Source organism: Myiozetetes cayanensis, unplaced genomic scaffold, assembly GCF_022539395.1.
Source record: "Myiozetetes cayanensis isolate MyiCay16 unplaced genomic scaffold, myiCay2020 scf5-8, whole genome shotgun sequence".
Taxonomy (NCBI): Eukaryota; Metazoa; Chordata; class Aves; order Passeriformes; family Tyrannidae; genus Myiozetetes; species Myiozetetes cayanensis.
Genome location: NW_026087742.1, coordinates 25,540,899 through 25,677,114, shown reverse-complemented (window position 1 = coordinate 25,677,114; position 136,216 = coordinate 25,540,899). Strand labels below are relative to the sequence as shown.

General features: G+C 43.8%; 5 protein-coding genes across 17 annotated transcripts; 3 read left to right on the top strand and 2 right to left on the bottom strand.

Moving 5' to 3' along the window:
- Positions 1-28,292: 28,292 nt before the first annotated feature.
- Positions 28,293-32,368, bottom strand: TENT5C (terminal nucleotidyltransferase 5C). Of its 2 annotated transcripts, none has more exons than XM_050333899.1 (2): positions 32,347-32,368; positions 28,293-29,782 (listed from the first exon to the last, which is right to left on the bottom strand). In XM_050333899.1, exon 2 carries the CDS (start codon positions 29,754-29,756, stop codon positions 28,581-28,583), a length of 1,176 nt encoding a protein of 391 aa, XP_050189856.1. In that variant the 5' UTR covers positions 29,757-29,782; positions 32,347-32,368; the 3' UTR covers positions 28,293-28,580. The 2 variants fall into 2 exon arrangements, with proteins under 2 accessions (XP_050189856.1, XP_050189855.1); XM_050333898.1 differs by lacking the exon at positions 32,347-32,368 and adding an exon at positions 32,007-32,067.
- An 8,295-nt stretch (positions 32,369-40,663) lies between these two features.
- Positions 40,664-44,504, top strand: DUSP12 (dual specificity phosphatase 12). Its single transcript, XM_050333901.1, has 6 exons — positions 40,664-40,941; positions 41,020-41,133; positions 41,219-41,337; positions 42,261-42,357; positions 43,096-43,282; positions 43,794-44,504. The coding sequence occupies exons 1-6, from the start codon at positions 40,664-40,666 to the stop codon at positions 43,953-43,955; spliced, it is 957 nt and encodes a 318-aa protein (XP_050189858.1). The 3' UTR covers positions 43,956-44,504.
- Positions 44,505-45,471: 967 nt separating this feature from the next.
- ATP6V1A (ATPase H+ transporting V1 subunit A) lies at positions 45,472-74,154 on the bottom strand. Of its 2 annotated transcripts, none has more exons than XM_050333896.1 (15): positions 74,058-74,154; positions 61,907-62,001; positions 60,116-60,244; positions 58,854-59,068; positions 58,006-58,143; positions 57,358-57,509; positions 56,364-56,526; positions 55,769-55,877; positions 54,829-54,951; positions 54,625-54,739; positions 53,483-53,546; positions 52,520-52,723; positions 51,066-51,160; positions 49,698-49,869; positions 45,472-47,777 (listed from the first exon to the last, which is right to left on the bottom strand). In XM_050333896.1, exons 2-15 carry the CDS (start codon positions 61,986-61,988, stop codon positions 47,685-47,687), a joined length of 1,854 nt encoding a protein of 617 aa, XP_050189853.1. In that variant the 5' UTR covers positions 61,989-62,001; positions 74,058-74,154; the 3' UTR covers positions 45,472-47,684. The 2 variants fall into 2 exon arrangements, with proteins under 2 accessions (XP_050189853.1, XP_050189852.1); XM_050333895.1 differs by lacking the exon at positions 74,058-74,154 and adding an exon at positions 65,438-65,614.
- Positions 74,155-74,498: 344 nt separating this feature from the next.
- Positions 74,499-97,129, top strand: NAA50 (N-alpha-acetyltransferase 50, NatE catalytic subunit). Of its 2 annotated transcripts, none has more exons than XM_050333902.1 (5): positions 74,499-74,659; positions 88,991-89,127; positions 89,603-89,722; positions 90,652-90,718; positions 93,155-97,129. In XM_050333902.1, the coding sequence occupies exons 1-5, from the start codon at positions 74,652-74,654 to the stop codon at positions 93,333-93,335; spliced, it is 513 nt and encodes a 170-aa protein (XP_050189859.1). In that variant the 5' UTR covers positions 74,499-74,651; the 3' UTR covers positions 93,336-97,129. The 2 variants fall into 2 exon arrangements, with proteins under 2 accessions (XP_050189859.1, XP_050189860.1); XM_050333903.1 differs by having other exon boundaries at positions 74,500-74,659; positions 88,994-89,127.
- Positions 97,130-101,610: 4,481 nt separating this feature from the next.
- USF3 (upstream transcription factor family member 3) lies at positions 101,611-134,764 on the top strand. 10 transcript variants are annotated; one of them, XM_050333956.1, is made up of 7 exons: positions 101,611-101,726; positions 113,086-113,158; positions 115,131-115,195; positions 117,099-117,127; positions 119,361-119,443; positions 120,789-120,885; positions 122,001-134,764. In XM_050333956.1, the coding sequence occupies exons 2-7, from the start codon at positions 113,144-113,146 to the stop codon at positions 128,468-128,470; spliced, it is 6,759 nt and encodes a 2,252-aa protein (XP_050189913.1). In that variant the 5' UTR covers positions 101,611-101,726; positions 113,086-113,143; the 3' UTR covers positions 128,471-134,764. The 10 variants fall into 10 exon arrangements, with proteins under 10 accessions (XP_050189913.1, XP_050189911.1, XP_050189907.1 ...); XM_050333953.1 differs by having other exon boundaries at positions 101,661-101,726; positions 119,300-119,443; XM_050333954.1 differs by lacking the exon at positions 113,086-113,158 and having other exon boundaries at positions 101,612-101,726; positions 119,300-119,443.
- The last annotated feature ends 1,452 nt before the right edge of the window (positions 134,765-136,216 follow it).

Below are 136,216 nucleotides of genomic sequence, written 5' to 3'. Positions count from 1 at the left end.
AAGCAAGTGGGTTTGCTTTTTAAGTCTCCCTCAGGGTCTTTACATGATCTCTTTGTCAGATCCAAGGTGCTGCTTAAAGCTGGAACCTCCAGCACAATGGAAAACCACCTTTAGTGTTAATACTTGAGAGTGTTGCACCTTATGGTCAGTTCACATGTGATTGATTCAGCACTTTTCTGATGGCTTCTGAGAAAGAAATAGCAGCAGTTTATACAGAGCAGCTACCACACGTCCCTCCCACCTCTTTTCACCTAGCTGTTTACAGCTGCCCTTGTCTAGTGACTTTTGTAGCCAGCACTGAATTTTCCATGCTTCTCTAACGATGTGTATAGCTTTCCACCCCCGTTAACCATCTGCTGTTTTTCACACCCATGGCATTTGCAGTGGGGCTGCTGCAGAATAGCCAGTGTGAGCTTAATAGGCTGACTAAAGGTAATTCAGAGCTTATTGTGGAAACCTAACCCTCAGCTTGACAGTTTTTAGATGGTTTCTGTCCCTTTAGCTCACAGGTGGCTCACAGTCATAAAACCTAAACTGTTCTTGTTAGGACTCAGTCTGCACGTTTTTCAAACCCTCATCCAATCACTTTAAGAAATTACTTGGCTCAGTGAAGTGTGAATGTGCCTCCAGAGCATTTGCAAAGCAAAAAGGAGATCTTGGCACTGTGCATGTTATTGTATATATTTTTCCTGTGAAAAACTTTGCTTTAAATCTCATTTCTTACCCGAGTCTCACAAATCTCAGTGGCAAGACAAACCTGCATTGTGCTGCGAAGATCTTGCATTTCCTAGTGAGTCTGGAGCTGTGGCAATTTACCAATTTCATTTTTTTAGTGAAAACGTTTAAAAATGTAATGTGACAGTGAAAAAAACCAAAATCTTTTAAATGTTCAGAATATTCATTGCTATTAAAATGTTTAGTTGTTTAATTCTAATATGAAAAAAAAAAAAGGCAGCTGAGCTGCGTTTGGTTTAGGCAGAGATAAACACCGGCTTGCCCTAGTTAAGGGTAGACACAATGCTTTCCTCTTGAAGAGGCCAGGGAGGCAGTCTGCATATGTCATAATGCATTTTACCACCTCTACCCAGTGCAGTCACTGCAGGATTAAAAGTTGTGTTGAAGGGTTTATGGCCTTGCTTAAAGCTATTGCACACCATCTGCAGGCTCCAAAGGGGAGTCTCCTCAGATAATTGTATTAGTGTCATTATGAGTGTCGTTATTACCCTCAGCATCACACAGGGCATTACAGTGGTAGAGTGACAGCGTTGTTGTCAGTGAAACCCAGATGTGGTGCTGGGGCACTCGCCAGCCACACCTCTTCTGTCAGATACTGTGTTCTCTTGGTGACACTGCCATTGGATGTGGTAAGAGTCTGACCATGGACAGGTGACTCACAGTATCTGGGCTTACCTGTTGTCATTTGGCTAAGCTGAGTTTATAGCAATTGCCAAGGCAGCGAAAGGTGAAGTATCTGGTGGCCGCTGCTCCTGTGCTGTGTTGTGCTGGTTTCTTAACTGGATGCTGTTGGGAGAAGGAAGTGGCAAAAAGTTGTGGGCAAAGTCGGAATGTCTTAAGGCTGTTGGGCCACTGTGAGTTTTTAGAATCATAGAAGAGTTTGGTTGGAAGGGACCTTGAAGTTCATCTAGTTCCAACACCCCTGCCCTGGGCAGGGACACCTTTCACTAGTCCATGTTGCTCAGTGCCCCATTCAGCCTGTTCTTGAACACTTACAGAGATGGGGCAGCTTCTCTTGGGCAACCTGTTCTGGTGCTTTCTTTGCCATGTGTACACTTGGAGCTGAGCTGTTCTTTTTCTTGTTGACTCCTACTCACAAAATCCTAGGATGAAAACAGAGCTGCTGAGTTTCTCTGGCACCTTCTCTTGCGGAGTGATCACTTAAACCCCTGTTTTTCCTTTCTCATATGCCTGTGTTGCCTCAACATTGCACTGAAGGCCTTCTCCCCAGTCTGTCCCTGAGCACTCCTGTGGCTGCAGTGCTGCAAAGGATTAGCGTCCTGCTGCTGAGACCAGACACTCCATGTGAAATTAATTTAGATGGTTCTGCTATTCAGCAAGCTGATACCAGCCCTTCTCTTTTGTCAAACTGAAAAACAAGAGGAAAAGGAGTTATCCCCTTTCCCTGGCCTCTCTGGGGTGAATGTCCTATTGCACCTCTGACCAAGCAACCAAAAGAATAGTCCCAATCTGAAACTTGTTTGTACCTCTAAGTGTATTACAGGAATTCCTGACTATGTTGATTCTGGCTAAATAGGAACTGATCCCAGTGACTTCTGTTAGCAAGTGCAGTCTTGGGAGAGTAAGTGAATTGTTTCAGCTGTATTTGAGGAAGAGAGTAAGAAGAAAACTACCTGTAACAACTCAATTTGTGATCCTCCAGTGCCAAGGAGGACTAACACCAATACATAGCCTGTACTCCAAAGGCAACTGGCCCACTGGATTATCTTCAGTCTCCCATGGGAAAATAATAATACCTGAATTAGAAGTATGAACAACTGAGCACAGAGACAAGCAACGTGCAGTGTCCAGTCTCTGCATTAGGCTGAGGATGCAGGTGAGCTAAAGCAGCCCTGAGCCCTACTGGAGCAGGTGAAGGCAGGCAAACCTGCCACAAGGCACTGTTTCCTTCTGAAGTGGAATGAGAGAAAGATGTTCTATGCCTCAGTATTGGGATACAGAGCTCTCTTAGTTCGTATGCTTAATACCAAAGTGAAGAGTGTGGGGTGGTGGGGAGGGTGTTCCTCCTCTGGTCCCAGTGTTGATGGAGCTCCCTCCACCAGGAGAAGGTGGGAAAGGGCTGTGTAAAGGTTAAAGACTGCAGGGATTAAAATGCTGCAGCCCCAGGCCCTCTGCAGCATGGCCTCTCCCTCTTTGAATACCAGGTGGATTTCTGGTAAGTCAGAAACTGCTTGACTCTACAATCCCCCTAAAATATTTTAAATGGCAAAACCATTCACATCATGTATAACTGAAAGAAAGCCAAGATTCCTAATGCAATTTAGACATAGCTATGGAGGAGGTGGCTTTGCTTGGAAGGACATTATGTACAAAAACGAGGGGAAGGGGATTGTATCAGATGATCCACAGCAGCCTGTCTGCCAGCACAGCATCTGCTTTTAATCGGCTAATCAAATCCTGTTTGAAGCATTTCTCAGCTGTGCTTCCCTTGAAAACCAGATTCCTCAACCAGATGTGGCAGGACTGCTTGCCATTACAGTGTGGTTAGCACAAGAGCAGCAAAACTCAAAACGTTACTGCGTGCTCAACACCTTCACCAAGATGTTATGAGAAGTCCTTGCTCCAGGGAAGGTGTAGATAACAGAGCCTCTTCTCCATTCTTCCCATCTACTGTAGGAGTTTATCCTCTCCTTTTTGGGGGGTAGCAAGGAAGGTTGTTAAATGCCCACTCCTGTGCTCTGGAAGAAGGCCCACTTGAAGCACCAAGTGTGCTCTAATACTGATGTTCTGGGTGGAACTGCTTTTGGGAATGAGATCTGGCTTTGTATCCAGTAGTCAGTAATGGCATGAGTAGCGTGAGCCATGTCCTGTGGAAATGGTCTGCATAGACTGTTCCTGGTTTAGAGACTCAAGCCAGTGTACACAGCGTTTCTGCACCGTGTCTGTATTAGTCAGTGTGGTCCTGGCACATCTCTGCATGGTACCTGCAGCTCAGCTCTTGTCTGCATATGTGACTTTCAGATCAGCCAGTAAGGAAACTGGGAGAAAATATGATGGGCTTAACCTCAGTCCATTGGGAAGGTCCTGTAACTTGCTGAGAACTGACATGAATGGCAAATGCTCAGAAGAAAGGCTCAGCGTGATCATTTTGCTGTTGCTGCATTGTTGTTAGTTGGGTTTTTTTCAGAAAGCAAAAGCAGGTTTTAAGCAGTTGATGAGGAAAATTATTTAATCATTAACCTTTTAATAAAGCCCTGGAGTAATGTACTGAACGCCTCTGCTGGGACCAACTGTGTGGTCTGTCACAGCAGTAGGTGTCCTGTGTTGTCCATCTTTTCCCAAAAAAAACCCTGTGTGCCTGGTACCTTCAAGAAAGAATCCCAGCTGTGTTTGAGGAATGCTTTAGGTGAGAGGGTCTTCGTGGTTGCCATAAAAATGAGCTGCTACCCAACTTGCAGTTCTTGCCTGGCACACGGATACTGTGAGGTTGGTGCAACTGGGCTGTAATCTGGCCTTCTGATTGAGGAAATGGTTACGTTTCAAAGGTGGCTGTAGTGCTAAGGAGAGCTACTTTATCAATGGGATCGTTTGCAACTGAGTCATGTTTGCAGGATCCCTTTGGTTTCTATCATGACACTGTAGCAAACTCACACCTACCATAAAGCAACACTGCATGAAAGCAGACAGATACATCACTGTGCGGGTGTCCTGCCCCAGGGTTAGATGGGTCGTCCCACTGAACATGGCCAGTGTTGTCTATCTATGTTTATATTCTTGAAAGAGATGGTTGCAAACCCTGTTTCTCATTCTCACCAGAATGTTTTCAGAATAAGGAGCTCATAACTCATGTGGTTTAGAGGTTAATAGCAGCATCTGGCTATTGTAACAACTTGGACACGCTTCAGCTTGCTAATAGTTTGGCTGGAAAAGCCGTTTTTACATCATCTGAACAGGTTTGCTTATTGGCAAGTAAGATGTTACCCTGTCTGCCCAGAAATGACATTTCAAAGGTGGCTTTGCATATTGGAGACTGGTGCTAGTGAACATAAATGAACTGCACACAGGAAAAGGGCAGTGTGGCTGCTTGACTGAATTAATAGTGGTAATAAAGGAAATGCCTGGCTGGCATTTGATTAGCTCTGCTGGTTCTCTGGGTCACTGATCCATTAGCGTCCTCTTCACTGGATCAAAAGTGAGCAGTTTGGGCAGGTGTATCCACAGCACTCGAACCTGCTCTTCTCAGTAGCAACCAGCAGCAATAACAAGCTAAGTGTAACCTCAAAAGCATATACCTCCTATGTGGATTTAGGAGTTTCTAAAAGTTTTTGGGCAGCCTCTTCAGTAAGCTGCAAGGCCCAGAGATGAGCCAGTAACAGAAGATACCAAAAGAGAGTTCCTGAACTAGTCTGGCAAGTGCTCACCCAAGCTCTGAAGAGTGGAGAAAAAGACCTCAGACCTAATCAGTCCAGTCCATCCAAGCCTTTGCCTCTGCAAGGGGGAGAAAACTGACAGAACCTAAACTCTCTCTGACAGTGCTCTGCGTTGCAGACTAGGAGCAATCGCTCTTTTCTGGTCCTAGTAGACTTCAGGGGGTTCTTCCAAAGGTGGCTGGACAGTACAACATTTCAGGAACATGAGCCTCTCTTGGTTTGTTATGAAAATGCATCCAGAAGCTCAGACACACTGTCAGTGTGAAATGTGAACTTGGTGAGAGGCTACTGAGCGGAGACCAACTGATGGTCAGCATCACAGTTTGAACAATAACATTAAACAAGAATTTCTCTAAGGCCAGAGCCATAAGACAGAGAGCACTAAGCCGAAGAGCTGCTCTTTTATGAGACCAGACAAGACCATTTGAAAAATGCAAACATATTTTATGGTAATGGTAGAATAGCTTCTTTTGGCAGATCCCAGTGAAGTAGTTACTTTGAAGGGAAATGCTCCATGTCCTGTTGTGGTAGCTTTGTTTGCTCTTGAGCATCTCTTTGAACTGAACTCTGTTACAGCAGTACACCAAAGCATTTTCAAAGTGCTGATCCAAGAGTTTTTAAAAAATAATAATAAAATGTTAAATCCCAACAACAGATAACCATGAAACAGAATATGCAGAAATGTTCTGCAACCTGACTGGTGCAGTAGCAGCCATCAGTGGGACCTGCTGATGTGGCAGCTTGGGACAGCAGAGCACAGGGGTGTGGGATGGATACTCAGTACAGCACCACATACTGAGACCCAAGGAAGATAGTGGAGTTTGTGCAGGTGAGGTGGTCGTGAATAAGATGCCCTTTTAGACATTTTCAGACCCAAAGATGCAGTTAGGCAAATTCTCCCCTGGTGCATCACATTTAGATGCACTGTGATCATCACTGTTATTGTTAGTTAGCAAAACTAGTTATATAGTCATTACAGAAGAAACAGTGCAAAAACATTTCACAATTAGCAATGAACCTTAAAAGTGAGTTGCTAAAAACAGACTTTGGGGCTATCCCCCTGAAAACCCCATTGCTACCTCCTGCCCCATCCTCCAGTGACCCATTTCCGAGGGGCTCAAAGTGCAACAGCTTTTCAACACCTATTTTGGAAAAACGTGAATGTTTGCTGATGGATAAAAGTTATTTTAGTGATTAGGAGAGGCAGCAATCAGTACAACTAGAAATAGTCCTTATGTCTAGGGAAAAGGCACTGCAGGCAGCAGCAAGGTTTTCTGATAGAGGGCCACTTCATTAGCCTGGTCTTGCAATGCTCTTCATCCAGCCTGAGAAAATACACAGCAACTGTGGAGCCCAGTGAGGACAACATGGGCAGTGAGCAGTTCCAGTGTCACCCCACAGCACAGCCCGCTCCAGTTTTAAACCATCATTGTTAAATTAACAATTTTGAGTGGTTCCAGTCACTTCTAGAGGTTTGGAGGCTTTTGGTTGGGTCTTTTTGGGGGAGGAGGAGCAAAGCTCTTTAGGAGCCCCTTGGACTCTCCAGTCACTCTTTGATGCATCACAGCATCTGTGAATGGAGCGTGTGCCCGTACCTAGGGACTGCTGGGGAGATCAGTGCCGTGCCCATGGCTGCACTGCACAGCTGAGAACTCATGCTGCTCCCAGCCCTCCATCTCTAGATGCCAACAGCCCTTGCAGTCAAAACAGCACAGAGTTTGCTATGTCTGGCAAATCCCAAGAGCGGAGCAGCTGTAGCCACTCCAGGACAGCAGTAAAGGGACGTGCACATGAATCCAGAGAGAATTATTCTATTCTCCTGGCACTATAGCAAGCCCTAATGAGAAGCAGTCCACACGAGCTTTTGAAGAATGAACTCACCAGGAGACTCCTCCGCTCTGATCAGCCTCCAACCCTCTCATCTGCTTAGGAGAAATAACAAACTGGGACATGCGAGTTATTTGCACAGTCGAATAACCTCACATAGGGAGGACTGGCAGGGAGAGTGGGGGCAATGTAGAGCTGCTCCCCCAAGGATCAGGAAATGCAGCAGGGAACCTGCAGAGTCCCAGAAAATCTCTCCATCTCTTTGGGAAGATGCAGGAAGTGGGTCACGGGAGTGAGGTCCTCTGTTCCTCAAGGCCAAAAAGGCTGCTGTTTTTTTTCAACCTGGGCTCAGTTCTGGCTCATACAGACTGATTGTCCCAGGACAGACACCCACCTGCCCCAGGCTGGGCAGGCACAGTGTGGTCAGGCACATCGCTGGCAGTGCAGCTACAGCCCAACCGGACACGTCCTGGGCATCTTTTTGTGACTGCCCAGAAACTGAGCCAGAAAGAATAGGGTCATCTTCAACCAAAGAATAAACTTTGAGGATGTTATTTGATGGCTCCAAATATGTTACTCATGGGATTTCCATTTTTCTTTTTTCATCTTAAATACTTCACTTTTTTAAACCTTATTGGTTTTCCTTTGGCATTTGCTTTCCTTCTGGCAGACAATTTTTTGAGAGGTCACATCTGGTTCACTTCCGGCCATCCTATTCTTACCACTTTCCAAGCCAAGTAAGGCATATTTGACTTCTTATTCTGTAAAAAAAAAAAATTGTCACAGTCCCATCTGTTTAGTTAAGGTCACCACATGCCAGGAGTAGCAGCACAGTGAATGAACTGTGTCTGAATCTACACAGATCCCAAATTATGTCCCTCATCCCCACCCCTGTCACTAAGCTGGCTGGTCACGGAGAACCATGGCACCCACCAGGGATGGGTTTGGTGCAGCTGGGCCTCGGGGTGGAGAGGCTAAGGCACAGAAAAGATGAGCATCTGACTCTGCAGTTCTTCTCTGGGGGGTTAGTGCTGATAGAGGCCACCCTGAGCGTGGTCACACCTAAATGCAATTGCTCATTTTTTCCAAGATCAAGAGCAGCAATGCAAATTTGCTTTCCCCCTTTCCCCCACAAAGTTTTAGCAGCTAAAGCTCCATTCATATTTTGCAAAAGCTCTTCAACTTGGCAAAGCCAGTGGTCAAATAGGTAGAAGGCTTTCCACAGCAAGTTTCAATCTTTCCCAAGTGGCAAGCCATATCAGCTAAGCTGAATCTCAGAATCATAGAGACAACCAGGTGGAAAAAGACCTCCGAGATCATCAAGTCCAACCCTTGATCCAGCACTGCTGTGGTTACTAGACCATGGCACCAAGTGCCTTGTCTGAAGTGTCCTCCCCATGTAGCAAAAGGGCTCTTCCTGTGGAGTGAGTCAACCCTTTGCAAGATTACTCCCCAGAGGCAAAGACAAGGGATGACAGTCTCTTGTGATCTCCTAAAGGTCACAGTAATTTGTGTCTCTGGCGAGTTCTAGTTGTAGGGTTTTTGCCAAGAAGGGTCTTTGGTTTTGGGTTTTTTTGTTTGTTTTCCTTTTTTTTTTTTTAATTTAGATTTGTTTTTTATTCCTGTTTTGTGTTCTCCTTACATAACCTGCTTTCCCTAAGGTCTCTCCTGTCTTACTCGTGTTTTGTGCAGGAAGATGGTCAGATAAACAGAGAAGGAAACCTTCTCCATTGCTATCTGAAGCAGTGACCACTCTGAGCTTTCACATAAAGCACTTCTTGTGACCAATTGCCAGACATCTGGAGACAAACAGCTGCTAAAAGGAACCAACATAAAACATGGATGTTTTGAATTGTTTGTTTGACTAAAATATTTTTGAGCCTCCTGGTTGTTCTTGTTTTTCCCTCTTGCTTGAACTGTGTCAAAAGTCTTCCAGGAAGAAGAGAACAATCAAGACCTAATTTCCTAAATATAATAAAAATTAATTAAAGAAAAAAAAGGTTTTTATCTGCTTCTAAAGAAACAGACAATCAAAACCATCACCCAAACAAAGAAACTTTCCTCCCCCTCTCCCTAGCATGATGGCCTAGAAAATCAGCTCTCCTTTCTGGTTTAATGCTGCTTTTCCAAGAAAAAAGTTTTCAAGTTGGAGACAGAACGAAAAGGGCTGATTTATATGCCAGCAATTTGCACTGAGGCTGTAAAAAAGCTTGCCCACCGTCTTAGAGAACTGCAGAACTACAGGGCTTATACCTACCTGGCAAATCTTCAGATGCAAAAAATAAAGGATAAGCAAAGACACATTTAGAAAATTCATAAACCCACTGACTGCAGTCAAGAGATGCCTGCTGCAGACCGAATGCCATCATCTCACAAACCCAACAGAATGTTCAGCTGAGTCAGACAAAAAGGCACTAAAAGAGGACAAACTGATTTGGACATATGAAGGTTTTTTAATAGGTCATTTGTAAGGTGGTCTGCAGACACAGTGTATGGATACAGGCTTGGGGAGATGTTTTTTCTTTCTAGTCCTTCTGCCTTGTGGTGTTTAACCTAGAGGTTATTAAAATAGATACTAGAACCTTACTTGCTAGTACAAGGCCATGTGGACTTAACCTGTTGGTTTCTGTACCGCATGTTTAAGAAAGAGCAAAGCTTGGTGAGTTCTGCTTCCTGTGGAACAAGGGGAGAAGTTAGCCCATGGCTCAAGGCTGGGAAAAGGGGTAGAAACGTGGACAGGAATATTTGATCAGACTTGCAGTGCAGTGATTAAGGTTAGTGAGCCTAAAGATGAGGCTGATTTGGGCTTAGGCTGGTAATGAGCATGGCTGGGGGACAGGCATCTTTTGTGAAAGCACCACATGCAGTTTCTCTTCAGCACCCCAGCATTTCCCATGCTTTCACAACTGTACTAGCCTCTTCCTGGCTGGGAACAGCAAACAGCAGCTTAATCATTTTATTTCAATTATTTTTTTACCTACTGTAACTGATGGTCCTAAATGTCCAGAACAGCAGCACCTGGTCCAGAGACCTACCCAGCAGGCTTTGCCACAGGAGTGATGCCAGTAGAGCCAAATCCCTGGCCCAAACCCGGGATGCCAGTGCTCAGGAGAGGGATTAGTGCCATTACTGCCTCTTTGGGGATGCAGCTTCTGCAGCATCCTAAACTACACTGTGACTCTTGAGCTACAACACAAGCTCAGTAATTTTTTTTCCTCTTTCTGGGATAAGTGCCCAAGTCACGCAAGCCCAGGGACACATGCCAGGGCAGTGAGCACTGCCAGCAGCTGGATGCACGCACTCCGGGTCTTTCCAGAAGGGCTGTGGCTGGGAAAAGGGTCCCATCCTGGCATGGAGCCTCGCCTTGCTGCCTCCTCAAGGTCTTTTCAGGATCTTTTCCTCCAGGACAAAACGTCAACAACCCGGCACAGAGCTGATGTTTAGTCTGACCCTGCTGCTGCGTCTCCAGTGTGCTGCTGCCTCGCAGGGATCGCTGGCTCTCAGGCATTTTGCACTGCAGAGCTCACAGAGAGCAACTGAGCAGTGGAGTTTCAGTGTCTCCTTAGCACTAGTGCTGGCTCCCCTGCAAAGCTGAGAGGTAGCTCCCAGGGCTTTGTGTGCTGCTCCAGCCAGGAACACCAGAGGACTGGTACCCAGCATAGTAGGGCAGAGCAGTCAAGAGGCTCGGCCAGCACCATGAACTCCATCAAATGTACCACACCTGCCATCCACAGCTGCCAAAGATCGTAAGAAGCCCTGACTTCCTTTCAAAGAGTCCCTTCCTGTTGCAAAATGGAGGCATTGTCCGAGGGAGCAAGTTGCTTACTCCATCCACTGTGCCATATCACTCAGACAAGGGAGCACAAACCCTCCTGCTGTCACAGAGATCTTTGGGTAGGACCACACATTGAGCTGTTCTGCATTCCCAAAGAAACAAGCACATCTGAGGACCACACTTACTGATTTTTCAGATCGGTAATTTGGATGGACTATGAACAGCTCAGAAGCTTCCTAAGCTGGTAACTAGGTTCATCCACACCCTCCAGAGTGGACAGGAACACCCAGCCACCCACCAGCCCCAGGCTCCCCAGGATGGGATGGGGATGAGCACAAGCAGTGCAGGCTGTAGGCAGCACTCAGCACTCAGGGCTGGTAAACAGCACAACCAGACCATCAGAGAGCCATGCACAGAGCAGATGCTGCATGAGCCATGGTCCTTGCAGGACACCTAGATGATGCTAGAATGGTAGCTCGGTCCGTCACTGGGCTGAACTAGGGATGTGGGACATTTGCAGCAATAGGGGATTTTGCTGGGCTGTGGCATTTTGCTCACAAGTCACCCATCAGCTTCCCAGAGAGCTGGGGGGTTTGAAGGCATCATGCAACACCTCTACTGAGAGACCCTCACCCAACTCAGCCCACTACCTGTGTGCAGATCTCCTCCACCTGCCTGTGTCAAACCCCGCAGCTGCAGGTCCCACACACAGCAGTGGAGGGAGATAGCAGAGTCCCACTGCTGTGGGCTCCATATTGGCTGTGGGCCCTATCTACCTGCTGGTGCCCCAGTCAGGGCACAAAAACAGGGGCAGGAGTGGTTTTGTGGGGTGTAGGAGTACAGGAAAGCAGCAGGACAAATTCCTCATCTCAGGTGCAGAGCGGAAGCTTCACTTCCCATGCTGTCTACAGGAATGAGGGGAAAAGAGGAGGAAGATGGGGACCAAAGCACTTTGCAGGGGTGACTACAGGGCCCACTCACTTGCACACCCCAGGAAACACCTTGATTAGGTGTGCATGGACACACTCCTGCATGGGCAGGAGTTTGCAGCTGGTTCCTCTCTCCCTTTTCCCCTGTCCTCTTAAGTACATTATCGGCACCTGGAATGCAATGAAAGCTTTCATGCAGGCTGCACCTGAATCTCTGACTTCATCTTATTTTAGCTGCCATGTCCTCTTGCAGAGATGTTGTTTTGAGTCAGAAAAGGGCAGGGAGAGACCAGCTGTTTCCAGCCACAAGCCCTGCTGTACCACCAGCCAGGGTCCAAAGCAGCCAGCCTGGATGATGAAGCAGATCAGGAGAGGCATGTGCTTCACAGGATGCTGACAGCTCCCAAGTGTCCAGGCTTTGGTGTAACCAGGAGGTTTCCGTTTCTGAATATTTTCCCTGCTGGCTCTGACTCCCCAGGAAACCTGACCGCTCCTCCAGGGCAATGGCATGGCCATGAGGGCCACAGTAGCTGCCCCCCACAGTGCTGTTGTGCCAGTGGGAAAGCCTCAACAGAGACGGCCTTCTGGAACTGCTGATGTTCTGGTGGTCCCTACTTGAGCACAAGCTGGCTTTTGCCAGATTCAGCCCTAGGAGAGTTCTGCATCTGGCCCTAGGTTCAGAGTTCCCCCTTTCCATTTTCTCAGTCCATGTCCAACATACAGGTACCTTATCCCAAGCCATGCCCAAGCCTGCAGAGCTAAACATGGCTCTCCACATGCAGAACAATGGCTGGGACAGGCAGGGTGCACAAGCTCAACTCTTAGAGCAGCTCCGTGCAGGATTAGAGGGGCAGCCATTTGCTGCCATAACCCTCTGTTAGCCCTGTGTTATCTCAGAAAGCCAAACCGTGTCAGGCAGGGGAGACATTTCTGCGCTTCACTTTGCCATAGTGTGGGTGTTCTCCCCAGAGGGAGCTGGAGCAGCACATGTCTCATTGCAGGGCCCAGGAGGAGGGTGCTGGGCACTGCAACCCTCCCTGTAGCATCTTCTAGGGACTGGGAGAGACTGGAGCCACCTTGGCCCACGTCATGCTTCACCATGCTAATCTTTCCACCATGTGAAAGCTGTGGCCAGACCTGCCAGAGAGGCCAAGAAGAGGGCCACAGCACCTTAACTCTTGATTCGTGAGCCAGCTGCAAGGCTGCTCCAAACTGCCAGTTGGGATCAGGCTTGGCTGGTTTTGTAGCAGCAGCAGAGGTAGCAGGGGAGCAGGGGAGGAGATGGGGGCTCCACCAGAGGTGAGGGACTTGCATGGCATTGGACATACCATCATGCAGGGCTTGATGGTATGACTCCCCTTCTGCATAGCAACAAGGCTGCCTGTGATGGGCTGTTTTGCTTTCTGTAGACTAAATTGGGCCCTGTGGCCAGCACCAGCTTCACTGCTGAGAAGCCAAGGTAAGGGGAAGTGAAAGCCACAGGGACTGTGACACCTGCTCTGGCTCTCTGTTTCACTTGTCTCTCTCTCAGGAAACCTTGAGTTTCTATATTTGAACACTGATTACGTCCTGGCTCCGTTCTTATCATTGTTTGTGAAGTTTGACTGACTTCACACACTCATGTACACAATGTGCCACCCTCTGGCTGCCAGGGAGCACTCACAGCTGGCTGGGGTCCCCTCCCTCCACCATAGGGACATGGGCTCCCAGAGAGGGTGGAAATGCTGTCCCCAGGCCTTCTGTACCACCAACATCCCAGTGCACATGTGAAACTGGAGAGGAGCTGCTAAAAGCACAGGCACTCATTTGACCCCTCCAAGCTACATGGCAAGAAGTGCCTGGAGATGGTGGCCCTTGTCCTGCAGAGCACCCCTCTAGAAAAGATAGGACAGATGCCACAGGGGCTCTGCATTTTAAGAGGGAGAGGATGGGGATAAAACCAGTATAACTGCAGAGCAGACCCTGCAAAGGGGTGTGAAGGAGAGGCTATTGGAGTGAATGGGGAGGAAGCAAGCAGAGGCTGTAAGGGCTGGGGTCTATGGGAGAGGAGGGAGAATAAAGGATGGCCACTAAGCCCCAGGCCACCCTGGGTGAGTGGGCTCCTGAATGCTCTGATGTCCCCCATCAGCAGCACCTACCTGTTCCCAAGGGTGATAACAGTGACATTTCCACTCCAGGAGACCTGCCAGCCTGGAGAGTGCTGTTCCATAGCATGATCCTTCTTCCTTTCAATCCAAACCCATGGCAGCTTTTCCTCTCCATCTATTTTTCTACCATTAAAGGGACCTTTAATTCTTCTATGAGTCAAAGATCACTCAAAACAATTGAGGCTTTCAAGCCAACCTCCAAACCCCTCACCCTTTTTCTCCCAAGCCAGAGGGGTCACACTGGAAGGAGGCAACTGAGTCCTCTGGCTAGCAAAGTAGGGCTCATACCAGTCAGGGCTTTTACAGGCAGATCAAGAAAAGTCATCTGTGTATCCAGCTCCTTTCTTCCACTGACCTTTTCCTGGTCAGGCTGATCTAGTCCTAAACTTTCTATCCTTAGTTACACATTCTCCCTTCTGATATTATCTGTCTTTCACACACTGGTGTTGCACTCTCCATACAAACATCTACACAGGAACTCATACGGCATGGCCTACCCATTTTTTTTCTACCACATGCCAAAGAGATTAGAAGTTACATATTGAACTACTGCCCAAACAGTGCTACAAGCTAATAATGTGGTCTCTGGCCCCAGAGAGCAAGCAGACTGAAACAGGGCAGGGAGCTTACACTGTAACACAGAAGAAGAATAAGGAATCTGCTATTCAAACCCAACACCCAGGTAAGCATTGCCTTTTAAGGGTTCTCAGCTGGCTGGAAACAAGTCCCTGATGTGTTTTGATCATCATACACTGAGTGTGAGGTGGGAGCTGAGGTGGGAAAGCTCTTACTCTCATGTTTGTTCTATTATAGTCCTAGACCTGAGTTATCTTTTCTGTGCAGCTGCAAAGAGGATTTGCCTTGAGACTTTGCTTGTCTGTACTTTTTGAGAAAGAAGCAAAAAAATCCTTGCCAGCCCATGCTGCAGGAAACTGCTTCACAGGAAGTGTGGAGGAGAGCCTGAATGGACATAGAATAGTAAGATCCCAAAAAAGTGACTTTGCTATGTGACGATTTCAATTTTATCCTCTTTCCTTCTCTTTTTAGGTCTCTACCAAACAAAAATGGGGTTGCTGTCTTCTCTTGTGTTGAAAGGCAAAGTCCTTATAAGACTCCTGCACTGAAAGGGTTACACAAAATTGTATTAACCATTTGTGGCTGAGGGACTGCTACACATGTGCCATAGCTGTGAGTATCATAGAATATCCTGAGCTGGAAGGAAGCCACAAGGATCACTGACTAGGTAGATGCACAGTATTTGTACAGGTGACAGATACAAGAAAAGCCGTGAGAAGGTTGGAAATGAGGGTTCATCTTCCCTTCATACTTCTAATCACAACACAATGTGAGGATGACCTGCAAAACTCAGAAGAAGTTCTGTTGCAAACAGGCTTTGAAGGGAATTTGTTCAGCTTGTAGGCTCCAATGTGTAGGTGTGGCACTTAGGGACATGGTTTAGTGGTGGATTTGCAATGCTGGGTTAACAGTTGGACTCAATGACCTTAGAGGTCTTTTCCAACCTAAATGATTCTGCAATTCTAACTTCAGTCCTTCCATTAGCTGTAAGCTGGTACTTGCTCAGTTAGCAAGGACTCAGCTTCAGTCACTTGCTGCCTGGTCAGTGCTCTCCCTGAGCTCAAGAAAGAGTCTGTCTTCAGGAAGACTGGGAGGAAGAGCTCCTGGAAAATAAGCTTGCTGTACTCCCTCCCCATCTTCTTGGTCTCTGGCTAACCACGCCCGCAGCATCTCTGCCTCATTTCTTTGAGATTTCCCCACCAAATGAGGAAGCTCTTAAGAGAGTTAATTAACTCTCTTAATTAAAGGATGTACGCAACACCCAAACTTCCTACACACACACACACACACACACACACACACACGTCCCAGACCCGCCCGTGTGACCGCGCCAGGTTCCGCGGGCCCTCTCCTGTCCCCGGCGGGTGCCCCGGGGGTGCCGGGCGGTCCCCGGCGGGTGCCGGGTGTGCGAGAGCCGGGCGGGTCCCGGCGCTGTCCGCGGTCCTGAGCGCCCCGCGCCGCTCCCGGGGGCTTCCCGCGGCCATGGAGGGGCAGCGGGGGCACTCACGGGCAACAGGGACGTGTTTGCTACTCGGGAGAAGCTGAGTGACACGGGAAAAAACCCAACCAACCAGGGGGAAAAAAAAAAAAAGGGAAAAAAATCTAAATTGGAATTTAACATTGAAAACCGAGTTTGCTGTTTGACTTTCTTCACCCCCTACCAGCTCAGGGGTATCAGCGTCTTCCAAACCTAGTACAAACTTGTTACTACCCAGGCCTCTGGTGTGCTTCATGACATACTCAACCCATACTCTGAAGCAAATTCCCTCAGTAGCTGGCAAATTTGCTTCAGAATATGGGCTGAGTATGAAAAAGTTCACTGGGCAGCCTTGCTGAGCTTTGCAGCAGCCTGAAGAGCAAGGATTGGGAAGTGCAGAGGTTAAGAGTTTTGGAAAAAACACTTCTGTGAGAATATGTAATTAACTGCCCTTAGAGCTTTCAACAAGCTGGCCTCCTTACGGATATTTACATTTTGAGTCCCTCCAGGACTCTCTCTGCCCAAAAGTTAAAACAACTTGTAAAATAAGACTCATGGCAGGGGTGACACACTCATCACTGGCCCAAACAGGCACATACAGCTGCTGAATGGGTGCGTGATGGGTATAAAAGGCAGTAATAGAAAATGACTCAGCGATTCCCCCAAAGAACACAGCAGGCATGCACAAGTAGAATGATTCACTGTTCATTCATTGGGACAATTAATCAGAGACAAAAATCAGAGGATGATGACTTAGCTAAGCCTTAAAATGAGCTTTTAAATACCTGCCTCTCTGGTCTCTTAGCTGTAGAGCCCATGTTTCTCTAAAATGAGAAACCGAGAATAGAAGTTTTCCTTAGCAATATTTGTTTAGGGTGAGCTCATTACAGTGGCTTTTAGCTAAAGCTCGTCTCTCTTGCATTTAGAAATATAGTTCTTTGTCTATCTAATATATTCCTTCTAGAGAACTTTTCCCACTTGAAAATGTGGTTTTTCTCCACAAAGGTTTTTTTTTCCTCAGTGTCTTCCTCAGAATTTCCTCCTGTTGGAATATTAGGATTTTAGAGACACACTGTAGTATACCAAACCACTAGCAGGAACACTTTGTTTCATACCCTAAAGACTGTCATTTGCACAGTCCAAAACCAGCTTCCAAACCCCTGAACACCTCTTGGCCGAACCATTCTCGTGTATGGTCACCAGCCCCTTCTTAGCACTGACTGTTTTTCTCCTGGGTGGCTCCTAAATGTTTTGTAGCCATTTTCACTTGTAAGTGAAGGAGTCCTAGAAGTCCATGGGGTTGACAGTGCCTTGATGCAAGTGTGGACTAAAGATATTTGGAGAAAAATGGTTAAGAGCATGGGCTAAACATGCTCAAAAGATGTGTGTTGTTCTCTGATAAAGCTCTGCTCCTGCCATCACAGCAGGGCTTCTTGGCACATGCACAGACATGGGGGGGGGTGGGGAAAGAAAACCCAGGACAAGTGGGTCACTCAGCTTCAGGTGAGAGTGGAAGATAGATGATGCAAAGACTTCTCTTCTCTACAGGGGACATCTCCACCCTGATCTCTGCAGACCTTTGGCTGGAAAAGTTGTTAACACCCATCTGGATACAGAATGGAGGAGGAGACTCAAGCAACCTGTAAGAATGGACCCACGTCATCATGACAGAAAGGAGGAAATGCCTCCCAGTGGGCTTGGAAGAAAATTCCTGGTATTTTTGTCATATTTCTAGCAGTCTGGGATAAGAAGCAATGCTGTAAAAGTTAATCAGAGGCTGAGTTCAGACTCCAGATAACCCAAAGCCAAAGTGTCAACAAGCAGAAAAGCACCAGACAGGTTTTGCAGCCAGGCACTGACACCACGGGTTGGCTCGTCTCACAGTAACCCCCCGGAACAGGACAAAACACTCCCTGAAATGCCATAAGCAGCTTATTTTAGGTGGCTGTATGTCAGGAACCCTCATCCAAAATAAACCCTCAGGCTTACTTCAGTGTATCTTTTTGAAGAAAAGAATTTATATAAATACTCTTTTGTGAAAGGAAAATATTCTTGTGAGCCTGTGCAATATTTCACCGTGATTTTTTAAAGAAAAAATTACCTTCACTCTGAAGCATAAGAAGTAAAATATTAGCCTGAATAACAGTCATACCTACTTTTTGTTGTTCTTGTCACTTGGAACAGGAATCTCCAGGTGATATCTGGGACCCAGGCTACAGCTACGAAGAAAAATTAAAATGGAAGGTATATAATAAAAGCAAGATTTGAGCTCTTTACAAATATTTTCATTAGTAAGGGTCCTCTATACACTAAAACTGGCTCTTTAAATGTTTCTTTACGATCATTAATAGAGCAGTTACACCTTGTTTTCTCAGTGCTTGATTTCTCTGCTCACTCTATACTGTGAGAATGAAGATTTGGTTAAAGTCTAGGTAATCTGCCAGCACTCTGGCATGTCTGGATTCTCAAGAATCCATCGCTACGGAAATAAAAAGGAAATTAAACCACTGGAAGAATTAAAAAAGTATGTTAGGTTGCTATGGAGCCAGATTAAATTGGAGGTAAGGTTTAACTTGCCACTTAATTCACATCACTTGGAGGTAAGATTTAACTTGATGCTTAATTCACATCGTTCTGCAGTGAATATGACAGGAGATTGAAGGGCCCCATGTTGCTTAGTGCTCAGCAGCATCCCAGGTCCTCTCTAAAATGGCAGAAATCCTCTCCTCAAGATGCAGAGTGGGCACTGCCACCTTCCAGAGAGCTCTGGTCACACGAACCTTAAACATCTTTCCACAGTTTCTCAGTCCTGTGATATCATTTTTAAAAGCAGTGTCTCTTCAATGGGTATAAAATTCAGACACTTATGTCAGACTGTTTCAAACAGTTTCATGAGCCAGTGCTATTACACTGCAGCGTGTTTGTGATGTATTACAATGCAATATGTATAGCAATGAACCTCCTCCTCTGAGATGGTCCCTCTTACAAATTAAACATTGTTTGCAATCTATCAAGCATGCCTGAAACAGCCTGAAGAGCAGTTATCATCAAGAAACCAGGTTTAAATTGGTTTTTGTGCAGTTTTTCTCTTATTCAAGTATAGACCAGTATAATGCGTTGTAACAGTACTTTTCCACGAGGTCTGGGATCTGGACATTTTGGCAGAGCAGACATAAAATCTCTGATGATGATCTGGTATTATAATACTGCTAGTGAGTCAAAAGATTCCTGAGATGAAATAGAGACCCTTTTACTACTCATCTATTCCTTATTAGCAGTAAGTAAAATCAGTAATCAGACAGTAAACACCTTCAGAGTAAGAGCTGACATTATGGAATCAAAAGTCGTGACTCCACAAGCAGTTTTACAGTTAAAGGCAAGACACTTCTGTCAAATATCACATTACTAGTTAAAGAACTTCTACTTACGAAAGAAACTAAAGGCATAGTTTTGCCTGGTAGTTCAATGAAAACAAACATTCCAGTTCTGTTCAACTAAACCCCCTAACCATAGCTGCAATTATACCCATACAGCAATCTTTTATTTCTAACCAGGCAACAAGAATCTGGCTGAGAATTCTGAGGGCCACAGTTCACACCGTAACATCTGAGGAGAGCCACGTGTAACATGCAGTAACAGAAGAGCACATTTACCACCCTGATTTTATATTTGAATTGAGTATTGCAAGAAGTTACAAATTGTATGTGTACAACGTCATAAACGTGGGCATGACACAGCCCCCTGCAAGTTCTGCTGGCATGCTGCTGCAGTTTTAAGTCAGACCTGCCTGTAAGAAGATGGTGAACCTCTACATAAAAAATGTGGTTCCCCACTTCATCTGTGTGTTCTTTTTAAACACCTGCATCTTTCTATTCGACTTCTGAAATGTCCCAGTAACATCCCACCCCCCTTTCCCTTCTCACCCCATCAGTAGGCAAGGCTTTCCAAAATATCTACTCCTGGTCCTACCAGCAAGTCTCCTTGTTACCAAAACGTACTTCTTACTCTCTTCATGGCTAATTTTTTTGGCCCAGGAAATGATAGTAAATAGGAATCCTCTGTCTATCAGAGAAGTGCTGCAAGGAAGGAGACTAACCATCAATTTAAGGCATGCACATCCTTAGCTGGAATATTACTTCACATTCAAATTTTCCTCTGCTCCAAAACAGACATTGTTTTTTTTTTACGAGCAGCATTTCTCTGGAGTAACTCCATGAATTTGCTGCCAGAGGCTGAGGCCCATCTGCACGTGTTGCTCCCAGTGATCAAACAGGGCTGAGGAAACACAGTCCAGTACAGCTGGGCAGCAGGACAGCCGCAACGCAGGAGCTCGTGTCACTTGTGTCTGCCAGGCTGTTAGCAAATCCCTCACAGCATTTGACAAACTCCCATTGGTGTCACAGGGAATTTGGGCAGTAGGATCAATGGCAGGCTCTCATCCCAAAAATAACTTATTTTCTCACAGTCTTAAGACAAGCTGCCCAGGAGGAGAAAGTGGAGGGGAACTCATGAGGTCTAGAGAGCTACATCAGTCCTGGCAATTCGTCAGGACTATGCAACACATGGGGAGCCCCACATGATCAGCAAAACAGACAGGCAGATGGCTGTGATTACTAACAGATGTGATGGTAAGAGCAGAAGCATGGAGCTCTTTACTTCAGTCATATTGCAAATTTGTGCCACAGGGATACTTGTAACTGCAGAGTTTTAGATGTGGGGGTACAGGGGAGAGCACTGAGGAACTGCTGGCAAGCACTGACAGAATATAAGCTTTCTTTGCTGTCTCTACTCTGTATTTGCAGAACAAATAAATACTCCTAAAATAACCTGCATCCAGTACCTTTGTGGACTTTGTGCTGACGCTGGTTTTAAACCACCTGCAGGTTTCAAAGTGCCCACAACCACCTCCTACCCTTCGGTATGCAAGAACAATGCAAATCTGTCAGCACTATGCAACACTGCAGTCAGCGTGGTAGTAAAATTGAAGAAGATGAGTTATTTACTCTGTCCATCCACACTGTAACTATTTGCCCACAGAATTCAGACAAGATGTTTTTCTAATACCGCAAAGTGCAAAATACCACATCTGGAAACCAGGAGCACAGATGTTGTTGATATCAGAAGGGAGAGGCTACCTCAAAAACAACAGATAGACTTTGAAATCACCGTGAATATCCGACTTTGGCATGCCACAATGCCATAGTAAAAATGGCAGGCAGAGTTTGTGGATGCAAACATCAAGAGGTTGAAAAGCAGTCTTAGCACTGTGTTTTATCTGTGGTATGTACAGCACTGAGCTTGCAACTGGTCCTGGGTCAGGAGACACAGATATCACAAAGTCCCAGAAGAAAATGTTTCCAGTCTCTGAATCCAATATATACAATATAAAGCTTTAAGTGTCTATTTTCTGCAGTTCATCCAAGAACTGAAGAGATTAGTGGATAGCATGAGACAGTCTAGGACATTTCAGCCTGGTTGATAAGGATGCAGCAATCCACAGGCCAAAGATGAAGTTCAAAAGCCAATGTGGAAATGCAAACGCATTTCTCACTAATGACCACAATCAAATATTAGAACAGGTTCTCCAAGTACACAATGAATTGCCACTATCTTTAAGGCAAGCCTGAATAACTTTCCAGGAGGCACACTCAGATATAGCTTTCAGAATAAGGTTTTCAGATAAGCAAGAGAGAGGCAGTGGAGAAGGGACAGGTGCAAGGGGACAGTCAATTCTGAAGCAAGAAGGGTATCAAGAAAGAGACCAGTTTGTGGGTGTAATTCATATGCTATGTATTTGAAACACTCAGAAGACTTGCCTTGCTGTGTGGGGACAGTGAATCATAAATGTCACACTTCAACCATTCTTTTGCAAGGGTGACAATTTTCCCTTTGCTTGAGGTGCAGTCAAGCCTTGGGAGTCTCCTGAAGCATGCAGGTGTTTCTACAGGAGTTTCTCAGTGACCAAAGGTTATTGCCACAAATTCGACCAGCCATCTTCCTTGTCCTCTGTCTTGGCCTCACTTCTCCCAGAGTCTGTATTTCTCCATTCTACAAGCAGTGGGAGTGGCAGAGATTATCCCCTGATGTACCTACCAGTGGCAAAAACTCAGCACAGCATTTTGCAGCACAGTCTAGACAACTAGTTCCTGCTGATTTACTAAATCATGTACCCAAATGTCAGTGGGATAACACTACTAATGTATAGGTTTCCTTTATGTTACATGCAAACTACCACTTTAGGCTCGAGCAACCACTTTGCACATAGTTTTTGGCAAGACTCACTTTTTCCAGCAGCATGACTCAACTCTTTCCTACTAGGAAAATTATTAAGCTTTGGCAGGTTAAGTACTCCCTTAGCTGGGCAGTCTTGCCTATAGGATATTGAACTACTCTTTTTCTCATTGAGATGAAGCAGAACACATGGCAGCACTGCCACTGCAGCAAAACATGACTGCTATGTTTAACACCCATACTCAAGTGATATGTGCTGGATAAATAAAAGTGATATTTTATTATTGAAAATAGCTATTTCATGTATTTAGTGTATTAGTGAACGAAGTATAGTAATAAGTAGCAAGCAACATTTAAAATAGAGAGGAATGCACATCATTTTTTTTTCTCTGATAGGACCAACTACTCTGTCTGTGTAAGGTCGCTTTGAACACTGTGATTTCAAAAGTATTAAATATTCCATATTCTGTCATGGAAGGAAGGAGAAAAACAAATACACCTGACAGAATAATGGCAATAATTTAGAAAACCCTTTATCTAATGCCTCTCACACCCCATGACAAGACTGAATTCATCTTGCACAGCACAGAGAAGGCAGGACTCCAGCAGTTACGACAGAACAGGATGCTAATAATTGTATTTTCACTAGCAATGCAACAGCATTAGAACAAAAGCATCTTTCTTTAGTTCCTCTCAGTATTTACCATTACATAAGCTCCACGTGGAACTTGGAGGGCTCTAGCACCACTTGCTAAGCATAGCTATTTTGATGTTTCAGTATCTGACCCTGCAAAGCTAAGTTTGGTATTCGAGAAACTTAAGGACGGTACTCAAAATAACTCTGAAGCTTTTATGATGTGATAAACAGGAGTTGAGATAAGTGAGTTTCAGGTGACAAACAGGTGGTTTATGTTGCCCACCTGCATTATCAGTTCTGCATTTAAGTTCGAAGGGAAATAATTACATATTGAAAAGGGACTATACAAGCAGCATGATTATTTCCATGGGATCACCCTGCATCTGCTAATCTCCACAGAAGTTTCCACTGCAGGTGTTACAAGGTACTGGAGATTGGAACTTCTCCAGCATTAGTTAACTGAGAGGCTGGAGTTTGAGCTCTGGAAGGGATAGAAGCAAGCACACTTTTAACAGAGCATTTATTTTAGAGCAGGAGGAACAGCAAGTAGATTGCCACGCAACCCTAACTTTTATTAAGCTTTGACCTGCTCAACTCCCATTGATCACTGGTTAGTAGTAACATCCTCTTTTAGGACAGAGTGAAAGCTAAGACTTTCAAACTGTAAATAACTTGATGAAGAGTTGCTGACTTTCTCACCCCCTTGGCTCATGAGCTGAGGTATGCAGCAGCATATAAAATGGAGTGTGTTACAGAACAGACTGGTAGGCTCTAGTTTAGAGCAGATACTACCTAACAGGCCTAGGTCTGTGCCTCGGCATGTTTTAAAGTCAACTTGAGACCAGATGATGGTCAGAGAGGGAAAGAATAGTTCTCTAGAAACTGTCAGTATAATCTAAGTGAAAGATTAATCACATCTCCTTAAATGACTAATCTCCAGGAAGCTGAGGCAATGTGTACATCCATGAATAAAAAGAGTACCTTGAATAACAACTAAAGCAAGCAATACTGTGTATCCCACACTCTTACTCCCCCTGTGAGTGCACCTGCACACACATTGACCAATAAGCTCTACAAATACTTTGTCAGCACTGTTTAGATACAGAAACTGCTCAAGGCAAGTGATGTTTAGCATAAGTTTATTTGCACAAGAATTTCAGCATCATTAAGGTCAAAAACCCAATTTCCAAGAGTGACAAGTGAACACCACAGTGCAGAACAGTAGACAAAGTTACTGTGACCAGTCTCACATTTGGGCTCATCTAAGTATTTGTCATACCTTGTTTTGCCAGCTTAAAAAAAAGTATTCACTTCTCCCAAAGAGATATGAGACAGATTTTCCAAGAGCTGACTTCTTTTAATAGTAAAAATGTAAGAAAAACAGAGGAAAAAGACCTTCTAAATTTCAACAGAAAGTGCATTTTTAGTCGGAGAGACAAGCCCAATCCAGACACTTCAGCGAGTGGCAGTCTCTTCCAACACAAGTGAGAAAAACCAGAGTGCTCCAACCATTCCCAAGGTTTCTACAGCTATAGCCCAGCATCCCACCTTATCTCTAGTTTCACTGAAATTAAAGAACATGTATGAAGTACATAGATGGAAAGGCTAGAAGTTTTACTACTCATTTTGCTCTCCCAACACCCAAATTAGACCAGGCTACCAGTTACTGCGGTCAATTTACTGCTTTTTCCTATACCTAACAGTTCTGGCACCCTGACTGAGTTGAGTGAGAAGGATAGGAAACAAGTACCATCAGTACAGTGACAGCTTAAAATTAAAGCAGTTTGCCCAGGTTCTCTTCTAAGAGGTCTTTTCCCAACTACTCATGCAGTGATAAGCAATCACTACCAACATCAGTGGTTATTCTAGCAATCAGAAATCCACAGAGCCTAGGCACAAAACATACCGAATGCTTAACCTCTCAACTCAAGTCCAAAATATGTGTTTTCAGTTTCAATGAAAACTTGGGGTGTTTGGAATAGATTTAAATACTACCTACTGCTTTGTAGAAGAGATGATTCATGTTAAAGCACAAGGATCTTTTGAAAAATGGTTATTCAGAAGCAAGCAGTAGTCTTCAACCTCCAGCTTCATGATGGACTGAACTAGCTGACTACAAACACAGGAACAACTAAATCTTGAGCTGAGAGAGCATAAAGTATGCTTTACCTTACAACTTGTTAGAATGACCATGGATCAGCACAGGGATCTTACCAAAGTGATAAAGACCCAGTCTACTACTAGGTCTCTTTGATAGCAACTCTGTAAAATAAAAAAGTCTATCTTACAGCGAGAAAGTCACACAAATAAGCTGCAAGTCAAAGGGAACTTGGCAACAAGCGCTGAGAACAGATGCTTAAACCTCAAACTGGCTTTGTCCAGCAGTGCTTATAAGATGTGCAAAAAAACACAGCTATTTTATACCACAGTCTAGTTTAGAAACCTGGTCCTGAGGAATGATGCACTGATACAAGGCTTGCAGTCCAATGTTCCTGCAGCTTTGTTTTAATGCCAGTGCCCAGAGGGAATGTATCAAGGTAACAGTCTGAAGTATAGTAGTCTTTCTCTAACCTCCACTTCGTGCACAAGGGGGCAAAAGTGGTTAGAACAGGTTTACAGAGGTGTCATTAAGTGCTGAAGGGTGACTGAATCAAGCAGGCAGCCTAGACTGTCATGACTGAGGTCATCATTTACCTAGTGCTCATTGTCAAGTTACCCTTGCTACAGGGGTGACCATAAACCTGAACCCAAACAAGCTGATGCACAGCAAACTAAGCCACTGCCACATGCACCATCAAGCCACTAAGACAACCTGAAACAGAAAGGGGTAGACTGCTTGCAACACAGTGATGAAGAGCTACTGAGTACACCAGCATTACCTGCCAAGCCAGGATTATTTTGAAGGCAACGAGACAGTGTTCCAGCGATCCTTTGTACTCTAGTGCCAATGCAATAAGTAGTGTGCAGCTTCAGGATACAATTTATCTATTCAAGAGCTTAACAGCTAACAGCCAGGCATCAGTATTTCTAATGTGCCAAAGCATCTTAAGAAACAGACAGGGAGCACTGAGGTCCTGCAAAGCTCAAGCCCAGGCAGTCAGCTGTTTAGAGGGCAGCCACTCAATGTGAAGCTTCCTTAGAGGCCTTGGCATCAGGTTACCTTACCAAAAGCACAGTGGCAGGAAGCTTAACTTCTCCATAGCTCTATCTCACTAGGAATCCATTACAACCTTTTTTTTATGGCATTTCCTTTTCTAGGAGAGGTACCTGGCTTGATGTTCAGCAACCAAGGCTTTTGGAGATCAGTAAAACGTAAGTCTGTGTTTCCAGCTTGGTAGGACTCCTCCTTAGCATCTCATCACTTCTCCCACATGAGCTGATGCACAGAAACAGTTTCTAAAAATCAGGAGATCCCACAAGATAGATACTTGAGCCTAAGTTATCTGATATGCAAATCAAACATCTCTCTAGGCAATGATTTACTTCTGCAATGGCTACAGCATAAGCTGGCTTTAAAAACATCTACACAAGAGACAGCAGCAATTACAAACCCTTAAATCTTCTTTCTAGTGACACTCTATACTAGATCAAGTATTGCTTTGCATGTAGAAGTTATTCTTGCTAGGACTGCATTCCAGCAGTAAGCTTGCACTAAGTTTAACACACAAGACAACACTGGCATCGTGTTAGTTTTTAAAAAGTCAAAGTCTTGGGTGAGAGATATCTTATCTGAAAACTACACCAACTCCAAGACTGGGTTTGCTTTCCAGTTTAGCTTCTAGGGCTGACTAATGGGGAAACCTCTAATGAAAAAAGCCACAACATAATTCACCAAATTATTTGTATATTTGCTACTGAAGTTGCTTACAAAACCACACAAAAAATTAAGCTAAAGCCTCCTTGGCTACATACAGTCTGCTTTGTAGATTGCACCCCTCCCTGCCTTCCTAAGCTAGATGAAAGTCTGAACACAAGAGTAGCCTCGCTGCTCTAGTGAGGCTGTGTTTATGAAGTAGTTATGAAAAGTGAGAGAACTTGCAACGTAACTAGAAGCTGTTTTTACAGCCATTTAAGTGCTGCACTGCTGCTGTTTCCACCTTGAACAGCAACCCAACATTGGTGCTGCTTTCTGCTTTACCTTTTAAGCTTAAATAAATTGTTTGATCAGGCACTTTGGTCTCACAAGCTTGCAGAAACAGCTAGAGGTAATAAAAATTCAGCAAGCACGCATTCTTGAACATTGCACCAGTAAATAGCTCTAAGATTTGCCATGCTAGTCTACCTCTCTGGTTAAGCAAAGGAAACTCAAGATCATTTGCTGTATGAATTTTACTATTGTAATTCAGTGAAAATCATCCAGTTAATATACCAGTTTCTAACACCACTATATAAGTAACTGGGGAATTTTTAGCTTCTTTATAAAGCACAGGAGCCTCAAAGCAGCAAGTTCAGCACATATCCTCCAAGAAGTCAGCTCCCTATCCCTCCAAGGGAGTGCATACTCTTCCAGAGGCTACTCTGAAAACAGGCCCAGAATTTCAACACATACAGCTTCTGTGGAGAGCTCTACTCAGGGTTTATATATAATCTCTTCAAGTGAGGGTTAAGACCAGCAAAAAGGAAAAATTTTACTCTAGCTGCTCAAAATACCATCTCATGCAGTGACCATGTGATAGTGATAAACTTTAAGTGGTGACAGGAAGACAAGCCTTCAGGACCTGCCTGAAGTTGTAGAGTAAAAAATTCATTTTAGGAGGCACTTTTGGAATTCATACTGTGGCAGGAATGCACATAACCCTGCAGATCACAGTGTTTTGGGATTGGGGTGATTTTTTTGCTGGGTTTTGTTTCGGTTGGGTTTTTTGAGGTTTTGTTTTGTTGTTGCTTTTTGCTGTGGAACTGTGAAGAAGGAAATTGAGCCAAACTCAGTATAAGAGTTGTGTTAGTTTCCAGCTGTGCTAAAAACTGTTTTGAAGGATACAATCAGAAAGGCTTTAGCTTGATCCTGGACTCAAGAGTATTTTTCCATCATAAATATTCATACTATGGTTTCAACTCTATTTAAAGCTTCAATTCATAATTTCAAGGACTTTTTGCATTACCGAGTTTTAGATTGTGTTTTGGTGCATGTTTAGAGATGCCACCTCCCAAATTTTTGTACTCAAGAAAAATTTAGCCAGCTTATGCTTTAGAGATAGGCTATGGAATCCATCTTCAACTGCCAAAAAATTAATCTTGATTTTGAGGCAAGATCACATATCTGTGGGTACTAAAGGAAACAACATTTAGGCCCTCTACAAGACAGACAGGTACCCGTACTGTTACCACCTCTGTTACTACACAGCCAGAAAGTGAAAGCAACCCAAGCATGACATGCACCCATTCTTTTAGTTTAGTCTATTCCTTCTATAGAAGTTTGGTCAGAACTTGAACTGAAGAAGAATAACGAGGTTATGCAATAGAAAGCAGAGTTTTGCTGCTACTCCAGGTGCAGCTTCTGCACAAGGCATTTATTAACTAACCCAGTTTACTGGATATTCCACTGAAATCACATCTTAATAGCCACTTCCAGAACTAGTACAGAGTTTCTTAACAATTCCTCTTAACATTTGGCTGCTGGTTCTCTTCTCCCAATGAAGAGGTAATAAGGCTTCTTGGCATTTGTAGAGATACACTGAAAGGTTCATAGCAGGTCATCTGGTTGCATAATCCCACCGCACACCAGAAATGGACAGTTCAATGTAGTCATGCTTCCAGTAGAAAACATCCAACTGGCAGTTATTACTTATTTATATATACACACTCAGCATCTTGGCAATCAGTAGCCTCCATTCAGGAACACTCGAGTGAAGCCATCAATTGCAAGGCAACCAAGTGGGGTAGGACTGGCTGTACAGCACGGGAGCACTTGCAAGATAATAGTTGCTGAAGTTTACATCACTAACATAAGGTGCTGGCTGGTAGTAACACGTAACATTAGTGGCGTTAGGGATGACGTTTTGTTCTGCCAGCACTTTGAGTGCCAGCAGAGAAATCAAGTTGAGAGTCTGCCTTCGCTCGTGTCCCATAAGGCAGACTGTGCTCTCATTCACCACCCTGCGCAGAATCATGAGGTAGTCATATTTGCTCCTCTCTTCTTTGGAGAAGTGGTTCTGGAGGTAGGTCTCTAGCTTGCGCTGCTGGTCCAGGATGTCTGGGAAGTCTATGAAGAATCGGGAGCACATGTAGCGCTCTAAGGTTTTGATCTCATCCTTATCCATGGGCTTGAAGTCTCGTACTAAGAGGTTACTGTACTTTAGAAGCCCACCACCTCGGATCTCTTCAGGATTTTTGGTAGCTATCAGTTTGTTCTGGAGGTGGTCAAAAGCTGCTTCAAAATCTCCATACATACTTTCCCCAATCACAGTTGGATGGAAGTGCTCTGACATGGGAGTTTCCGAGTAGTCGTAGTAAAAGAGCAGGGAGTCCAGTATGATTTGGAATGAGTCCACACTGAACTCAAACTGCCGTCGTATACAGTCTACAAACTTCAGCTCCACATTTCTGCCATGCTTGTTGGAAAGTGATATCAAGCTCCAACGGTCAGTCCCTGTGTACACTTTCACTAGCTTCTGGATGTAGGCTTCCTTCAGTGTTACGGGACTGATTTTTAGCTTGCTTACTCCTTCTGGCAAGAAATTCAAGAGGGATCGCAAGACCACATCTCGAACTAACTGAAACTCTGCCTCACTTGGAAGAGAAACTTGAAAAATGAGATCCAGGTCTTTGCATCCCAGCCCATTATCCTTGACCAGGACATGACCAGCTGCAGAGCCATTCAGACGGGCATCGTGTACCACAATGCCTGCTTCACTCAGCCTACTCCGAACTGTCTGAACAATGTCCTTCAGAGTTATCTTCAGTGTTGGGAAGTTACCTCGGCCATGGATTGGAACCACCTCTGTAAGAACCTCATGCAGACGGCTGACCTGCTCCCAGTTCAGCACACTGCACGACATGCAGCCTGCTGCGTTACTTCCTTTGCCTGCCATCTTAAGGCTTTTCTTCTCCAAAGAAACTGTAGGGAGGTAGAATATAAAAAGGAAAAGACAAGTCAGACTTTCTGTTTATGCTTCCTAGGCACATTCCTAGGCTCTGTTTTTCCATCTATTCACACGGACAAATTAGAAGGAACTAATTCTATGTACTAATGATTATCAGCAAGCCTTTCACCTAACATGATACACAGCTTCTCTATTGGTGTAAGCAGAAAAAAATTTAGTTGTCATTGTCTTTGTTTTTTGCAAGTTAGAGTAACTTCAGAAAAGCACTTCATATCAAATGGAAATTATCAAAGATAACACAAAAGCTTTACCCAAGTTTAAAGTCATCTGGAGCACGAGCTGAAGCCAGATGAGCTGCAAAGCATTTTCGAAAGTAAAGCTCTGAAGTTGTTTCATGATACATATAAAGTTCAAACTGCTCTCTCCAACTAACACAACAGTAGAAGACACTCAGGTGTTAGTTTCAGGGCTTAGACATCTAGTCCACTGAAAGCACTTAAATTATGCCAGAGATAGAAGATTTCTTCCTTTTCACAAAAGACTTTTCTTTTTGTACTATCCATCATCTATGCCTTAAAGGATAAAGGCCAAGTCCACCTTGCTCCTGCAAAAAGCTGCAGCACTTCAGCATCCTGGACAGAACTTCAGCTGCAAAGTCAGGTAACAACATTCAACTTGGGCTCCAGTCTTTGTAAGCAACTCTTTACTCTTCTTCAGAGACATTGCCTAACAAAACCACCTCTGTGGAAACATTCATAACTGCCCCAGCTTTAGCTCATTTGAGAAGGGTAAATAAGTTTATAAGAGCTGGGATTATATTCAGATTACATGTATCAAGTTAGCATTACTCTTTTAACACTGAGAATCTCACTAACCAGACTTGATCACAGCCTTGCGTGAACATTTTAAGCACAAGAGAATGATTTGCTCACATGTGGCAAGATTCCTCAAGTTGCTTGTCTTTTACATATAAGCATGTAGATACTTACATATGTACTACAGTCATGCAATTCCAAGTGGTATTAATACTCTCTTCTAAGTGTTCCTGGTTTCTGTTGTAGCCAGGTGCTTCCTGACAGCTAAAGACTAATTGAAGCCTCACCTTCTTCTGCCCCAAGTACTTGTGAAGACTGCAGCTGCCAAGGTCAGACTAATCAAACTTAAGCAAATTAACTCTTGCCTACCAAGAATAGTTTAAAAGCCAGCCATATAGTTTCCTAACATGCAACAGCATGGGACATTTTTAAATCAAGTATCAAAGAACAGCTATTGTCATCTCATGCCCCTCCTATTCCAGCTTTTAATTTTTGAGCAGCTCATTTGACCTGTCACCACCTCTGCAGGAGAGTCACATCCTAGATCAAATACACAGTAAGGTTAAAATGCTCCTGGGGAACTTTCTTCTGTCCTTGAGGATGAGCTGCTGCATTACAAACTGTGCTGCTTTGGGTTACATCAGCACCGGCAGGCACAACACAAACCTGTGATTCACAAGATGATTAATCCAGGATAAATCAAGAGGTTCTCCAAGCTCAATCCTTAATGCTCCAACACAGCATAAACCCAAAAGCATCAAGCCTACCAGCAGTTTTTCTCAGACACTTCAAGTGCATTAAAGTATATTTCCATTGTGAACTCCCTGTATTTCCATTAAATCCTTCAGATCACTAAAGAACACAAAAGTCTTCTAACTTCAGCTGCAAGTGCTTCCAGCTACTGCCTCTGAAAATGTTCCCTCTCCTCCTTCCTGTTTGTAGCCCTCTCCGCAGCTTAGGCAACACACACATCACCCAGTAACCAGAAAGGACTTGGACCAGTGCTTCCCACCCACACACACTTAGTTCTGCTTGGTGATCCTCACCTAGGAGAATAATGCACATTGCTGCCCTTGGGGAAGGAAGACAAAGTTCTTTCATTTCCAGTTCAGCAGAGAATTTAATTATCAAGAAGTCAGCCTCCAAAGCCTTCCATCACTCGTATTTGCCTCCTCAGCTAGGTTTACATTAGTGACAATAGGATCTTAGCGACTTCAGAGTATTTGGGATGTTAGTAGTTCACATACTTCTTGCTTCACCACTAACCATCCCCAACACAAGAAAACCTGATACCTGAAGATGCTCATTCTCTGGGAATGAAACGACTACGGAAGCAAGAGATACTGGTAAAGATACTTAGTAAGTGTAAAGAACATTGGATGTCGCACTCAGATCAGAGGCAGAAGGAGCAAGGACAACGCACCTTCACCTTTGCCACGATGAGGTGCTTTATTCTGCAGCAGCAGCTTGCCACTATAAGACATAACTTGACACAACACCCAAAAAACTGCAGGCACCCGTTCCCTCAGGGTCACAAGTCCCCCTCGGACCCCAGCGGCTCTGAGGGCAGGGAGGTCCGGCTCCCTCCGTGGGACGTTCATCCCTTCACCGGGAATTCCTTCCCCGGGATTCAACAAAACCCGCGTTCTGCCGCTTTAAATATCAACAACCACTACAAAAGCGTTACCGAGGGCTCGCTCCCGGAGAGCCCGCACGAAAGGGACCGTAACCCCGCCCGCTCCGGAGAGGAGCCCCCCGCTCACCTCAGCCGCGCCGCACACCCCGAGCGACCGCGCCAGCCCCGCCACTGCCCGCGCCCGCCCTTTATGGCCCTTTATGGCCGCCCCGCCCCGGCCCGGCCCGGCCCGCCCCGCTCGGCCCTCCCTGCGGAGCGGGGGCGGCTCTGGCCGCCGGTCCGGCCGCCGGGCGCTCTGCCCGGGGAGCCCCGCGGCGATCGGGGTGGGGAGAGGACAGGGGGGCCGCCCGCACCCTGGAACCCTCAGACCCCGCCTCGGGGACTCGCCCCGCAGCCTCTCCGCACAGGGGGGAAACTTTTCAAGGGCCCCTCAGTTCAGGAAGGACATTGAAGTGCTGGAGCGAGTTCAAAGAAGCACAACGAATCTGGCGAAGGGTCTGGAGCACAAATCCTGTGAGGACCGGCTGAGAGTTGGGGTTGTTTATCCTGGAGAAGGGGAGACTAGCGCTACCTGAACGGAGGTTGTAGCCAGGTGGGGATTGCCCTCTTCTCCCAGGCAACGAGTGACAGGATGAGAGGAGATAGTCTCAAGATGAGCAAGGGGAAATTTAGGTTGGACATTAGGAAGAATTTCCTCACAGAAGGAGTGATTAGACATTGGAATGGGCTGCCCAGGGAGATGGGGGAGTCTCTGTCCCTGGAGGTATGTGAGGAAAGACTGGATATGGCACTTTAGTGCCATGGTCTAGTTGACGTGGTGGTATTTGGTCATAGAGTTGGACTCGATGAACTCAGAGGTCTTTTCCAACTTAATTGATTCTGTGGTTCTGAGATTCAGTGGACTATGATAAATAGCTGACTGAAACACAACACAGCTTTCCCAAAGGCCCCCCCATCCCAAAGAGAACAGATCCCAGCACAGATCCCAAACGTCCAAGCTCTGCCAAACAGTTCACTCTGTTGCCCCATCAGAAACGGCCATACTAGGAGTTCATACAGAACGTACAAGGATGTGCTTGCAAGGACATGACAGCGTGCACGTGTTGACATAGTGTGCTACTGGAGACCGCAGCTGACGAGCTGTGGGAGGTTCTGGAGACATGGAGGAGGAGGATGAAACAATTGGACAGGAAGCAGCTTGGAGATGCAGTGTCACAAAAATTGGCTGGTGTTCAACAGCACAGGGTGCAAGATTGTGCCCGCTGGGGGCAAAAGTTATGATTTCTGCTGAGAACACAACATTTCAGCAACACAGGGGAGAAAGGACCTGAGGTATTTGTCTTTTGTAGGATAATCAAGACTTGTTAGAGGCAGGGAAAAAAGCAAAACTTAACCTAGGACTGCCAGCTGACATAATTTTAGTAGAGTTTAGAAAAGTACTTACAAAGAAATGGCAAAACCACCCCCATACCACCACATCTGTTGCACTGCTTGGTCATACATAGTCAAGAAGGATGAGTTAAAACCTGCACATGCACAGAGAAAAGCTGACCTTGTAAGGGGAAACTGAAAAGCTCTTCTTTGCCGAGCAAAAAAAAACAGACTTGCCTTACTTCACCAACAAAGCCAAAGCTGAGCAGAAACATAGGGGTGGGTTAGTTAATTTAATTATTTATTTTTCTCCAATAGCCCTCCATTTGGATAAATACCAGGAAACAATAGGAACTATTTAAATTGAAGTATAATATTGACACAAGAATCGGGGCAAGTTATCATCTTTTTTGTCCAATAATCATTAATTCAGAGCATCACAGGATGGAGGGAGTGGAATAAAACTAACTAGTTTCAAGACAGAGCTAGAAAAGAAAATATGTAATATGAGTGGCTGTGATGGTACAGAGCTGGACGTGAGGATCCAGGTATCTCTCAATATATTTTACCCTGTGTTTCTAAAATTAGAAAGAGAAGTAGAGAACTCAAAGAGAAGAAGTACCAGTAATGAGAGAGGCATAATCACCACTAAGGAAATGTCTAACTTGGAGGTTATAACAGTGAATGATCTCACCTTCTAAGAATATTTCTTCGGCAATATTTCTACCTCAAATATTATTGTCTTATGACAATAACTGATGACTTTGAACAGTATATTTTCTGTTGCTCCACAGGCAAACAGCAATTAAATGACTTTTTGAAAAGTATTTTCTATTTGGAATATTCGTTAGGTACCAATATAGGTAGAGATAAACTGCAGCATATACTGCTATTACAGATGTTAAAGTATTAATCAAAGGTTCATACTTTACATTATTTGTTCACAGTTTCTTGTTTCACAAAACCATGTGTGTGAACTCAAAGAGGTATTTCAATTCTGTCATAGGGTGTTTTCTGCATCCTCGACTTGCAGACCTTGAGTATCTGTCAGGGGAAGCACAGCATTCTTTGCAGTAAGCTTAGATCTCCTGACCATACACTTGTTCTTTTTAATTGCTTTTCATGGGTCCCACAGAAAGAGTCCATGGGATAGGAATTGGAAATGCCATTAGAGACAGCTGGAGTAGACTTCTGGGTAAATTGCCAGAATAATGAGGAATGCATCTTTGAGTAATGAACGGCCGAGAGAACGAGTCCATTTACAACTGATGAGAAGCTGCCTTCTGCTATCCATCCATCTGTGTCTGTGCAGTGGATTACAGTGCTGTGAGGATGGAAAATGTGGAAATATACAGTCTACTGCTGAGACGAGAGGTTAAAAACCATGGGTTACTGCTCAGGTGCTGTGGCTGCTGAAGTGACTGACACAGACCCAGACCCAGACCCAGACCCAGCTCCAGTGTACAATCTTAATGTTCAACCTTTATTTAGGGCTGACTTTCCCGCTGTCATCTGTAACTCCAAGTCTAGAGAGAAGTAATGGATGGTCCAATCTTTGAAAGCCATCCTTTCTCTAAGAGTGACTGGGATATGGATAAATTCCTGCTGCAAAACAGTGAGCAGTGGCAGCCACAGTCCCCACTCTGCCCTTGTACAACTGTCATCTCACCCTTCTCTCATAGCTCTTCCATCTCTCATTTCTGCCTGTGGTCCCAGTGTTTCCTTCCAGCTTTCATCCCTCCCATCCTATCCTGTGGCATACCCCTCTTCAGGATACACAGCACTGGACCTGTTTCAAAGGGTTTTCAGAAAGAGGATGGAGAATGAAGGAAGACCAGCTGGCTCCTGGGATGGCAGTGTGACAGGGGGAAAAGAGTCTGTGAACTGCCAAAACAGAGGCAAGTACGGAGTTTTATTAACACAGTGCAAGTTGTTCATTTTTATCCAGTAAATAGGGCAGCAAATCTGGCAGAAGAAACTCAAACTCTCACTTAAAAGCTTGTAAGTCAGCTCAGTGACCTGGCACTGTCAGATTAGTTTCCTTACGTGATGCATTGCTGAACGTAATGTGTCATCATAAATCTTGGTTGCTACAGCTGTTAAAGCCATAAAGTGAAGCAGAGTTATTAATACCCAGTAGTAGTAGCTGTCAGGTTCCATTCTGTAATTGAGCATCAAATCTGCAGTTGGAAAACTCTTCTTTTTTGTCTGACATGTGGAGTAACTGCATGTCTGCAGATGCTTAGAGCGTGGAGACGGTTAGGAACAACCCACCCACACAGGGTTATGATGAAATCTTCCTGCAGAGAATCAAGAGTGAGCTCCTTTCTCTGTTGCTAGCTGCCTCTTTCTTTGAGGTTTCCTATTGGGAGATGCAGCAATCCTTTCTTCTGATACATGGATAAAGGTAGATGTGGAGTCCGGTATAGATGCATAGAGAGTACTAATGCAGGAAGCAGTAGCCTTTCAAAAATCTGAGGTTAAATTTGCTACTAGAAGCACTGTGACTTCTGGGAATTCTCTGCTCCAAGGGATGAGATGCTGCCATGTAGGACTTCCCAGCTTCCACGTAGTTCTGAGCTCAGCAAGAGCTGAGAGACACTCCTTTTCCAAGAGGCAGGAAATGCCACCAGTCTCCTTCACCAGCAGGACCCGTGCAAAGTGGGAGCTCTGTGTTCCTGCTCCATTTACATGTGAGGAGGACACAGAGACCCAGAGCTGCTGTCTCTCACATACATCTTCTTGAAGGTGTCCCCACCCATCAGCCTTTTCACTACTTTGCTGCGTGCCACGTCTGGCAACTTGGACTGTGGGCTGCAGACTCTTCTCACAAATCCTCTGATATACATTCCCAAACCTACCTAAAAACCTGAAGGAGCAGAGCTACCCTACTGTGTGATGAAGTACACAGGCCAAATTTTTCCCGCAGGGAAGACACGGTTACCTCTCTCCCCAGACCACGGTGCTTTTGCAGCAGGAGAACGGGTTTTGCCTACCTAGTTGTGCTGTGAGGATGCAGAGAGTGCAGCCCAGAGAAGCTTGGCATTTTCTTTTGCCTTACCAAGCAGCAGGGCAGACACACGCAGAGATGGAATGCACTTGCTGGAGCGAGTGGGCAGCAGCCCATCATCTGACTTGTGTTTTCCTTGCACCTGAGCTTGCCCCAACTTTTTAATTAGTCACACGGTTTCCTGGCACCCAGGGGAGAACAACCCATCAAAATTTTCGGTGATAGAGGAGATGATGGGAGGGAGGCAGAGGCGGGGGGAGAACAAGGGTTTGCTAGTCAGACTGAAAAAAAATATTTACTCTAATTTGGAAGTCCTGAGCAAATTCAGGACACACCACCTCAGGCTGCAGGTGGCAAACACAGCAAAGGGGGATACAGAGAAACACCAAAGGTTGTATAGGGAGGGAAACCTCAGTCATGTGAAGCCCTTGGGTACTGATCAATCTGTGGGCTCTGCTCAATGGACTTTGTACTTTCTCCCACTACAGCTTTCCACTTTGAAATCACATCTTTCTAACATTCCTTCCCCATTCATAGCTTTAGGAACCAGTACAGAGAAGTGTAGTGGTCACACAATGACTATACCAACTCCTCGGGATTCTGCATCTGCCAGCCCGGCCTGGTTTTTTTTGCAGATGATACTGTTTGTCCATGCAGATTCACAGATTTGGAGGCTAACAAAGATGATTAACCACCTCTTAGTACTTGTGTAGTCCCTGGATAATATAATCCCACAGTAAAACTCATAGCCCCTTCAATAACTTGCATTTGTCTGCAGACTTCCTTCAGATTGCACAAGAGAGGAACAATCTGTTTTTTCCCTATGATAGGTTGCTGCAATTGTTATCTGCTTTCACCAGTAAAGGCCCAAACACAGTCTGATCTGGTGTTAATTTCCACCTATCTTTTTTTTTATTACGCTTTTTTTTTTTTCCGTGCTAGATTATAGGGGCTGATATTGAAAAGTTGTCTGCACTTTTTAATGCCTTTTCATTAAACCTTTCATTTCTCACTGGTGGCAATAGCAACTGGAAAGGGACGTTTTGCACAGTTATGTAGCTTAAAATAATCTACATGAGAGCTGTCAGAGACCCCCCATCCTCAGATACGCAGTCACACCCTTTCCTTTGGGTCAGGTTTATGTGAGTTAGAACTGATGCATCCAAAGAGATTTCTCTTTGCCTCAGGCAGCTTTCCAGCTGGGCTGCTGCACAGTCACACAGACACTAGGATAAGCATGGGAGGAGAAGCAGGATGGCAGCAAACTTTAAGGTGCTATGGACTGGTACTCTCAGAAACCTTGAGGTCCATCTGAACTACAAAGAGCCATCTCAATCTGCTTTGTGGGCCACCAACAGCACATGGAAACTCTACAGCTCTGGAAGCCGTTGTCCCACTGTCCATCTCCCAGCAAGACTGACAACTGCTGGCACTGGTGAGGAGGTGTCCTTGATGATGCTACATGGGTAGCATCCTCAACAGCATCTCTGTGGTGGTACATCCTTCCTGCAGCGTGACAGCTGCTCCCCAGGAGCCCAGCTCCACCTGCCTGTCCTGCAGGAAAGGGATAACAATCTCCCTTCACAGCAGGTTTCAGTCTCACCTTATCAAGTCTGAGGCGACTGCCGATCTCACCTCCTCCGTGGCTAGTCAGCATCCTGCAAGGATCCAGGAGGCCCTTGCAGATGTTTTTGCAACAGCTCAGCCTACAGCTGTCTCGTACAATGCTTCCAGTGACAGGTAATTGGGCTTTCAGGCTCTCCTATCCCATACAGTGGAGACAGGATAAGGTTCCACTTGGGAGTGGAAGTGTCCCACCTGGGGAGAGAGCCTTAGCATAGCTCTTTAGAATGAAATCTGACATTTTGCCTCTCTTCAGAAACTTGCAAAGTCTAGCCTATGCTGGGTAAAACTTGCAGCTATGTGGTAGAGATCTCTTTGGACAAAAATGCTTGCGGACTAAGTGAAGAATTGGGATCTCTGGAGACAAGAAAGAAAAGCTAAGTCTGGCAATGCGTTGGGTGGTAGTGCTTTGTGCAGGCATTCTAAGAGCTAAGGGAGCGTATCCTTATCTACAGGAGGAAAAGTGAGTGCTCTGCCTCCTTCTGCCATAGACCAGACCTGGATCATATGATGGGTAGAAAAAAAAGGTGGCTGCACCTGTGTTTTTAGTGGCAAACTTTGGAATCAAAGATTTCCAGAGCATGTGATGCCTCTTATCTATGCTGCATCAGATTGTCTACACTGCATTCTTAATCCAGAGGGTAGTTGGGCATTGGAACAGACTCCCCAGGGAAGTGGTCACAGCACCAAGTCAGAAAGAGTTCAAGAAGTGTTTGGACAATGCACTCAAGCACATTGTGTAATTCTTGGGGCTGTCCTGTGCAGGGACAGGAGTTGGACTTTGATCCTTGTGGGTCTCTTCCAGCTCAGCATATTCTATGATTCTGTGGATTTCAGTGCTGAATACAAGTAATAGCTCAGTTAACAGTAAGAGATCAGAATAAAAATAAGGATTTAGTTACAGTTACTGTTTAAGACTTCAAAATCTACTTGTTGCATGAGGGGTACTATAAAATAGAGGAGTGAGGCAGCTCTCAAGCTGGACCAGACATTTGATTTTCAATGGCAAGAACCATTCACGTTTTCAACAAGGCCAATGAGAAATTATTCTGTCTGGCTTCCAGTTAGGCCGCAATGGGAAGCGTAACCAGTTCATAAGGTGTGTGACAAAAAAGGTTCACAGGGATGGAAAACCTGTGACATTAAAAAGGTGACTGGCGTTTGAGTCCTGAATGAGAAGCCTCCGCCTAGAAAGAGTTAAAAGTTAAATGCTGTCTGCTTTTGACTGACCTCCCACTTAGGTGAATGCGACCATGTAACAGACCTTTTCAGTAAGCTGATACATTTCCCAGCAAACTTCCTGTGTACCTCTTTTCCTGTGGGCAAACTCAGCTCAGGTGGAGAAATCCTGCTGGCAGTTACCATCCTATAAAGCAGCTAGGGATCAGCAATCGAAAGCTCCTCACAGCCCTGCTCTTTGGTTTTAATCTCCAAGCCAGTATTCACAATCACGAATCTGGATCCCGATGTGGCTTCCATATACTTCCCAGATAACTGCTCCTTTCCGCACTACGTTTGCCATTGGCATCACAAGATTTCTCTGAGTAGTAAGGATAGCAGAAATGAGAACTGGAAGTTCAGACACTGGGTTTTCCTGTGGTGCTCACCTCTGTTCTGCTTCTATCTATTCAGTTGCACTGAAGCAAAATCCAGGCACCCATCTTGAAAGAGCATCCCACCAACTCCACTCAGAGAACTCAAAAAACCACTCTGAGAGTGTCGAAGAGTTGTTTCTACGCTACCTCAAAAAAAAAAAAAAGTTAATAGAAAACACACAAACTGTAGCAAATGGAGGGCTCAAAACCACGAGATGAATTTTAAAGTAATGGAATTTTAATAACGGCATAGTGGGAGATTCTTTAATGATATAAAAAAGGGAGGGGGGGTGTGCCAAGTGCCAAGAGGATGGAGCCAGGCTCTTCTGAGTGCTGCCAGCCACTAGCACACGAGGCAATGGGCAGAAAGTGATGCACAGGAAGTTCCACCTGAATATGAGGAACAACTTCTTTACTGTGCAGGTGACTCTGTACTGGAACAGACTGACCAGAGAGGGTGTGGAGTCTCCCTCACTGGAGATATTCAAGAACCATCTGGATGTAATCCTGTGCCATATGCCCTAGGATGACTCTGCTTGAGCAGGGAGGTTGCACCAGACGACCCACCGTGCCCTTTTCCAACCTGACCCGTCCTGTGATTCTGTGGGAACTCTGTGATACGTGTTTTCTGAGCATTTGTAAGGAGACGGGGAGGTAGGAGACACTTTGATTTTGAAAGAGGCGGAGGAGAGCACCGCACCGGAACGCAGACATGCGTAAGGATTATTATGGAAGTTAGTAGTTAACACCGGCGGAGGAAGAGGACAGCGGCGCCCTGCCCGCGGTGCCGGGAGCGCAGCCGCGCCGCGCCGAGGGCGGCGCTTCCCCTCCCGCCCGTCGCAGCCATGGCGGCGGCGGCGGCTGCCGGCGGGATGGTGCCGGTGCTGCCGGGGCTCTACGTGGGCGGCGCGGAGTCGTGTTCGTGCCCGGAGGCGCTGTCGGCGGCGGGGGTGGTGGCGGTGCTGACGGTGGACGCGGAGGAGCCGCCGGCCGTGCCGGGGGTGCGGGCCATGCACGTCCGGGCGCGGGACGAGCCCGGCGCGGACCTGCTGAGCCGGCTGGACGAATGCGCCGCGTTCCTGGGCGCGGCGCGGGCGGGCGGCGGGGCCGCGCTCGTCCGCTGGTGAGCGCCGGGGCGGCGGCGGCGGGGCCGAGCGCTCCCCGCGGGCCGCGCTGCTGACGGCCTGCCCTTGCCTTGCAGCCACGCCGGGGTGAGCCGCAGCGTGGCCGTGGTCGCCGCCTACCTGATGAAGACGCAGGGGCTCGGCTGGGAGGAGGCGCTCGCCGCCGTCAGGGCCGCCAAGCCGGACGCAGAGTGGGTGTCCCGCCCGCGACCCCCGCGCCGCGCCGCGCCCGCCCGGCGCCCCCTCACTCCGCTCTCCTCTCGCCCCCCGCCGCAGGGTGAACCCGGGTTTCCAGGGGCAGCTGAAGCTGTACCAGGCCATGGGCTGCGCCGTGGACAGCAGCAGCGTCCTCTACAAGCGGTACCGGCTGGAGATGCTCAGCGAGAGGCTCTCCGGTGAGTGGGAGCAGCGGCGGGGGCGCGAAGCAAAGCTTGGGGCAGTCTCCCAAGTGTCTGTCCCGAAGTGAACACAGAAGGCCGTGTCAAAGAGGGTTGGCTTCGAGTTTTGCCCTCAAAGCAGCCGAGCCAGGAGTTGGCCAGGCAAGCATTCACATCATGCTGACCCTGGAGAGCCCTAGCTCATCAGCGGGGAAAAAATGTGCCTTTGAGAGATGCCTGAGAAATAAGATCCGTAAGGAGCCGTGCTCTTTAGCAAAGTGCAAAAATGGTAAAGGTCAGTGTGATACATTTTGTGATTTATTTGTCTCTGGCAAAGCAAAAAACATCCTCAGAAAAGAAGTCAGTGAGATTAAAAAATTAAAAATAACACACAAAACTTGAGATGAAGTTGAAATCTGAACTCAGCTTTTATACTTCGATTTGCTGGAGGGTAACTGTAATACATGTGTGTGCCTATGTGTGATTTTATAATAAGATAATCTGTAGCTTTTCTTGCAAGATCTCAGTGTTGCATACTCGGTGTGACAATGCTGTCACCCTTTAAGTGTCATTGTCCTTAGCAGTTCCTATTTGTAAGCTGACTTTCTGTTTTGTGTGCACTAAAACATTGGCAGAACTATTCCAACACCTCCTCTGCCTTTGCTTTCTTTTTAAGCAATAAAATAAATCAAATTACAGCTATTTTACCATTGTTAGGGCCATAGGCTAGATCTCAGTTTCTTGCATTAAGCAAATCCCTGTCTTAGGTGTGGTGGGATGAGGCTCTTTCATTTTTCGCTTATTGGAATTGGTGAGAGCAAAATGAAGAAGGAGGGTCCTGCATGCTATGGCTGGGGCAGAGGTGTGGTCCTGTCTTCTTCCCAGGAATGCAGTGTGGCTGAGTTGATCTGATCCACAACTTGGTACTGACCCCTCTGCAGAACCTCAAGACTTGCCCCGAGAAGTCTTTGCTGTTGATCCAACCAGTATATGTCAAACTCCAAACACAGAGGTTCTCTACAGGTGCAGGAAATGCAGGTACTTTATAAATAAAAATATGCGTTCATATATATATGTATATTAAAAATACTTTGTATTTCTCCTTAAAATGTCATTGTGAAATCCACTCGAGAAGAAGAGCTCATGTAAATCAATGGGCATGTCATTACTGTCAGGTCAAGGATGAGCTGTTGCCTAAGTTTCCATATTGTGTGTGTCAAAAAGAAATCAAAGTACAAAATACAAACCTTTTTGCAGCTTGTGATGCAGCACTGGTGCAGCCTAACCTGCCACGTTCTATAGGCAAGCATGATTCCACTTAGCTTTGCTCCTAAACCTTAACTTAGAGTTTGGGTTTTGACAGTCGGTTTCTCCAGAAGAAGCTTCTGATAAATTTGGGAGTTCAGTGAATTTTAACTGCTTTTTATAGATCGCTTAAAGGGAAATTGAATAATCCTGCTGTGGCCTGGGCGTAGGTTTATTCAAGTGTATGACTGTAGATTTTAAGTTCTCCTAGACAGGAATTGTTATGAATTGTTCTAAATTGTTATAAAAGACAGCATACAGCTCTGGGACAAAGTCCTGGACTACACAAATCACTAGATTTGTTAGGGTTAGGCTTCTAGACTAATTTTTACAAATGTCGGATTTGTACTCCTGTTTAATTACTGTCAGGAGGTTCATATCCCTGTTTTCTATTGTCTGTAGATTTCCCTAGTTTAAAAAGTGACATTTGTTTTGTTTCTTCCTCTCCCCCCACCGTGTCATGGAGGGCAGACGCGCTCTGTTCCGTAGTTCCAGCATTTTGTCCCACATGGAGGGAAGCGGACCAACAGCCTTTGCCCACAAGAGGATAACAGATTCTGCAAGGCTTTGTGGCAATGGCCATGAAAAGTGCACCTCTTACTTCATTGAACCCGTGCAGTGGATGGAGCCAGCATTGCTTGGAGTAATGGAAGGACAGGTGGGGCATGCGCTTTATTTCTTTGGATTTTTTTTTTTCAAAGGCAGAACAAACTATGTCTGTTCCCTGAAAGAAAAGTCCCCCACACGGGGATCTGGGTCTCCCAGCCTTTCTGGCATGAACTTTTCAGCTTATGGACAGATTCTTAAATGTAAAATACCCTTTTACAAGGAAATGAGGTGGTGCTCGGGTTGGGCTGAGAACACCAGGGTATTGGACTGGGTTTATCTGCTGTTTGTTTTCAGTATGGGAAATGTTTGTGGGACTTAAAAAACCTGTTGTGGTCTCAGGCTGACTTGAGTCTTTCTGGACCCTGGTAAAACTGTCCTGGAACCACACCAGGTCCCAGCAGCTGCATTTCCACACCATCCCTTCTGTCAGCACAGCTGCCTGCTACATCCCAGGGCTAAACAGCAATACAGCCATCACCGTCTACCTTTTTGGTTTGTTTTTAATGAGCTCTACACCTGCACGTGCCTTGTCTGCACCGAGTCTTGTGTTTTTCTTGCAGCTTCTGTGTCCCAAATGCACATCGAAGCTGGGCTCCTTCAGCTGGAGGGGTGAGCAGTGTTCCTGTGGCCGTTGGGTGACACCAGCCTTCCAGATTCACAAAAGCCGAGTGGATGAAGTGAGGACGCTGCCAGTTGGTAACTTCCAAACTGCCAAAACCTGAACTCATCACTTCACTCCATGGATTTCTTAACATCCACAGAAAACTACTGGTTGGTCTGTGGTTGCCAGGAAGAAGCTTGTGACTTCTATCCCTTTGTGAGGTAGTGGAATTACTTGAACACCTTCAGCTTGTTTTCTCTCTTAATATATTATATAAAATATCAGAACACTTTCTTCAGAGAGGTGTTACATAGTGGTCAATGTACAAAAACCGCTCAAATGTGATGGTTTTAGTATGTTCTTAATTTATCTGTTGCTGTTTACAGAAGGCCTCAACTCCTTATTTAAAAGGAGTTGCTGTGGGAGGCAGTGCTGCTCGTCTTCTGATCCCGAAGTTCCAGTTGGTTTGTCTGAAACACACAGTTGAGATTTTAGGGGGTGTATTCCACAGCATGGCCTATGCAGCAAGGAAAGATTTTAAGGCTTAGCAAAGTGCCATAAAGTGATACAATTGCAACTGTTGCATTAGCACGCATGGCAGGTACTAGCAACAAAAGGCAAGCTTACAGTTACACCTGTATTGTAATAAAAGTAATCCTAAATATATCTATCCCCAAGAGTGCTTACTACATTATAACTCTTTCATGTAATGTCCAAGGAGATTCCTGGAGGAATAACCCCAAGTACCAGTACAGGCTGGGGGCTGACTTACTAGAGAGCAGCTCAGCTGAGAAGGACCTGGAAGTCTTGGTGTATGACAAGTTGACCATGAGCCAGCAGTGGGCCCTTGTGGTGAGGAGGGCAAATAGTGTCCTGGGGTGCATCGGGAAGAGTGGGGAGAGCAGGTCAGGAGAGGTGATCCTCTCCCTCTACTTGCCCCTAGTGAGGCCACATCTGTGGTACCGTGTCCAGTTCTGGGCTCCTCAGTACAGTAAAGACAATGAGCTATTGGAGAGGGTCCAGTGGAGGGCCACAAAGATGATTAAAAGTCTGGAGCATCTCTCTGATGAAGAGAGACTGCAGGAGCTGGGCCTGTTTGGAGAAGACTGAGAGGGAATCTCATCACTGCATATAAATATCTCAATGGTGGTGCCAAGAAGACAGTGCCAGTCTCTTCTCAGTGGTTTCTAGTGACAGGGTGAGGAGCAATGGCCATAAACTAAAACACAAGAAGTCCCACCTCAATATGAGGAAGAAACTGCCACATGAAGGGTGGCAGAGCACTGGAACAGGCTGCCCAGGGAGGCTGTGGAGGCTCCCTCTCTGGAGACATTCAAAACCACCTGGATGAGTTCCTGTGTCACCTGCTCTAGGTGACCCTGCCTCAGCAGGGGGGTTGGACTAGATCTCCAGAGGTCCCTTCTCACCCTAACACTTTGGTGATTCTGCAAGCTGTACTGGAATGGGAGAACTGAAGTAAAGCATCCCTGCCCCACTGCTGCTTAAAGGTTTAAAAGAAATCCCTAAACTGATGAAATAATTTTTTTAAGCAAGCTGTGAGCCTTCCTGATGGTCTGTTATGTACACCACTGTGGCACAGGTTTGGTTTGACATAAGAAAACAGGACAGATAAGACCTACTTTAAATCAATTTTATTTTCATTGACTTCAACAATTTTTTTAAATTTATTTTTTTTTACACAATTTCCAGCAACATACATTATGAAATATACAAGATAAAGTAGGTGGTGGGGTTCTGCCCATCTTGTAATTCCTCCCACAGCTGTGGAGGCAAGACTTGCAGGACACAGTGAACATCAGAATCTCAACACTGAAAACAGACACAAAACAAAAAAGACAAAAATATATATGAAACTGTTTGAACTGGTCACACTTCAGGGCCAGGTACAGCACAATAAATATTAGAACTGCATTATCTTAGACATCTTCTGTAAAGTTTATAACATCCTCTATTTAAAGAGATAAGAACATCTGGTTTCTAGCATGAAATGCTACATTGTACAGTGGTGAAGGGTACAAATGATGAGGAGCCCAGCAAGGGCTTGGATGGTGACCACTCATTCACACATGCTCATTGATAAAATAAGCAGCATACACCAAAAGTTTAGTGAGCTGTAAACTTAAGCGTTCACTACCAGAACATCAGCTGGAGGAGCAGTTTCTTTTGGGAGAACCAAAAATAGTGAATCCCTTTAAGTTTCAGCTGGGCTCTCCCCTGACAAACAGTGGGTTGATACCATAATGGAAGTGGCAGCATTTGGTCCGTAGCACAAGATCCCTTTGCGTCACTACTGTTCAGAGCTGGCGGCCGGTGGAAATACTTCAGTGCAGAATTGAACGCGTACGGAGGCACCGTGTCACCAACAACAGGTACTGTCTAGTGACTGTAACAAAGCAGCAGATGGCAGCTGGAACCCAGCTGAGCGCAGGGTGCTGCACAACCAAGCAGCACTGGATGCCACCTCACACGAGCAAGAGGGAGAGACTGGAGAGGATGCCAGGGTTTCTCTCTCTCGCTCTGCAGCAATGGGATTAGTGCTGGGCTTGGGGACTTTGACAGAAAGGCTGTGCTCTGCTCATTCCTCACCTCATTCTAATTTTGCCAATAAACAAGCTCAAGAGACAGCAGTTTCAGCTGCTTGACAGTGCTTCCAGAGCACAGAGCAGAAAAACAAGAGTCCCTGGTTTCTCTTGCATCGTAATCAACAAGGCAGGAGTAAATACATTTTGTAGTCGTCAACCTTCCCCTGTTCATCCCCCATCCCCAGTTTAGCATCATACATTCCTCTTACACGGGAACTGGGGACCTTCTGTGCCACCACCCAACAGGCCCTTGTGAGCACAGGTGGAGGAGGAAGGCTAAGCCTGCGCTTTCCTTTCCTTGGCATGACCCAGGCATTGCACTGGGGGGCAGCTGCACTGGCAGACAGAGCACCACCAAGGCAGGACTGCGTTCTGGTCCACACGTGTGGCATCACCGTGACTTGCCATCTACGTCCTGCAGTACATGGCAGCAGTCACAAGCTTCAGAAACTACAGCAGCTGAGTGTCATGAAGTTTTATGGGGTGAGTGGGAACCAAGAAGGTAAAATCTTGCTGGAAGCTAAGCACCTATGGCTTTGACTTTAGCTGATTCTGAGTCCAACAGTCCTATCTGCACTAAGTAGGAAGATAAAATTGTTTTTCTCCAGTGCACAAAATGATACTGGTCGCTTGTATGTGCTCATCTTCTAGTTAGTCCCTTCTTGGGGAAAACCACAACTACCACCACATTTCAATACCAACAGACTCAACTGAGAGACTCAGAAGTTACAGAGTAGTGAAGAATTTTTGGTTGATCAACATGTCATCAGAGTATGGTCAAAAGTTCTGTTTGAGAACAGGGAGTTCTACATCTGATAGTCACTTAGCAAAGTGCCAGGTGTAAATGCCCTTACCACTGCCAGCTCGCAATGTACCGCATGGCTGCATGAAGACCTACACCTCCTCTGCCAGTACAGCTCAACTGGTTACATCCCAAGATGAAAGACTGGTTACCAAGAGAGCTGGGAGAGGAAAGGTTAAATTTTTCCCACCCTAGAAGTGTACAACAGCATTTCCTCACTCAGCCAGGCTCATTCACACCTCACTCACCATTTCAGACACACAAAGCAATGCCAAATATAAACTAAGAGGAATGTTTTGTAAAGACACTCTCTGAGTATGAACAGGGAAAACACAGGGTAATTTATCAACTCAAGTACTGTTGCATCATTCTCGTAAGGTAGGGAAGCAGAGGAGCTGAGATGAGGAACTGAGAGGACAAAGTGGAGTGGTCACAGAGGTCGAGTCTAGTCTTCCAGACTGCGAAATGCATTCTGCATATCCTCAAACAGCTGAGCATAGTCCGCCTTGATTTTTGTTTCACCGTCTTTGACAGGATCCTGAAAGAACACAGCAAATAAGCAGATCAGTCAGAAAAAGCCTTGTGTACTTAAGACAACCCTGCTTTGCCAGTGCTGTAATGTCTCAGCCTCAGGACTAACACTTGCTAACTGCAGGGCAAGCATTGTAGCTCTGTCTTTGCTCCTATCTGTCTCCCAAGCCAACAAGGTTTAAATCTCATTCTCTTCCCACATTCAGTGAGCAGACAGAATGGATACTGGACAGAGGGGTTTTTTTGTGAGCAGTGGTTACTGTATTGAAAAGCAACTGATTTGGAGGGGAATACTGAGGGTCTTTGTTAATGCTGTGTGATTCAAGAGCTGCAGTGATTAATCCCAGCTCCTATCCCCAAATGCAGTTAGGATCTTTGTGACTCAAATGCTCTGCTGTACTTTCTTAGGGGTGCATCCCCAATAAGTGCAAGAGTTACTCTGCCATCACTCAGAGGTTGCTTGGTTCAAAGCAAAATACATCATGTAATCATAAGAAGCTCAAAACTATTCTTTGCACAGCTTCATTTTCTCAAAATACTTTTCAAGAAAGACAAAGGCAAAAAATGTAAAAATCAGCTTTGCTCTGAGGCTGCAAAGTTTTCTCCACAAGAAGCATTAACTGCCAGGCTTTGAAATCTGTTCAATGTCTTCACCATTACCCTCTCAAGTGATAAGTTCCTCTGGACCAGTGCATCTCTTGGGAAACACAGAGGCCTTACATGTGTGAATGCACTACTTCTTAAATTGTCTCTCCAAAGTACCCAGACTGCAGGATACAAAACATCTAAACTCTCATACCTTTTAGACTTACCCAGGGAATGTAATTTTCCTTTCATAACTATTAAAGAGCCAGTTCCACTTATCATATATTCACCCTCTGGGTCCCTTTCTTAGCCATGCTACCCAGCACTGTGCTGTGTGCCAGACGGCTGCTAGTGGCCAGGGTTTGTAGAAAGTGTTTTAATTCCCTATCTCTACATAAACAGCTCTCAAAGAAGCTCATGTCCCCAAGTGTATCTTGTATTCTTGATGCTTTGAGAATATATCCCAGGGATCTGCTTACTGCAGAAACAAGCCACTACTCTGCAGGAAGACTGGCATGCCAGAACATTTAATTCTAAACATAATTTTATCCTATGGTACTTGTTCTTGAAAGATTTGCAATACTGACTTATACAACAGAGTAACGATTATATTTCATAGAGGATATTCCTTATAGAGGATATTCCTTAGTTACTTTGATATCAGCCAATATCACAGTTATTACTACCAGTAATTGCTACACCAGCATGCTCTGGAAGAGTTTTAGGAAAGCTGTACCCTAAAACAATGCTACTGAAGTTACCCAGAGCAGGTGCTCCAATCCACTTGTTTTCTCTTTAGCCCATGTTGAAGTTACTCCTCCCTTCCTCTCCTCCTAGTTGCCTGCCTTCAGTCCTGAAGCCAAACACAGGGCACATCATGTATTATTGCAGGAGACTAGCATTTCTTTCCTTAACTTCCATTTAGAAGAGCTTGTTCAAAATTTCTATCATTCACTTTTTAGCACATTCCTGGATTTAAAATTCAGGCTGCTTTTATCTGATAATGGTCTCCTTAGAACATGTTATGTATTTTTACAGAATTTTATCACAAAACCCCCAAAGCAAACAGGAAAGGTGCTTGTACTGTTACCATGACTGTATGTAACATAAAAGAGGCTGCTGAAGATGGGGTTGCCAAGGCTATGCAGGCAGCACCACCCGACCAGATTTCTGTACCGACCATTCCTGTGCCCAACAAACAACTGCGTATTCAAATGATTGCAAAGAGTCTCTGTTCACAGACCTTTATCTAAGGTCTTGAACCATCACCATTGAATACCAGCGTTTCAGAGGCCCTGGAAGCTCCCAGAAAGCAGGGCAGCCCACTTCCTTACAAACATACCTTGAACTTCATGGAGGTAAGTCTGTAGAGGATTTCGCTCATGTTCTCTCGGATGATGGACCACGTGATCTTATTGTCACTCTGAGCTGTGGTTTCTACAGCACGGCGTGCCATGTCATAAAATGCAATCATATTGGAAAGCATTCCCACTGTTTTATAGAAAGGGCAGAACCTGATGGAAAAAGAAGAGAACCCATCAGGCATCTTGGAACAGTTAACAGGACTAGCCTTTGCTCCTCTGGATTCTCACCTGACAGCAAGAGTACTAGCCTGCTTTACTCCTGGTATTTTTAATATATAGTGTCAAAGGAGAGGAGCTGACTCAGAGAGGTCCCATATTTTTAAATAGGCGAATTGCAGGCCAAGGCCAATCATCCTGAAGTGAGGTTTCTGAAGCAGCACCCAAACACTGGATAAAACAGGAGAAAATAGGAACCAGTGCTCTAGAAGTCTCACATGTCAAACTGTGCCAATGCTAATGAGGAAAGGAAAACAACTGAGCAGCCATTGGAATTCCTCCTTCCAGTTCTGTCCACCAAGGGAGCAGGCTTCCTTCTAACCGTCTGGGATAACCTGACAGCTCTGGAGGTTTCTTTGCTCACAGAAAAGGGAGTGTTTCTATAACAAGCACTTCACACGCAAAAAGCTCTGTTTTTAATGGGTAGATGATTGCCATGAAAGGCACCTCATTATTATTTATGTGTTACTTCCTGTGCTTCCCTATTGCATACACGCACACCTGCCCTAGTAACCTGATCAAAGGCACACACCATTACAAAATGATGTATGTCTGCATTCTTAGTGATGAAGTACTCAGGAATTCCCGATCTACCTGGTTGGGGAGTGAGATGAAATACAAAAAGACCCCTTGCCAAGGTGTGAAAACACAAGGATAGCATGGAAAGAAGCAAAGCAGACTGGGATAATAAGCACTGCACCAGGGAAAAAGATAAGGAGTATATATCTTCTGATGGCTCAAACTTACTCACGAATTATGCAACAGTAACTGAAAGCAGACTGTTGAAGTCCCCTGTGCATTGATGGAACAAACAGGACAACTTTGGATGTTGTCCGCGAAAATAAAGCAGTCGTCTCCTCAGAAGAGAGACACTGCAGAAACATTGGCTGAACTGAACATTAGATGAGAACCTGAGAACCCCAAATGGCGTGTACTGCATTCAGTAGAGGTCTGCATGCCTTGGGCAAGACAATGTGAATGCATCGTTCAGTGGCCTACCTAAGCACAGTTCTTCCATTCCTTTATGGGGAGTAACATTCACTTCAGCACTGGTCAGTTTGCAAGCAAAATAACTGTTGAAGTCCAGACTGCACAGGACTAAGAGGGCAGAGTGTCCAGTCAGATCTCACCTGTCATAAGGCGTATAACCATTCTGTTGCAAAAAGTCATCTTTGATCAGCTTGGCAACCTCCAAGGTAATTTTATCCGTTTCTGCTAAGGAAGCCTAGAAAAGTAAGGTAAATAGTTAGTTTAGTACTCAAGTCCATGAGGACACAGTATGTCCTAGACAAGAGGACCTATCTTTCAGTACCTGTCTCCTTCGCACCCTCTTAAGAAGGCATCAAGCAAAACTATGTGTTTTGGGTATTTCTCACTCCCTGCTACAGAACAGCCAATTTAACTGATTGGCCAAATTAAGATGGGCCAAACAGTCAGTAATTCTGCTTTAATTCTACCTGATGAGAAACAGTGGAAAGAAAGTTTCCTTTAAGATAACGGAAAAGCCACCAGACACAGAAGGTTCACATGGCTTTGCTATGAGATATGTTGAAACATCACCTTCCTATGTAAAGAGATAAATTCATTCTTACCTTCCTCAATTCCTATGGAAGAAAAACTAGATCTCAGCATGCTAGATCAAGAAGTAATATTAAGGATTTGTAATAGCCTGCACAGTCACCAATGGCTTTTTCCTGGCTGGCATTCAAGGAAAGGAAAGGAGTTGATGACAATGCCTGTCATAGAACACAGGACAGCCACAACCCTGTTGCACACTGCTGCTCTTGACACCATACGTCATTCTTCTCCACCTTCATCGTCCTTCTGCTAAACCGAGCCCACTGAGTTTTAAGTACCCCAACTTACTTTCTAGACAGAAAGTTTAGACCTTATTTCACAAGGAGACTAACAGAATTCTGAGATTAAAAAAAAAAAAAGTATGTTTTTCCACAATTCCCCTTTCTAAAGGTTTGTTGCAGTTGTTAGCCAAGCCTAGACCAAAAGAAACTGTCAAAGATAACATCTCTGAGAATCACCAGTTCCAACACTTCTATCATGGGAATAAATGCCTAGTCACAAGCACTGGCTTATTAATATCCCTTCCACACCAAGGAACCAATTCTACTCTGCTCTGTAAACTGGTCTTTTAGAATACAGTTCTGTAAATAGAAAACTACAAAAGGCCCTATGACCCCATTTCCTTTTCTTCGAAGACACATTTACAGAAGAGAGCTCTACTAGGCAAGATCTGGTGAAAGGTCTCATCTTGGTTGGGCTAGAATATCTGTGAATAGACTACAACACTGAAGCAAGTGAATTTACATGAAAATTTACATAAGAAAAGTAGCATCACGCCAAGGTTTAGCAAATCTAAGAAAGTATTGGCCATTAAAAGATAAACAACATGTAATAAAACTGGAATAAAAACCAGTTTGAGACAGCAGAGTGACATCTCCCAATGACTTTTTCGCGCTATGCCGTATCCGTAGGGTCTGATCTAAGACACGGCCAAAAGCCTGCATTAGCCATAAGGAAATGGAGGATGGCTCATGGATACCACATTTCCTCACAGCTGGTTACTCACCTTCCCCACAAGCTGCACAATCTCTGCAAGGTCCTCTTCCTCCTGTAGGATCTCTTTGGCCTTTGTCCTGAGAGGGACAAACTCTGTGAAATGCTTGTCATAGTACTCGTCCAGGGCACGCGTGTATTTGCTGTAACTGATCAGCCAGTTGACGGATGGGAAGTGCTTGCGTTGTGCCAGCTTCTTATCCAGGCCCCAGAAAACCTGTCAGAAGCCAGAAAGATCAACCAGTGTTCCAAATCAAAACTGAACCAAAGTAATTAAAGGCAATTAAAAAAAAAAATACAGAAAGCAAGTCTGAGCAAACATAACATGGCAAAAGCTATCATAAAATGAAAGCCCAAGAGAGAGAAAGCAAACCTTCCTTATGTTCATCTAACTATAGCAGTGACTTTCAAATACACTTCTCAAAAAACAGTGCATCTTTTAAGCTGAGTTCAGAGTTACTCAACTTGAGACTGTTTGTTAGGGAGTAGTCAACCATATCAAAAACACTGTCAATGATGGCATGTAATTAAAGTGGAGACCCATTAGATGTAACTGATTTTCCCAAAACAAGACTTCAAACAGTTGCAAGACATTCATCTCCCTGTCAGCTTCTCTGAGGATTTTTTGTGGTTTCAATGCACCTGTATTAAGAATGGCTTGCTTTCCATCTCAGCTGAGAGACACATCTGAAGTGCAGCTTAATGGGCAGCAATCAGGAAGCACACAGGTATCCCTGAGCAGTCAGCATTGGAATGAATTGCTACCTTTGCACCCTCTTCCAAAGGGATCTCAAACACATTACTTCAGAAACCATCTTATAAGGTCACCTGTTAGAACATTTTCCAAAGCACCCTACAAAGCTGTGCCTGTGTCAAATCAAAGCTCTCACCCCAGCCACTGGCACAAATGTCCCGAAGCACAACCACTCTGACTCTAACAATGTGGACAGAAGAGCTGCAATATTCTGGAACGTACCTGAACAATACCCAGTGTAGCAGATGTGACAGGATCAGAGAAGTCACCTCCTGGGGGTGAGACACTGAGCACGAAGAGATAAGGAAAAGTTATCAGAGTTTCTCTTCAAAGTGAAGTCCTGAACACATGACTGCACAGCTCAGTGATCAGAGAAACCAGAAAAGTCAACAGAATTTCAAGTAAGTAACAGATTGGAATGTGTTTGCAGAAAGTGTTTGATGCATACCCACACAGGTGTAATACCAAGCATACCATGAAATATAGTTACACCAGTGACTGACAGTATCAAGGTGATTTCAGTCACTTTATCTCCAGGTAGTAACTCCAGCTTGGATTATCCAACCTGTCTCAATTGGAACAGATTCAGCAAGTGTGCTGATAGCACATCATGAAACACAGTGCAGTGATTATTTTACAGAGAACAATATCCCACTTTGAAATTATTTCAGATATTCACCTATACAATGAATACCTCAACTTCCAACATATGCCTTCCCAGAAATTAAAAAAAAAAATCTTCCAATCTCAAAAGCACAGTGCCCCTGGGTAACATATATTCTGGACAGCAGAACTAGGCAGAGAAAAGAATGGACTCCAGGTGTTCTTCCAGAGGCTCTTCTGAAAACATGGGAAATTCACTTTGCCCATCATAGGATATACAAACCAGTAACCCCTAGGAGAATGCCTGGGGACCAAATTCTTTTCACAGCCCATCACAGCCTGAAATATGCTGCTCCATGTAATTCTACTCTATTTGAGCAAGAGAATCACGATTCATTATGCCCCCAAGTGCACACACTGCTGCTCTAACTGCCCCTTCTTTCCAGCTCTGAGCATGGTTTGACATTCTTTTCAGAGACAGCTCTAATGACATTCTTCCCTGCGCCATTTGCTCCAATTGCTGCGAGTGACTGTGATTCCACACCGTGAAGAACTACCTGTCCACATTCATTCCTTCTGCTCCCACGCACAATTTATCACCAGTTCTGGGTGAAGAGAGACTAAGTATCTACCTACTCATTCCCATATTTTTAAGTTCTGCAGCTGCACAGAACAAAGCCTTTCTGTCTGAAAAACAGGTACTCTGACATACAGAAACACGAACTGCCACCAACAGAAAGGCAAAGCAATGCAACACTCACGCTCCAACAATGCTGACGCTGCCTTCCCTTTCAGGATTTCCCAGACACTTCACTCTGCCAGCTCGCTCATAGAAAGAAGCTAGACGGGCACCAAGGTAGGCTGGATAACCACTGTCTGCAAACACCAACACACAGGAATTGAGTCAAGGGCTCAGAGTTTAAAGCATTGCATTTACAAGACTAGACTGAGGAAAGACTACTCACCAGCTGGCATTTCAGCCAATCGCCCTGAAATTTCTCTCAGGGCCTCAGCCCATCGGGAAGTGGAGTCTGCCATCATACTGACATGGTAGCCCATGTCCCGGAAATACTCTGACAGGGTGATTCCTGGAACAAAGACAACATGTGCTGCAGGATACAGTTCAGAAAGGAATTCTATGCTTGCATGTCGTCAGTAAGATGCAAATAAGCCAAATTATTTGAGTTTACATTTTGATGGAAACAGATAACGAAAGTTACTCTTTCTTCCCACTTGATCACATCCCTGCTGTCTTTCTGTTGCTACTGTTCATTTCTTCTCACTCTCCCCATTTTTGTTTATGAACCACTCTGACTCATCTCTCATTCCCATGTATTTCTTTGAAGAGACACAGCGATGTCATGGATGCTACTCTTTGCCTCATTGAAACCATGAACAAAGACTCTTCTTTCTGTAAAATGTCTCCTTCCCTTTCAAACTAGTAGAACACAACAGTGAGAAAAGGTCATGTTTTACCTTAATTATCTGACAACTGTTTGCATAAAAGAATTTTAAAAAAACCTCTAAGAGGTTGCAAAGGAAAGACAACTAACTTGCAAACTCAGAGAGTACTATTCCTGCCCATTAAGTGGCTGTACTTGTCAGCAAAAAGCTAGTCACAAACAAAAGGTTACAGAATTAACACATGGAGAAAAACTATAGAAGCTGCTGTAGTAAGTTCACCTTATAAAAAAAATTTGCTCGATATTTGGAAATGGAAATATCACGTGCAAGCAAGCCAGACTCAATTAAGATAATAAAACTTTGTGCAGGCAAGGTCTGAAAGGCTTGACTTCTGAAACTAAGCAGGTTTCCTGATACTGGCCATCTTGGGAACTGAAAATACTAGAGGCATGATAGCTTGCTCTATACACATAGCCTTTTTCATCCTCCTGTAAATCTTACCAGTATAGATGGAGGCTTCTCTGGCAGCCACAGGCATGTTGGAAGTATTTGCCACCAGAGCTGTTCTCTTCATGATGCTTTCTACCTTGCCATCGACTTCCATTGTTAACTAAAACACAAGCAAAGAAAAAAACCAAACTGTAACAGTAGTAAGTTTTTTTGTTAATTTTTTGTTGCCTTTATAACCCCAATGAAGCCTCACAAGCACTTGAACAACAGAACGTATATCCTCACATTTGTGTAGAATTCCACTTATGAATCCCCTGGGATTTACATTCTTCATGGCCACCTCAGATTGACTTTCCCACCTTGTAATCAACCAACACACCCAAGTCTCTTACTCCTTATTTCTGACAGTGAAGTTTCAACCCAGTAGTTCACACTATCTGGCTTTTCTCTCCTATTTTTAGATGACTGTGATGCAACAAGTTCCCTCACATACAGTAACAGGTAGGATTTCTGCCAGGGTTTCAAGACAGGTAAGATGATCTTTTTCAAGTCACTTTACCAATAACATATTTTATTCAGTTACAACACAAGTCCAGTAGCAAGTCTTCCCAAGAAGGTTTACTCTCCTTGAAATCTCCATACTAACCTCGGGGAAATCTCTCAGTACTTCAGACATTTCATTTCCTCGTTCTCCACAGCCTACATAAATGATGACATCACTGTTGGAATACTTTGAGAGAGACTGTGAAATCACAGTCTTTCCACAACCAAATGCCCCAGGAATCGCTGTTGTACCCCCTTGTACACACCTGAGTAAAGAAAAAGGATTCTGATTTACAAGGAACTCAAAAACAGCTCTCTTCCATCTTAGAATTTGTTTTCTAATAGAACTCCCAAATTAAAAGCAGAGTGACAGGAGTGACATTCAGTGTTCTGGGTGAGAAGCACAGAGGTATTCCAGTAAAGCAAAAAATTGAGGGAATAAACTATCCTTTTCTCCCACTGTCCTTGAAGTATGTGACTTATGCTGGTGCAACTTGACTTTTGGGTTTGAAACACAGCAGTTTTCACAGCTGGAAGCAGCAACAGAATGCAAATGCTAAGAAACGAACGACTGTACTAAGCTGTGTATTACAAGAACAAGCAACACGATATTTTTGGACCAAAGTAACTGAATCTACAGTCTTACACCTTAGCTGCTTAAGTGAGCATTTTGTGTTAGTTAAGTGCAACGGTTTTCATCAGTGGCAACCTCAAAATCATTGGGAACTACTCATCCTCAAGACCATGAAAAGAGATCCTACTCATGCATTGAAATAGAGGTATCAAGCCTGAAAATTCTAGCCTTTCTTCAGATTTGACATGATTATGTTAAGCTCATGCATGTCCATTCTTTTCTAGATCAATGCAGTAGAACTATTTGGTTAATCTTCTTTTTTTATCACTAGTGGATTCACCTGCCAAATACAGAAATATGAAACATTCAGCTAAATATTTCTGACATCATGCTGTGACACAGAGCAAAAGCTTGGTGTCTGTTTGCCCTTAAAATACCTAAAAGGCTCTAAGGCCTCCTCCTGCCTCTGCTTACTCCTAGGAGAAAGATTTCCTACATAGAAGAAAATAAAAGGTATACTCACGGAAAGAGGGCATCCAGCACCCGTTGGCCAGTTAATAAAGGGTGATTGGCTGGTAACTTCTCGGTAACAGGACGGACTTGACGTACAGGCCAGACCTGGACCATGGTGAACTTCTCCTTCACACCTTCAAATTCCAGCTCTAAGACAACATCCTAACAGAGAACATCAGACATCTGGAGTAGGCAAACAGCTGCATGCTGGAACAGCACACAAATTCTCATTTCAACTACCCCATACAGCTAGGTCTTTGATCTCTTGGAACCTCAACACACTATCATCCCCTCTCAAGAGAAGCCTCTTTCCCATATTTACAATACCACTAGGGGAAAACAGTACAAGATGCAGCATACGTTAAAAATTTGCTTTTGAAGAGCAACTGAATTTTACATATTCACAAGATACTGTAGATCCCCACAGAGGTCAACAAACATGGCATACTGAAGTGCCATGGGGAAGCCATGGGCATAGAATGTAACTGCAGAAGATAATGGTGCAATCTCTCCAGGCAGGGTCGCAGAAGTGATCATTAACTCAGACATCTTGTTGCATGAAACGCTTTCTAGTTATCCTCATGCAGAACAGAAAGAGTACAACCACCTCATAAAACAGACATGGAATAAAACAGCAACTGCTGTTCGGGAGACTTACTGAAGTGTCATAGTTTCCTGGAGGAGCAATGTATGTAACGGTACCCCTGTTCCGTGGGGGAAGCATGATTTTGTGTTTGATCAGGGAGTTTTCATTCACCACACCATAAATATCTCCACCAGTGATGTGGCTGCCAACCTAAAATCAGAATAGGTCTATTAGTCATAAGTTTTAAAAAAGAATCTTGACAAAGAAGCATAAAACATACTATAGCTATTAAGTCTAGCACTGTGATTACTCCCTTTATAAATGCTTTGTTACAGAACAGCAGTCCATTTACATAACTCATTACTCTAACAGCACATTGCTAGCAACACTATTGGTGCTTCAAGCACCTTTCAAGACTCAGGCAATAGCAATTACTGACAGATGCAAGGAATTTTCCTCCTTTCTTTTTTGCCTCTCAATTTAATGTCCTAAGTAGAGAAAGGATAGCGTATGCTAACCTGTAGGGTTGAAAAAAAAGATGCTACCAAGGGCTAAGGCCATGATATTTTCCAGCTCTAAGGCTATCTTCACCATTTGCAAAATGTGTGCTGCAGTCATTCTTTTTGCTCAGGTAACACCTGCTCCTGCTAATGCTTCCTGCAATTCCACGAGCTTCTTTACAGCTTGGGAAATACATTAAAACTTTGTAAATTTCTCATATGCAGCAGCAACACACGGTAAGTCACATCAAGTAAGTTCTGGTGATCCACATCCAGTCTCATACATCATACCACCTCCTAGCACCCCTTTCTGCAAGCATTAACCACAGCTCCCAGCAGTCACAGCCTTAGCACACTGCTCCAGCTCTAAGACCTGGGGGTAGAGGAGCAAGAGGGGAAGACAGGCTCAGCAGAACTTACCCGCAGACTTTTGGAAGGTGTGAAGTCCCATTTGACATCTCGGCTCAAAGCTGACACGTTGACACCTCTAGGGATATAGATACTTTTGGTAAGAGTGCTGATGTCCGAGAGAGGTCTCTGTATACCATCAAAAATAGCTCCCATAATGCCAGGCCCTAGTTCCACTGATAAGGGCTTCCCAGTACGGAGTACAGGGTCTCCTACAGAGACACCAGCTGAAGATTCGCTGAGGAAAAGTTCTACCAGAGCAAGGGAAAGAAACAGAGCAGAAGGTGTCACATGCACAACACCACACTCTTAAACCTCTCTTCTGACTGTGTTCCACATCACCATTTGAGAAGTATGTAGGCTTTATACTAAACACTGAATTTGCTAAAGCAACAAAGTTTGTCATCCTCCAGAGAGGCAAAGAAGTGACAAATATTCTGCTTTACAATCATTTGTTGAGGTCAGCTATATGGATGAGTTCACTGGAGTGACAGGCAGTGGGATGACAAAACATGAGACATTTCTTACGTCTTCAAACCTAGAAAACAGGTTTGACTATTAAAGTCAGATAATGTTACCAAATATGTAATTGTTTACTTCAGAATTTGTTTAGAGAGCACAACTGTTTTGACCTTGAGCCTTGCACAGCCAGTTTGACAGCAGCCTAGTTTTAAAGGGAGTTTGTCTAAGACCAGCATTATTGCCCTGCTCTGGTATCAAGTTGTCAGGTCTATGCACTATCTAACCTCCAAGATGCACAATGGACTTTTCTCTGCAAAGGGCCAGCAGCTGGGAAAAAGGCCCTGTGAGAATACAAAAGAAACATCTGAAACCTATATAAAACTCTAGACATTAAATACAAGTTGACTTCAGAGAGCCCTATGACAGGAACCTCTCATCAGAAACCTAAGAGTAGACTATATTCAAACTTGTTCCATGTATTAATGGAAGGCTAACAGATGATGCCATCCAAAATGATAAATTTCTAGGTAGAGACAAGAGGTAGTCACCAGTTTACCAATGAGCACTTCAGAATAAAGCTTTCCACCTAAAAGTGTTTTAAAAAAAAGTCTCTTCGCTACACAGCCACACAAGGTAAGATTTACCTCAAAACCACCAGAATTTACAAAAAACCTGCAGAATAGATGTCCTGCTGGAACCTGAAATATCAAGGCCTTGTCCCAGTCAACTTTTTTCATTATCATCACCATAATCACCACTGTGTTCTGGACTGTGCAGTCTGGCACGCTCGGAGGGATCAGTGAAAAGGATACATGTTTCTTCATACACCTGGACAGTTGCCAAATCACCTTCCAGTCGGATAATCTCCCCGACTAGTTCACTGTGTCCTACTCGTACCAGCTCGTACATAGCAGCACCTGCCATGTTACACGCAGTGACCACTGTAAAAGACAGGCACACAGGTGAATGTTTTTCCGGTAGTTCAGGTGATTTACTCATCAGAAGTCAGTAAGAACTGCACAGCATAAGCCTGATATTCACCCAAATCAGACACACGTTCTCCATTTCACAAAAGGCTGCCCCAGCTCCTGGTATTTCTAGCTTAAAAGTCAAAAGAATAAGTTTCCCTGCACTTTTCACAACGTTCTTTAAGCACAGTAAGAGGACACTATCAGAATGTAGTAGCTCACAGACAATTCATGCCATACTTTCTCTTATCTGTCCTGACAGATGGCAAATGTTGAGGGGCTTAGAGAAGCAGTGAACTTCGACAGACCAGTTACACAGGCACTTCTCCCTTGCAGTGAGCTGGGCCACATTCCCATCTGGCTAAACTAAAACACACAGGAAAATGGCAAAACTCCCCTGATACCTGGTAGTTACATAAATCTGTGGTTGGGGACCAGCATTTTCAAGTTACTCAAACTTCTATTTTCCTTGGTAGCATTTGGATGCTGACAAAAACTATTTCCATGGATAGATCAAGACAAGGCACCTGCTAAATGCAGATGACAACAAAGTTTTCAAGAAAACACTATTTTTTATTTTGTAGAAAAGTGATGTCTATCTTAGGACACTTTCCAAAGATGTAGAATATTTTACAGCATGTTTTGGGCTTGCAACTTCCTGCTGCTTTGAGTCAGATTTCAGCAGTCATACATGAGGGCCTAGTTGCTTTAGAACAAAATTTATTATGTCTTGTATATTATGATCTCAGTAATGCACACAGGATTCAGATATTGACACAAAAATACATTTTCTACTTCTTGAGAAAGAAAGTTGTATCAATTTAAAATGGCTTATAAGTATCACTTCTACAGTTAAGGAATTGGTAGTTAAAGAACCTGTGTCTATTCAGATAGATGCAAGCCAAAGGAGTTTCTCAATCACCAAATAAGCTGAATTAACAAAACCACTTGCTATTCCTTCTGTTCTCACATTCTCATTCTTTCCTCCACCTCTTGAAGAGAATGCAGGAGGGAGCAGAAAAGCCAGTAGAGTCTGCATATATTCAAAAGCTGTTTCCATGAGACCCTAAAGAGAGTATTTAAGCAGATAAAGATGAAGGAAGAGTGCTCCTTCTCCCAGCTGCAGTACCACCACACTCTGCCACCTTCCCTGATTCTTGCAGCTCCTTGCTGAGCTCTTCCAGCCCATGGTGCAGTAACACAAAACAGCTTGACACTGACAGGGGCTAAATATTTCAGAAAGCACAGGGGCAAACTGCATTTTAGTAAGAACAGACTATATATCTCACACCCATTTAGAGAAGGTTAACACACTGGGCCTGCAGATTTCTGAGCAAGTAGCTTTACCTCATACAGAAAGCTTACCTTTTCTTTTTATTATTGTTGCTATTATTCAACTGCCTGTTTCTGCTCATTACATTTTTAAAAAAGATTATTAGTAACATCTGATTAGCATATTTTTAATGTTTTATCAGACTGTAAGTCAGTGATCCTCCTTAAAGCTCCTCCCCTCCAAAAAACAGATGAAAAGCACCAGCCAGAGCTCTACTATATTTCTCCACTTTCAAGTGAACAAGATTAACAAGACACTAGATGAAACAAAATCTATGATTTCCTTTACAAAATAATACCTACCAGGTCCTGAGACTCCATGAACATAGCCAACAAAAGCCTCTCTGTCCTCATCACGGATTTTGGGGAGCTTGGAGAAGTCCATTTTGCCTGTTCAGCTGTACAGAAGGAAAAAATGAGAGTCAGTTCTGAAGAACACATATGTAATATGTTCCTCCTCTTCCTCCCCTCTGCATTCTCCTTGTTTCCAGTCTGAAAGAATTCTGAACTCATAGCCTGAAGCACCTTAACCACACTGATTTTAAAGCTGTAAAAAGTTAAAAAGTAACTAATTTAAACAAACAAAAGAACTAAGATTGTTTACTGCAGAAACACAGGAGTAAAGTATCACTCCATAATATGCTCCAAAAACTGCTGTTGAGTGAAAGAGCTGCACTCCAAATATGCCCCAACATTGCCCACTGTTTCTAAGCTTGGTAATAGGTAATTTAAACAACAGAAAATCTCTTTTGTCTTCCACATCTCATCTACCCTCCTTCAAAATCCTGAGTTTTCCACAATTCTGAGTGAGCAAGAGAATGTTCCGGGTCTGCTTTACTGCCACCAGTTCTCTAAAAAGCCATACTACAAATATTGATTGTGAAAATTTTATTTTTGCTATCTTCAGCTGCTGAATCAGAGTGTTCAAAGGAAGAAACATACACTTTCACAAGCACCAGTACACGAACAGGTGAGTCCTTTCTGCGTGCCTCACAGCTATGTATTATGCAGTCTTTGCTCCCAGTGAAACCCATGGACCATTATAGAAGAACCGTGCTTGACTAAAACCCCCAACTTGCAACAGTTAAACAACAGGCTGTCATCTTTTGCCAGTACCTGTTTGGAGAATCTAAACAACTGTCACGGGGAAACACTGTTTCATATACAGTCTTCCTCCATCCCTGTTTATCTTGTGATGGACGGCTGGACTGTCCTGCTTCTGGAGCAGATATGAGTATTTAATGGTTTTGCTTTGTGAGCCCTTACCATGCTGTGTTACCTTGGAAACTGATTAGTATTAGAGAACTGTCAGGTCACTCTCTCCCCATTTCTACTGGATTGATACACTTAGGACACAGCCCTAGTGAAAGGTGTGCTCTGGCAGCCCCAGCACCCAGTGCTCTCTGTGCTAATCAACAGGGCCCATCCAGCACAGGCCCACAGGTCAGGGACGTGACTGTGCGAGGCATCTGTTGACACTCACAGTCTCTGTGAGAAGCTTGATCTAATGCACATCTTCTGCAAGGCAGCAAATAAAAAGGCATATTCAGGCTGCAAAAACAGCCCCATGTTCAATAAGCAAGACAACAACTACATTGCCACCCCTTGCACCACCATTAAAGGACGCTTTTGTGTTCTTCAGGAGCAGTAGCTGACCTCAGCTACTCTTAATATCTTACAACTGTTTTCCAGCTTTTTAATACTACACTACAAGTCCTCTGCCCCTCAGCCTCTTTACCAATCTAAATATTTTAAACCAGTGGCTCTGCTCTGTAAGAAAAAGATTTCCCACGATTCCAACCCCTTATTCAGCCTGAAGGAATAGCTTCTTCCAGGTTCCATGTCTCTCTAGAGTGGTTTCTGTATCATGGCTGCCACTGATTCGTTTCAAAGCAGCCACTCCAACAGTTGATGATGACTCAGTCACCACCAGTCTGGAGCAGACTGGTCTTGAGACCAAAGGCTAAGTCACGTACCCCTCAGATCCCTCTACTCTCCATAACCATAGTTTATTTTTCACACTGCCTGTTGTTTAGGCCCAGAAGACAATTTTAATTTCACTGCTTTTTTCTCAAGAGCCTCCTCTGACAAATGGCAGAGGGGAGGTCCTCACAAAGCAGTCTGCAGATCCTGAGCAGCTGCTAAGAGCTGGTTCTGATCAGACTAACATAACTATCTCATCTTTTTTGCTTTGAACAACTAAGACATTGCAAAACTCAAGCACAATTACTGTTCATACTGAAAAAAGTAGTTGTCCTTATAAATCTACTTAAAACATTTACTTCAACATACCATACAGAACAATCTCTAGAGTCCCACGATCAAAATCTTCTACAGAAGCACAAAAAAGAGAGAGTGACATCAAATTCTCATAACTGAATTAGTGATGCTGCCTGGCAATTAGACAGGGTCCCATATGAAAGAGTCAGATTACAAAGGCAAGGAAAATCAGAAAGAACACTGGCCAGTTTCAATTTAAATTAACTTTTCTTCCTAAATAAAGCCTTCTTGAGGAGACTGTTTATCTTTCAGGGAGGCAAGCAGAAACCTCAGATAGTCATTCTGCAGTTAAGTGGCAACATCCTCACAGCCAGCACCTGCCTCTCCTGCTCTTGTTGCTGCTCTGCTCTCTCTCCCTTCCTACAGTTACCTTTCCAAATTGCTGGCGGAGCCAAGTAAAAGAGAAGGGGATTCCTCCACTAGACCACCTAGCAACACACCAATAAACCCTTCGTTGAGATGCCTAGCATCTGCACCAACTGCTTTTAAACACATACCTATTAATTATTCCAAGTGTAAAAGATGTGATTTCTTCCTCACCTTTGTTTCACCTCCTCTGTACCTCCAAAGTATAGTCTACTCAAAGCCAGTGCTCACCCAGTCAAGCTGACCTCTTTTTAAAGGGCTTTTAACACAACTTTTAACAGTGAAAAAACAAATGAAGAAAAAAAAAAAGCTGTTATTCATCTCTGCATCATTCTCTTGTGCTTGTGTATTAGCACTACAGATTTTCATTTTAGATGTAGAAGTCCTTGAGGGCCAAAATGTTGCCTTATGTACCTAGAGCCTTAAATGTTTTCATTGCCAGTACTCAGAGAAAATGAAATTCTCTAAAGCATGTCAGGATTTGCTAAACACAACATCAAGTGTATGGAGGCAGTATGTACTTAACCCAGAAGCAACGGTAGCTGGCCATTTTAGAAATCTACTGAGCTCCTACGGCCTTTCAGAGGCCTCTTGCCACTGTATATTAGGCACTATATGCAATTCCCTCCTACAAAAGTCCACTTGCATGTGTACACAGGATATTAGCTTAATTTTAATTCCCTTCTGAGCAAAGATGCATCTTGTATCCTTTACAACTTACATACAGGAATCTTTCCTGTCTAAAACAGTTCACCAATTATTTTAAACATGCTCTGAAGCTCTAGCAGTCATATTCTGATTAACAGCATCAGAAATCAAAATATTACTTGCAGCAGAACCTCCTCTGACTTAAAGGTGATCTATTACACTAATTTTATAGCCATAATTAAATAATAAAGTGCCTATAACCTGAGCTTTCTACATTGGTTTCTCCCCAGCACAGCAATCTGACTATACAGTAACCCCAAAAATGTAACTGCTCTGCTCTCAGTGCTGGAAAATCTATTTTCTACCACAGTTCCTTGGTTTTGGTTCAAGCATTTCATCAGACCCAAAATCTACACAATAAACTGCCTTACCAGAAAGATCTCTTCAAAATTAAGAGTCGGGTAAGATTTTCAGAAGGAGCCTTTTTGCAGCAAGGAAGAAAATCCATGACAATTTTATCACATAAACACTGATTCTTACCTTCTTTTGCAGAAACAGGGAGTAATAAAAATCCACAGGCCCAATTCAAAAGCAGGAATTCAGCAGTTAATCATCACCACTTACAGAATAATTGTCCTTCTAGTGCCCCTACATAGAAGGATGAGAAAGCCTGCTGCAGAGGGGAAAGAAATTTCTGCCACACAGCAGAGGCATAACCACCTGACTTGATGAGTCATCAGTCTCTCTCTCTCTCTCCCACCAGCACCGAGGAATGCCGCAATAGCAAATCAAGCCACCTAGAGCCCAGCTGAACTCCCATCTGTGCCCTCCTTACTGCACGGGACCGAGCAGAAGAAATTAAAAGGATTCAGCGTTTGCATTAAGGGCCTCCTACAAAGCCAGTAATCCCGATGTCCCAAGTGGTGCATAATACTACACAAAGATCCTTGAAAGTGAGATGCAAGCTTTCTGCTGGAATGTGTTTACTTGCCAGCCCACAGTGTAATAGAGCCATGTCAGTGTGTGCCCTGCTCTGGAAGAGCTTAACAGAATAACTGGTTAACAACAGACTGCACGGGGAGGCGCTGAAGACACAGTAATACTAATTTCCTGAGTACGTAGAACAGTATTGATTGTCTCCAAGAGTCTTGTGGGGCTTATGCTAAGAAGCCCTTCCCCTAGCCAGCAGCAGCACTGATGCAACTGCACAACATCCAGCACCTCAGCAGAGTGATGTGCCACCCCCAGTGACAGCTGCTGGAATCTGCTTTCAGAGATCGACAGGCACTGATACTGTCCTGTGTGCTGTACAGAACATGAGCAGCTATGTGATCTCTCCCCAAGAAGCTGTCTGAGCTGAAGAGTTCCCTGCAATCTTCATAACTTCTCAAGACTATCTATCTGCACAAGTTCTGGGATTAGCAACACTTCAAATTGGCACAAATGCTCAAATACACTAACCAAAACTGTAGTAAACAGCACAATATCAGTAATTCAGAAGCAGCAGCGGTCCATTAATAAGTCACCAGTGCTAAGACTCGTTCTGCTGGAGTAATTTTGAACTAAGGTAATAGATTTTACTATATCTGAAACAAACTAATGTATGCTGACTTCCTAGGGCAGAAAAATGGGAGTCAGAATATAAGCCCTTGCATTCAATTTCTAGGCAAGCTTAATAGGCATACACAGTAAAATGTAGCCAAACAAAGTTTCCCAAAGAAAATCCTGCCTCCTCCTTTTCTTAGTAAAAGCCTGGACATTACAGGATAGTAAAGATTACAACCCACACTGGACAATCAGCTTAGTGTCACACTTGGGTCATGCTTCAGAATCAAGACTGCCAATATCTACTGTGTTCACCTGAGCAGACTCTGGCACAGTGCATAAATCCCAGTGCCCAGCTGCATGAAGATCTGCTGCAAGGGCCTCATAAATAATACAGTAATCACTACCATAGATTTTCTGTAATTTGGATGGTTTATACTTCCCCTCCAACAGATAATATTTTAAAGAGGAAGTACTAAAAAAAAAAAATTCAGCGCCTAAGTTACTAGACAAATGCAGAAGTTCAACAGTATTTCCGTATCTAGAATTTGGGATATTGTCCCAGAAAAAACCAGCACGCCCAGAACAGTAACACAGGTCACTGGGAAAGGAAGCCAAACAGTATTCTCAGGAAATCTGTTCCTTCACACTATGCAGGGTTATAATTTTACTATAAAACGGCAGGGAAAATTACTCCAGATTTCTCAGTCACCAAACAACAAAACTGCTGAGGTTGAAAGGCACCTCTGGCAGTTGTCTACTTCCAACACCCTGCTCAAAGCAAGCTAATATAGGTTGCTCAGGGCCATGTCCAGAGGGATTTTGATCACCTCCAAGGATGAAGACACCACAACTCTCCGGGCAATCCATTCCAGTGTTCAGATACCCTTATAGTAAAAAGTATTTTCTTACAGTTAAAGGGAACTCCCTGTATCTCAGTCTGTGCCCATTGCTTTTTGTCACTTCAGCAGATACCACTGAGAAGAGTCTGGCTCTATCCTCTATGTTCCCTCCCGTTAGGTGTTTACATACTTTACACTAAGATCCTCAGAGCCTTCTCTTCCCAAGGCCACATAATCCCAGCTCTCTCATCCTCTTCTGCTATCTCCAAATGCTTCACAGTCTTGTGGTCCTCTTCTGGACCCACACCGATAAGCCACGTCTTCTACTGGAGAACCCAGAAACATACACAGCGCTCCAGATGTGGTTTCCACTGGGCTTAACCGAGGTGAAAAAACACCTCCCTAGAACCTGTTGGCAGGATTCTCCCAAATGCAGCCCAGGATAGTGCTGGCTGCCTTTGCCATGAGGACACACTGGCAGCTGATGCTCAACTTGGGGACCTCTAGTCCTTTTCAACAAAACCACTTTGCAGTCAGTCAGTCAGTCAGTCAGTCAGTCAATCCCCAGCCTGTAGTAGGGTTTGTGGTTATTCTGCCCCAGGTGCGGGACTCGGCATTTTCCTTTGTCAAACTTCATGGGATACCCATCAGCCTACTTTTGCAGTCTGTCAGGGTCCCTCTGTACAGCAGCACAGCCCTCTGCTACATCAAACACCTCCCAGCTGTGTCATCTGCACTCTTATGGAACCAGGCAGGAGCCATCTCCTGTGCTCGACACTACAATGTGGCTCAGTCTTCTCTCATAACACACACACCGTGAAGCTAATTGCACCAACCTTCTTGCCATAAGCCCTGAGCTAGAAGTATTATTTCCTAAACTCAACAATATGGACATTCATCCACTTAATTATTCCAGCTGCCACAGGGCACTTTGAGGCCCCCTCTGCACTGGGTAGATCACGAACCTGCTTAAGTGATGCTCAGCTACATATTGTGGACCCATCTGCAATCCTACAAGACAATTCATCTTTCATGCAACTTGTTTCTTGGGCACTATAAAGCCCCTTTCCTCTCACATGAGGCTTGCTCTACTCAGCACATGTACACATAAATCCAGGTGTACTGAAGAACAAAGACAGGGAAGAGAATCACGGTGCCACTGTCATCGCAGCACGCAATGGCTACGAAGTGAGACTGCGCGACAGGGAATTCATTAAGTCCATCTCGAGCTCCAACTGTCTCCTTCCTCAAAACAGGTGGGGACTTACCTGTGGGTATGCCAGTACATACCAGCCTGACACTTCAAACAAACATCATACCTTGCACACAAGCTAAACACATTAAAAATATATGTATATTCGATAGATATATACAACAAAAGCATATATTCCTAAAACAAAGGTGAGGTGTGAAGTCTGTTCATGCAAGACACCACCATCACAAGCTGTTACTCAAGTACCCAAGCTTTTATTCAGAAGCCCAGTTAGCTGGGCCCAGGAGATTCAGTTAGCCCAAAACAGGACCAGAACAAACTTGCGTTTAAACATGACCAAGAAGTTTGGAGCATGAATAAAACTAGACAGAAAGGCTGGCAATGCATTCATTGCATAACTGCTCTGACCCACTAAAGATCTGATCAGCTCAGTAGGCAACTGGCCTTCGGACATCAAACACAGCTGTCATGTTATATCTAGAATTGCTAAAGACCCTAGTTTAATAAAATCAAATACTCTTGTTACTAGAGAAAATCACATTGTTCATGTGAAAAAAAAAAAATCTTCATCAGGTGACTGGTTATAAACTACTGTTTTCTATAACAGGGTTTTCTACACCAATTCTTTCCTCTCAACCCAAAAGGCTTCTCCAGAGGAGGAAACAGATGATCATCCCCTTAGTTCTTACTTGCTACACTGCTTCACAATTTTACTATGGTGAAATATCTGACATGCCTTTCAGCCTGCTACAATTTCTGCCCGGTCTTTGGCTTGATAGACTTCTACACAAAAGAAAGATCTAGTGCAACTGAAATCCAAATCATAATACAGAATACTAATACAATATTCATTCCTGTGTTCTGCAGTGACCTTCTTTTCTTATCCTGATCCTGTCATCTAGCTGCTAGGGCTGAAAAGTTCTGCAGCCATCTGCTCAGTGTAATGCTCAGTCATTTCCTCCACATGAGCAATTTTCATTAACCTAACATTACTGCCAAACTAAAATCCACCCTTGCTTTTATTAAGTAAAAGTCACTCTCCTTTCAGGTGTATTGGGCACTGTAACTTGAAATACTTTTTATAGTTCTAACCTTTAAGATGAGAAACATTCAAATGAGAAGAACACAAAGCTGTAAGCAACTACAGCAACAAACCTTAGGAAAGTTCAGTACAACTGAAGATCTTACCTCAACAGACATAGGGTGTGCAATTTCACAAAACAACTGTTGCTAGATTTTTAAGTCAGGCTCAGTTTTACATACAGAAACATACTAATAGTTTGGGTTCATTAAAACACATGGGGGCTCCCCTTCGGGTGTCACCACTGCCCAACTCTCTTTCCCAAAGTGTAACAGATAAAATACTGAGCACAAGTTTAGAATAAGTATTTTATCATTGCATTTAACTTTCAGATCATCTTTAAAGTTAGGATATTGTGGAACCGTCAGTTTATTATACAAGGTATTTGGCAGCTATTTTGAGGAGCTGAATCAGGAGTAAGTTTGCATTAAAGTCTTTGAGAAAGATCCAATGTTCCTAGCAGAGAGAAGTACTCTTTTATAGCACCTTTGGTATAATGAAACACCTGGTTGGAATCACAACATATATACTGGCACTGGATTCTAGTAAAAGGATATTTCATTGAGGTTGACTTTTCCTGTAATGGAAAACTTCATCTTTATATTTTAAAGCAAGTGAAGTCACATTTGGAGATTTTATGTTCAATTAAAGTATACAATGAAGTATTTACAGCTTCTTTAGAACAGCCAGCACACCTCCAACATATTAAATTTTAACATTGTTAAACCACATATTGTGGTGATGCAAATTTATCTCATGATAACAAAAACCTCAGAATTTCAAGGATTTACAGGAAATTCACATAATAGAATTGCCTTGTTAGACATCCTTACCAATGTTATCTGCATTTAGTCAGAAACACCATTCCAATTTTTTTTCTGGACAGCTGCTTTTTCAGTTATTACTTCCATAGTGGGAAATGGAGTAATGATACAGTGTAACAATGACGAAGGTTTGCCTCACTAACTGATCTTCTTGGAAGATGCAGTTTCATTGCTCAGTTTCTAAAAAGCTGTTAATTCAGGCTGTTATATGAAACTTGCATACCCGAAAGTTTTTGTCCAGCTATAGTAAGTTATTCCAATACAGGTACAGTTTTCTCTCTATAAGTCAATGGCTTTTCCCATAACCTTTCCACTCCTCCTCACACTTGACATCCCAACCACAACAGGACTGCTCTTCGTGCTTAAGGCACAGAACGCAGACCAGCATCACAGCTGACATCCAGACCACCTCTCTTTTCCATGAACAACCACAAATCACTCTGGTAAGCAAGCATAACTATGGCAAAATAGAACGGTCCAGAGGCACCACGCACGTATGAGATCACTGTCACACAAATGATTTCTGAAGAGAGTAAGCAGTGACACTGAAATTCACTGTTACACAAACTCAGAGGAGTAGTCAAGCTGATGAAGCAAGAAAATAAATTCACCTAAAACTGATCATCTTCTGCCATCTGGTTAAGTGATAGTCTGCTAGACCAAGACTTTCAGGATTTAGCCATATACATCTTATAGGTTTTCAGAGTAATTTCAGTAAAGGCAGGCCTTAAAGGCAAAGTCTGTTAGAGCAGCCACATAATATATGGAAGTCTAGAAAGCTGGCAGCAAATGGTCATCCTTTCTAAGGCACAGAGGCACTGAACTTCAGAGTTTGGCAGAAATAGGAGAAATAAATACATAGATGAAATAAAGTAACCAAACAAAACGTATCTTTGAGACTGTAGAACTTACTGCCATGAGAGATGACCAAACCCAAGAATTCAGTATAAGCTTAGCTGTCCACTCTCAAAGGCGAGAAGGCAGTGGACACATCAAAGAGGAACAAAAAACCTTTTCATAACATAAAAGAAGGTACAACAGTGACAACCAGAAGATCCAGTCTAAGCCAGTTTTGCATGTTGGACCTTTAGGTGACTACTGTAATCCATAAGGGGAAAAAAGGTTTAAAAGTTCAGATTCGTTCTACTTCCTCCACTGAAGTAGGTCCCTATTTCTCTCTGCCCAGCTGGAAGATTAAAGAAGTCACATGTTTTAAGATGTTGAGTCAGAATGAATGAGCATGATATTCCAGTTGACTAAATGGTATGTTTTCCTTGGTACAATTCCAGCCTAAAAAAAAAGTCATATGGATACCATTGTTCAACAACACCTCAATATTTCCAAGCCTAAAATCCCCCACTTTTTAACCAGTGAGACAAGTATGGAGGAAAGAAACTATTTCAGGCAATGTAGTGGTGGGTTATTGCATGGCTTGTGTTTCGTAGGGTTTTTTTTTAAGAAGATTGAGAAAGAAAAAGGGGAACTACTACTTGGCCAGCAACAGCATTCAACATTTTATGGTCAACACCACCCCTTTACTTTTTCTAAAAGAGTAACCAGGAACATGGCCTTAGCTCACAAACATGCAATTTAAAACCATGAGGGGAAAACCATCGACTGGAATTTTCAGGGCTCAGTAACTCTTAAGATATCATGGTATCCAAACACAAGAGTTAAAGTGCAGTGCCTCTAAATGTCTCTTCAGGGAAATCATTTAGTAACCTGCTGGTCTGTAGCAGCTCTGGATGACAACAGGCAGTTCAGGCACCCATGTGAGTCTGGAAGATAAATCCACAAAGTCATACTGGGAAAAAAATTTAGATAACACAAGCACAGCGAGGCCCACAGACTTTAAGTCAGGATTAATTGGTATAAAATTGCTAATATATACTTAGACAAAAATAAAGGCTAAATTTAATCTAATGCTCTAGAAGTTAAGCAAACAGTACTAACCGTTCATGGCTCCACCCTAATATTAGCACTATTTGCAGAAAATAATTCTTGATTTGGAAAACAAAAAGGGTGCATTCACAGGAAACAGATCTCATGTTACTATTGCAACACAAGACTTCAACCCCCATCTGCACAGTCAGCTGATGCCAGCAGTCATTTTCCACTGTTGCCTTAATCTCTCCTTCCTTGTACTCTCAAGTTGATGCCCGTGGTGATTTAGTATTCCTCAGTGTCACACTTTGTCACCTGATTACAAAATTAAAACTAATTTGTTTCCCGCATAAAATAATAAAACTTTTCTAGAAGACTTCACATAAGAAACTAACAGGCAGAGAAAAAATAAGCCACGTTATTTTTGGTAATTTAAAGACCTGTAGACTCTGACCTCACTTCACACACTCTTAAGCAGAAAATAATAAAATGTTGATACAATTAAATATTTATGCTTGCTGGTCGTTTAAAGGCCTTTAAAAATACTGCACAGAAAAGCCAAACATTAGCTACTGCAGATCTGCAGTGTTGAAGTCAGCACAAATACAGCAACTTACAATTATACTGAGGATCTGCCTCAGCTACTCAAACTTCCACTCCCAAACGCCAGCTTGTATTCGCCATGTTCTCGCTGAAGTGCTACCAAGGGGTGGGTTAGTAAATTACCTCTAGCAGTCCATCAGCAGGTTTTCCTCCTTGTGCAGCCCCTCTCCACTTCAAGCGGTATTAGCATTTGAAATACCGTGCTAGATCAAATAGCCAGTGTACTTTGAAGTATTGCATTACAATGAATAAAACTATCACCAAATTGCTTTCATGCCCAGAAGGAGTGCAAGTTCTCTGAGGGAAGCCAGTAAAACCTTAGAAAGAGAGGTTTTATTTTATTTCTTCCTAAGAAAGTACATCACTTTGGGCAACTGCATTGAGTGGATGGATCTCGACACGTCACATACTGCAGTGTCACTGCCAACTGTAACATGCACAATATCATCCAGTCATGTATCATTTCTTTCTTGCCTGCTCAGTGAATGTTAAGTGTGCCGTTTGGAACACCTCACCTAAACCAGAATTTTTGCACTGTCTACAGGAATAGGAGCCGCATTTGGTGTGCCATCAGTATATTCAACCACAAAACAACAGGTGGGCTCCTCGGCTAGGGATAGGCTACAGTCAGAAGCCCGCAGGAGCATTCCTGCTCCATAACCTTGGTGCTCCGTCTCTGCGGGGCTGCGGTCAAGGCACAGACAGGCTCAGTTCCACCCACTCAAGATGGTGGGATGACCCGGCACTGAAACCCGGCCACTGTCGCCCCTTCCCTTTTTCACAAGGCATTCCGGAATAACCCTGGGGTATCTCGCTGGGCGTCTGCGAGATCGCTCAGCAGGTTTCTCACTCAGGAGCTGCTTCGCTTGCAGATCCCATCTCCCTGAGCAGCGGCACCGGGAAGCGCACGGCCGCCTTCCCGCTGGGACACGGCGGCTCCGTAAAGGTCGGCTGCCCGAGGGGCCCGGCGACACCCGCTCCGCAGGGCCGGGGCCGCGCTGCCTCAGGGAGCGGCTCCGCGGGGACCCAGTGCCGCTCCCGGGCAGGGACCGAGGCGGGCGGCGGGAGCCGAGCCCCCGCTTCACCGGAGCGGAGGACACGCTGCGGACACGGCCCGGGAGAAGCGAGGGGAGCGGTGGAGGGCGGGGGAAGGGCCTGAGCGCCTCACCTGGGCCGGCCCGGCGCGCCCGATCCGCCCGATCCGCCCGATCGAGTCCCCCCGGCAGCGACGGCGGCAGCGGCGGCACTCGATCAGCTGACGCCGGGCCCCGCGCGCATGCGCCGCGCCGCACCGCGCCGCGCACCGGAAGTGCCGGGCGCGAGCCTTGCCCAACTCCGGGCGGGGTTTCACCCGCCCGGCCCGGGCCGCTTCCGGGCGAAGGCGAGCCGGGCGCAGTAGGGCGCGGTGATTGGCCGCCCTGCACCACGTGGCAGCCTCGTCGCCCCGCCCCCGAGTCACGCGGAGGACTCCTCGTCCTCCCCCCGGGGGCGTGGCGAGGCGCGTGCGCGGCGGGGGCGCGCGGAGGGGCGGGGCGGGGGTCGCGGCGGGCGGGGCGGGTAGCGCGCGGCGTGAGGTGAGGGGTCAGCGGGGCGGGGCGGGGTGGGCGGAGGCCCATGTGGAGCGGGAGCGGGATCAGGAGTGGGAGCGGGAACGGGAGGAGAATAAGGCGCCCGCGCTGAGCACGGCGAGGTCGGAGCCGCACCCGCACCGCCGGGCCCTGCACGCAGCCAGCGCGGAGGCCGGGCAGGCCGCGGACGCACCATGAAAGGGTGAGTGCGGGGCTCGGCCCGGCCCGGGCCCGCCCGCGTCGCCCGGCGGCGGAGCGGGGAGCGGGAGCGGGGCGGGCCCGGGCGCCGCGGGCAGGAGGCGCGGGGCACCGAGCGGTGCCAGCCGCCTCGGCACTCCCGGGGTATCGCCGCGTCCCTCCCGCCCTCGGGGCCGGGGCTCGCGGGGTCGAGTGCCGGGGGAGCCCTTCCCGCGGGGGAAGAGCCGGCGGCGCTGCCGCAGGAGCGCTTGGGGCTGAGCAGGAGCTCCCCGCGGGAGCCCCCGCGCCTTCCTGGCCGTGCCGCCGCCGGAACGGGCGCTCCGGGCGCGCCGGGGCCGCGGCGACTCCGCGTGCTCGGGGGGATCCTGCCCTGCGGTGCCCGAGAATCCGCACAGCGGGCGGGGATGCGGACCCGGCTCTCGCCCCTGCCTGGCCGGGCTGCCGTCCTTGTGTGGCAGTAGCGAAGAAGCGCCGCTCGGTCTGTGCGGAAAGGCTACCAGCCTCTGGTGCGTGCGGTTTTGCAGCGCTATTGTGTGTAATGTCCTCTTAGCACTTTTTGTCGGGTTTTAAGTCTTTAATTGCTACGTGGAGGCTGTGCGGCGTGGATGGATGACAAACGAACTGTGTTCTGTGTCACGTTTCTGTTGCACGCTGCTTTCGGCCTGCCATCACTTCGCTGTGGCTCTTGAAAACCGGAGATTTCAGGCGTGGTTGGCTGAAACACTGATTTCCTGCTCAGTGTGGGCACCGAGGTGCCTTGTTTGAGCAGGAGACTGGAGGCCTTTAGACTCTCCGTTCTGCTTTGGTGTCAGATGACCTGTCTGACCTTGTGCAGGTCACTTTGGGACAGGTTTTTCAATGTTGGTTAAATCGCCTAATGTTTATTAATTTCAGCATCACTTTCAGCTCCATGAAATGTGATCGTTCCACTCCTGTACCTCACTTTCTTCATTCTCACAAAGGAAGCTTTCCACAGCTACTTCTCAAAAGAGCATTAAACCAGTCCCCTTGAAACTGATGTTATGCAATGATGGGTATTATTATTCCAGTTTGGCAGCTTAAGGCAGGGTGAATGGAAGCTGAAGCACTTAAGCTTTTACTAAGAAATAGTAAGGGGTTTAGCTTATTAGCAATTGGGGTGAGGTCACACAAGACTGCTTGATAACAGACTCTTAGCTGTTTCTTACAGTGTGTAAGCAGCTTCAGGCATCGTGGAGGGCTGGCAGGTGTCTGTAGAAAGAGGCTCAGCAACGATTGCAAATAAAGTGACTCTCAGCTGACACTGAATAGGTGTGTTTGGGGTATTGCACCTGCACCGCCCTGCATGGAACAGGGCACCCCCACTCTTAGTCACCTTGTAATGAGGATGGCGGAGTTTGTGAGGAGAGCGGCAGCAGGATCAGCCCAGGCGAGGTGGCGGTTGATGTGATTGTTGTTCTGCAGCACTCCCGATGGAACTGGGTTTCCTTTTATCCTTTGTTGACCGTCCTGCTGTTTGCTACAGCTTAGCCTCGCCTTGGCCGTGTGTCAGCTGTGGGACAGGGTTACTGGGACCTGGATGTGTGAGGGGAAAGGCAGCCTGGGCTTGTCTGGCTGGAGCCGTGGGGGTCTCCTGGCAGGTTGCAGCCGGAGCTGTGCACTGTGCTGTGGTGCTCCTCAAGGGACTGAACCTGGCTGTGCTTGCACTGCTCAGGAGTTCTCATTTTGTGGAGATTTTTACTTTTCATAACTTTTTTTTTTTTTTTTAATAAAAAGCTATGGAGTAAAAACCTACATACCCTTCTTCTGCTTCCAAAGCATCAAACTTTATTTCTGTTACTTTACTTTCACTTAGAGGCAGTTTTATCGCTGGTTCAACTTCAAGACTTATCCTTTGGGCTCTGTACTCTGTGCTTTTCTGGTACTCCTTCATCTCTTTGAAGAGATATTCCTGTCTTGCCAAAACACTGTTAGCACCACGCAGCAAGTTCTTGTGCAGAATAAATTCATATTCCTGTGCAGATTCTCATATTGAATCCAGGTGTTCTCTAAAATTTCAGATGGAGGCAAATACGCCGACAGAACTCAAATTGAAAAATAACCCCATTTAAATACAATGAGAGACTCAAAGGACTAGAGAATATTTCAAAAGGAATATATAAATTACACAGGGGTACTTTGAAACAAATCCAAATTGTTTGTCAAGTTACAAAGATCGGTGAAGATGCCTAAAGTACTGTCAGAAGATGGCTCCAAAAATAGATCTAAAGCTTCAATTCCCCACATACAGAAAATGATGTGCTTGAAGGGATCTGATCTGTCTTCAGTATGAGTCCAAAATTGTGGATAAGTCCTTCTGAACAAACTGACTCCATCTGAGTACTTTTTCTATGAGTGTATGTGTTGCATTGTAACCCACACCTCAAAGGGCAGGGATGATTTTCGATAGCGCTAAGACACATAATGTCAGCTATAATTATGAAGAGTCTACTTGGGCAGAGAAAGAATTAAAGAAGAAACTGTCAAGTTCACTGACATTTTCAAATTTCAGATCTAAAGGATTCAGATCTAAACGTGTTACTGCAGCCCTCTTTCTTAGCTCTCTGAATTCAAAGTAACACATAGATGTGTGTTAATAATGCATAGCAGGTTATAGTGTCTGTGACTTCCTCTACTAAGGACCTCTGGTTTCAGAGATTTTTGGTTTCTCAGCTGCTTACAATTTTTTGAGTTTTCTCTTGTTTGGTGAGTTGAACAGCTTCTGAACTGGTAACTGCTATTAGTTCCCACCTGGTTTTACTGGTGATACTTGCCTTTATGTTTGCTCTATCTTCACCTTCTAAATGATTTCAATAGTGTAGACTCATGTTTCCCTGTTCTGAAACGTGTCTTGCAAACAGAGGTAATTCACTGTTCTGTTGGTGAGCCTAATGATTCTCTAGAGATTCATTTATTTTTTCATTTATTGTATTCCTAAATGTTGTTATTGTTAGTTCTGGAATTCGAAAATCTATTTTAGAACTGGGTTTGCATGAGGAAAAATAACCAGTGGGAGGGACTTGGGTTCTACTGTGTGTAGTAATTTGGCTGTTTTTGTAGACCAGATGTAAATAATACTCCCTGCGCTTTGCCGCTTTGAGGATGTTGATTCACTTGTTGCTCGGTGGTTTTGTATTTTCATTACAGTCCTTAAGCTACTGGTTTTAAGGAGAAGACAACATTTTGCATTGATTCTCAAGCATTTGCTTATTGCTGTCTGTGACCTGTTGATATCTTAAAGCAAGGGTACATTTCTGGCCTGTTTCAGTGCAGATGAAACCTGGGAGACTAAGGCATCCAGCCTTCCCTGAAGACCACGTTACACGAGGGTTCTGCAGGACCTGCACGCTCCATTGTACGCCTGTACCCGCTGCGTGACCGGGACTGTCAGATACACTGAGCACGTAGTGCTTGTTCTGAGCAGGGCCCGGTGCCTGTGATCCTGTGCATATGCGTTGTCACATTGACCAAACTTCAGTTTTGATGGGAAACACCTGTGGGATTGTAATGTGGCAGCACGTGTTGAGCCACGTGATGAAAAACTGATTGAAACAGAGAGCAGAGGGCTGTGTGTTAAAGCACTGCCTCAGAAAGTAAGGTCCACTGCTTTTGAGTGAGAAATTCCTGGAAGACTGCCTCTCATTTCTATGTGTTTACAGTTATGTCTCAGGTTTTGTAGTTTCTAAGGATCCTGACTTGCTGCAGAAGAGTCCTTAAGGCTGCATGTTTCATAGCAGGTATCTGCTGCCACAGAGACCTTCCTAATCCAGAGGCTTTCCAGGCTAGTGCTATTCTGGCTGCTTTTGTAGGAGAGACATCACAGCTGGGGAGTACTGAACATAACAGAAACATAGCTAGTGTTTTTAAAGTGCAGGGAATCATTATGGTAAACTCTGGTATCTCTGCTTGTTTGGCCAGGATGCACAAAGTAAACCTTTCAAGGTCTCCAAAGCAGTGCATGTTTCTCACGAGAACGGGGAGGGTTTTTTCTCTCCTGAGTTACTATGGTGGAGTTTGTGCAGAGCTGTTGATTTGTTTCCATTCGTTAGGCACAGGGCTAAGCTTAACCTGTTTTGGAGGAAGTTTCAAGTTTGAGAAAACTGCTGAATTGTCATATGCACTGGAGACAAAAAAAGGTAATTGAGCTTGAAAATCATTGTTTATTTTTAGTCTTTTTCTGAAGCTAGAAATGTCCAAGTATGAGCTATACTCTGCATTTAATTTCATGGATGGTAAATTTAGACCTTGCCTATATGGATGCTTACAAATGGCTTAATAACTTCTAAATGAGTTATAAAAAACTCAGTACAGTTTGTTATAGGTGCTTTAAACTGATTTATAACTCTTACCCTTTTTGAGTTTAATTCCATAACCAGATTAAGACATTCCATGAAGTAGGAAGGATTGGGAGGGTAGGAAGGTAACATAGGGATTGTGGCCATTTTATTGAAGGACTTCAGAACCCAGTCTTGGCTTTTGAGTGCTGTTTGACCATTCAGTTCTTATCGCATGTATATGTGACTTGTTAATATGAAAATTGGCTTGCTAGTTTGGGACACTTGTATGAAAAATATAGTATCTTTAGTTAATCACCAAATAGCACAGACTCTGCTGCCATCTCCTGAGGACAAGAAATGATGCATCCTCCTTTGCCACATTAAATCTCTTCTAAAATGGGGAATAATGGGTGACGGTTGAGCCAGAAAAACACTTTTATCCAAGTGGAAATTATTCAGAACTTGAAGAGCCTGCCCATTTGGCAACCATCAGAAGTGTTCAGCCCAATAATCTGAGAAGGCGCTAGATATTTTTACCCAGAGGAGGTGAAGGAGAGAACAGAAGTTGGATCTTTGTTTGAGAATCAATAGGAGAGAAGTGCAGTATTTCCTTGCATCCCTACTGCTCTAAGTGAGGCAGGCAATATCAGGATTACTTTCTGCTCCCTGCTGAAAGAGGGGAAGGGAAAAAGTGGAGTATGTGGAGTTCTAAAGAAGCAGAAGTTTGTCAGGAGGGAGATTTGAGATTGGGAAGCAAGGGGGAAGAGGGAAGCAGTCTATGCATAGAAGAATAACTAGTGAGACTCTTGGACCTGAAGACCTGGGAGTGGAGAAGGACAGCATTGAAACGGGTAACTGTGTATTTGTGTCAAAGCATATTGAATTAATTCATTACGGAAAGGACATTAAACAAGGCTTTACAGAAAACTGAGTTTAAACCATTTCTGCCCACACTAGGTGACTAAGATTAAGATATTTGAATTTTCCTAGGGGCAGAGTTGTTTTTTTTTCTTTAGTTAATTGAAAATAAAATACTGTGCTGCATGGTAAGATCTTCATGCATGAAGTACTTCCTGAGGTCACTTGGCCTTCCTTCTCCCTCTCCCTGTTCTTTTCCAGGCTCCATGTGATTTTTGGCCCTTAGCAGACTAGAATCTCTAACCTGGAAAAATGTCTGATTTCCACCATCTGAGCACTGTATTTATGTTCTCTTGAGAGTATGGGGTGAGAGGTGAGACCCAGGGCAGCATTTGAAGGCTTATGAAAGTTTTCTCTACATGGTACTTGGAATTACTTGTCAGTAAAGATCACAAATTAGGTTAAAAATTACAGTTAAAGGAGACTTGTTTGGTTTTACCTGCTTAGGACAAATTTTCATTTGAGAGCAATTATTTCTTACTGAGAATTGGGAAGGGAGGGAAATAGCTTTTTTTGCTTGTAAGTTAGGTGCTTACAATGATTGTTGCTTTTGAATTGTTTTAAGGTAGACACATAAAACTGATAGTACACTCTGTTAATTTTTCACAATATATTATTAATATAATGTGTGATTTGAACACCTTAAAAAACCCACCAACTCCTGGACTGACATCTAAAGGCAGGAAACCCATAATGACCTGACTTTATTTTTAATTATTCTAATGGACATAGGCATTTGTAAGAAAAGGTGTTTCAGTAACCTGTGGGAAGCAGAAAAGTAATTTTCTCCTGATATGTCAATTCTATAGTTTGTTGTCTACTGTAAGTACTAGAAGTGCCCTCGAGCTATATTTATGTAAATAAAGTACTTTGTAAACCCAGCATCACTTCTATTTTGAATTTGAATGTAAGCCCGTGTTCTTACCTGATGATCATTAGGTACTTCATGAACACTAATTAGCAAAGGGTCATGATCTGCCACAAGGCAAGTGAGTGTTATAATTTTTGTATCTGGGAACACTGAGGGTATAGAAAAGGGCAGTAATTTATAGGATGTCTCAGGATACAAGTAATGGAGACACAAAATTATTTTTGAGCAAAGCTTTTTCAAACTAGTGAGTACTTCTGCTTTGCAATCATGGATCAAAATGTGACCTCTGAGCTTACTTGACTAATAAGGAAAAGTGGTTAGATGAGCATCGGAGAGTTGGGATTTGTGGCAGCTCTTTATCTGCTGTATGATCGCAGGCAAGTTGTTTCCTCTTTCACCTGACTTAGATGTACCTGAGATAGGCAGAGTTAAAATCGAGGCCTTAACCCTGTGAGGTGCTCTGAAGCATGAGTGCTATAGGCAACTGAACGATGTATGTATGGCTGCTCTTCTGTTGTAGGCCAGCTGTATTTATTTCTGATATTTTGGAGTTTGAAAGTTCTGTCAGGTGGGCATGGTGATTACTGGTTTTTTGTATCCAGCTGCAGAATGAGATAACTTTTATTTTTCTTAGGAAAGTTTATTTTTATTTGACACTTTTTGGAGTGACCTCACTACCTCCCCTTGCACTTGCATAATCTAGACAGCTGATATGCTTCATGATTGTGCTGCTACTTTAGTTTTAGGGTTGTCTTTTTGGGCAGGGGAGAGTTTGGATTTTCTTTTTTTGAGATCACAATTGAGCCTAGATTTGAGGTCTAGTACAACTCTTATAGAACTTTTTCGAGCTGGAAAAAACGTGAGGCTATTATAGCATAACTTCACTTCTTGCATGTGGAGACTGGCCAGTCTTTTGTAAGTGGTCAGGTTTTCTGGTTGAAGCAGAGTGAAATATCCAAATAAAATAAAGAAACTTGACTTTAATGTGCTGTGGGTTTGTTGTTGGTTTGGGGGTTTTTTGTTAGAAATGAGGGAGGCGAGGAGGGTCTAAAGTGTGTCTTGGGGAATAGTGATGCATGACAGTGAAACCTATTCACAGTGAGATCCATTAGAATTACAAGTCTTGAATGAAGCTTTCTGATAATTCTGATTCTAAAATTGCGTAGCTTTCTTCTGTACATCACTGTACCCTTCTGCAGACCAGCATACAGCCAGAGGTAACTTCCAGCAGGGTATCAGGTGTTGTGCAAATATACGTTTTCAGTAGTAAGTAAGGGGCTAAAGAAGACTGGGGGACTCAGAAGCAAATCGGTAAGATTTTTCCATGCTAGGTTTGTACGTATCCTTCTGGTTTTCTGACAAGTGAGGCAGAGTAGGTACACAGCCCACAGATCTTGGAGATAATTGAAAACATACTGGTCTGCCCACAAGAAGTAGATTAGTTGTGTGCCTAGCGAGACAGCTCATCTATTAAAAAAAAAAACCCAAACAAAAACAAAGCAACCAGAAAAACCCAACAACCTCTGAACCCAAAACACTGCAGAAGCTCTTTTGGCCTTGGAGTTGACTCTAAGCAAAGCCACACCCTTCAGGTCTATAGCTTTCATCGTTCTGGTTTGGTTTTATTTTATGAGTGGATTATCCTGTCTAGACTCCTGCTTTGACTTGGAAGCCGGAATAGAAGCAATAAAGCTTAGCCGGCCACTTGGCAGGTGACAAACCTTCTCTGAAGTCCTCTTAATTTGTTAGGGCCCGTTTCTCTGCGCTCCCTATCCTGACTGACAGTACCTCAGTAAGTTTTGCAAGTTTCAGATACAACTCTGCTAAATTTAGCAGGCCAGATGCCTTCAATAAGCCGAGCCCAGCTATCAGTTACGTGGAGATCTGTTTCAGTCAGGCACATCCCTCTGGGGAGAGACTTGCACTATTTAAAGTTGAATGAGACTGAGATTCTTACAGCATTTAGAAACTCAAGATTCCCCTTTTTTCTCCCTGAGGTTCATTCTAAACTGGTATTCAGTGCTTGATATTCCCTGGGACTGGATTTGTGTTTCCTCTTGAACTGTAACTCTGGAAATTGGCTGCTTCTTGAGCTGTCATTCTGTGTAGCAGTTCTCCTTTGGGATATGTTGAGCAGCAAAAGGCAGTCTTAGCGTAACTAACACTAGTGTCTCATTTAGCCTGTGTTACTTCCACCATTATAAATTTAAGACATTGCAGGAAAAATAGGCTGTGTTTAAATAACAGGCCTGTAGTAAACTGCAGGTAGAGGAATGCAACTGCATCGGGACTAGTTGGAATTGCATTTGTTTCTACAAAAAGTGTGAGGTTTTTTTCTAGCCAGTGCCTGAAGGATACTGGGGCACTGGCATGCAAGAGCAGGAGTGTTAATGCCAATGTTCTGGGCATGCATCCAGTTTCAGTTACTGGTGCATGTCACCTCACTAAAGTCACACTTCCATTCGGATTTTGTGGATCACTCCTCACTTCTGCTCTTACATCACTAGGCAGTGTTGCTGTGAGCTTTTAACAGATAGCAGCCTTATGCAGCAGGAACCAGTTCCCTTTACTAGTGAAGTTTCAATGTTTTTTCCCCAGTAACCAAGTCACAGAATGCTGCAGTTGTGAGAAATGCAAGGATCCTAGGATATTGGTGCTAACAATGCCAAGGTTGTGGGTTCAATTCCTGTATGGGCCATTCACTTAAGAGTTGATCTTGAAGATCCTTGTGGGTCCCTTCCAACTCAGAATGTTCTGTGATTCTGTGGTATGTCAGGAAAAAGCTTCTGGTAGAGACAGGAAAAACTTATTGTCATTATACAAGACCATAGGAAGTGTTTGGGGTGCTATCAGCAGTTTTGGTTGGTTGTGTTTAAGGAAAATTAAGTTTTAATTTGAAGGAATGTGAAGAAGAGCTAGTATGAAAATAGTAGTATTTGCAAGCCAGTCTTAGAGGAGGCTGGGAGCTTGGCTTTGGTTAGAAGAAAACTATAAAGAGATCATAACTCTGAAAAGGCATGTATGATGGGCTTTATTGGTACCCATCATCTCCAGACAGCATATAGGTAGACTTGAGTACATTTAGGATGGAAATCAGAAGAAAACCTAATTATGGGAGTAATGGTATCTTGGGAACAGCCTTACAATAGAAGATGTTTAAGTGGCTTCAGAGGGCTGTTATTCCATCAAGGAAAGGGTATGGATTTGTAGAACACTGTAGTAGTAAGAGGTCTGACATGATGACCCAGGAATCCCTCATTCCTCCATGTTAAAAATAGTTGCTTGGGATGAGTACTTGAGTTGTTCCAGAAGTTGAGATGAAGTACAGTTGACTATTGCATGCTCCATGGAGTGCCATTTGAGATGTGGGTTGTCAGTAGCATGTATCTTCTTAGTAATATTGTTGGCATCATAGAGTCGAATAATCTGTTAAGGAAGGGCATGTCCCTTCTGGGTGCTTCAGGCTCTGTACACATCTTTGTTTTCTGCTAATTTGGGCTCATAAATTTTTTTTTTTCTTTGCAACAGCAGAGGATAGGTATTTCTGATACACCCTCTACTGACTGGGAATGTATAGGACTGGCCTAATCAGACCTTAGCTGACAAGGCAAACTTACCAGTTTGGCTGAGAAGTAGCTTGAAGAAGCAGGTCTAGTTGTAATTAGCTGTTGAAAACAAACTAACTTAAGAAAAAAAAAACCACCAAAAAAACCACACAAAGCTATTTGCTTTACTCCAGTGAAAAGAAGGGAGTGATCATTTTGTATCCTTTGTTACAGGTGCTTTGACTTGGATATTTGGAGTAGTTTTTTTAAGTCCTTAAAGGGTATGTTGTTCTGCAGATGATGAAGTGTAGCACAATATCAGCTGGACATGGTATTGTGTTCACAGATGTACTGACAGATCTGCATCCTCGTGCTGCTCTTGCACAGTGCTTCCAGGTTAAACTGGGGTAGACTGGCACTTCTGTTCAAGAACCAACAAGTTCTGCCTCTGGCAACTTGTTTTCTCTTTATGCGGGCAGAAGACTTGTGTGGTGAACCCAGTCAGGGGACTGATGTGGGTTAAAACTAAACTTTTCTTTTTTTGGCTAGGTTAGTTTTAATTGGTGTTGGTTCACCACATTGTTGCACAAATGTTTGTGCCAAAAAGAAGACAGGAATGTGTGGCTTGGGGACAGCAAGACTGCTGCTTTTGGCAGCAGTGCCAGCTTTCCCATGATTTTACTCAAGGCCACAGTGGCACTTTTGCCACACTGTCCTCGGGCAAAATGATGAACTCTCATGATGTGGGTCTTACTTTCCACATCCTCATTTAGTTTGCTTATTAAATGTTTTTGTGCATAATAGATGTGCTGATTTAATCAGCTAGTACTATACATTAAAGCAATTTATGGTTTTAGTGCGTACTATTTAAACAGATGTATTTAGCATATTGATTTATGCTTCCTGCAGTGTTTCTCAAACCCTTTTCGTATTTTCCTCCAGGATAAAATATTGGCCCTGGTGCAACTCTCGAACAGCGAGGAACCAGCTAGTGACAGAGCACAGGAGGCAGGCAGCAGGAAATGGCAGGAGGCAGCAGTGAATGTGGCAAGTGGTGAGAGATAGAGGGGGGGGAAGTCTAAGGGCTCAAGGAAATCTGTCAACAAGCACCTTTTAGACACCTACTACTGGAACTCATTTCTCTGGCCTGATGCCAGCCTCAGGGGTGATGTCTCAGCTCAGCAGCTCCCAGCAGCCTTAGACTCTGCTTCTGCATTTATTTATTTATTTATTTATTTACTGTCTGTCTGAAACCTTCTTGGTGAAGGTCTGTCTTCTGGCCATGGTCCTTTTCTTAGACATCCTGCCCTGGTTGCCTGTGATAATGTATTTGTGTCCTGTTGCACTGTCATTGTAAATATTTCATAGCAACTGCCTTCTAATGCCTCATTTGTTTCATTAGTAACTAATTAATATTAAAATAATATTAGAAAACACACTACCTGATGATGGTCTATGTCAGAGATTTTTGCTCAAGTATCGAAAGGGACTTGCTGTATAACAACTTTGCTGTGAGTTCACCACTTTACTGTGAATTCGTCATGCTAGCATTGCTGATCTGTTGAAGCTTGGAACTACTGATATAAAGAAAAGTATCACCAAGGTTAATATACTATCATTTGGAGAAGAGGTCTAGGCTTTCAATGACTAAATATGAGTGTGAAATTTGTCTCCTCCATTGCTGACCTCCTACACTGCAGCTAGTCTGACCTACCTGGGCAATTGAGACCTGCTCCCTTTGGTTTCCACTCTGATGCAGATGGCAGCAAAGGTGGCTGTTCAGTCTTCTCTTCTCTCCTAGTACAAGATTACTGAGGTGCTCTGCTCCAGCAAAGCTCTCTCACAGGTAGAAATATACCCAGGAACAGACATGCCAGTTTTATTCCTGCCCTTTGTGAGGAAGAGGTAGCAGCATTGCTGGTTGGGATTTGAAAAGGGCACAACTTGCCTTCTGTGTGCCTGAAGAAGCCCTGCCATGCTGGGCTGAACAGCTGGGCATAAAGCAAGCATTACAGTTTTTCCACTATCTAATGACTTCTGTGGTGTGAGGAGATCATCCTTACTAGCTCAGAAGTTAATAATGGCCAGTCTTCACGAGCGAAGATCCGGGGAAGGTCTTTCCACCTTCCAGCCTGCGCATTGGATTTTTTAGGTGAGACACAGTGTGCGCGGAACTGAGCCCACCCTTTAATCCTAAGGTTCATCTGCCGGGGCCAAGCGAGCTTGGACAGTGGCAGCGAGGTCCTCAGGACGTAGGTGGGTTGCCTTTAAGGGCTAACGAGCCCCACCTGCCCGGGAGTGGCCCTGACCGGGAATCGAACCCGGGTCTCCAGGGTGATAGCGCCGCGCCTTTACCACTAGACCACCAGGGGCTCCAGCTCAGAAGTTACTGTGTGTTGGAATAGAATTACTAAAGGGAGGCTCAGACAAATGGCAAACATGAAGAAAGGTGTCTTGAGAGCAAAAATAATCTAGATGGGAAAGGTTGTGAAACAAAGGGCTAGTTGTGGTAGGACTCACAGAAAAGAGATACTGCAGACTATTTCAGTATAATGTAGGGCTTGTAGCAAGAAACTTTAGACATATAACCTATTGTTTTTGCCTATGGTATGCCTGGGTATCTTGACATGGATGAAATGCAAGAATATGGAGTCTCTTGCTTCTTCTGTCATTCTTGAAATCACTGTTGGAGAACATACTGTCCATGTAGTGAGATGCCTCTCAGGAGATGGCTGTACAACTGAGCAGAGCTCAGGGGCAAACTACTAGGATTTATTGCTTAGCAAGTGCCTTTGCAATTGGAGGAAAAAGGTTGACATGTGCAGTGTGGTGGTGGGAGGATAGATGAGGAGCTACCTGGAAGAGTTTGTAGGAACCCACACTGACATGAGATGATTGGCATCAGGGGGCTTTTTAATCTCTTTGGCAGATGCGTGACAAAAAGGTTAAACTTTGGAGTCAGCGAAGTTGATATGTAAATGCCATCTGTTAATTCAAAGCAGTAACTCAAACATGTTAATGTCGTGGAGAATTACAAAATTGTCAATTGTCCATTTATGCTTGGTGGTCCTCTAAAAGATAGGCCCTACTTACAAGTTTTGTAGCTTCTGTAGGGAACACTGGGGAGATTGTCTGATCTGTGTCATGCAGTATGAGCCTTGATATCTCTGCAAAACTGAAGACTTTATTCTTTGCTGTAAAAAGAGGAAGTAGGTGTGAAGGTAAGTTAATGGTTCTTGAAGTAAAAATTAAAGGCTCCATTCCTGTAGCCTTTTCTGATAGTTTTGCAGGCTGCACTACAATGCCCAGAGAGCATTGTGCATTTATCACTCATCATTGGTAGGGACTACTGAAACTGATATCTGGAGTATTAATCATTTAAGGAGGTTTTTATGTATAACCAAGGTCAGTTAATAAAACAGAGACAGATTATACTCTGCATTGCTTGTTACAGTTCTTGAAGAAAAAGAACTTGTTGGTTATTATATCTTCATTTGTGTCACTGTGTTATTTAAATTAACTTGTGCTGTTGTGTCCCAAGCATTAACCTATCTGAAAAACAATCTGTCTAGGCACAAGAGACATTGGAAATGGAAAGCAGCACATTACTAGAATGAACTTCAAGCCTGACGTACAAGGATCTTAGAAAGCTGCTTCTTTGAAAATGGAATTTGACTTTTTTTCTAAAGGCGAACAGTGTCTCTCCTGCTGTTTGGGCAGAAAACAATCTGGTTGCTGAGGTGAACTGAGAATTCTGTGCATTTCTAATTCCATGTGTATTGGCTTTGTACCTGCCCTCGTATTCTGGTGACCATTTGGGAAATGATTTTGATTATCTTGGGTTTTTTATTTTTCATTCTTGTAGACCTTGTTAAAACTGCTTACATTCACCCAGGGGCAGCTGATCTCCTAATTTATTTTTCTTTAGTTTTTTTTAGGTTTGCTTCTGTGTATGGAGTGTTTCTGTCAGGAAGTTAGTATTAGAAAAGAGAGAAGCTTGGTCTGTTTGTTCTCAGTTTAATTCAGTACTGATATTTTAAAGTTGTGATTCTACTCTCAGTGAGCAGGAAGAATTACTTCAGAGATGATCGTAGTAGATGCAGATACCACCTTGAGAGGGGCACACTTGCATATTAACAGGCTTAGTATGTTTGCTTTACACAGTACTGTTGCTTTTTAGAGAAATATGTCTACTAGTGACTTAGTCTTTGTCTAAGCATAAGCTTTATATTGATAGGTGGTAAAATTAAGGCTGTCTATGAAATGTGGATAAGGACTTAATTTCCTTGGTCTCTGTTCTAGCTTTCTGTTCCTCTGGTATTTTCTTTGGGGTTTTCCTTTCTTTCCCCTTGTGATCTTGATGATCAGGGGGACAATTAGCAGTATAAAATTAAAGCTGATACTTCTGCAGAGATTCGTGTTCTCCTGTATCGCACCCAACAAAACCACACTGTGTGCTATGGTACATTAGTGTTAAGTGTGGCCTGAGATATCTCTGACTATGTACTTACTGAAATTAGATTTGAGAGTTCTATCAGCCACCAACATAAGACTTAATTGTCTAGGTTGGACATGGCAGTTCAAATGTGTATTGAACTGATGATTAGGTGGGACAGTTTTCTAAGCATAAATAAAATAATTAATTTTTTGTGTCCTTAAAAATTTTGCTGTGTGTCAGATGTTAAGCATGTTTTGATTTGTTCCAGTAGCCGGATCGAGCTGGGAGATGTGACGCCACACAACATTAAGCAGCTGAAGAGGCTAAACCAGGTCATTTTTCCTGTCAGCTACAATGACAAGTTCTACAAGGATGTACTGGAGGTTGGCGAACTAGCCAAATTAGGTACAAGTGTTTTTGCCGGTAATTGTGGGCTGTGGTAGCAGAAGTGCTCATTGTTGCTGTCCATAATGGTTTTGAACAGCAGCTCCTTCTATTTTGTTGGTTTACATCATGAAAAATACCATTTTGGGAACTTCAAAAAAAAAAAAGCAGCAGTCCCAGCCTCAGAGGGTTTGTGTTCTAAATAGATTACATCCCACTGGGAATACGCACGTTTTCTGTTCCAGCAGAAAACAATTGTGTGCTACCAGCTTACCTCCTGATGTCACTGCTGGTTGGTTTGAATGGTAATAAGCATCCACTGTGTTAGAGCACCACTGGTAACTTCACTCCAAGTGTGAATCCACAATGTATGATATTTTATCTGGATGAGAGAATTAGCAGGAGGGGAGGGAGGAAGATCTAGGGTGTAAATGAAGGAGCTGTATGTATAGTTTGAGATTTGTGACTGATAACCCTTTCTTTCTTTCCCTGGCAGCCTATTTCAATGATATTGCAGTGGGAGCAGTGTGCTGTAGGGTGGATCACTCCCAGAATCAGAAGAGACTCTACATCATGACACTTGGATGCCTGGCACCCTACCGAAGGCTAGGAATAGGTAAGGAGGATCTTTTGTATCTGAGTCACCAGAGAAACCAGATTGCTGTGCAGCATTCTAAATGTGCTTTCAGATTTTTAAAAGTTAGTGCACTTTTAGACCACTGATTTCTTTGGAAGGGACTTGAGGGAAAGAGTGATGATTTATTATGTGCTCTTTTTTCCCCTGCCTTTCAGAAATGGACATTTTGTAGATTTTTTTAATTCAGGGTTTCAAATTATTTTAATCTTAACCATATTATCATACTATGATGTAAATACTCTGCTTTTCTGGATGTGAAAATTCATGCGGAGAGATGAAATAATTTGTTAGCAGTATGTAGCCGGTATGCAAATCATACATAAATGGAGCACAACATTCCTTCATTGGCTTCTCCTTCCACTCTTCTAAATGTATGGTTTTTCTGTTTATTTTGTCTTTATCACTACTGATCATTGCTGCTCAGGGGTAGTACCTGGTTTCTGTCTATACTGCATTTTGTTCTTTGTTCTACATTGCAAATACATAGGCCAGATTTAGCAAGACCTTACAGTAACCCATTTGCTTTGATCAACTGGAATGAAAAGATAACTTTATTTTAAATTATTTTACTAGGTCTTTGGTAGAAAAACTTACCAGTGCTCTCACTGCTTTATACATTGTTTTGACCGTATTTTGAGGTGAGTTTGAGACCTTGAAGCCAGTATTAAAATATGCTTCTGGGCTATTGTGGGTTTTTTATTTTCTTCAAAGCAACAATGAATTAAAGTTTGTGAGCAGTCAGAGAGACAGTGAAATGCCTGCACATTATTACTTGCCTTTCCTACTTTTCACAAGCTCTGTCATTTTGGTCTACCTACAGTTAACCTGCCTGTCCTCAAGAAAGCAGCTAGCTAAGTACTTAATTGTGCCCTTCTGGTTTTCTGAAGTATCTGTTTACCTTTCGGCAGGAACTAAAATGTTGAATCACGTCTTAAACATTTGTGAAAAAGACGGCACTTTTGACAACATCTATCTGTAAGTAAAGGAGTTATACCCATGCATTTTCTGAGAGATGACAGAGGTAGAGAGGGAGCAAAGGGAGGGAGATCCAAGAGCATTTTTAGTATGTATTTTAGTGGGGTCATGCAAATTCTTTTAAGAACTAGCAAGAAAGCCAAGAGTCACATTCTAGGCTTGTTGTGTGATGCTGAGAATACCAAAAGCTTGTTTGCTTTACAAGGGTTTTTGCAAGATTGCTGAATTTGAAAGTGGTTTAGTTACAAAATGATGTTCTAGAGCAAAATTACACTGTATGACAAAAAAAATCTTTTTATAAAGGATTTTATTTTTATCCTGCAGTGTTGCCTTCAGTCTTGGATGCAGTTTTGATGCATTTGCCATCTGTCTGTTGTGACAGCACGCTGTGGGTTAGAACATCAGATCAGAGATGCTTGCAAGCACTCAAAGTTTACATTCAGTAGTAAGGCCCAACTGCTATTCCCATTCTTGCACACTGACAGGTCAGCTATTTGTACAGCAGCACAATAAACTAGATCAGTGCCCTGACCCAGCTGAGGAAGCTGTTTTCAGTTTTGTTTCTGGGTGTTGTTTTTTGTTTTAGTGTGGTTCTGGGGAAGGCTTTCTGTGTTTTTTTTTGTTTTTTTTTTAATCAACTGCACATGTGCACAAGCACTTGGCATGATGCAAACGAGAACAAGCACCAGGGTAGAGGGCAGCCATCCTAATAGGTCTCCCTGGAAATAGAGCCTGAAATCCATAGATACCAAAGCCCTTCTTATCCTCTGCTGCTGGCTTCACACTTCGTCCTGTGCATTGGTGTCTGTGCAATTACCAAGTGAGCTGATGCAGTTTTTGGCCTGATCACTTCTCTAAGCCAGCTTTTTCCTTGTCCATCACTGCCTGCTTACACCACTACAAGCACAATGCACTGCTACAGATAGTCCTGCAGCAGGTACGGCATGGATGGACTTGTGCTGCTGCAGAACTACACCCTGAATTCTTGCCAGGGCTGTTGGAGATGCTGAGTGAGGAGTGTTTCATACACTGATATCACTATAAATGGAGTGACTTTCTCCTCAAGCTTAGTCCACCTCTGCCATGGAGGTGCAAAGTCTTCCACATCCTCTACTGTTGTTTAGTTGTACCACCTCTATAAGAGGAACATGTGTTTTAAAGAGGAGTCTGAGTAAAGCTGCTTTTGGCTTGTATTCCTGCTCTACTTCCTCAGAAGTGGCAGTGAACCTGCTAATGGCCCAGGGGCTTTTGTTTTTGCCCGTTACTGTGCACAGTGAAGAGGCTGTTTGCTGTTAGTAATGCAAAAAGCCAAATCCTTCGTTACACTTCTCAGAGTAAGGATTCTGGAATGATAATAACCCCCAAAACTGGACATAACAAAGTTCTTTTAGTGGCCCATTGATTTTATTACTATGTCTGGTGCTTGTGTATATTCTATCTGAACACATTACTTATGCAGCTTAGCACCCAGTTTAACATCACTGCCTAAGTTTGTCATTATTATGAAGTTTCCTTTTAGCTATTTGATGCTCATGGGGCTTAACACGGAGATCTTTTGTTTTGTTTTGCTGTTGCTTCCAGAGTTGCTTTGGTTCTATGGTTATTCAGCGTGTTGTCATGACAAAGTGATTCACGAGTTTGTGTGGTGTCCACTGAATTTTGGGAGTGTTTAATGAATGCCTTTTGAGCCAAACATTTTTTTTCCTTTCTTCTTTTTTTTTTCTATTTTTTAATAAAACTTGTGCAAATAGATGTCCTAGTCACTTTGGATGAAGTACTGATGGCTGTTTGTGTTGGAGGCCTTGAACTCTTGAAATTTGCTAGCAAAGTCTGTAAAACTCAGGGGGAAATAGATGAAAGGGGCAAGAAAGGGGAAAGGACTTTTTAAATCCACAGGGCTTCTTTGTGCTGCCATAGCTTTTTTGTGAGGAGAGAGGGGTAGTTAGAAATGAGCAAGGTGTTAAAATCATATCAAACACAGTTGCCAGTTTTATGTTGCAGTGTGTTGGGATCACCACTCAGACAACTCCTTTGGTCATCTGAGAAGTGTTTACTACAGGATGTTAAAGTTGGCCCTACAGTGAAACTCTGTTATGTATTTCCACAAAGTATCTGCCATTTCCAGATTAAGAAAAATTGTAATTACTGAGGGTAGTAATGCTTTAGAGTCTCTCTGCTATTTTGTATTCCTTAAAAGAACTTTACTGAGGGGAAACATTTACTATTATTGGTTGCCATGGGCCATCCAGAAGCTGAGTGTTAGCTCAGAACTGGTTTGGGAAGACCAGAATTTCCAATCCTCAATTTACACTGTTGTCTCTGTCTTTAGACAGCTAGAAGGAGCTGGGTAGCTCCTTTTCTTATCTTGTCTTTGACCGTTCTGGGTGTGGAGGCAGAATCCTGATACCTGTCGCTCTCTCCTGCCTTTTGTCCCAGGCATGTCCAGATCAGCAATGAGTCTGCAATTGACTTCTACAGAAAGTTTGGCTTTGAGATCATTGAGACGAAGAAAAACTACTACAAGAGGATAGAGCCCGCAGATGCCCACGTGCTGCAGAAAAACCTCAAAGCCCCTTGTCTTGGCCAGAATGCAGATGTGCAAAAGACCGACAACTGAACAAAATCCCATCGGACACTTTCTTGCACTTGCTTGTCGCCAAATAAGGAAAGAGAGGCCTCTTGATTTTTTTTTTTTTTTTTTTTTTTTGGGTTTGTTTCTTTTTTTTTTTACTCCACCGCTTCATCTTAATTTTTTTTTTCCTTGACCTCTCTCCAACAAAATGTAATGCTTCTTCCAAGGATTATCCAATCATGTTTGGGGTTGGGTTTTGGTTGGTTTTGGTTTGGTTTTTTTTTTGAGCTCTCCTTTCTGGTGGGGTTCTTTTTGAGGGGGCTTGGTTTTTTGTTTTCTGTTGGGGTGGGAAAAGGTATGCAGATCTCTTTTAAGTTTGAGGTGTGGAGGGCTTGAGCAGGTTATCCTGATGACAAGTTTCCTTCAGAATTACTCTTTCAGTAAGCAGAATGTAAATCCAATGGGGGGAAAAAAGGCAAAGCAATATCTTGTCCTTTGACTCCTACATTATCGTGTTTTTTATAACCTACAGGGTACTTTACTCTCCCCCAACCTTTGAATGTTACTTCAGTACTTCCCACTCTTCTTCTTAAATCCCTCCCTGCCTCAAAAAAGTATATTTAGTTCTTCCCAATATTTTTGAGTATGGCTTTTTCCTCCATCTTTTGCTGAGAAGGGTGGGCTACTTTACCATACCTTTTCACTCTGCCTGGGCTGATCTTTTTGAATGCTTTTTTAAATACTCCTCACCCAAGCTGGTGCTACACTTCTTAACTGACTGAGAGGAGGGTTTAGTGTGGTCTTTGTGTTTTTGGGTTTTTTTATTTTTATTTACCCAATTCCCAGCAGACTTCTGCCAGAGTAAAAGCTGGATCTGGTGCTGGTAAGAGTAACCTTGTAAAAATACAGATCCTGAGGCAAGACCCTTGCTTTAAAAATGGGTGAAATGCTGTAGGGCTCATTGAGAGCTAGTTTTACCTGTGCTGTTGGGATGGGAAAAATGACTGTGACCACCTTACCAGCTTTGATCACATAACCAAGCATCTGTCTCCAGTTTGTTACAGCTACTAAACCTGTAGTGACACATCTAGAGATGAGGCAAGGGTTGAGGAAACCAGGCAGCAAGCTGAGAAGGCGGGCACGAGTCTGACCCTCGTCACATAGCTTTGCAGGGGTCTCCTGGATTTGCCTGGGGTTGGCTTGGCTTGCTGTGTTCATGCGCTCCTTCAGGAGGAGATGGTGAAGAACTGCACAGTTTGCTCCTTTGAGGATTATTTTCCCCTTTCCCTGTTCAGTAGTAATAATGCAGTTCTCCTCTTGTGAGAGGGTGTTCGTGGAGCACCGGAGAAAGCAGCATATATTAGAGCATTTTATGGGTTTGGAAAATAGGCTGACTGGCTTCTTCCTAGTACTGTAAACTTGAGGCTACAGTGAACTGTACTAAGCTCTGCTTTGCATCCTTTCATGCTTTGTTTGCGTGAATATCAGTGCTCCTTTCCTATACACTGTTGCCAGCGATTTTATGTATGCCAATATAAATACCAACTTGAGCTTGGACTCTTCTCCAAGCACCTGGGAAAGTGCACTGAGCTGAGACAACACCAACCTGCCCCATCCCCCAAGTAGATGCTGAACTGCATTCCTTTCCTGTTTGCTTTTTAAAATTTAAATCTGCATCTTGAATTCATCCGCTCTGAAAGCCTCCAACCTGTAGTGCGCATTGCAGCACACATCTGGTTAGTAGGTGTTGTCCAGTCATTAGAGGGTGACTTGGGAACCAAGGATTCCAAGACGGGAGTTGTGGTGAGGCAAGAGACGGCACCCCTCGTTGCACATTATGTGGTCTTTGATATCCAGGGGGTAACTACATGAGCTGCTATGGAATTACTCCTTCTTTCCCAGAGGTATGTAGCATTTGTTGGAGTGCATCTTGACTGACCTATGCTGGAAAACAGCTACTTAATTTGCTGGGTTTGCACTAATTGAGTCTTGGGGATGGGCAGATCGTTAACAACAACAGCCCATCTGCGTGGCCTGAGCACCTGTGTTTGCAATACTCGGTGGCAGACTCTGGCTAGAAAGATGCAAACGGTTCCCTTGGCCAGAGGCAGCCTAGTTTTGACAAAAGCTTATTTTCAGTAGGGCTAGGACCTGCTCACGGTGGTTATATTGGCAGTTCCAGCATCTTTCTAGAAGGGGGTGTATTGAAGCACAATTAGCTTGTCATATGCCAACATAGTTTCCCTGGCCATCTGTAGACCAAACCAAGAGAAGTATGTGGAGGGAGAGAGAGAGATAGTATTGTATTTGAGGATGTTTGTGCAGCACAGCTGTAACTCAGACCATAGCTGCCTCTGGTGCCAAGCAAAGTGCTCTTCATTCTTCTAGAACTAAGTGGTAAGTGTTTGGGTTGGGTAGATGGGTGTGGGGATATGAACTCTTAGGATTTGCTGTTGTCGTAGGCTTCCACAAATCAGTGTGTTTCACAGACAGTTTTCCTTCAGGTTTAAAAGTACGAGTCTGATGTCTGAACTTACTTGGATTAACCTTTGTTTCTGTCTCTTTTTGCTTTGGGCTGCCATCATTCTATGAATGTATCCATGAAAACAATTCTTAAAGCTCCTATTCCACAGCAGACCTGCCTCATTGTAACTTCTGATAAAATGTTTTGTAGGAGGTGGAAGAGAGAATAACCACAAATCTAAGACTCCTTTTCCCAGGCTATTAATCCTGGAAAACAGTTGTTGAATCTTGAATACAAGGTTTAATCTGAATCTCACAGAAAGCTTTGTTCCCTGTACATGGATAAGGGCAAGTGAAGGTCACTAGTTCTGGATGACAAACAGTTGTATTTTATTAGTATATCAGCCATGGTGAGTGAGGGAGGAGAATGCTGTATCTTAGTGCTGTTACCCAGAGACACTGAAACTGTGTGAAGGATGGGCTTACTGCAGAGAACTTCAGTTACTTTGGTTGTTGCTGCAGCAGCACATCCCTTTAGCTTGAAAATAGCAGCTTCTGAGCAAGTAATTTTTTCAAAAGTTGGGAGTTTCAGTGGGGAAAAAAAAACACCAGCACTTCCTGTATTGGATGAAGATCTAGCAAGAAAAATGTGTGTGACTTAACAGCTTTAGAGTGTAAATTGTGTATATACAAGTTATTGCTGAATCTCTGCAACTGGTTTTGTCATACGTCGGTTGAAATATGAAGATATTATCTACTAAAAGACTCCTACTAGAGGAAACCATGGTACAGGAGAAAAAGAATCATCCAGAAGAGAAATCCCTCGTTTTTGGGAGGGGGAAGGGAGAGAATTTATTTTGTGTATACAGAAACTGGCTGAGTTTACATGATGCAGCTAATGGTTAAACCTGCCAACTAAATATGGCATATTGTTACAATTGAAACAAACTTATGTGATATTTCATTAAATCTTGATGGTGCCCTGTGTCTAGTAAAAATTTGATTCCCCAAATTGTTTTATTCTCCCCCATGTTGTAATCCAGGGTCAGCTGCTATGCACAAAGTCTGTGTTTTGTAAAGTGTTTGCTGACTTGGATGTTTCTTTTGAATCTGCAACTGCTTCCTGATTAATTTGGCTAAGACCACCCCTGGTCTCTTGAGTTCAAGGTTTAGTCAAAGGTATGCTGTTACGCAGTTTACAGATGAATTCTCAATGTTACAAGTTAAGTCGCAGGGGGAGCAAATTCTTTACAATAAGATGGTCCATTTTTAATCTATATCATTGCCCTTGTTGTACATCAGGAGCATGTTTTTGTTTTTCTCAAACTCTTTAGAAATACCGTTCAGAATAAACGTGCACTATTTGAGTTATGTCATTTACAACTTGTCACGTGCAATTTTTTGCAGTACAGCTGTTTCCCTCTGAAATCAGATACAGAATATTCCTCAGATGTTCCATAAACTGTGTAACACAGAAGATTTGTAACATCAGCTGTGTGTTGGATTGCTGTGATGAATGCCAAGGGTGTCTTGACAACTGAGGAGAGTGAGGTCTGTTTGTTTGCTGAAGTTATGAGCCTTTCCTCAGAAATCCTGTCCTGTGGAGGGAGAGCATGGGAAGGGGAACTGTCCTGGAATATTTTTGCACTGATTAGTGAGCAGTCCTGAAACAAACAGACCAGGTATCAGGAACTCTGTTTTGGGCTTTCTAGGTTAAATAATTTGAAGTATTCAAATTAACTGCAAGTTATTACAAATCTTGGCAGCGATCTTTGAAAAACTGTGGTCTGTACTTGTAAAAGTAACTGGTCTTAAGATGCAGCATGTACTCTTCCATAGTGACTTTTCTCAGAAAGATCTTTAAGTAAAACTCATCTCTCTCTTTACCTATTCCAATCTCTTCTGTTAAAGCCATTTCTTTCTTTGTAGTTTCATTCTGCTTCTCTCCTGCTTTGAAGTGCCATTTATGAAGTGATGAAGTTGCACTCTGGCCCAGGTTCTGGGGAAAAAGAAATGTTTCTCTAAATGTTCTACATTGGATTCTGTTAAATTTAAGCTACTTTGAAAACTTCTTTCTCAGTAACGGAGTTGCTGCATTCATTAAAATAGTGTGCAAAAGCAAAGCTCAGGCTTTGCAACTTGTCTGTAGTCTTGAGCTGCTGCTACCAGCTGTCTTCCCTGACCTCTGCTGGAGGGCTGGGAAGGCACAGCTGGAGATGAACGGCTACCAAGAGTGCAGCCTTCATCAATCCAGCCTCACCAGCAGCTGCAGAGGCTGGAAAACTTTTGGTGTACTTAAACTGCTGCAGCTGTTCTCCAAACCACTCAGCTTTTATTGATCTCTGTCATGCTTATTTCCTTCTCCGCTCTCAGCCTAGTTACCTCTCAAACAACCTGTATAGTTTTAGACAATTGAGTTACTTCTCTACAGGGGAACTGGCAGATACCTCTGATCATTTGCGTTGCCTGTTCACAAAGCTGTACTGGTTCTACAGGGAGTTATATTCCCGTCACTGCTTTCAAAACTTGGGTATTTACAGGCCCCCTGTAATGACTCAAGGTGTGCTGTTATCTCTGAGTTGCAACAGTTTGCTCTGTTACTGATACTAGATCCTGGTGTGGTAATTGTGAGTGAGTGGTAAGCCAAGTCATTCTCTTCATTTGAAAAACTGGGATTCTTGCTTTTTTTCCCTCCAGTGTGTGTATCACCGTATTTACCTCTGCTGGAAATAATTTGCTGTTGCAATGCCCAGTCACTCAACATTAGAAGGTTCACTTGTCACTCCTCATTCTTAATACTTTTTCACCTCACTCTGTTTCCTTTTTTAAAACAGTGTTGAGGAATATAGACCCCAGCACAAATCTTTGACTCCACTGCTGACCTTCCATTAGCGTGAAAACTGATCTTTCATTCTATGCCCTGTGATTTCTGTCTTTTAATCAGTTTGCTGTCCCTGTGAGGATACTATCCTCTGATCCTGCAGTATCTTAGATTACTTTAAAGATCCCTGTCCAAAAAGCTCTTATGTGAAGTCCTTTTAGTATCTAGCAAACCAAGCTGTCAGGTGAGTGTTGTGATCTGTGTCTGGCAGTATAACTTCCCTTTCCATGGGGGTTCTCCAAGCCCGTTCAACCCTTCTAATCCAGATGCTTTGTATGGGACAAATGACTTGCCTTATGCTCTTTTTCTCTTGCCCCCAAAGAGGATCAGTTCAGATAGATAACGGAAAGATTACTCTATCCCTCTCTTTTTATTCTGCTTTCTTTCCTCCTCCCCAGTGCTTTAATACTGCAAAAGCATTCAGTTTTACTACTCTATTGCCTGAAGGCATTGTGGCGATATGAGCTGAAGCTCTCTAGGCTGCAAGAAACTCCTGCACTGGGGAAAGACACACTGACCTGTGTTCTAATTCCCTGTCAGCTGCTGTATCACATCATACAGACTGGGGCCAGTATTGCTCACTGAATTATTGAATCCAAACCTCACTACAGCCAAGAATTATAAAAAAAAAAAAACAAACACCCTGCGCTCAAATTCTTGGTTAAGGCTATCTGAAATAAGGCTGCAGAAACTCTTCACCTGTCACACTAACACCAGATTACCTATTTAATGTAAAGCTTGTCTAAGTATTCATGCTGTTTGTTTTGGCATAAGCATCTTACCATGTAGTTGTAAGTCTGTATTCTCCAACAGAAATAGGCTACTGATACTTAGCAGGTTCCTGTTGTCTGTGATTTCACCTGTGGAGTTTCAACTGCTGCTGGATTTTTACCGCTGTTGTTTCAGATATGTACTGGTATTGACAATTTATGAGCTCAAACAGTCTAGAGCATAACAGGGTGGCAGAAGGTAAACTTGGTTTTGCTGCTTTGTGCAGGGGGTGTCTTTTACTAAAAATTTTAACCAAAAAAAGCACACTACTTTTTAAAAGAAGGAAAAACCTTCAATTTGTATTGAAATACATTGATGGAGCAGTGGTATTTCAGATTTTGGTTGTCTTCCAGTTTGGTTGTGTCATAGCAGAACTAAAAATTACGAAAACCAAAATAGTGCATTTCAGTTAATAATTTACACTGTGAAGCTGCTATTTATAGTAACTTTAGAATTTCTCTGCAAAACCAGCTTGGGCCTTAACTTGCTTCACAGCTGGCAAATGGGTCTTCCACTTCATGTCAGCTGCAAGGTTATTTTGCAAGCAGCAGCTATCCAAAATAAAATGCTTTGGGTTTTTTAACATCTGATTGCTACTACGACTCATTTCAGCAGCAGAAGACTTCTTGGACAATGCTTCAGAAACTTGTCCCTGTTCTGTATTGTATTTTAGGAAGGCATATGGATACAAGATGCTTTCTGGGAAAAAGGTATCTGCATTTTCCACAAAGCCTAAACATCTCAGCTCCACCCTTCTAGGTTGTCTCAGAAAGAAGAGCCTCTGCACGCTCCATTATCGCCTACAGGTAAGCAGAGGTACCATGACAGAGGTGGGATTGTTCAGCCTGGAGAAGAGAACATTGTGTGGAGACCTTATGGCAGCCTTCCCCCTGAAGGGGGACTACAGGGAAGCTGGAAAGGGATTCTTTGTCAACAACTGTAGTGACAAAACGGGGGAGTGATGGGTACAAATTGGAAGAGAGGGAATGTGGATTAGATATCAGGAAGAAATTTTTTACTGTGAGGGTGGTGAAGCGCTGGCACAGGTTGCCCAGGGAGGCTGTGGATGCTCCAGCCATGGAAGCGTTGAAGGTCAGGTTGGATGGAGCTCTGAGCATCCTGGTCTAGTGGAAGGTGTCCCTGCCCCAGGCAGGGGGGTTGGAATGGGAGGTTCTTTACGGTCCTTTCCAACCCCTTATCGTTCTATGATGTGCTTGTAAAATGCAGTTTGTACTTGTAAAACACATTTGATAAGAGTTCCAGAAAACAGCTATGTCAGGGCATTTGTGGAAACACCCATCTGAGGCTGGAAATGGGAAGCTCCCTTATTAGGGCTGGTGACAGAACCAGGTGTCGGCAGGAGCCACAAACTGAGGTAGTGGCGAGGTGACAGTGGCCTGGACTCCCTAATTTAGCAGCTATAAAACAAGGCTTTCCTTAAAACTTGATTTAACTGAGGAGGAAGCAGCTTCCTGCCCCGAACGAAGCGTGAGCGCAGCGCGGGACAAAGCCCTGTGCAAAAACACCTGGGAAGGGATCAGCCGCAGCAAAGACCCTGGAACATCCCAGCCCCGGAGGGGGTTAGGCTCCCACCCACCAGCTCGCTGGCATCCAGGATCTGGAAAATCTTTGCGCAGCTCCCCGTTCCTGCCCCGAGCGCTGCTGGACGGGCCGCGGGGCACTCTGTCGGTGTCTGCGGGCGGGGGGCGAGGGCGGAGCTCCAGTGATTCTTGGCCCCTTTACCCTTCGCGGCGTTTTCTTTCGCAAGGCCGTGTCCGCGCTCGCCGCCGCTCTGCCAGGACAACGCTCGCATCTGAGAGCAAAACCCACCCACGCCCTGAATGACCCACGGCTGTTCCCCCCCGGGGTCGGCCCTGACCGCGCGGTGCTGCCCCTTTAAGAGCTCCCGCCCCCTCCCCACCCCCGTGCTCTGCCCGCGTCGCTCATTGGTCGCCTGCGGTGCCGCTCTCGGCCGGTTCCTGTTTCGGCCACCTTACCTTGTTGACGCCAGTCTCGGCCTCCCGGGCCTTTGATTGGCCCGCGCCGCCAATGTTTGTGACGGCGATTGGCCCGCACCAGCCCGGCCCCGCCCACTTGAAGGTGAGCGACGCCCTCCCTGCTCTGCCCGCCTCTGATTGGCCGCCGGGGCTCACCCCGCGCGCGGCGATTGGCCGCGGCGCGGGCAGCAGGGTGGGCTGCGCGGGCGGGCTGTGGCGCGGAGGCGGCGGCGGCGGCGCGGGGTGTCCGTGTCGGTGTCGGTGCCCGCCGGGCGGAGGATGGTCCCGGCGCTGGGGCCGCCGCGCAGCGCGCCCGGCCCCACCGTAAGTGCGGCCCTCCCAAGGGGAGCTGGAGCGCGGTGAGGGGGTGGACGGGCAGCGGCGCTGCGGCACCGCGCTGGGCCGGGGCCGCGCTGGCCCCGGGACGCCGGTGGCGGTCCCGCCGTAGAGGGGCCGGTGCCCCTTTGTCCGGGCAAGCGGTACCCGGGCAGGGGCGGCGGGCCTGGGCGCAGCTGGGGGACGCGGGCGGCCCTTGTCGGGGCGGCTCCGGGCGGTCCCGGCTCGGTGGCGGTGCCCGGGGAAGTTGTGCCGGCGCTGCGAGCCCGGGATGCCCCGGTGAGGTTGGTGCGTGTGGCCGGGGGAAGCAGCGGTGAAGGTGTGGAGACCGGGGTGTCCTTATCACTTCGCAGCCTTGGTGCTGTGAGACAATCGAGCCGCGGTCACCCTTCGAGGAGTTCCTCTGGGCGCTGTTCCCCGGGGTGGCATCGCCTCGTTGGCCCGGGATACGGGATGCGGAATGTCCGTGCATCCCGGCCGTGTGCCCGTGCGGTGTGACATCCCAGCCGGGAAGCTGGCTCACGTCAGGAGACACTGTACAAGGCCTGCTCTTTTATTTAGAATTCGGTCACTGGACTAACTTCTCCTCTTCAGTGTGTTTTCAGCTTGGTCTCCAAAGTAGAGAAGGTTCCTTCTTTCTTCTCCTCTGCCTCCTCATTTTAGCTCTCTGTCCAATTTCAGTCAAATTTACCAGCAACGAGAGGTTGAAGTCTTTAGTTTCATGGAAATCGATATCTGACACACGCAGAAGGTCACACTGCTCACACTAGGGCCCAGAATCCAGCTCCTTGTGACAGACAGGAGGGGTGAGCTGAGTCCACGGACACACTTAAGGCTGGATATAGCCGTGGCACATGATGCCCATTGTCCATGGAAGTCTGTAGGGAAAAGGTGGAAGTAAGGCAAAGAAAAAGGGAATAGGGTTGCGCTGAGTTTCTGTCCATAAAGAGGTAAAAAATCACAGATATGTATTTTTGCTCTCCACATAGCTTGAACCTCTGTTAGATTTCACCTAGACATATGACTATGAAATAATTCTAGTAGACGTAACTTAGTGATTGCACAGTTAAGCATCCAGAAGTCAGGTAATGCAGCAGCTTGTTTTGGAAGCGTGATTTTAGCTTTGCTTTTCACATACAATTCATGGGGACCATCCTATTTGTGCAATTATGTTACTGTAACAAACTGCAGAGTGTTGTTTGTAACTTCCTCTGAGGGAATGGTTATTATAAGGATTTAGAATTTTTAATTTTTGACTTTCAATTAGTGCCATAATAATTAATCATGGGTACGTTTTGGGATGAAATAGATTTGGCAAATGAAAATACATTTGCCACTGAATGGGAAATAAGCTTAGAAAACGTTCATGTCTTGGGCATGATTTTTAAGGTGTACATGTTCAAAATAACATTTCAATTGTGTGAAACAGTATGAGAACATTGTAAACTGAAATATTTGGATGTTACCTATTACCTTAGAGACTTACTTATTCCCTTAGGTTATGGATACGTGGGGAGATTTTAACGGAGTAGATGAAAAATGGTGGTGGATCCTGGAGGAGTCTGACAGCTGCAAAGGGATAATTAGGATGTAAGTGCTAGATAGTGGCTTCTTTGCTTTGATTTGTGGTTTTCCAAGTAGCATTCTGAGGAGCTGACCAGGGATAGATTGAAGTGAGTGTCGCTCAAGTGGCCCTGTGATGTGTGATTGGCACATGCCTGCCATGTCCATCGTGGGCTCTCGTTTGTAACTGAGATTTAGTTGTAGTCTGAGATTTCAAAGACATTTTGGGAATAAGAAGACAGAGATTCTGTGAATGTGTTCTGCTGACACTGCTGGCCGAGCTGCTCCAGCTGCTTTTCACCCTCGTGCTTTTTTTGAGCGTTGTTTGTTTGTTGTTGGTTTCCCCCCACACTCCTTGTGCTGAAGTTGTAAGGACACCTCCGGCTTCCACATATTGAAGTGTAATGAATTAGGCAACAAAGTGATTTGGGATAGTGCATTCCAAATATGTAAGCATGCTTTTAATTTGCAAAGTGCCTTGATACAATGTGTGTGACATTGTAACCAACCTTGTCCAGCTTGGATGTGAATTACTACAATGTATGGGTTGAAGATGGATACTGTACAGGGTAGAAGAAATAACTAGACAACATAAGGAAGTCAAGGACTGTGAGATGCTGGATTTGATAAGAACCATTCTGCGGTTCAATTTTTGTTACAGTGGTGCTTGTGGTTTTATGGTCTTAAAAATAACTTTGTAAATGACGCGGGACTGGGGGAGGTACCAGTAGTGTAACATTTGATATGAAGGGTTTCCCAATGAATCATGGTTATTTGCATCGTAAGACCTTGTAAAAATACCACAAAGTCTGTGCCACTTAGAAGGGCAGTGAGTGTGTCCCGAGTTTCAGCTGAGACAGTTTTCAAATAAATGACAATATTGAGCATTGCCCTTGATGAAAATACCGGTGAAGGTGTGTGTACAAACAGGTGTTTAAATGAAAATGTTTGTGTAGAACATGTGCATGCATAACATCTGACAGCTTTAATGTTCCTAGTTGTTTCGTAATGATCCACATATAATTCTCAGGCCTCTGAAGAAGCGTAACACTTGTCTCCACCCTGGTGGACTGTCTACCCATAGTATCACCAGTCATTTTATAACTTAGCTTCTGTGCTAGCATTCTTCATTGCAGTTGTATTTGTGACTTCTTTATTTGAGTTAAATCCCTCAGGAACATGTTTTCCTTCCTGTTTTGAAAGGTACCAGTCTTAACGTGCAGGGGCATGGGGGGTGTGTTTGAGCAGTAGGTCTTCCTTTGTTTCAGGTTGCAGTAAGACGTGTAAAGGTCTCTACTCCTTGATTAGGATATGTTGTGCAGTGACCAGTTCACGTAATGCTGACCTAACTTGCTGGTTAAAATACAATTCAAGCTTTTATGTGTGCATATGATGTATCCAAAGTGTACTTTACTTTGCTACCTTACAAGTGTAGTGCCGTTGTCATGCTTTGAGCAAGCACAAAAGAGGTTCTGCTGTGTGCACAGGATTGACAAATTGTGTGTGAACTAGGATTGTTTCCTGTATGAAAAGCTATGGCATTAGTCTTCTAAGGTGAATGAATTACTTCTGCAACCATGACATATGATAACAAGCTCTTACATCGGCTGTGTTGTGTGCCCTTATGATTCAGATAAGAAGAAAGTAACTGTTGAAATGTTTCATGCTTCCTGCTAGCAAGTGCCTTTCTCACTCAGCTACCTGAACTCCTGTCAGGTTAACTGACCAAGGTGAAGACCGTGAAATGAGATCAATGCCATCTGAAAGCACATCTCAGTCATGCTGGTACTCTGATACCAGAATGAGTTCTTTGTGGTCCATCTCTAGTGCGGCTGGAATGATTCAAGTATGGATCTGTTAACTTACAGGTCTTAATGCAGGTTTCTGAGATCCTGTGATCCTTTTCTTCAGCTGTTGGTGTGGTGGGCAGTGCCATGAGAAGATTCTTGAAAACACTGTCCTTTAGCCTGCTGACACCCTTAAAAGCAGTGTAAAGGTATTATGGGAAGAGGAGAGCTTAAAGTTTTGCTTCTTCTCCAAGTAGCTGAAGTTTAAAGTGAAAATAGTGTTGTCCTTTTGGGGTGTCTGTCTGCGTCTGTCATCTGTGATGTGTGGTTGGCTTAAGGGACACTTAATTCATGTCAGCCTTCAACCTTTGAAGTTGGACTCTGATCTGCTTTCACACATCAGTGAAGTTGTTAGCTAGAAATTGAACACAATTCTTGTATGAGGCTTTGTACTACGGCTCTTCTTACTCATTCACTAGAAGAGTAAAATGATGGTAGCCCAACACCAAGCTACTCCAAATCAGCAACAAGGAACACCATTTCATTTTTTCACTTTTTGGAGTATCCATAGTCTTATACTTGCAGTGTATCTGTTTGGGAGGGTGGGGTGTCTCTGTGATCCTTTTGCAAAGTAAATTTTAAGCTGAAGTAATGTTCTTGTCTGGCTTCCTGTGTGAGGAGTGCCAGTGAAGTGAGGGAGAGGGTACATGTCTCAGCATTATTTGGAAGTAGCCGGGACAGTAGGCAAGGATAACCATCTTACAGATTTTTCCCATTGTTGCTTTAAGGGTAATTTGTTAACTAAGGAAAGTTAGGTATCTAGTTTAGCATAAGTTGCAGTGTAACTCATTGACTCCATTAGCATTCAGATTTGGTAAAATAATTAATGCAAGCAAAGGATTTTATTTTGCAGGGCATCAGGTTTCAACAGTTGCCTTTCAGAGCTGTGCAGCCCACATCTCAACATAAGGAGAGTTAGGTTGAAACCTGGCTGAGTGGCAGGGGCCAGAGGTGGTGATCAGTAGCACAGAGTCTAGTTAGAGACCAGTAACTGGCAGTGTATGCCAGGGATCAATACTGGGACCAGTCTTGTTGAATATCTTTATAAATTATCTGGATGATGGGGCAGAGTATGCCCTCAGCAGGTTTGTTGACACCAAGCTGTGAGGAGTGGCTGATATGCCAGAGGGTCGTGCTGTCATCCAGAGGGACCTTGACAGCCTGGAGAAACGGGTTGACAGGAATCTCATGCAGTTCAAGTAGTGATTTGGAAATCTGGTTTTAGTTTCTTCTCCATTGTCAGTGCTAAATAGCTGCAATAGTGTTACTTCTTTTTCATAGTGCTTTCGGAACTACTTATTTACCCCTAATAGCTCATGTATAGTCATTCTGCTAAGCTAAATGAATAGTCCCTAAAGTGGTGGAAGTACTGAATTCAAGTTTCCTATGGATTTGCTCCTAGTGGTTCCATTTTCTTGTGTCTAACATACGTTGATCTTGCTTTTAAATTTCCTCTTTGAAAGTGTTAAGACAGTGCCTGCTTTTGCTGGTCCTCTGGGCTCAGTTATCTTTAGTTTGGACCACTCTGTTAAATGTAATTGAAAAAAAGTTTGCAGCTTTATCCCTGCCATTATTATTCAAAACTGTCAAACATCCAGATCACAAGATGAGTCCTTTATTCCTGGGACTGAAGTAATTGCCCATGTGGACCCACTTTCTATAGAAGAAACCTCTTATTGCATTGAGGTTGTAAAGGAGAAGGAGCCCTCTTCTGTCCCCTAAGACCTTTTGTGAATAGTCTGGATATAAAATGTACATTGCAAAATTGTGGGGTTTGGTTGGGTTTGGGGACAGAGTGTTTGTGTGCACTTGTTTTTTAAAGCTCATTAACATGGAATTAGGGAGTGCATTTGATCAGCTTATACATTAAAACTGAAATACTGTTTTATTTTACCTTCTACTTCAGCCATTTCTACCTTTAGCCTCATTAAGATTTATAGGGAAATTCTTCATTCTCGAAGAACAGTGTTTGTAACCAAATCTCAGGATCGATCTCTTCTCATATTGGAAAGGAGCTTTGTAGTAGAGACCCATAGAATATTGCTTCTTGTATCATGAACCCTCAAGGAGTTCTTTGTTTGTGTCAGATTTCTCAAACCCCAAGCCTATAAAATATTCAAGAACTTTACTGCGTAATCCTTTGTGCTGAATGACTTACATCTGAAAAGATGAATTAAAAAATTTGACACACAAACTCTCTGGCTGCCCTGCACATTTCAGCTCTAGGATATTTTGCACTGCTTGTTAGTAGGATCCTCAGGAGAGAGTGGCAAGCCAGTTTAGCATGTGTCTGACATAGCTGCCAGAGGATCAGTTGATACCTCCTCGAGACCGTATGCAGTTTTATAAACAGACTATGTTGCAAAACAAAAAGAGCTCAGCTTAAAACCAAAGCAATGAAGCAAAGAGTAGTATTCTGGCTATATCACTGTAGCCAAAATGAATGGCTTTATATTGTAGTTCTAAATTGGTTATCAGGCCCTGTAAAGAGGTACTGTCCTTTGAATAGAGATTTCATCTGTAAATAAGGTCACATCAGAAAGCAGAATTAGACTGGCTCCCACCAGAACAGGTTGCCCAGTGAAGTTGTGGATGCCCCATCCCTGGAGGTATTCAAGGCCAGGTTGGATGGGACTCTGAGCACCCTGGTCTTGTTGAAGGTGTCCCTGCCCATGGCAGTGGGGTTGGAACTACATGATTTTTAAGGTCACTTCCAATCCAAACCATTGTATGATTCTGTGATTCTGTGACTTATACCTTCTACATTTGTCCAGTTGGTCTTTGGTGTTTCAAATACAGCTTTCATATGCGGATGAATTCCTCAGTTACAAATAATCATCTTGGCTGCAGTATTGAGAGACCATGATGACTTACACATCACAGCTTTTTTTCAGGAAAAGAATTCTTTGTTCTTTAGGCAACACGCTGCTGTGAGGTTTGGCTCACCAGCAGATGCTCTTGCGGTGTGAGAGCACTCACTCAGCCTCAGCCATGGTGCAGACAATCTTTGTCATCTAGCACGGGTAACCCAACCCACACAGAGGTGATGACCCGTATTAGGAAGAAGTTGTCTGCAGTTCACTTGTATCCCCTTAGCTTTCACCATCAAAACAGGCTTGTGACTCCTTTGTCAAGCAGAGCATAATTAGATACCTGCCTTCTCTTTGAAAATAATTTTCTATTTTGAAGTGTACTGTGGATCATTGGGCATAGAAAGCCAGGGAGATGAGCACTGTCTTGCAGTGTAGAGACAGTTCTCATACTTTCTCACTTCCTTCATGGAATTGGCATGTGGTAACTTGTGAATCTTAACACACTACATGGAGGACATGGGGATCATGAGGATTTCCCTGGTCATTCCTTTTTTATTTCCTAAAGAAAAGAGTGATGTTCCCCTTATTTTGATCTAAAGTAGCTGAGGACACTCTTTGGGGTGACAGCTCTGGTGTTTGTGATTCCAGCTTGTGTACTGGTTGCATAATTACAGCTCTTTAGCTCCCAAATGCCTGCTTCCCTATAACAATTCATCCAGATGACACAGGAGATAGTTCACTGAGGCATCTTCCTTTACTCGCACTGTGCCACTTCGGTCTGTTTGTAGTAAGTACCAAGATCATCTGCATAATGTGTGGGGGTGGCAGCAGCTCACATCAGGGTGCAAAATGTCTGGAGATACCTCTCCTTAAATACTTTCCAGACCATAATCAGGGAGTAAGAGACTTGGTTCAGTAGACATGATCTCTCTCTCTCTCTCTCTATCTCTCTCTCTCTCTCTGCTTGTCCTCTAAGGTTTAAAAATAAATTACTTAGGAACACTTGAGGGGCAACAACAGTACATCAAGAAGAATAAACTTGAGAGGTGGATCTTCAGGTGATTAATAGGGAAGTTTCTCTTTTTTTTTCCTTCTGAGGTTTCTTAAGCAGATCTGGTCAGGATATCTCAAAATGACCCTACACCTATGCTGTCCTGAAACTGCATGTTAATTAATGGCCACCAGCAGTTATGTCTTTGATACTATGAAAATTACAAATGAAAACAAAACCTAATGTAGATATAAGGCAATGTCACTTGCCTGATAACCCTGCTTTTTCCTTCCAATGCTGTTACAAAAAAAAAAAAAGACATTTTCTTTGTCGTTCTCTTGCATATGAGCCTTACTAAAACTTTATGGCTTTAAGTCAGCAGAAGGAAAAATACCAGTGTTTCTGAGTTTTAGATAATACAAACATAAGAAGTAGAGAAAAAAAATTATAAATACAGTGAAGGTTTTTTTCTATTTGTTATAAGCAAACACCTTAAAAAAAAAGTTGCCCCGTGTAATAAGTTTTAGCTTATTTGTATTGGGGTTTTTCCTTAACTTTTGCAGAAGCTCTCAGAACAGCTTGGTTGCCCTGGGAAACTCTCAGCTGGTTTGCATCAGGAATGTGGATTCTGTGAAAAAGCGAGAGGGCTCCCTCCTGCCCTTTAATCCCTCGTACCTCTTCCTCGGAAAAGGTGGAGCAAAGGTGGAGCGTGTTGTGCTGGGTCAGAGCCAGCTGATCAGCCAGTGCACACGTGCTGCAGAGTTGGTCACAGACCCAGCTGTATCCAGTCTCTTAACTGCGGTGTCAGCACTGACCTCACATCTCCTTCTCTGCTCAGTCCTGGGTTTTTGTAAACATCTGGCACTTCATGTCTTTGAGGGGATTAATTTAGGTCAGTCAGTGGGCCCAGCTGTGCTGTGAGTGGATTAAGGGATACAGTAACAAGGAAACCTTGATTTCTTCAGAACCCAAACTGAGAGATACGCAAGGGACTTCTGCCAGGAATAATTGCCCTTTTCATTTTCCTGTGTGGTAGTTGTAAGAGATTAATGTGACAGGCAACAGTAGTTGATATACATAGGTAACAATCACAGAGGTAAGCTTTGAGTTGTGCTTCCTGCAATCATTTTATTAGGTAAATAAAAAATTAAAATAGAAGTGTTCCGAAGGGGAGTAAATAAAGGGCAGTAAATCATGTCTCTTGATCGCAAGGGCACCTTGCTTGCAACTAAAAGCTTGGATTAAGTCCCTGATTGAAGCTAGCCCTGTTCTGAAACATGCATGGAAGATTGGAAAAGTGAGCTCCAGGAGTTGCTTGAATGAAGAAGACACTGTCTTGCAGGAAAAAGCACTTGAGTAAGGTTTTTTCTGTGCCTTGTAACTGATCTTAGCTGTAAATTAAGGCTAAGTTCACGAGGTGTACCAAACCAGTAAGAACTGTGAGATTGTAGCAATGTAACAGCATAAACTTCCTGAAGTATTTTAAGAGGAAGAAAGATTTGGACTGCTGGTAGTTTTACAGAATATGTGTAGCTGCATATTAAAAAGGTTCTTTCTGCCTCATGCAGAAGAATGGAATAGCTTTGCTAATTTGAGGAAGGCAGAAAGATAACAGATTAGAATAATTATTTTCTTTTTAAAAATCAATACTAAGTTTTGAAACAGTTCCTAAATAAAGAGTGAAAAAATAAGGCCAAATAAAATAATCTAAATTAACTTTTTCTTAAATCTGGTCAGTGCATGTTTTGATGAAAAGATTTTGTAAAATTTGCTGAATAATGCCTGCAAAGATGGGTGGTAGAAAAGAAGATACTTAAACAGGTTGATTTTAAGTTTCATACCCTATGTTTCTCAACTATAGAGGAGATTAAACTATGTTAAACTCAAATCTTCTCAAAGTATCTTTTAATTTCTGGGGTTGACATTGCATTTAAATTAAAATCAGTATTTTAGGTTGACATTGTAAGTGCTATAAACTACATAAAGCTTGAAGAAACCTTGGTACTAAATAGATATAAAGTGTTGAATTGCTTCTTCTTATCTGTCTGTAGAATTTGGGATTTGCTACATACTCTCTGCAGAAGACGTTCAGCTAAGTGAGCGTATTTCATGAGGAAACTTAAAATACACTTGGCTCAGAGCTTATAAAGCAAAAACATGTCTTCTGCTTTAGAGAATCAGGGAAGGAATCTCGCCGTGAAGAAGCATTACTTGATGTGGAAGAAGTAAAGAGAAGCCCATTGTCAAAGCTGTGGTGATACAACAGCTGAGGGGAAGAAATGGAGACAGTGTAACCATTATTCATCAGCCCTCAGAAGTCTCCACCTAGGCAGCACTTTTATTTTCTTTTCAATTCACAAAGCCCATATTTTTAGCAGCTCTTAAGGAACACCACCTTCCTGGTGTTGCCAGATCGAACTGTTTTGTGGAGTATCAAGTAAAATGCAAACATTTTTGTCTTTACAGTATAAGAATGGCAAAAAACAACTTAAGTTCACCATATTCCTTATGGTACAATCTATTGGTAGAAACCCCAGAGCTGTATACAAGTGTTGTTTAACAAACTTAACCACCTCTTTTCAGTGGAACTTGAAATAAACTAAGTGGTTAATTAGATAATGTGTATAGCCTTGTTTTTTCTTACTAGTGCTTTGAAACTTTTGTGGAAACATTGGTTGAATGGCAAACTTTGACAAACTTGACTTGAAATAATTCCACAGTAAAGTGAAGTTAGAATAACAGTCATTGCATTCCTATGCCCTGTCTGCCGTATGAAATGGGCTGTAGATCCCAGTGGACCTAAAGCATATAAAATACAGACTTTAAGTTGTTTATATTTGTGAGGTTTATACACTTGGTGTGTCAGCAGCTAGCTTGAAACATGCAGTTAACAGCATCACTTGAAAGATGGCATAATTTAAAAAACGGGCAGAGGAGAAAGAAAGAAGTGGGGTCTTTGACATGTAATAAGGACTGCCTATCCTTTCTCAGGATCAGAAAATGGTTAGAAGCTGTATTAATAAGTTTCTGCACAAACTTCCACTTGTCTGTCTTCCTAAATACCATATACAATGAATTGCTGAATTTAGCATCTACTCAGAGGAAGAAATAAGGCAGCTGGAAAATTGTGTAGATCATGACTTTGGCAGAAGGGGATGCTGCTATTAGGAATAAGAGCTTTGCTGAGGGGACACAGACTGGGAGCAGAAGAAGCCTAAATATAGGAGTATGGAGAACCCATGTCAGGAGGGAGAAGTGGGTGCTGTGACTCAGGGCAGGGGGAAGATGGGGTTGTGAGTGTGTTCTGGACTGTGCAGGGAGAATCAGAGCAGCTGTGTCTGTTCTGGGAGAGGGTATTTTTGGGTGGGTGCTTTTTTACACCCTTTACCTTCACACAGTTGTGCTTTATCTGCAGCCCTGCATGGTAGCTGGTCATCTAAATTCACATTAATTTTTTTCCATATTAAGTACATTGTAATACAGATATAGTAATTTAGTTCTCAAGTTGTATGAATCTGCAACATTAAAAAAATATGGTTGCTTGATGAATACATTCTTCTTTCAAAAATGCTAAGTTTCCCCAAAACTAAGACCTCCTTTATTTTTTTGCTCTGATTTCCAGCATCTTTGCCATAGTCTGGTAATGCACAATAAGAGATACATCACTCTGCCCATACAAATGATGCAGAAGTCAAGAAACGGGGTGTGTGACTGCCACAAGATGCAATTCAGCATCTTCCTTTTTCTAAGCATCTTTGTGAGCATTGCTGTACCAGAACTATGTCCATGTGCTCTGTGCTCACATCCTCACTAAATAGAAACAATACTTAGTATACACTGAATTAAATTGCCCCCTTGAATAGCTATTTCACCTGATACACGAGGTATTGTCTCAGTGATGGATACACGAGAGTGTAGTGTTACCAGGTCGCTGCTCCTGGCTTTGCTGGTAGCCTTAATGGGTATAAATTCTGCTGGGCTGCTTTGACACAACTGGAAAAACCCTGCTGAATCGAGGTGTGCTGACCTCGGTCTTTCAGTGTTCATGTGAACATCTCTGGTTGCCAACAGCGTCAAAGATGCCTGGGCTCTAACCAGATTTTTTTTTTGTTTGTTTTTGTTTTTATAATCAGAATCTCACATCAGCTAAACTCTCCCAGCTAACCCCTTCCTCATCACCTGATACAACGAATGCAGCTAGAACAAGTGAGTAAGTACTACTGACCATCACCAGCTGTACACAGGAGGAGTAAGTTATAGGTGCCTTGCATGGGAAACTGGCTTCCCTGGCTTTCAGAGTTGTGAATTTTTACTAACTTAGAGGACCTGGGATACCAACTGGATTAATCTTCCTGCATATAAATGAAAACAAATTTGTTAAGGAATTGAGCTAATTAAGGTAATTTATCAGAGAGCGCATGAAAGTGCTGAAGTTGCAGCACTACTTTCTCCCACAGTAAAAGACTGTTAACTCTGTCAGGTGTTTTCATAATTTATGCAGAGGATGGTGGGTGACCACAGAGAAAGCAAAGTCTGTGGAGGCGTGTAAATAGAAAGTGATGTGCTCCTGTTGATGGGCTAGGGAGGGCTGAGGTGACTGCGTGTAGTCTGATTGTAAAATCCAGTGGGGCAATAGAATGCTATAACTCGTCTCTGAGGTGATTGTGTCCAGTTTTGTGGTGGTGTGAACACTGTTGTATAGGTGGAATTGAATTAGGTGCCTGAAAACTTCAGGCACTTTGAGTTCCCCAGTCTGGATCAATTTGCAGGATGTTGCCTGTTTGCTTTGCTTCGTGGTTTGTCAGCATTTCCCATGTCTTCACAGGAATAGAGAAAGTACTTAAAGAAGTATTAGAGTGGTAAACAGCATCAGCCGTAATGTTTCTCCTCTTGTTAATCTTTACTGAATGAGAGCACTGCATTCAATTGACTTTTAGAGTGTAAAGACTGGAAAGCAGTATCTGAATGCAGTTCTGTTACAATACAGATTATTGACCCACACATACACACAGTGTATGCACAGAACACTTTGTGAAGTGTGTATGCTTCAGTGCTTTGGGAGCTTTGGGGCTTTCTGATTTGTAAGGAGGTTATTTCTGGGGTTTATTTTTGATGTCAGTAGTGGTAGGCTCAGTTTACGTTAAGAACTGCTTGGTGTTGAAAGTTGTATTAAAAACCACCCCCACTTCCTTACAGTACAAACAAACAAAAATACACCCTAAAGGTATGAAGCCTGTTAAAACAAGCCGAGTGAGCTTTCCAGGAGGAGCCAGGGAGAGGTGAAGCCACGAGGAGGCTGAGGGCCCATGGGAAGAGTTGCAAGAACAGGTTGGTTGGTGAGAGAACGAGCAGAAGGGTGAAACTAAATATGGAGCTCAGCCATATCAAAAGAACAGGTTTTATTTTCCTCTTGTCAGCTACAGTACACTTCTTGTTACTTTCTCTCTAAAATTCATTTCTCTGGTAGATATGTATTAATGTGTCATTGACTCAATCTCACCTTTTGTTTATTTTTATAATGGTTTTGTTTGTCTAAATATAGGCTACTGATGTGTTCAAGCTGAGGACAAGTTAGGTGCAACTTAATAGGCTGTTATGTATAACTTTATTTCATAACTTTATTTTTAACTGAATTTTATATATCTGGGAATATAGGGTGTCAATTTTGGTCATTTTAAGTAATGTAATGTAGTTCAATATCGAGTAATTTTTCAAATTTGCTACATTAATGGCACTCTAAATTTGTAGTTATTAAAATGTCCTCATTGTAGCTTGTATTTTGCTTAGCATTTATGCTTTATTTAGAACTGGGGATAGAAAGCATTTTAAGTGAGAAAGGGCTGATGAAAGAGAGTTCAGCTGTTCTTCCTCCCATTCAAAAACAATCATATACTCTAATGTTATAATTATAAACTCTTCTTGTTTCCTTAAAGGGGTTTGGATTACAATTTGTTCTATGTTTAAAATAATTCAGGAAATGGAAACCAGTTCATCATAAACAGGTTTCACGAAGCACCCCTGTAGGTAATGTGCTTTATTTGTATTGCTCATGAAATCAGCTGCTCTAAGTCAGGGTGGTGGACTTTTGTGGTGAAAAGCAAAGGGGTGTAACAAATGTCATGTGCTAAGAATTCAGGAGAGTGCAGGAGTTGTTAATTCCTTCCATGATTTTCCTCAGGCTCTCTTCTCCGGAACCATGCCAGAGATGACAGAGAATGAGACACCTACTAAGAAGCAACATCGGTGAGTTCCTGTGGGAAAATGACTGTGTTGTAGTTTGGTAGTCTGAGGTCATGTTGCAGTTACAAAGTTTCCAGCTGAAAGTTTGGCAGTAAGGGTATTGACAAGAAGTTCTGAGGCTTGACCAGGGTTGATCCAAAAGTTTGGAACCTATGGCTGCAAAACTCCCTTTCTCTCTTGCCCTGTCTGTGCCAAACTATTTGCAGGAGACATGCCTAGCTGGGTCACCTGGGCCAAAGAGATTCTCTGATTATTACACTGACTACTCCGATGTGTCGCCGTCCTGGTTGGAGTGCAGGCCGTGTTACTGCAGAGGCTCCTGGTGGATACTGGGGGGTAACTATACTCACTTTGACAGAGTGAGTATAGTTAGATCTCCTCCTCAGTGGAATCTGGATCTTACACTCAAACCTCTGCTGGAACTCAAAATACATCTTGAGATTGTACAGCAACTCTATGACCAAAATTGGTAACAAAGTAACTTGGCGGTCATTACAACTTTTCCTGGTTTTCATTCCTTTTAGTAGCATGTTGATCTAATTAACACCTGATTGGTAGGGGAGTGCTTCAGTCCACAGTTAAATGCAGCATTCACCTTATGCTAGGTGACCGTGTAGGGTATGATTTATGATTAGGAAAAGCTCAGAGAGAACACTGATTCATCCTACAGAAAGTTTTTCGGTCTTTATGGATTTCGTGACTCTTTCTTACCCACTAATAGAGCATTTTGTATTCTGTATTGGTAATGTGAATCAAATGGCAGCTGGGTCTCTTCAATCCTTATATTCTTGTGCATATTCAGTATATATGATCATTTTAGTGGACATCTCCAGGTTGACCGCCTACAGTAACAGTCCTGTCCTGTAATCATTGTCTAAATTACACTACTTTCGGTGAGTTACTTGAATTAAAAAGGATACGTGCCTCATAGTAGTCACACATCACCCACATGTATCTTGCATTCTCACTTCAGATTCCTTGTTATATCTGGACTGTGCTGTGACAGTCGAAAAGAAGAGCAAAACATGCATCCTTTTGGCACACATCTAGACTGAGGGTGTGCTGCTGGACAGAAATCTTCTAGAAGATTATTTTTTTTTCCTGGAATGTTTCTTTTTCCAGAAAAGAGGTGTTTTGCTTTACTACACTTCCTGAAAGTATTTGTATTATTTGCATGTATACAGTACATGATTTATATAAGTAGGATACACATTTGGGATTTATTGACTTCCAGCAAAGCAAAATTGAAGCATTACACAGTGATTGTGACCCTCAGGTGGACATCTGAAACCAGAGAGAACCCTCACATGCCCAAATTATACCTAGACAGAATTTTGAGACAGTAAAGAACAGCTGCTGAGGAACAGTATTTCTGGTTTCTCTCGCAAAGGAAGCATTTTTGATACCAGAAGGTATGATGTTTGAAGATAATAAGGCTAGAAACATGAACTTGCATGGTAACATTTTCTTTCTGTTTTCTGTAAAAACATTGATCCAGTGACTGTAAAAGTGACATTTCAAACAAATACTTAACTGCCTTGTTCTCAGAAACAGAACTAGTTTTTTTAATATTTGGCCATATTGAGCACTGCATAGTATAGCAGTTGTTGCTGAACAGAAACATAAAAACCCAGTTTTGCCTAGAAATATGTACCAATAATCAAATGGAATATTACACTGTGCCTTGTTATACTGAAATTAAGTCTGAACGTGAACAAATTTTGGTTAGAAATTATTTAATATCAATGTCTAAGAACATCTGGTTGTGACTTCTGCTGTGTTCTTGTTCACAGACCAGACTATAATATTGAGTATTTTTGGCTGTAATGGAAATAATAAATTTTTGTTTGTGTGCAGATTTTTTCCCTTCTCTTTCACATCACTGTTTTCCCTTTATATTTCACAGAAAGAAAAACCGGGAGACACATAATGCAGGTAGAAACATTATACTTTGTTATTTGGTCTGGGAATAAGCACAGATGCTTTGAACTAATAAAATATATTTTACATGGAGAAGGTTCCTTCATAGGAGGAACTACACTTAAAAAAACTCACCCTGTCAAACACCTTTCAGCGTCCTTGGGTAGAATATCTGCAGAAGGGCTTCTTGGTTGTTTCTAGTTGGCTGTTTTCCATAATACATTTTTAAGGGGAGGACCATGCCCCTGGCTTTCCAATGCTTGTAAATTAAGAAGTAAACAATATCAGCTGTGTTCAATTCTAAAGGAAAATAAATGCACTGGCATTCAGGGCCAACTAATTTCCACCTGTTTCAAAACAGAGACAGATATCTGACCTGAGAGTTTTGCAAGTTCCCTGGATTAGAAGTATTCCTGTAGCCTGTCACTAAGGCACCCACCTGACTGCTGACATCCCAGAAAATTTTTGCAAATACTGTCTGTCTGTTGCAGGAGTCACATTCCTCAGGCAGCAACTAATCAGTGTTTAGCTACAATGGCATATTCTATGAGTATGAGCAGAAAGATGGACTGAGGAGGATTCTGACGGGTTTGAGTCTGGTTTATCCTAAGAAACTGATCACAGTTCTTTCATTAAACAGCACTATAATGTGGTCTTCACACTGAGTAGTTTCCATGTGAAAGCTGTGGAACATAGTGCTTGTCAGGCTGCGCTCAGGGTGTGGCCAATTTCTAAAGAATTAGGAAGTATCAGGAAATAGTCTTATCAAGTTTACTTCTAAGTTTGCTGGCCTCATTCTAATCCTCAGTTCCTGATTTACTTGCCAATAGCTTTCCAAAATCTTTATTTACTGGGCTGAACTCTGCAAGATGTGGGGACCAGCTCCCTCCAGCCCTATAGCTTGCTTAGTCATTAATATCTGGACAAGCTGAGTAGAGTGTGGCAAATATCAAAACAGAAGAGTAGCACTTCACAACCACTGTAATGTCTCTATGTATTAGTAAGACATAGAATAACTAAGTCCCAGGTATCATATGTTCAAATGTTTATGCTGCTGTAATTTATACAGTAAATTTCTTGCTTTGTCTTGCTGTGTTTAGTGTATTTAGGCCTGTCTCTGTCAAGGCCATCAATCTGTCCTGAAATAAAATAAAAAAAAAATGTAATTGTTTGAGAAATGTAAACTGAAGTGACAGACTACTGAAATAGAACTGTTTAAATTAAATTGATATGTCCTTTGTAAAGGATCAAAATGGAATACACTCACCTGTAGGTCACTGTGTGACAGTGACAGGTTTCTGTGTGCCACCAAAAGCAGCTGAAGTGAACAAACCACAAGCTTTGTTCAGCACAGTGAACACCAGCTTGAACCTTGACAAAGCCATAACAGAACCTTTTTTTCAGGGTTTTTGGGGAAGAGACATCTAATAATTTTAGTTCATGTAGAACATGAAAACATTTCAGTCAAAAAAAAAATAACTACTTAAAAATGAACTGTATTTGGAAGAGACTGACTATGGTGGATGGAAAACAAAGATTAATACTATCTGAAAAAAACATACCCAAAGGTATCTACAGTCCTAGACTTATAGACTCTTTTGGCCACTGCTCGGGCCTTGTGAAGAGGTAAATGGTGTCACTAGAGGACTACAGATGAAGCATTCTCTGGCCTTCTCCAAACTAGGTGGAGTAACTGATAATCCTTATACCTAGAGCTTCAGCTATGATTAGTGTTGGCTGCACCATCAATATAAATTTAAAATTAAGACTGAAGACCAATAAAATCCATGTTATTTCTCCTTTTATGCTAAACCTGACTTTAGTATTTAACAGACATGGGTTATCTTCCTAAATATGAGATGGATTCATTCCATAATCTTGGTTCATATGCTTTCTTTCTGCATGCCTAAATTTAATCTATCTAACTTGTGAAAAAAGTGACAGGAAACTCAGCTAGAAAGCAGTACCAAAACCTGAATTCTGAGTTGCAGTAACTCTTCTTTTCCATGAAGGGGTCCAGAAAGTCCCCACCTTTTAAAGATATAGCTGCTTATGTCATGGCTCTCAATTCCACTAAGTATTAATTAATTGAGGCTTACATTAGAGGAATTTTTTTCTTCTCTCAAGTTACTACGAGTTTCAATGTGCAATGAAAAAATGTATTTATGAGCCCTTACCCTGTATTAGTTGTGCTGCTGTTGTGCTGACTTGCCCAACCAGATGACACAGTACATATTATTTTGGTTAGTGGAGAGACATCGAAAGAAGAAGATTAATGCTGGGATAAACAGAATTGGAGAACTCATTCCCTGCTCTCCAGCACTTAAGCAGGTGAGTTTCCACCCAGAGGTGCATACAGGCTTTCCTGTGAAATGCTCAAGTGTTTCTTTGTTTGTAGAGGTATATAAATACATATTTTGCCATTTGTCTTACGAAGAAGGTAAAACTGTCTGAATTTATATTCTCAGTAATCTCACTAGCTGTATTCAAAAAAACTATTTGCAATAGAATTCCTTTTTGGAAGTGCAGGGTCATGTTAATGTAATTACACAGATTTTCAGCCTTTTATCTGACAGTGTTGCATATGACTGCTAAAGTGAATGACTTTCTCCTCAACTCATAAATGCAGGATTTCCTCTGTAGAAGGGGTGGCAGGCTGGGCAGAAGTGGGTTAGATCAGGTCAGTGGGTTGCTGGTTACATTGTGCAACTCCTGTTTGTAAAGCCAGTTTCTACAGTCTGTGTGATGACTGAGTGCTGAAAGCTATGGATTAAGTAGGGTCTCTTTTCAGGTCATTCTCCAATCCCTGCTCAGCCCTTTGCAGGTGCTCATTTTAATGTCATAAGATGTCAATAGAATTCCATTCATGCTTATTTTTGTCATCTTTGATATAATGGGATGAAAGCAATATAGAAACTGAAATAATAGCAGTAATTTAAGACACTGTCCTTGTGAAAGATGAAGCAAGAAAAATGGTTTGAGGTTGATGCACAGAAGCATCTTTTTCAAAGGCAAAGCTATCTCCAGCAGAGACTGTTCCTACTGAACAGTAGAAGAAATTAAGGAGTGAACAAAGGCCTTGCAGGCAGAATAACCATAGTTTCATAAAAAGATGATGGTGGGGGGCTTATTTTCTCTTCCCATATTTTGCAGTATATTACTTACAACATTATGCATATATCTCCCTGCGTAGTTGTTCCATGTTTGTTTCTTTCCTAGTAAAATATTTACAAGACAGTATCCTGGAAATTTCATGTAATATATGTGTTTATTAGTGAACATAAATTTTAGGCTGATCTGCAAGAAATGATTGCTGGCTGTTCAGGTTCTGTGGCCATAGTATCTACCTTTGGGCATCAGAAAATGTCAGCTCCAGCACTGAAAATGTTATTCTGTAAAAACTCACAGCATTTTAGGGTCAGAGTCACTCATGAAACCTGTAGTTCATCTTAAAAAAAAAAAAAAAAAAGAAAAAAACCACAACAAAACAAGAAAAAAACCCAAAACCAAAACCAAACAAAAAAGCCCCAAAACAAAACAAACCCTACCCAGCCATAAGGAGTCATTAAAGGTAGCACTTTTTAAAGACCTTTTGGAGCAAATGCAGTCTCATCATTATTTGATCTACCAATTCTAGACCTGTCTCCTAATTATATGTGTATGTTTTCTTTTAAAGAGCAAGAACATGATCCTGGATCAGGCCTTTAAGTACATAACAGAAATGAAAAGACAGAATGATGAACTTCTATTAAATGGAGGGAACAATGAACAGGGTAAGTGCAGATGCTGCTGGAGGCTCTAGGACTTCTATCACTCACTTCCACTGTGTGTCTGTTTGTACTGACTAACAAAGCCTGCATCAACAAACGGGAATCCCAAGACATTATGCACATACAGGAAAAATAACAACTGCTTAGAATATCTTGAAACAAAAAGCCAACAGAATACCCAAGTGATTGTTCTTGCACATAGCTGTGAGATAATGAAGTAATTGTATCGTGAAGTAATTACAGAGTTTATAGGTGATGTGACATCATCTAGTAACTCCTGTCCCAGTTTATGCTTCTATAGTGACCAGAGTGATTTCTGACAAAACTTTGGATTTTTTTCATCCAAAACATGGAGTTTCCTTCATTCATAGAGCTTTTTTCTTTTCTTTCAAAAGCTGTACAAGTTGTAGTGGCCCATTTAATAAAAATACAGTGCATCATATAAAATCTTCTTGAACAGATATGTAAAAGTACAGTGATGGAGGTATGACAGAAATAATCTCAGAGCTAATGTGGTGGTTTTTGAATTCTAAATAGTTTATCTTTTTGATATAGTTGGATTTGAAAAACCTAGGTGGTTTTCCTGGTTAGGTGAACTGTCTCCCAAGCGATTTGCCAGTTTTTGTGGCTTTACACAAGTGCTTTGTATTTAATTTTGCTTATGATTTTTAGCAATGGAACTTAATTCCACTGGAAAGCCATGAGATCATCAATTGAATAAAATCAGTTTTTGTCTTTGCAAAAGAGCAGGGAAAAGAAAAAGATTAATGTGCTTGTCTTTCCTTCAGCAATTAAACAATTTTGTTTAGTGTTCAGTTTCATCTGAGTTAGTCCTGAAGTTTTTTCTAAGTAATGTGGCATATCCTGCTATTGGTAATGGAATAGTCTGTGAAGTTCATTCACTTTCCCACTCAGTAGAGAGGCTTATCAGGATAAGAGTCTTCACTTAAGTTATGTTAATAATCTGAAGAGAGAATACATTATTAACAATTTATTCCATTTATTTCAACAATTTATTTCATTACTACACAGTATTTACTCTCTAAGTCATGTGGTATAACATTATTTCATTATTTGTTCTGCTGATGATGTAATGGAGTGCTCTCACTGTTTTGTAGCTGAAGAGATAAAAAAACTCCGGAAACAGTTGGATGAACTGCAAAAGGAAAATGGGAGATACATCGAACTACTGAAAGCAAATGATATTTGCCTGTATGATGACCCTACAATCCACTGGAAAGGGAATCTCAAAAATGCGAAGGTCTCAGTTGTTATTCCCAGCGATCAGGTTCAAAAGAACATCATTGTCTATTCTAATGGGAGTCAACCCAATGGAAATAACCAAGGAGCACCTGTCCAGGGAATAACGTTTAATGTTGGTCATAATTTACAAAAGCAAACAGCCAATGTTGTGCCAGTTCAGAGAACTTGCAACATAGTGACTCCTGTGACGATTGCTGGCATTTATCCCACAGAAAATAAGCCATGGTCTCAGCCTACAGTTTCTCCACTGGCATCTGCTCAGACTGCTCCAGCAGGGCCCGTTCTTGAGCTTTCCACCCCAGAGAACGAGCGAGGTGTGCTCACCACTGCTGCTGCCAGCTCACAGAGTGCATCTCAGTCCAGCACAGAACAGGAACTACAGTGTTCTTCAAGTAATGCACCACAGAATGATCAAAATCTCCCCAAAAGTAAAAATGATGAGGAGGGCACTAAGCCAACAAAGAAAACACTCCTGCAGGGAACCAGCCTTCCTTCCAGTGTCTCTGTGGAAGCCTCCCCAGTTCAACAGGTGAATGCAGCTTGCTCAAATACAAACAATTCCAGGAGTGACCTCCAGGAAAGCTGTGTCATATCAGCCACAGACACAGCTTGTGTGCCACCTGTGAGACTCTCTACTGCAGATAGCTTTTCCTCTGTAAATGTCCTCAAAAGCACAGATGTAGTGAGCAGTGCTGGAGTGCCTGCGACCTCTGCAGCAGAAGGAGTTAAGGCTGTGACAGCAATAAGCACTCTGGCTGCCAGTCCCTTAGAGAACTGCTGGTCTTTTTCAGGCTCTTCAGGTGTTGGCACTTCAGACTTGAAAAACATGAGTAGCCTTACACGGATGCCTTCAACTGGAAACACACAGACCACGTGGACCACTTTGCAGCTGGCAGGAAATACTGTCCAGCCACTAAGCCAAACGCCATCTGGTATAATGACTGCACTATTAAACGAGCCAGTTAATGGTGCTGGTACTGTGTCTTCTGCTCACAGCAGGCCTTTGACTACCAGTATCAGTTTGAATGCTTCTCTGCCTGGGGATGGCCAGGCAGCTGAACAGATTGTAGTTACCTTGCCCTCGTGCCCACCCTTACCTATGCAGCCTTTAATCAGCCAGCCACAGGTTAAAACTCAGGCTGCAGGAAGTATCCTTCCATTAAATTCAGCTATGCAGGTGATTCAGATGGCTCAGCCAGTCGCGTCAGCTGTTACAGGAGCGCCAGCTAACCAGAACGTCATCATTCTCCAGCCTCCAAACCCCGCTCCGTGCCCTCCGATTGTGAGAGCAGAAGTTCCCAGCCAAAATGTTAGTCAGCAAATTGTAATTATACAGGCTGCTAATCAGAATCCTCTTCCCCTCCTCTCCGCTCAGCCTTCTGCTTCTGTAAGAGTTCCTGCGAATGGGCCGACTGCAGTTGCGAACTCCAGCAGCTCCATGCAAAATGCCTCTCTTCCACAGACTTTTGGAGGAAAACACCTTGTCCATATATTACCAAGACCATCTTCTTTGCCATCTTCTAGCTCTACTCAAACATTTTCAGTCACAATGTCCAATCAACAGCATCCTCAGACTATCTCATTAAATGGGCAGCTTTTTGCATTGCAGCCTGTGATGTCCTCATCTGGAGCTTCAAATCAAGCCCCTATGCAAATTATTCAACCCACCACCAGCGAAGATCCAAATACCAATGTTGCCCTCAATACATTTGGTGCTTTAGCCAACCTCAATCAAAGCATATCGCAGATGGCTGGGCAGAGCTGCTTACACTTGTCTCTCAGCCACCCCACCAATCCCGCAACCGTCAATAACCAGATTGCCACAGTTAACTGTGTGTCATTACCAACTTCTGTGGCATCTTCAGTGCCTGCGGAGGTTTCAGTACTAACCAGTGCATCTAATTCAATAAATGCTTCCCCCAAAAAACCGTCTGCTGGCTTGCCATCCAGTGCAAAATCAAAAAGGACAAACAAAAAGCCGAGTACGAAGAAACACCAAGCAGTCAACAATAAAGTGTCCTGCGCAACAGTTTCTTGCAAAGATGCAGGGAAGGTGGACTGTGCTCCTGTGGAAACAGCGGCAAGGCATTCAAGTGGGGAAGGGCTGCTGGAAAACACTCCAGCAGTATCTCAAGCTGTAACTACATCACAGGCAAGCAGCGTGGCAGCATCGAGTGGTGTCAGTATTTCTGACGCTCATTCCAAAGAGACTGCTAGTTCTGAACAGGCAGTGAAAACACCCTCTGTTCCCGAGCCAAGCTCGGCAGAGGCACCTGCTTCTTTACCACTGGAGCCCGTGGTGTCAGAGCAGCTGCCTCTTGTCCCATCGGCTCCCAAAGATGCTGCTCCTCACCAGCAGGCACTTGGACCTCAGAACCACCCTCCAACTGTCTCTGACTTGTCAGAGTCTCCCAAACCCTGTGAACCTCCCAGCACCTTAACGTCCTCCCGTAGCGAAGCACAGGTGACACATTCTCAGGTTGCTGGGACATCAGCAGCACAGAGCGGCACAACAAGTCATAATTCCAAGGCAGGAATGATTTCGGAGTCCTGCAACATTGAGCAGGATTCCTCAGTGGTAATGCAAGATGCAGACTTGTTAGAAGGACAGGGTCTAACCAAAATGCTGTCTGATCTCACAAAAGAAAGAACAGCTGTGGAAAAAACCTCTTCATTTACTGTTCAGGGGGAGCATTCTAATTTTCCTATGGAAAACTCCAAATCAGCAGAATCAAATGTTGATTTGCCCGAGAAGCAGGAACTCTTGCTAATGAACTCGGAAGGTGACACTCTCTCCCAGCATCACTCCTGCATCTCTGATCAGGAAGTAGTCAGTGCTTCCCTTATTGCTAGCAGGCAGGCAGACTCCCCGATGTCAACCAGCTCTGGCAGCAGTCGAGGCTTCTCAGTTGCATCTATGTTGCCAGACACCACCAGAGAAGATGTCACAAGCAGCACCTCAACCAGTACCTGTAACAGCTGCACATTTTCAGAACAGACTGATATTGTAGCTCTTGCGGCGAGAGCTATTTTTGACCAGGAAAACCTTGAGAAAAGTGGAGGAGGAGTACAGGTTAACACGAGGGATGCTGTCTCTAAGTCAGCTGAGGTTGCACCGCTGGAGAGAGAGCAACAGCCTTTTAAACCTCAGTCAGTGAAAGAAAACAATGCAGGACCGTTGGAAGTGGCCCCAAACAAATTCAGTGCTCACGATACAGCATCGGCAAACATTGACAGGCAGGTTGAAAAGCCAAGCTGCTCCGTAGGAGGTGTAGAAACATCGAACCCTCCTTTGCAGATTTCCACCTCCCAGACACCAAGCATAACCAGTCTAAGCGTGAATAATCTAATACACCAGAGTCGCATTGTCCATCCCCTGGTGAGTTGCTCAAGTTTATCCCAGCCTTCGGAGCCTGCGAGTGTCCCTGCAACTGTGAGCCTCTCCCTTCCATCTAGCACGTATATCAATCAATCTCCAGGACCCGCTATGATGAGTGAGTATGCTCAGGAACAACTGAATGCCATTAGGGCAAGCACCATGCAGGCTCCCCAGCTGCAGGAGTCACACTTAAAGCATCAAAGTCACGAAGGTCGCAAAGACTCAGCCAAGCGGGCCGTTCAAGATGACCTTCTGCTTTCTACAGCAAAGAGGCAAAAGCAGTGCCAGACAGCACCCATAAGGCTTGAGGGGATGGCACTGATGAACCGGACACCAGAGAGTATTGCTGATCAAACACAGATGCTGGTCAGTCAGATTCCTCCTAATTCTTCCAATTCAGTGGTGTCCGTGAGCAATCAAGGGCACGCTGATGGCCTCAGTAGGTTATTTCCATCCAACAGCAATTTTGTAACACCAGCTTTGAGGCAAACTGAGGTTCAGTGTGGTTCTCAGCCATCAATTTCAGAGCAGCCAGGCCAGGCAGGGCAGCACTTGCAGCCAATTCAACATGTTCCTTCTCAAGGCATCTCTCACCTTCACAATAATCACCCATATTTAAAGCAACAGCAGGCTGGTCAGTTGAGAGAGAGGCACCACTTGTATCAGCTGCAGCACCATGTCACTCACGGGGAAAACTCAGTCCACTCTCAACCCCACAGTGTCCACCAACAGCGAACAATACAGCAGGAGGTGCAGATGCAAAAGAAAAGGAATCTCATCCAGGGAACGCAAGCCACGCAGCTTTCCCTACAGCAGAAACACCACGGAAGTGATCAAACACGGCAAAAGGGTGGTCAGCCTCATCCTCACCACCAACAAATGCAGCAGCAGATGCAGCAGCACTTCGGAGCTTCCCAGCCTGAAAAGAACTGTGAAAATCCTGCAACAAGCAGAAACCACCATACCCACCCTCAGAGCCATATGAATCAGGATATTATGCATCAGCAGCAACAAGATGTTAGCAGCAGACAGCAAGGTTCCGCTTCTGAACATGTTTCAGGGCACAATCAGATGCAAAGACTTATGACCTCAAGGGGCTTAGAGCAGCAAATGGTGTCCCAGGCAAGCATCGTAACCAGACCATCAGATATGACGTGCACCCCTCACAGGCAGGAGAGAAACAGAGTTTCCAGCTACTCTGCTGAGGCCCTCATTGGGAAAACGCCCTCTAATTCGGAGCAGAGAATAGGAATATCTCTTCAAGGCCCTAGGGTTTCTGACCAGCTCGAAATGAGAAGTTATCTTGATGTTTCTAGGAATAAAGGGTTGGCGATTCATAATATGCAGGGCCGCTTGTCTGTCGACCACACAGTTGGCTCAGATGTGCAGCGTCTTTCTGATTGCCAAACATTTAAGCCCACCGGACCCAATCAACAACCGACGGGCAATTTCGATGTTCAGGCTTCAAGGAACAGTGAAATTGGCAATTCTGTGTCATCCCTCAGGGGCATGCAGTCACAAGCGTTCCGAATCGGTCAAAATACTGGGCCCTCCATAGAGAGACAGAAGAGACTGCCCTACCAGCCAGTTCAGGGTATTCCAACGGGGAATACGCTACCATCAAGGGAAAACGAAAACACGTGCCACCAAAGTTTCATGCAGAGTTTGCTCGCCCCTCACCTTGGAGATCAAGTTAGTGGAAGCCAAAGATCAATCCCAGAACATCAAAGGAACACACAGTGTGGCGCCTCCTCCACAATAGAGTACAACTGTCCCCCAGCGCGAGACGGCGTCCACATCCGAAGAGACGGTGATGGCCAGAGTAGGGAAAGCTGTGACATGTCTATTGGGGCAATTAACACAAGGAACAGTTCTTTGACTATTCCTTTTTCGAGTTCTTCTTCCTCGGGAGATATTCAGGGTCGCAATACAAGCCCAAACATCTCTGTGCAGAAGTCCAATCCCATGAGGATGACAGACAGTCATGGAACTAAGAGCCACATGAATACGCCTGTTTCTAGCAACATGCATGGGGTCGTGAGGCCAACGCACCCTCACCCTGCGGTTTCTCACGGAAATGGTGAGCAAGGGCAGCCTTCTGTTCGTCAGCCAAATTCTTCAGTTACTCAGCGGTCAAGACATCCTCTGCAAGACAACGGAGGTTCTAAAATACGTCAGCCTGAAAGGAATCGATCTGGAAATCAAAGACATGGAAATGTCTTTGACCCTAGTCTTCCCCATCTTCCCCTGTCCACCAGTGGCAGTATGATCCTTGGGCGCCAGCAGTCCGCAATAGAAAAAAGAGGAAGCATTGTCCGGTTTATGTCTGATGGCCCTCAAGTATCTAACGATAACACGGCCCCTGACCAACATACTCTCTCTCAAAATTTTGGATTCCCTTTTATTCCAGAGGGTGGCATGAATCCACCAATAAATGCCAATGCCTCTTTCATTCCACCGGTCACTCAGCCTAGTGCCACTCGAACACCAGCTCTAATCCCAGTTGATCCTCAGAATACGCTACCATCCTTCTATCCACCTTACTCCCCTGCCCACCCTACCCTCTCCAATGACATTTCTATCCCTTACTTTCCCAATCAAATGTTTCCTAACCCAAGCACAGAAAAGCCAAGTAGTGGAAGTTTAAACAATCGATTTGGATCCATTTTGTCTCCTCCCAGGCCTGTTGGTTTTGCTCAGCCAAGTTTTCCTTTGCTTCCAGATATGCCACCAATGCACATGACCAACACGTCGCACTTATCCAATTTTAACTTAACGTCTTTGTTTCCAGAAATAGCCACAGCTCTTCCTCCAGATGGTTCAGCAATGTCGCCTTTGCTTTCCATTGCAAACACATCTGCTTCAGATTCTTCCAAGCAGTCCTCAAACCGACCTGCGCACAACATAAGCCATATTTTAGGTCATGACTGCAGCTCAGCTGTATGAAAACTGATAGACTGACTTCTAGTCTGATGCGTTGTTTATATATTTAAGAAGAAGAGAGTGGAGGCCATTCATAGCATCACTGTTTATTTGCCTAAATGTATGTATATGGGTACTTTCTGTATTTATATACATGTTGTATTTCCACCCACCTTACTAACTCTAAAGCACCAGTGCCTAAAGCAATGCTTACTTACTAGTAAACAGTAAGGATGCAACACTGAGAGGTGTGCAAATATTGATTGTTGATTTTCCAACAATCAAGTTTGATGTCCGATTGTTCCAAGGTAAAGAGAGTGAGAGCATTCGTACGGGAGACAAGAAACAAGTGCTACAGGTGTCGGTTTGTTTCTGATACGTTTACCTGAAACTGCAGAGGAACTTGAAATGGCTTGGGGTTTTTCTTTTGTAAAATATCTTCAGGAGCCTCAACAGAAGTCAAGTCTGTGTTAACCCAGTGTTAATTGAAAAAGGCATTTGTTGTGCAGCTTTTGTCTGTTTTAAGCTTGCCCTGTGCAATTGACTTAAAGCTGACTTTACATGGTTAAAATTACTACACGTTCGCATGGTCAGCAATTAAAAATACTGGTTTAGAAAATCTGGATCTCTTTAACCCATGACTTTCCATTTCTAAGAAGAATTTTGCTTGGATCTGTTTTAGGAGTGGCTTCAGTTACTGCTGAACTCGGTCAACGTTTAAATGTAGCTTGCGACTCTTTCTGGTGCAGTCAGCAGAGACAGCAGCTGTGTTTGTTGCCATGTCACTGTTCATTGCTGCAAGTTACCTCAGGGTGGGTTTTGTACCTTGGTTAGCACCTTCTTAATGTCCTTTTCCTTTTTTTTTTCCCCTCTCCTTTTCTTTGGCCCATGCTCAAACACCAGCTTTCTGGTTTCTGTGAGTGACAGCCCAACAGCCCTTTGTTGTACCAGGCAGCACATGGGAGGAGGACTGAACCTGTGGCACCCCACAAAATGAGTGGGGATCCTTGAGGGCAGTGTTCACTTGATATTGCTGACCAGATCGAGCCTGAGTTATTATCAGTACTCTGCACTTGAATGCACCTTTTATCTAAACCTGTGTGATTGTGGCTGAAGGAGGAACATGGTTGTGTCAAGAGTAAACATAATAGGAAGACACTGGGATTTTGAGCACCACAAGGAAGAATGATGTGTTTGTTCACGTGTGAGATATGGAGTGAAAGTGTGTGCACTAGCTGAGTCTCCAGTACTTTCACAAATTTCAATCCCATTTCTTTTAAAGGAAAGGGAAGAACTAGGTACAATTTATGGCTGTGCACTGTGCTTTTCTTCAAACAAGGCAGAAATATTTGTCTTATATTTTTATGTGCTTGGAAATACCATTCTGGGTTTGATTCTTCAAATAACATGGTAACTTCAGGTTCCTTTATATGCAATTCTCCCCCTACCAGCTGCAGAGTGGCAAAACCTGCTCCAGGACCTCTTCTCTGGTCTGGGTAAGCTTGAAATGCTTGTGTGTTGCACACCAGCACATTGTCTTGCTGCTCCTGGGACCTGTCACAGGCCCCTGGTGAGGGCATGGGGAGGAGCAGGCTCCCTGGGATTTTGCTTTGTTATGGTTTGGGGTTTTTTTCTTTGAAAAGTGGAAAGGAATCTATTCCTCCATCTCCAAGAACAGGACCCTCAAAGACAGACCTGCAACATTTTTCCATAGATTGACTTCCCAGATGTTGTTTTTGCTAAGCCCTTTTCCACTGATCCAGGAAAGTAAGGAGACTTTGACATGAAAAATAATTGGGCCTTGTCTGTATTCTGTCCCAACAGTGTCTCTGCTCTTGTAACCCGCAGTCTGATATTTTCCCGCAAGGTGAAGTAAAATGGTTCTGATTCTGATTGGGAATCACTTTTTAATTCAGATGGAGCCTATCTTAGGACAATAAATCTAAGTGGTGTATCAGTTCTCTATGTTTCTTGAAAACAATAGATTGAATATTTATTTCAGTTCCCGGCTTGTCTCTGCCAAAGTGTAGTTACCAATGGAGTGGCAGCCACTGGGCTGTGCAGAGAGCAGGAGGGTTAGGAATGAGTCAGTCCTCAGCCTCAAGCTGACTAAGCCAACTACAGGTCTCAGTGTTCTGTGGTGAGACTCTTGATCAAAGGGATTTCCTTAATGCAGTAGCTCTCAAAGGGGCTGCCTCAGCTGGTGAAATGAGTTCCAGAACAGGGAGTGGTTCCATGGTTTTTGGAAGATAAAGACAGGGGGATCGAAGCAGCAGCCACACTGTGCATTACATGTTTGTCTGGACTCGGAGGAGGGAAGCAAAGCCACCATTCTTACTCTCTTTAAATGGCATCATGTGTGCAGTGATGGGTTTGGCTTTCAAGACAAACTAGTGAAAAATTAAGCCCTGGCTTCTAGGACTTTTATATATAAAGATGCTAATCCTGCTCTTCATTCCAGACATTCACACTACCACAGTAGCTTCCTCTGCTGGGAAAACTATTACTTCATGATGTCTGTGAAAAATGGAGTGACCTTATAAACTTCTACCTGTTGCTAGACTAGAATGTCCCACAGATCCATTTGGCTGGATAAGCTTCATTCCAGAGTACTGAAGGAGCAATCAGGAGATATGGCAGGATCCCACTTGGTCATCCACCAAAGGTCTGGGGAAGTCCCTGCTGATGGGAAAGTAGCCAGCCTTATTCCAATCTGCAGAAAGGGTGTGAGGGAAGAACCCAGGGAACTACAGAGTGAGTCTAACCGCAGTTCCCGAGTTTAAGGAATAATGCAATTATCAGGCATAGTCAGCATGGCTTCACAAAGGGAAACTCCTATCCAGCTAATTTGATATCCTGTTATGATAAGGTCACCCACTTAGTGGGTGAATGGAAAGTGCCGGATGGAATGTTTCTGGATTTTAGTAAGGATTTTGATACCATCCCTCACATCATCCATCTGGACAAGCTGTCCAGCTGTGGGATGAGCAAGTTCATGGTGTGCTGGGTGAAGAATGGGCTGAAGGGCAGAGGTCAAAGGGCTGTAGTGAATGGGGCTACATCTGGCTGATGACCAGTCACCAGCAGTGTTCCCCAGGGCTCAATTCCAGGGCCACTCCTATCCAATGTATTTATCACTGATCTGGATGCAGGAGTTGAGCACACCACTGGCAAGTTTGCTGATGATACCACACGGAGAGCAGCTGTTCACAGATGCTTTGCAGAGGGATCTGGATAGATTGGATCCTTGGACTGTGACTAATGGGATGAAATTTAATAAGTTCAAGTGCCAGATTCTGCACATGGGACAAAGTAACACCAGGCACAAGTATAAATAGGGAGAGGAGTGGGGGGACAGCACCCTGTAGAGCGGGCCCTGGGGGTGCTGGTGGGCAGCAGCTCAGTGTGAGTCAGCAGTGTGTGCCTGGGCAGCCCAGAGGGCAAACCACGTCCTGGGGAGCATCAAACACAGCATCACCAGCCAGTCAGAGGGAGGGGAACATCCCACTGGGCTCAGCATTGGTGTGGCCTCAGACTGAGTGCTGGGTGCAGTTCTGAGCCCCACCATTTCAGAGGGATGTGAAGGTCCTGGAATGAGTCCAAAAGAGCACAACAAAGCTGGTGGAAGGGCTGGCAGGTGTGTCCTGCGAGGAGCGGCCGAGGGCTCTAGGCTTGTCTGCTTTGGAGAAACAGAGACTAAAGGTCAACCTTCTTGCACTGAGTTGTGAAGGTTAGTTGTGCCACTGACAGGTCAGTGGCTCAGTTCCTTTGGCAGGGAAGAGGAGCAATTGCAACATCTTTACCATGGAGTGGAAACTATTGCTTCTTTCTTTTATTTTTCCTTTCTCCTACCGTTGAACCTGTTGAACCTGTTGTGTTTAGGTTGATAAAACTCGTTTTACCTCAATCTGTACTTGGGAGAGTACTTTGAAAAAGGAGCATCAGTTTTGCAGATTGAATGATTCTGTTTTACTTGTTATGATAACAATTTCTTAAAGAAATACATTTTCTTCAGCAAACATCAATGACAACATTTATCTTTTTCTCCTAAGAATTACCTGTTCCCTTATTTTTAAAGATGTATTTATAAAAGACTATATTTGGAAAAGTTGCAATTTGTTAGCCTGAGAATGCCATTTTCTCTTCCATAATACATTTTTGAAGGTTACTTATACTAAGACAGGGTTTGTTTTGGCTCTGAAGGAAGGAAAAATACTCAGTATTGCTTAATTTAGCAAAATAAGCAGTGGAAGGGAAAGGTTGGGCACTGCCTCTGGGGTGGGACTGCTGCAGCTGACAGGCGTTGTGTGGCTGTGGCTTTCAGCTTGGCCTAAGTGACTTCTACAAATAGTATTGGGCTGGATTGCATGTATGTCAGTGTAGTCCATGATCAACCCCTTAAGCAGCCTAGGAGAATAGGAACAGAGACAGGCTATGTTGAAAGCAGGCAATAAAATAGTATTAATACTGTATTAATATTTATACACCATTGAGAGAAAAGACCTCATTTAAGAACAGCTAAGGGAAACGAGAACTGAAGTGGTTTGAGTTGATGGCTGGGCCTTATTGGAATGGGTTTTCCAGCTCCTGCTCCCAGCTCCAGTCACTATGCTGCTGCCCTGGTGGAAGAGCACCTCTCTGACAAAAAATAAATATACTGTGCTAGTCCAGAGCCTCCTGATTTTTGCACAGATTTCCTACTGCACTTTAAAGCTGCGCTGTTGCTGCTGTGGTTGGTGACTGTAGTTCTGTTGCAGGAAAAAGATTGAATGGCAGGGCAACTGCAGAGGGCGTTGCTGGAGAAAATGGGCCATTTAATTACTTCTGTTATCTTTTCACATTATTCTGAGGTACTTGTGCAGCCCTGGCTCAAGGACTCGGTCACAAACTCATGCTGTTTCTGGATGACTGAATGTAGTCAGCTGTGCTAAGAGCTGTGATCTTTTGCCATTCCCCTAGTAAGTTTCATGCTCATCACTTTCTCACTTTCACTGGCAAGACAGAATGGCATTGAGTCTATTTATAATAAATCAGTCAAATTTGTGTTGTTTTCTGATACACTGCTGCAAGGAGCTCCACTCTTTATCATCACCTGGCCTGTTATCATTCACCACTTGTCCTTTCTCCCATTGCCATGATCCAGCATGGGTAGCAGTCTCATGGACAGGAGTGCCACTGCAGAGACAGGTTTGCATGTGAGGGCGTTTTCAAATTCTACTCCCTCTGCAATACCAAGTAAATCTAAAACCTCGGAGCACCAACACTTTATTCCCACTAGTTACCCTGAGAGCAAGTTACTCCGTGAACTGGTGAAAGATGTAGTGGAGGTTTTTGGTCATGACAATACAAATTCATATTCTCTCTGCGAAAAAACTCTGCTTAGTTACACAGAAGCCATTTGTTATATACTGATACCAGTTTTTATGAGATAAATTTAAAAAATAAAGGCATTTCTTTCTGCCTCACCAAAAGTATCTTTACAAGCAGGTTCCCAAGTTTGCAAAATGTGCTGCTGTTCTGGCAATCACAAGCATGAAACAGTGGAGCTCATGGTGGTTTGGGCCCTGTTCCTGCCTGCTCACTGTGAGAAGGGAAGCAAATACAGATTTTGCCACAGGAGATTAATCAAAGATGCTGTTGCCCTCCACAGTGTAAATTATTTATATTCAGTCCAGAGTTTCCTGCTGTGCTTCTGTTTTATACAGCTGTAAAAGACTTGGATACAGTCCCAGTGGAAAGTCCTTACTATTTTGTAATGGAAAAAAGGAACTTTGCAGTAGAAATCTATAATGAATGAACAGGAACATCATCTTCCAATTGTAAATAAGATCTTGCTCTGTTTATTTTGACATCTTTTTACAAATGTGTTACATTCAGGTGTAAATATCCCAAACCATGATCTTGTTCAGAGTTCTGAGATTTCTATTGTTAAATGTAATACTTTGTTTAATAGTTGTAATAATTATTTGTATAGATATGAACATAATAGTATTTTATTAAAAAAAAAGAAAACCACTCTTTGGATACTATGTTCTTGTTGATACAGCTTCTTTCCCCATGGAAAGTCATGCCATTCACTCTTCAAAAGAGGTAAAAGTTTTGGGAATTTACAGTTACAGTTTTCCACTGATGTATATTTTCTGCATAGACCAGGGTTATGCACTGCATTATTTGGAGGTATAAAACTACACAATTCAGAAGAAACATACTCATAATAAAGTATCAAAATAATGCATGGCAGGTGCTGTCCTGGCCCAGGCGACAGTGCTCGCTGAGTTGAGATACAACTTCAGTTTTTTATAATGCTTCTCATCACAGTCTGCTGCAGTTTTTGAAGTGCTCTAAGACAGTTCTTCTGTCACAGTTTGAAGCTAAAGGATGTGGTTTGTTTGAGAGCAGTACAGAGACGTTGCAAGGTAAAGTAAAGGCATTGCTGGGAGGCTGCAACAGAAGTTGACAGAACTACTGTGAAACTGTTGTCTGCAGGGCCTCCAGAAAAATTTGCTTGTAAAGATCAAAATTCTCACGGATGCGGAAGATGCCTTTACGGAAGGCCTTAGGGTTTTTTTAATTAAAGTTCAGTATTGAGACAGAGGATCTTCTGTTTTGCTACTTCAGTGAGAGCCAGTACGTGTAGTTCATTCAGAGCAGAGGGGAGGGGAAAGAGGATGCAAGGCAGGTGAATAGCTCCAAGGAAGGTGCCCTTCACTGCTGGCTAGCTGCAACAGATGCAGGTGCTTCTTTCTGCCTGTGGGAGATGGAGCAGGGCTCCACGAGGCCCCAGCAATGCCCCTGGGGCAAGGAGGTCCCGCTTGGCCGCCCTCTGGCATTCCTTGGCACTGAGAGCTGCCAGGGTGCCTTTGGGCCTGATGGGCTCATACAAGTGCTTGGTGTGGCCACGTGCACATAAGGAAAACCACAGAAAAAAGCACTGGTGAAACTTGCTCAGTGTTTCTTCTCTCATCTTAAGCCAGAGATGGAGCATAGCCAGGGGCTGCATACCACAGTCTCAAACAGACCCTGCAAGGGTCACGGATAAACTCAGTATCCCCATGTTACTGTCATTGGTAACTGCCCCTCCACTCCCCTCCCCCCAGCATCTACACAGGTGCTGCTGCTTTAATAGGCTCAGAATCTACTTGTGGACAAGTTCACCTTTCTCCTAAAACTGTGCCTTCCCATTTCACAGTGCAGAGTCCTCCCCCTGCCTTAGCTGCTCTTCTGGCCAAGAGGTTTGAATGGTAGTTGTAAGAGTGTACTGGGCAGAACAACAACTTTACCTAAATTTCCTGAGAAAACAAGGAATATATGGAATATAAGGGTTTTTAATATAAGTTTGTTACAGTGAGAGCAGTAAAACACTGGAACAGGTTGGTCAGAAAGGTGGCAGATGCCCCATCCCTGGAAACATTCAAGGTCAGGGTGGATGCAACCTGGCTTTGAGCAACCTGGTCCAGTGGGAGGTGTCCCACTACAGGGCTGTTGAAACTAAATGACTCTGAAAGATCCCTTCCAAGCCAAACCATTCCATGATTCAATGATAACGTTTTGTCCACCTCCTCTTTGTGGCCTAAGGCAACAGAGCTGTGGAAGAGGGAAGACACCCTTCAGGTGCCCAGGAGCTGTGGAAAGAGCAGAGCAGGGTAGAGGCAAGAGACAGGTCACATTGCTACAGGGGAGGTAAAGCAGAAGCTGCTCAGCAGCAGCTTTCTGGCCATGCACCACCCAAAATCATCTGACCCATCCACTGCACTGCCTTTTACTTGGGAA

Excerpts from the sequence above, each read along its gene's own strand:
- DUSP12 (XM_050333901.1), top strand. The coding sequence starts at position 40,664 with ATGGCGGCGGCGGCGGCTGCCGGCGGGATGGTGCCGGTGCTGCCGGGG. Across the intron at positions 41,134-41,218 it reads GCCGCCAAGCCGGACGCAGA|GGTGAACCCGGGTTTCCAGG; the intron begins GTGGGTGTCCCG and ends CCCCCGCCGCAG. Across the intron at positions 43,283-43,793 it reads TTGGAGTAATGGAAGGACAG|CTTCTGTGTCCCAAATGCAC; the intron begins GTGGGGCATGCG and ends TTTTTCTTGCAG.
- USF3 (XM_050333950.1), top strand. The coding sequence starts at position 101,682 with ATGGTCCCGGCGCTGGGGCCGCCGCGCAGCGCGCCCGGCCCCACC. Across the intron at positions 101,727-115,130 it reads GCAGCGCGCCCGGCCCCACC|GCTCTCTTCTCCGGAACCAT; the intron begins GTAAGTGCGGCC and ends GATTTTCCTCAG. Across the intron at positions 115,196-117,098 it reads CCTACTAAGAAGCAACATCG|AAAGAAAAACCGGGAGACAC; the intron begins GTGAGTTCCTGT and ends TATATTTCACAG.
- TENT5C (XM_050333898.1), bottom strand. The coding sequence starts at position 32,067 with ATGTCTTATAGTGGCAAGCTGCTGCTGCAGAATAAAGCACCTCATCGT. Across the intron at positions 29,783-32,006 it reads TCATCGTGGCAAAGGTGAAG|TTTCTTTGGAGAAGAAAAGC; the intron begins GTGCGTTGTCCT and ends ACCTCCCTACAG.
- ATP6V1A (XM_050333896.1), bottom strand. The coding sequence starts at position 61,988 with ATGGACTTCTCCAAGCTCCCCAAAATCCGTGATGAGGACAGAGAGGCT. Across the intron at positions 56,527-57,357 it reads GTGCTGGATGCCCTCTTTCC|GTGTGTACAAGGGGGTACAA; the intron begins GTGAGTATACCT and ends TTCTTTACTCAG. Across the intron at positions 54,740-54,828 it reads ATTGGCTGAAATGCCAGCTG|ACAGTGGTTATCCAGCCTAC; the intron begins GTGAGTAGTCTT and ends TGGTGTTTGCAG.
- NAA50 (XM_050333902.1), top strand. Across the intron at positions 89,128-89,602 it reads TGGCGAACTAGCCAAATTAG|CCTATTTCAATGATATTGCA; the intron begins GTACAAGTGTTT and ends TTTCCCTGGCAG. Across the intron at positions 90,719-93,154 it reads ACTTTTGACAACATCTATCT|GCATGTCCAGATCAGCAATG; the intron begins GTAAGTAAAGGA and ends CTTTTGTCCCAG.